Source organism: Gallinula chloropus, assembly GCF_964237585.1.
Source record: "Gallinula chloropus genome assembly, chromosome: 1".
Taxonomy (NCBI): domain Eukaryota; kingdom Metazoa; phylum Chordata; class Aves; order Gruiformes; family Rallidae; genus Gallinula; species Gallinula chloropus.
Window position 1 is genome coordinate 79,874,630 of NC_140085.1, and position 144,179 is coordinate 80,018,808.

The following is a 144,179-nucleotide window of genomic DNA, read 5'->3' on the forward strand; positions in this document are numbered from 1 at the left end:
CATCCAGGTGTGGGTAACAGGGTAGCTATGCCAGCTACAACCCGTGTACCATAAGGTGCAGACTCATGTTAGGGACCCTGGTGTAAGTACACAGCTATGGAACTGCAGCTGCAGTTTCCATGATCACATTGTGGCTGGGCCCAGCCCTTCAGCAGCAACACATCCACACCAAGCCCAGCCCTTAAGCAGCAACACGTCCACACCAAGTTAGAGCATGTCACATGCTCTGTCCTCTTACAAGGCTCAGTGTTGCCCCAGGAGTCATAGAGCCATGGATAAAGTCACTGATGACTGTGGGTAGGCATGCTTCAGTGCTTTGATGCTCTAGAAAAGGAGTCTACAAAAAGGGGCAAGTTTCCCTCAGCCAATAATTCCCATAATCCTTGTGTGCTGGCACTGCTCGTTTTCCTAGTAAAACAAGAATAATATTTTTAAATATACCAAAGCACTATTTTAAAAAAATAAAGCCCGCGAAACATTCTGACTCACTCAACAAAGTCGCAAGCGACAAGAGGAGAAACCAACTTTGGCAGGGTGGGAAAAGGGGGTGCTCCTGACTTCTGCTGGATGAGGTTGGCTTCAGACTGATGTCACACAGAACATGTGGGATCAGACCCCAGACACAATCAGCTTTGCTTCCCTTCTCCCAAACTGTGATAAGGCAGAAGGGCAGAAAAGGAACCTGCCCCATCATTTGGGAAGTCAGTCACATGATGGTCTTCACAGGGTAAAACCTTGATCTCATTTTCCATGCCAGGATAATACCCATGAGCATATTTTAGGATCAGCACAAGTGGCAAAGACAGTCTGTCAGCCACAACTACCAACATAAGCAATGGTTATTGCTTATGACAAAGCAAGGCGGTCCTTGGTCTACAGGACTAAAACCCAAGGCTTCCGAAACCAACTTTTGGATAGAAAAACGCCCACCAAACCCATCAACATTGTGTACGAGAAGCACAGTGAGCACAGAGAAAGCAAAGAGCAACTGAAGTGGTCCTGGACCGGTTCTGTGGGTCTCAATCATTTGAAACTTCTGCCTGTGCCCGTTAGTGTTTACTAAACTCTCATGCCCTGGCACCAGAAACTTCAGCGTGAGCAGACTGCACAGCAACCAGGATTTTTAATGACCAATAAATTATCTGCTGCTTTGGAAAAGCCAGTTATCGTATTTAATTTGACAGCCCCATGCAGGGTGAATTCCAAAGACACAAAACAAATGTCAGGCCTTGAGACTAACACACATTTCCCCAGATGCAAAATAGACACTCACCAGTTGCTCTCTTAGGAGAATGGAAAAAGCTAATCCCTCTAAATTATGTAAACCAAACAGAGAGTGAAGGCTTAAAGCCTCAACATTTATTTTTAACAAGTAAAGCATAAACCACACTACTGCTTTCACATCTGCCTTTTTTTATTTTTTTGCCTTCGAATGATACGCAGCACGGCTATTTTAGGATCCGCTCCCCAGTGCCTGCAGCTGGCATGGCTTGTGGGGAAAAGTAGGTGCTCATTTCTCCTCAGGACTGCCGCCCTGCCCCCTGAACACTTAACTGTGCTTTGTGGAGAGACTTGGATCATGGAAGATCTTTTCCAGTCCAACTTTTATTTAAGTTTGCACGGAGAAAGACGGCGAAGGGAGAGCTATTTCTTTCACTTGCCTTGTATCTCATTCAGATCTGGGCTGGAACAGAAACAGAGGAGGAACGTCCACTGAACTCTTAAGTGCTTTCCAGCTCTGGCTCACATCTGTTACTAATGTATCTTTACATTACCGGATAGTTTAATAAACAAGGAAGCAAGAGCTGTCCGGCGAATTCGGTCCCTTCAGACTCGATCCCTGGCGCTACTCGCCTCTTGGGCCAACCGATGTAATTACGAAGCTCGTTTTCCCTGCTTGCAACTTGAAATAACAATGCTTTTCCTTTACCAAAAGCCACGTCGGGATGTAGGGAAGGAGAGCGCCATGGGGAAAAGTTTGGGCTGCCGGAAAGGGCTCTGCTGACAGAGGAGCCTTGCTGCTGCTTTGCTGTTAGGGGCTGGGACAGGCCATCTGACTCTGAGGGGCTGTACCGGGCGGTACTGGGGAGCAGGGCCAAGCAAACAGGAGGGAGGGAAGAGAGCCCTCGAGATGCTCAATTAAACTGCGGAGCAGACTTGGCCGGGCCCGCTAGCAGGCGCTTAGTCAAAATTTATGCATGTGCACAGCAGTCGTCGCCCCACGTAATTAAAGGCCGCGCTGCCATCAAACGCGCGAATTACAGGGCTTGAGCTCGCTCCTCTCGGAGAACACGCCGGGAACCGCCAGCAGGAATCCACAGCGAGGGGACGGCACCACCTCTCCCGCCCTTCCCCCCTCCGTATCCCACCCGGCTACCCCCGCCGCTCTCCGCCCGCCGGAGCGCAGCGGCCCCGCGCCCGGCACCGCAACGCACCGCCGGGGCGGTCGTGCCGCGGCCGGCGGCCCGCAGGGGGCGCCGCAGTGCCGTGCGGCGGCCGCGGGCGCTGCGGGAGCCGCCGCCGGGCGGACGGAGGGGCGGGCGGCCTCTCCGCATTGTGCGGCCCCGCCGCTGCCGCCGGCGGGAGCGCGGGCGCGCCCGGGGCCGGGCCGCGCCTCCCTCGCTGAGTGCCCGGGCAGCGTCGTGCGCGACCCCTCCGCGCTGCTCGCAAGGAGGTGAGCGCCGGCGGGGCGGGGGGTGTAGAGGGGACGGCGCGGGGCTTCTCCGCGGGTGCGGGGAGAAGGGAGGAGCTGGGGAGCGCGGGGAGGAGCGTGAGTGGGAAGATGCGGCGCGGGGGGTGGGAGGGGGTGGCACGGTGCCGGCTGCGCGGGGAGCCGGGCGTGCGGGGGAGCGGCGGTGCCCGCAGCCGCGGGAGCCGCGCTGCAGCAGGCGGGAGGCACCTGCCGGGACCCAGCCGGGGAGCAGAGACCCCCCCGAAGTTACGGGACAGGCGGTAATGAATGAATACGTGCGTAGAAATAGGTAAATCTTATACCTGCCGGCGAGGGGCGGGCGGGGCGCCCGGTGGCGGGGAGCGGTGCCTGCGCGGGCGCGGAGCGGCCGTTGCGGTGCAGCCCCACGGCGCTGGGTCAGTTACCGGGAGCTTCCGTGGGGAGGAAATAGCGGCGTAGCCCCCACCCCCTCACGCACCCACCCCGCTGGGTGATAGAGCCCCGCGAACACTTTGCGTTTCTAACTGTTCGCGCGAAGTCAGCGCGGGCTGGCGACTTACCGTTAGGCAAAATTAATTGGGAGAGGAACGACCTCGAAGGCGTTTTGGGACTCAAGCGGGGTTTTTTTGGGTTTGTTTTTTTTTTAAATCGGCAAAATCCCCACGGTTTTATTTCAAGAAACAGATTTGAAACGTGTTTTGCTGGAGAGCGGAACGTATTAGCATAGCGCTTCCCACGTCACTGCCAGAATCTGTGGCCGAAGCAGAGCTCAGTGGCAAGGCAAACCGTCCTGCCAGGTGGCCTTCGGAAGTAAAGTTCTACCCTGTTCTAAAGGGAGACTAAAATCTTGAGGTTTTTTAGTCAGGGCTGAGGGTGATCATCAGCATCGCCACGGGTGACAGTGTTCACCCAAGATCTTAAAACATTTTACAGTTACAGGTACTGTTACGACTGGGGTTCCTTTACGGTGCAGGTTAGAGGAATCAAGGAGACGAAGCGTCAGGTGACTTGCTCAAGGTCACGCAGCAAAGCGGCGGGTATAGATAATAGCCATGTAGCCTGTTAAAAGTGTATTACCAGAAATCCTGGCATCCTTTTTCTAACCCCACACTCTGCCAAATGTTTGCATTACGAGTTGAGGCAGCTTAAACAGGGAGCACCGGGCAAACTTTCTGGGCACTGGTTTGTTTAGCAGAATGGGCAAGGTGCAAGGGCTTACGGGTTGGAAGGAACTGCAAGCTGAGTAAGTGAAGCCTTTCTGGGACTGGAGGGTTTGAGGAAAGATCTGCAGGCATTATTACTGAGTGCTTGTGGCTTTTAAATACAGCGTACAAAGAAAGTAATTTGCTGGAGCTGAGGTAAATACAGTAAACGCAAGCAATTGCAGCTGAAAGAGAAGGAAATAATAAGGAACCTTATGCAGAGCTCTGAAGCAGGTACTTCGGGTTGTTAAGCACTTTTGAAATATTATAATGCCAGCGTGAAAGAAAGCAGTGAGAGCTAGAAAGCTGAAGGTAGGTAGGTTTTGCACAGACGCTGCCAAACGTGTCAGTGGTGTGACTGCGATGTTTAAAGCGGCAGCGTAGCATCAATTACCGCGGCTATTTAAAAAAAGAAAAAAAGGGGGAGGCTGAGGGAGAGCCTGGCGCCTTACAGCTCCATCCTCGTGGTGTTCTTCCCCAGGCTCTGCATTGACGTCACAATGACACGGTGAAGCCGAAGACAGGAGCTGGGAAAGGTTCTTCTGCTTCACTTTTGATAACCGAGTGAATTTGTAGCCACTCCGTTCCTTCCAGCATGGCTAAGAGTGCCGAAGTGAAGCTGGCGATCTTTGGTCGAGCTGGCGTGGGCAAGTCAGGTATGTTTGCTGTCTGCTTTTTATTTCTGCTTGTCATCAGGTAACTTTTTGCTCCCACAGTGCAGACAAACTCTGTACAAAAGGCAGCTGTGACCTTATTCTTGATCATGCCAGCAGTTCTCTCTTTCTTGCCTACCATGCTGCTTTCTCCAGCATAGAAGTACTTTTATCACTTTTAAAAAACCCAAACTTCCACCCCAACTCAGTCCAACTTCTCATGAAGTAAGTGGCAAGATTCCTCTTTCCATTGGAACAAGTTAATACTATTTGTCTCTTAATAGCTTGTGCTAGATGAAGGTATTCATATTATGCTCCCTACCCTCTAAGTCTGGATCCTCTGTTAAATATTGCATGACTTCTGTAATAGCTGCAATTCTGATTGATTTCAGTGGGAAATTTTAGACCCAGCAACTCAAAGAATTTTTATTCTCAGTGCTCTCTTGGATGTACGTATTTACCAGGAAACCAAGAAAATATGATGTGTAAAGTTTGCATTTGGAGAGATCTGTTGAGAAATAAACGTAGCCTGGTGAGTTCATGCAGTAGAAACACAAGGGGGAGGCATAAATGTTAAAAATCCATTTCCACAGACAGCCTTTCCTTGGTGAGACAAGGAGCAGATTGTGAGGTTTACAAGCTCTGTCAGGTCGTTTGGTGGTGTTGCATTAACTTGACAGCTCCAGGACCACTCTAACATGTCCTTGCATCACAGGGATGAGGAAGTACAGAGACTCAGTCTGATCGTGCCCCTATGCCAGTTTGGGAATTGTAAGGTACTGTTTACTTTTGAGAAGTTTTGAGAGAAATCTGCTCAGGAGAAGCCAGGGGTTAGGACATACTGGTAAGAGCATTAGGCTGGACTCTGAAGCTCGAGTCCCTCGAAGCAGCATGTGTATTACAAGTGCCAGAGTTCTGGCCCACAAGTGCATGGTAGTTTCATTAACTTCAGAACACGTTGCTTATGAAAGCACCACTGCCCAGAAGGTACTGTACCAGAACACTATCAGAGAGGTAGCTCTGCCAGCCTTTAGGAAAAAAGGCGTATATAAGGCAGAGGTTGTTAAGATCTTACGCTGCTTATACAAAGACAATGCAGATTAAATTCTACCTTCTTGAATAAAATACCCGAGGGAATGCTGATAATATGCTGGGATAAGTTTAAACTGTTCTTCTCTCCTGCTGCGCTCACCCCGCCCTTCTTTTGTATTTGTATTTCACTGTCCTGTCCAAGTTTTGTGAGTAACTTCAGCGGTTCTCCTTTTGGTTTGTCTTACATTTGGTTGACACTTTCTGGGGTTATCCAGTCTCTTGTCTGGATTCAAAATAATGTTAAGAGGATGTTGAAGTATTGGCAGGAAAATTGAAGCACTGACAGACTCCCCTGGCCCTGATACTCCTAATTGTTTGCGAGCTTGTATTTAAAAAATACAAAGCTACCAGTTAAGTGCTAAGGTAAAATGCTTCACCAGCATAGGATCAAGAAGAACCATTTTTACCTGTTGCATCCTTGTTGTAGAGTTCGCTGTACTAGGATACTATGAAAAATGTTTTCCTGTAGTCCTGGAACTGGATGGCAGATCATTTTTAAATGAAAAGCCAATAAAAACATCCTAGTCCTTCAGAGTCCTCCTCCTCTCTTTCTTTTCTTTTCCTTTTGAGATGCAAGGAAACATTACATAAAATATGACTAAGGTCCCCTCTTTTTGATTGTGACCACGCATGTGAATCTGTGTGGAAATGAAGGCGCAAATAAGTGGGCAGCACAACAAGGTGAATTTAAGGGGGGGTGGAAGGACTAGTGAATGCTGTCAGCCACCTCGACAGAGCAGCAACTGTGCCTCCCAGAATCTCCAGCTTGCTTGTGAAAACCCTGCTTGTACATTCCCATGAAAGGATCTAATTTCAACAGCTTGGCCAACTCCAGAGAAATAAGTGTGTGTATGTAGGAGCCGGGGGAGAGGGGGGCATGTGTATATGTGGTGGTGTCTGAAAATACCTATTTTGCTTGTAGCCAACAGTAGCAACAGTGGGAGCTGTGGAAGTGCTGTTACACCTTTGCTAAAAGCAGAGCTGGATGCAAAGTAGTCTCCTGATAGCTGGGTTTGGTGGGTAAGTACCCAGCTAGATTAGGGACAATAGTGTCTTTTTTTAGTGCAGCCATGTAATTCCCCGTGCCTAGTTTGTAATACGTTGTTGAGATGGGATCTTGTGGCCATAGGTTACTAGAGCAGGCTTGGCCAGACAGCGGAAAGATAAGCCAGACTCTAGAAGAAGGAATGCAAGGCTGAATACTGGAGCGCGCTAGTACATGCGATGAAAAGGAGACTTTGGGTGATAAATAAGGCCACTGTAAGTGCCAGAAAGTCATGCCAAAATATGGTCACTGGCTTGCTTTCTTGGCTCATCTTCATTTGCTGAGGAGGAGCCAGGCCTTAGGTTCTTAATCTGTAAGTGGCTTCGCCACCTGACAGCATCTGTGAAGTTACAGACAGATATTGTAATAACCTGGAGAGGCTCCTCTTCCCATTTCCGACCGAGACTTTGGATCAGTGAGTCAAAGCAGCTACGAAGAAAGAAGCGTTGTGCTTTGGGACATGTGGAGAATTAAAGCTGTCCCTCACGCACCATGAAAGGCAATAGAACTGTTACCATTACTGAGAGCTGAAGAACATCCTAATCTTGTCGTTAATGCTAAACATCTGTTTAACGGGGTGCAAGAGTCCTTGTTCTACTAAGTAGTCCCTTCCATTTAATCTGAGAGTCTCCCAAAGGTGAGGTGGAAAACAAGAACACGGTTTATGAGTCAGGATAGTGATAGCACCTCAAAAGAAAGTCAAAGCTAGGGAAAACAAAACTTTTCTCCACTTTTCTTGCTGCTTATCAAGTTTCCACGGTTCAAAGGTTTAAAAAACAAACAAGGAGGAATAGCAAGTTTGAATGTCAGGTTTTTATTGTTCTCCTTCCTCGCCTTGTCTCCTCCCTGCCTGCTGGAGATGGCCAGCACAATTGTTAGGAGGTTTTGGTTTTGGTTTGGGTTTTTTTTTACTTAATGTTAACCTTAATCTTTCAAGTAGAAAAGGAGGAGCAAAAAACTCAGGAAGAGGCATGAAAAAGTTGTCTATTAAAACACTTTGTTCAGAATTCTGCTGAGTAGTAAATCACTGATCACCTTGGCAAACTCACTGTGTACGAGCATCCTGACCTGCTCCTGTGCGGGGGACTGGGTGCTCCTCCATTCACCCAGTTCTTACTGTATAAAATGTGCGTAAACATTGCTTTAAACTAGCTGGAAAAAAACCCAACCCAGATGAAGAGCTCTGCCTGTGCCAAGGAGCACTTTGCTGCCGCTTTACTTGGGAAGGAAAGGAGACGCTCTGTGGGTGGGAAGGGACGTTGCTAAGCCTTGCTATAGATAACAGGGCTGCACCTCCTAAATTGGGCTGGAGTCAAGCGGCACTGAGGGGGAGAGAGAGCTTTTAAAGTCTTTTTCTTTATGCTCAAGAGGAGCTTGGAGGGAGTGGAGAATTAAACTTTAAGTGAATTACTTGAACATTGCTGTTCAAATTGTTCTTCTGCTGAATCCTACCGCTTCATTCCTATGGTAACAAAAGTTAGAATTTCCTAAATAGCTCCTTTTAAAAGTACAGTAGTAACAATTAATAAAGACTTAAAAGACCTTGTTCTTCCATGTCATCACAAGGTACGCTACGTGCCCAGAAAGCTCAAGAGGACTGAAAATGTATGAACCAGGAGGAGAAAAGAAGGGCATGTACTGGATAGCACTGCACGGCTGATGCTTTTCCAACTCATAACTCAGTTGCCTATGAACGCTCAAAATACCTCTGCTTAGGAGCCTTTATATTTTGGCCAGGAAAAGAGGGAATGTCCAGCTGCAACATGTGCTATCCAACTCGCCTTTTTACTGTGTGCGTGCCAGGCTGAATACTCCAGGTTTCTGCGTTAGCATGTGTGGCGGGCCCGGCCACGGCAAGAGGCGGTTCTCATCCGCCTGGATGGGCTGTGCAGCTGCAGCTCTGGTATGTGACATGGAAGCACGTGTGGTTTCTGAGGGTGCCGAAGGGAGATGAAAGATAGTAAAGCTCCCACGGGCTTCCCCCCACCCCCCACCCGTAAATACGTGTCTGCTTCTAGGCAGCTATGCAAATCATTTCCTTATGCAATCAGGTACATGAGAGACAGGGCTGTTGTCAGGTTTTGATCACTGGTAATAGCCCAGATGCTTGCGTTTGGGCCAGAGGGTGATGGGTAAAGAGACATCAGTAAGTACCATCCTGCAAAGGGCTTGTCCTACCTCAGAAATGAAGATCTCACCAACTTGAGTCATTTTAGCATCACAGTCGGGAAAGTCCTGACACAATGTAGATTTGTATCTGTTGGCTTACACTATTTTTCCCCATCTAACCCAGGATGGGGGAACATACTTGGGAGAAAGATTTGGAAGCTCCTGCAGAGTAAAATTCAAGCAACAGCCAAGCCAGGGAGGCCTACAACAAATCTGGGGATATGTCTGAAATACACTACTAGGGATCGCTTCCCAGTTGCAAGGTTTGGGCATGTAGGGAATAGAACTGAATTCAGCACCACAGCCCCCTGCCCCCTTTCACAAAAATGTATGGGTTACCGGGAAAGAAGCCCATTTCAAAGTGATTTTCTACTTCACAAATCCCTGCTCATATGCTTTCCCCCACTAGTTTCATTTCAGGGACTTTTGAGGAGGAAACATGAGTTATTAAGGAGTGATTAGTCATCAACCTTACAGCTCTGCTAGCAAGGCAGGGAAAGCTACCACAAAAGCCTCACAGTCCGTGCTATACCAACTGATGTATCTAGGGAGGATTACTGTGATAAGGTGCCTCTGAAATCCAGAAGTGTGGGTGGAAGGAGACTGTGGATTTTCTGATGTTTTGTGGGTTGGCTTTTATAAAAACTGATGGAGTAGATCAGTTGCTGCTTTTTTCGCCCCCTTTGTTCTTAGGAACGGCAATGATAACCAAACGTTTTAAGTGATTATTCAGTGATCAAATTCAACTCCCACTGTATTAATTGTCCCCTAATATTTTGCTAGTATAGTACTCATTAAACAATCACACTTCTTCTACGCTTTTCAGCCAGGTACAGGTTCACTGAAGGTACTGTGCATGTACATGTATATGTACCAGTAGAAACGTAACAGTAATTAGGTCACTCTGGGTGAGGTTTTGTGTCAAGCACGCAAATAAGCCCCCCTACAGCAGATAATATTGCAAGCAACTGGTTTTGTTAACATGACCTCTTCCCACACCTGTCCACTGGATGACACTGATGCCTGTATGGAAGGCGAGCCCTGGGTTCATGGATCACTAAGTCACTGTCACCCACAAATGTATGGCACAGAGTCTTTCCATGCTGGCAAGGGACTGCAAATGTAGCAGCCCCAACACATGTAGTTATGGGGCAGGTAGGGTATACAACTGCAGCACTCTACTTGGATCAGCAGTACCTGTGGCAACCCAGCACACTGCTTGGAAAAGCGCCATTAGCATCACCACACAGATACACACTTTTATCCATCGGCTGCGTGACAACCCGTCTTTCTTGGACTTTCTCAAAACTGCATTTGTTGACTTTTGCTAGACAGAAGCATTTGCCCTGAGTAGCAAGATGGTCTACTTGTTTCTGTTACCTCCTCCCTTTCCTCTGCTTATTTGCCTGTCCATGGTCCACCATAGCCTTGCCCTTGGTGTAGAAATCATTCATGCTCTGCTTGACACACGATCTTCCTTCTGGCTAACAGTGAAATAATAAAACAGAATTTCTCTATCCAAACTCCAACACTGTTCATTCAAGCGTAGCTGCCTTCCCTGTTCCATCTCATTTAACTACATCTGACGCCGGCTCTACCTGCGTCCCCTCTGAGCAGCTGGTGGCAGCTGCTGGAGCTAAGACTAGTCCCGCTGTTCTTTGTTTCTGTTTAGGTTGGGCTAAATATAGCCTGCTGTTTGATTACTGGGGAATGAATGCCAGGACACAAGACTTGTGTGTGCAGCTCACATTTTTCTCTAGTCCTGTGCCCAGCCACCCCCTGCAGCACTTGCCTTGATGAGGTAGTCATCCTTTATGCTTCTGTCTCCTGTAGTCATTGTGAAAGACAACCAAAAAGCTGCCCGATGGAGACCCAGGAATCCTTTGCCAGCTTACTGTGAAGCTCTGCAGTGTCCTGGTCAGCATGCACCTCCCCACAGGGTCGCTGAATGCACTGGTATCTCTCAGGGTGCTGACCCTAATGGTTCCTTTCAGAAATGCTGAGATTTTTCTTCTTCCACAAACTTGTTCTTTATCTCCCGATATCCTGAGTCCCTGCCTACGCCTTGCATATACTTTTTTGCTTCATTTCTCCTCAGCTGTTTCCCTTCCCTCTCCCAGTACATGTTCCCTGAAATTCATGTGTGGTGAAATCACTTCTGCTTTGTACTTTACATTAAAACTTTGCATTTACAGTTGATTTTTCAGCCTCCTCACACAGTGTTTCCTCCCATCTCTGTTTCTCATCTCCAGCTCCTTTGTTACTCTTTGCCCACACTGTCAGTGCATCATTAAAGGCTCAGGCAGTGCATGAGATCCAGATGAGCAGACCTGGCAGCAGTGACACAATGTGGCAAAGAACAGACACTCTGAATTGCTTCTTACTGTCCTGAAAACCATTTCTCTGGTTTGGGCTTTGAGGATGCTCCAAGCTTTGACTGCTCCTGTCAGTCACTGTGCTACTAACCTGCCAGCTTCATGCAGGTTAAAAAAGCATATATCTTTACATAGCTAGACTCAGTCATAAAATTGGCTAAATTAACCTATTTTGGCTTTGTAGCAGAGCAGGAGAAACAAGCTATGTCTGTATTTCCCAAGAAAGCTTCATTTTTCTACATTTATCTTTGTGCTAACCTTACACCTTGCAAAAAGCACACAAAAAATAAATATGTAAGTATATGAAAAACTAACACTGCCTTAAAGTAGAAGGAAGAACAAAATGCTTTAGACTTCAGCTGAGCTGTGGTTACAGGGCTGTCATTAGCTACTGTTGACTGAAGGTGTTTGTACCCTCTCATTGCACGCCTGGCAGGCACTCCCAATGCTGTGGTGAGCAGGAGAGTGGAGTGGGCAAGGAACCTATGTCATCCACATCCATTTGCTGCTTTTATTCCAAGTCCGTGTTTGCTCAGCAATACTGACAGTCTGTTATTATACCCATTGCTGCAGAGGCAGAGTTACAACTTTGGGAGAAGGCACCCCTCAACTTTCCTTCCCTTTCTACAGATGGTTGGCAGGGCACTTGCAAGGAGTGCTCCCCTTTGCTGCTCTCCGGGTTATTAAGACTCCCACACCAGTTCTCAACCTGGCCTGCTGTTTGAACTAGCATTTCTTTTCAGAAAAATAATCAAGAAGGGGGGATGCATCTATTTCTATCACTTTTTTTATAATTCTGAATGGGGAAAATACTTTTTTTTGTGATTGTTTCCCACCAGGTAGAACGTTCATGCTGCTGCAGTTAGTCTGCAGCTGTTACAGTTTCCAAAAGATTTGCCATGTAGGTGTTGGGAAATGCCATATATTACAGTAGTGACGCTGTAGATAACTCATACTCTGTGCATACAGTATGAAAAGATGAATGGCAAGAGAAGCATGAAGCCCTGGGGAAGGAAGTAGTAGATATATTAAACATATGTGCGGCTTTAAAATGCCATAGAAATTGGCTGGAGTCTCCAGCTGCCTTTCCAGAAATGTTAGACAGTAGTCTGCACATGGGAAAATGAGAGAATATGTTGAAAACATCAAGCCTGGTTTTGAAAGCACATGAAGCTCCTGACATTCACAGGTTGTTTTGCTGCTGCCGCTCAGGGGCTGGCAGAGAAGAAGCTGCAGACAAGCAAGAGCAGAGGCCTGGGGCAGCAACGCATTAACTGTGTGGGAACTGTTTAGATAAGTGGCTTGAAAAGTTTTCAAGCTGGAAGGATGCAACTGGAGAGTGCACAGGATATACTCTCCCAGGGAGGGACTTTTTCTATAGCACTTAAACAGCACTCTAGCTTTCCAAAAGGCTGTGGGAACAAGGGCCACCACCATGACCCTCCTGCGAGTCACACCACTGTGACTATCCTCAAGCGGCCAATATGGAGACCGAGGCAAAGGAAGGAAAGGCCCAATAGTCTCAAGTCACCGAGGGAACTGTGACTCAGGCATTGACAAAGCTTCTTCCATGATTTCCCCTCTGGGCCAGGGCAGCTGAGATCAGTGCTGCAGATGGCTCCCAGGGAGGCAGCAGTTAGCCAGCACCTGAGCCCTGGCCCCTGTAGACCCCATGGCACCCTTATGGCCCTTTGCAGCCCCTATCCACTACCATTAATAATCAACAGAAAAATAAAGCATTGAAATAACGTTTATTTTTATTAAAAACATATTTGGCAGTCCTGTCTTTCACTACTTACCCATTAGGGCTAAATTTCATAGGAGCACAGGCATAAAGAGGAGCTTGTCTTTACCTTCTTTCCCCCCTTCATGCAGCTGTGTTTGCCATCTAACTCTCAGTATACCTACGATATAATCTAACATAAAGTTGCAGAACCCCAATCTAGAGGACCATTTTTGTCAGTAGCGTATCTCCGTGCCTGCCATGGGAAAGAAATATCCCATCCTCGCAGCGGTGGAAGCCAGTTATACAAAGCTGTCAACTAGGATCTTTTCCTGACCTACCCAGCAATTGACCTGTGCCCTTGAGGAGCTTTACAAGTGAGAACTTCAAGTCTGACATTCGGAGCAGGAAAGTGCAAAAAAGAATGTAGGAGCCAAAAAATTGGAGCGGGCTATTTATTTCCTCACTGAAATAGGGCTGTGAATAAATAGAAATATATTGAAGAGTCATCACAGAGGAATGCCATATTAGACCCATGGGGAGCAGAAAAAAACCAAACCACACAACACAAAAAACCACCCCAAACCCCCACGCTCTGCAAAACAGGGAACATGGGAGTATGAGTGCCAAAACAAACACCTTGCATGAACCAGCCTCAGTGGCAGAATCTGTGATGCCAAGCACTACTGCTTAACCCAACAGGATGCTTGTGATTACATACACTGGAGCTGCCTCTGCTCTAGGCTGAGTTCCAACATGAAATAATTTAATAGTGATCCACAGCAGGAGTTTGTCCCACGAGCCCACGTCTGCTAGATCTATTGCCAGGCAAAGTTTCAGGAAATTTATCTCCAATTAAGAAAACTTGGCCTTTATCTACATGGAGCTTGGTAGGTCACAAGAGATGTTTGAAGAGGAGCGGAATATCAGTGTCCTCATTGCTGTATTTGTTTTGAAAGATGTCTTTTGGTCACATGTGGTCCCTTACCTGTGGGTAAAGCAGTGGGTGCTTGTTTACCCCAGCTGAAGATGTAGCCCACCAAGCTTCTTTACAAAGCTGGGAGTGTGAAGTGGGCTGCCAACCTCCTGCTGCTGTGCCCACACAACCTTTCCCCTTGCTGCAAGAGGGAGCCAAGAGATTTGCCTTGTTTCCTGCCCAGAGTCAACAAATTCATTAAAACAGGGGTATCAAGAGCTCTTGTAATTCATATCCTAGCGAGTGCAACTGCAGATGTGGCCCTTATGTCCACTCCTGTTTATTGATGTTTACCTTGCTGATCAAATGACAAGAACAGGGAGCACAAGCAATTTCCCCATAAAGATGCACAACCCTGAAAGAACAACACCTGCCTCGGAAGAGCCACAGGCAGAAAAGTTGAAGGCATCAAGACACAACTTTACCCAGGACACAGTTTGCTGTACTTTAATTATAAAATATTCGTATACCGTGTCCTTTCACATTCGTATACTGGTATACTTTATGACTAAAGAAACAGGCTTAGGCATAGGACTGTGAATAGTTCCAGCTAGAGACTAGTGAACATAGGTTGGCCATAAATGGAAAACAGTCAAAATTGAGCAGAAAGAAACCCATGCTTTTGAGATTTGATAAGCGAAGGGTATAAACCAAAATTCTCCCTGTTAAGTATCAGTGGAGGAAGGATTCATTAATGGGCTGTACTGGTGAGATGGGAAAAGAAATTATGCAAAAAAGCAATCCAGGTTTTTTTACCTCAAAGTAGTTACTAACCCATCTGAATGGTTCAGAGCCATTCACAGGGTGAGGAAGACCTGTCCCAAAAGCACCAGCTGACCTCCCTTCTCATACAGCTGATACGATTGTCTCACTGAAATAACAGCAAGAACTGGCTGAAGCAAGAAATCAAGGTCTTGCCTTTAATTAATTTCAGTGCCTCACGGTAATCTCAAATAAGTACATCTCACACAAGAATACCCTTTTTTTAGTGTTCAGTATAATTAAACTAGTCTATTTCCTCACCACCCCCCACTGTGCATCACTTCGATAATTTCGTGATTTTTATTTGTAGTTTCTGACCTGACATCTGAAACAACCAGACTTCTCTCATGGAAACAAACTACTCTTCTTTTAAACATACTTGGTATGATTGCTTTCTTTCATTTTCTATTTAGGATCTAATAAGAGGCACCTGAACTTTGACTCAGGACCACTATGGTGGACACCGGTAGCAATTCAGTGTTGTGTATGTTGGGAGCAGTTTGGGAGTCTGTACTATAAGAATTATAGTCTAGACAGGTCTTATGCATAGCTCTGCAGACTTCTAGGGCTCCAAGGGAAAGATCATGCACTGTTTGCACTGTTTCCTGCTTGAAAAGGCAGACATTGGATTCTGATCTAGGAAAGGAATGTTGTCTGTTCTGTTTTCTAGTCCCCTCTATAGAATAAGCCACCAAATTCTACAGGAATTTCATGTTCCTATTTTATTTTCATGCTGAATCCACAAAGGTGCCTATTTCCTAAGCAGTTATAGCACTTATGATGTATATTGGATCTATAAAATTGTGGGCGGTTGCTGATCTGCATGATACAGTAACCATCAGCTCTGGAGCAGGTTAGCTTGGCATCCCTTTGAAGATGAGGCAAGCGTCAAACAATTAGGGAAAATGCAAAACGACCCTAGAGCAATTTCTTAAGTTTTAGCACCTTGCAGGTATGGAAAGTATCATGATTTGCCTGCAGAACAAAGCTTCAGTATTGTTTGGACTAGTTTCATGTTCAATATCATACATCTAACCTCACGTTAGGTCTGTATCTAAAAGACTTTTTAATCACCTAAAATAATTCTGCTTGGCTCTTTTTAAAGCATTTCTTCAGTTGCCAAGTGTTTACTGAATGATGCTTTCTAGTAAGCTCTAAAATCTTTTAATATCAAGTTTGAGGAACTTTGTTGCACATCCAAGTGCTGCAAGTACTATTTTTTGTTCCAGTGTTGCAGCTGGACCAGGAACTGGCTGCAAATAGAAGCAGAGGACTCATTAGGAAAGAAAAACTTTCACAGCCAAGTTGAAACAGTACATTTCCACCCTAGGTCCTACCTCTAGTTTCTGCACAGGAGGTAGCTGACATTTGCGTTGTTCATAAAGGCAGGGAAAATACAACCACCAGCAGCAGGAATTGAAACAGGGCTCAGGGAAACACTTAACACACCTTGAAACTTGACTGTGCACTGTCATTTTCCGTTCATTCCCACTAATATTGCTGTTCTTGGTGAAGGTTAAAAGGCTTTTGTGGATAACAAGACATAGGGGATGGAAAAAAGTGTTTAGTTTCAAGCGTGGGCAGGCTGACATCATGATGTGTTAAAAGTACTAAATCATTGTGCAATACCAGGACTCCGTTCACTTTAATAGGTGACTCTTAAGAAGTTTGGGCTCTACACTCCTGCGACATTCTAAAGGCATATTTCATGTGACATTTCAGAGCACTTTGAGCCTGCTGATTGCAAAAGTGCTCTCAGATCCCAAACCGCTCTGCTCAGAAATAAAACGTTTTCAGGGAAGTCTCAAACACAGAATGGTCCGTGTGCCTCCCAGAGTGCCAACTCACTGAGGTAGTTTTGCACATGGGTCTCTTGTGTGGCATAATCCAGTTGCAACTCTTAAGTTTCTGAAGAGTCTTATGAATGGTCTCAATGTTGTCTGGAGAACGAAGTTAACTTTTCTTTTTAAGTGTGAATATTGACCTCTAGAAAAAAAATCTTACCTGCCTGAAGCTTAACACAGCGTGACATTCTGTAGTGCCCTGTTGGATTGCAGGTTTTTTGAGGAAAAAGACCAGTATCCCAGTAAAAGTGGTGGCATGTGACCCAAGAGAACAAGTTTAATTCCTGTAAGCAAAGTGTCTGGGCTGTTGGCTTTCAGCTATACTAAAAAACACAACCCAAACCTCACACTCAAAGTTTAAAAAAAAAAAAAAAAATCACAAAAAGTGAAAAGTTGCATGAGTGCACGGAGCTATTAGGTCACTGTGAGAGTGAGGACTGTCTACTGCACAATGCCTAACACTTGTTCTGCTCCCACTTTGTCCTTGTACCTCTGACGTGAGAGATAACCATTACCAAAAAAGCCTTATGGGTTAGGACACCCTTTAGCTCAGGACAGGAGCATGCAGTGAAAGCAGTGATACTGAAGTATTTATGCCTTGTATCACTCAAGGACTTTGATGAAGTACTGGGACACGATCAAGGAATTTGTTACCTCAGCACATCATCATAACCAGTACTTTAAAAAGAAAAGAAAAAAAAGAGATTGTACCATCCTGAGGCTTTCTGGCACACAGATGATGTAAAACAAGTGTTATTTACCACCTTACAGTAGGATTTTTGCCATCTGGATCTCCAGAAGCCAAGTCACAGCAGCTTCTTCAACCCATGCATTTGAGAGCGTTGCTGCCTAAATATCATCACGCAAGCAGTGCGCTTGCTATCCTACGTCAATATTAAATGATCCTGGAGAAACTCTGAATGGCAGTAATAAAATATATGTATGGACTCCACTCTTCAGGATTCAGTGCAGGGTTTTCTAGCTGTACTCTCAGCAGTGAAGAACTTGTCCAGCTTCAAGTAACTCCTGGAGTTCCTAGGATTCTGTTTCGCATTGGCAAACATTGTATGCCCTTCATTGCAAGGGGGTCAGAGCAGATGGTTGAAGCGACCCTCCCTGTCTTGAGAATATGATCTTGTTGACCCCAATTATAGTAAATTAAGAATTTTTCCCTGGTGCCTAGCTGCCTTCCCTCTACCCCACTGCCTTGACCTAGATCACTTCTGTAGTCACAAGCCTCTCCTCTGGGCCACTTGAACTTTCCTTTTTCTGATTATCCCTACGTGCTGTCTAACCACATGGACCCCCATCTTCATTTTATTTGGCAGGGTTTTTTCATAATACAGTTATGAAATCTCTTAACAGCATTTAAAAGAACAATTGTGTAACTTTCTGCTTAATAAAACAAATACATATACCTTTGTGGCACCAGGTTAAAAGCATGGGCTGAGTCAATGTTTGGACTGTGCTACAGGGATGTTAATGGGAACTTGCAAATTTTATACATTGGAACTCTTTAAAATGAACACCACAATTTGTGTAGCAGTGGCTCATTTGCAAGAATAGGGATTAACAGGAGCATGTGGAATAGCAGAATCCAGATGCAATTTCTTCTATAAATTCACATGAAGATCAGAAGAAAAACACAGCGCGTTCTGCTGACTCTTGCCATCATGAACATTTTTACCTCTGACCAGAGTAAAAGATTTGAAAACACATTGGCAAAGAAGCTAAGAGCCTGCACAGAGATGAACCTGCACATATCAAGGGGGATATGGGGGGTGGGGGGGGAGGAAGGATGAGGGGGATCTAGACGTAGGCAGTTTTAGAAAGAAGATCTAAGTCAACACTCCTGGAAAATGAAAAAGCAAAGTCATGGAAAGGTGAGATCTGGTCACAACCCTTCAAAACTAGGTGGAAATTTCACTGGATTACTTGCAAAGATGAAGAACATTAGTTATGGGAAATTAAAGATTATTAGATAAATTCATTCAAGACTCCACAAAATGCTAGACTAAACCTTGTACAGTGCCCAGAACAAATGTGTGTCCCTCACAGACAGAAGGTGGTTGATACATAGGTTAAAATCTCCGTTCAAACGATTTCTGCACTGTATTCTCATCCTTAAAGGTTATAATCTGCTAGGGAGATCCCAGTGTAAAGGAGGCTCTGCTGATTTATAGGCAGCTCTGGGAGATTCGGGAAGTGGACAGTTCAAAACACTCACTGAGGGAAGGGTGCAAAGGTAGGTGTTTTGGGAATTCTTGTTTGTTTATTTTTTAATCTCTTAAAATATTTCCTCAGTCTTAGCTGCTCCAGGGATTTAAATAGAACTGATCAAGTAGAATCAGCAGTGAGCTTTTCTTTGCCCTCAAAAATATGTGTTTGGGTCTCTTCTGAATTGTCATCTTTACTTAGTTTCTATAGCAATATTTTCACAATTAAGAAGTATTGACTGACATCTAGAAATCAATCCAGAGTCTGTGGAAATCAATGAAAAAGCATGCTTTATTTCTGTGGGCTCTGGAGCAGGTATCCACAGAGGACAGGGTCAGTAGTTCCATGAACTGTGTCCCACTATGGCAGTTCCCAGGAAGGAGAGCAGGAGTCTGGGGGTGCCCCCACACCCAGCACTAACAGACTCTCCCAGAAAATAGCATAAGGAATTGAAAGACAACGCACCGTTTAAAAAGCAAGCATTGTAAGGGCAAAACCATAGACCCAAGGAGAAGTGCTACATACTTCCTTAGTCATAGATGCTGCATTGTTTTACATTCAGAATTTGAAGCATTTCCTCCAAATTCTCTAAAATCTTATAATCTGAAAGAGTTCAGGCTTCTTTTCCACCCCTGCCTTGCAACAGACTGCAAATAGCAGAGCACTAAGAGACCCTTGCAGTAGCATGTACTTCCCATACTGGGGACGGGCACTGGGTAAGGACACGAAGTAGCTGACACCAAGCTGTGCCAGAGCCCAACCCAGACCTCTCCAGTTCAATCTATACCCTGACTCCTCAAACCAAGGAGACTCTTCCTACTGTGTGAGGGGTTTAAACTCTGCTATCAGCATGTTACATTTTACAGGCATGCAAACAGGCTTGCCACAGCCTACTGGCTTCATCCCTTAGATACAAGCACCTAACAGTGTGCTTATCGTGGGACAGTAAGGACATGCCCACAGTTAGTCTTGTGTTCGATAGTGATGTAATAGTTCAAGATGAGCCTGGCTCAGACTACCCAGAGTGGTAAAAAAAAAAAAAAAAAGAGGTGGTTTGTTGAAAGCTTTGACAAACAAAGCTGTGAGGAGGCAATGCTAGTTATTAACACACAAAGCATCAGGGTCACAGATTCAATAAGAGGAACCTGTTAGCTGTGCTGCCTCAGAATACCAAGTTGTGTAAGTGGAGTCAGTGCAGCTCCTGCATTACTTCCTCTGAAGAGTAGGAGCATCATTTGTCAATCTAAGTCTCAGCTTTCAGTCTGAAAGGTGGAGCTGGAAGTAACACTATGTAAGGTAGCTTTAAATAGCAGTAAGGTAGTACCAGGGCCCCTGTATGTTTCTCAGGACATTGCTTAGATATAACTGTTCAGGCTGGTTATATCTGGGTGTCTTTTTTGGGCTGCCTTTTTTGTCCTCTGGAAGATGCCTGCAGAATTAATACAGTCATTTCTAAGAACAAGGTTAGGAAAAAAATGTGTGTGTGTTTTAAAAAAAAAAAAGTTCTTGTAGCCACATTATATAGGTATTCTGGTATCATCATTGCCCAGAGCAGGAACTCCACACATGGCAGAGGAGGGTTGGCATGTTAGCAAGGACACGCTTTTGCTATACTCCTGGAAGTATACTTGTATTTGGCAGGAAGCCAGTGCCTCTGGATGTCCCAAGTTGTGTTTCATATGTTGGAGCTGGAAGATAAACTTTCCTCACAAGTTTATCCTTATGCAAAACATTCCAGCTCTGGATACAGAACTAGCTTTCTTGTCATGGAGCCGTGTAAGGAAAATAAGCAGGCAAGCTGGCATTATTGCCTTTTCCTTTTTGCGGGCACAAACGCACTGTGAAGCAGGAGTGGAGAAAAGTCCCAAGAAATTCAAAGCAACCAGCAGTTCAGGATTAAGATTGACTTTCCAATAGTTTACCTGAAACAGATTTGTCTCAGGAAGTAGTTCTGGAAACTAAAAATGTAGCTCCCGATCTCAGAGATCAGTGGCAAAGTTTCAGTTGCTTTACTAAGCAACGAAGTCTCCACACGTCAGGGTGAGCCCTTCTCTTCCCCATTTGGGCTTTGATGGAGCTTCATCTTTTTTGTTCATCTTCTTTACACCCAGTGCAACTGGCAATAAGAAGTGAACCAGTCTCACCCACATACAGATGCTTCCCATGGGGCATGGTCACAAGGTGCTGGCAAAGGGAGATCTCCCTCCTGCTACCACTGTGCAGTAGCTATGCTGTGGACAAGCGGAGCTCTCCTATCTTAAGGGCCATCAGGCCAGACAGCACCTCTCACCAGCCCAAAAAATAAACTGAAGCACAGGGCCAAAGTTTACCTCACTGGTTCCAGAGAAAATTCTAGCTAAGTACAGTAAATATAAACAAACACATAGGGAGAGAGATGGATGTACATGCAGACATGGAAATATATATCTCTCCAAATGTCTTTTTGCACCTGGGTTTGTGGCCTCATGCTCACTCTTTTGAACAGCTGGGCAGAGCCTGCAATCCTGCAGTGCAAAGTCCCAGTTTTCAAACAGCACAAGGGTTATACAGGCTACTTATGAATCCAAGAAACCGAAGCGATGCAAAAGAGAAGCCCACCTTCCTGAGACTTCTCCTCAAACATAAGCCATGAAAGGGACATCAGGGTATCATTTGGTTTTATATTTTGTCTAACATCTTAGGTAGAAGCCATTCCAGAACAGCTTTCACCACCCATTTCAACTGAGAGATTAGTTTTTTGTAGCCTCTGAGTGGTTTTACTTACTGACTGGAAGAGGATATCTTAGCTGTAGCAGCAGCATGCTCAGACACCACTGTCAGTACATTAATTCTAGATGTTCATCCTACTCCAAGGTCTTTGTCTTAGCTAGATGCCCACAAGACTCATAAAAAAACATAATCCAAAAATGCCTTTCCTAAGACTTAGCACTTGCACAGCAGCGAGGAAGGTTTTGTTTAGCCTGAGATTCCAGTTTAGGCTGCCTCAAGTGATGAGTGCAGGGCACTTTGTGAATTGGCATTTACATCAGCTAAGCAGCACACTGTTATTTGGCTTTGGTGGAATTTTATAGCCTGCTTTACTGCACCAAGAGCAGCAACGCAATGAATCTTTTAAATAAATCTCATCAGATGGATTTGCTGGCGCCTTGTTTAGACTGGGGTGAAAAGTATCCTACCCTCAAAGCTCACCACGTTAACTCCAACATAGTCACTGTTTAATACCATTAACACAGATTTGTCTAGCGAATTTATCTAAAAAAAGTATGTATTGTGTGGAGACACACCACAGATGAGAATTAAGCACATACAGTGAACAACTCAACATTAAAACACGCTTATATTCAGTATTAACTAGCTTAAGTCAGAGCCCTAGTACACAGCTAGATAGGTTCTCTCTTCTGCTGTGTGCTTTCACCCAAATGCAACAAGCAAAATGAATGATCATTTTGGGATTCAGCTGCTGCTGAAAGAAGTCATGGAGAAAATAATTCTTCTAAGGGTAACTTCAGTTTCTTGTTCACTCAAATGGTGGGTTTAACCCAACTTCTTTTTAAAGGAACTTCCTCTGCCTTTCCCCTGGTTACCCCCACTCAGCTTTTATTGCTGCAATACCAAAAGAAGCTGTTTGAATTATACTTTCACCTTGCCTGAAATTGCCGTGAGGAAAATCTGTTGTCCCAGCGAGAATAAATAAAACAAATTTTGCAGATTCTTAAAAATCAAGTAATTTTTGGACAAATACCTTAAGCTTCTGGGAGTTTTCCAAATAGGGCTTTTGTTTGTGCCTTACTTGGGGAAAACCAGAAAAAAGGCATGGTTTGGTATGTAGTTCCTGATCCCATATGCCATGGTATCTTAATTAAACTGTACCTTTGTTTGCCTAAGCCCTTAAGTATGTGGAACTGAAAGCTTAGCTAAGATGTATTTATAGGGTACCGTCACTGGTCTAGACAAGCGCTAAGTTAATCATTCTGCCTGTTGCCTGGTGAATCTGCTATGTGAAGGAGAACAACCCTCCAGCATTCTTCCCTGGGCACAAGAGTTTAGGGCCCTGAAATGCCCTGTCTCTTGCCTAGGCTTTTTACCTGTTGTTTAAAAAAAAAAAAGAAAGAAAAAAGAGATTTTTTGCTGTATTTCCACTGCCTTCCCCTTTCCACCTCTTCTCTTTCTGTTCCCTGCTTGCCAAAGGACAATGGGAAGGGGGGGGGTGTGGGGGTGTGCCCTTACAGCTCTGCTGTCTTCTTGGGGACATGTCCTTCCACACCAGACACCTTCATGTCAACCTTTTCCTGCTCAAAGCTCTCTGAAAGCTGCATTGATTCCGTGTTTCCTCTGTGGCTTGCAGGGGCATGAAATCAATATTTATATTAACCTGAGGCATATTAATTCTGCATCTGTAATGAGTGATGAAAGTGATCTTTAGCAAAGATACAGAAGCTGTCTGCAAATCCAGAATGTCATATTGCTGTGACATTTGGATGCTCGGTTACACAGGCCCAGGAACTAAGCACATAAGAACTTGGATCCTGAACTGTCACTGTTGTGTCTTTCACTGACAGTCAGGATGCCTTCATATCCAGGGGAGAATTTCCAAATCCCAGGCTTTTAAAACATTTTATGACATGCCATTACCACAAGAGTTGCAAAAGTACCTTGAAAAAATAAAAAGTATTTCTTCATAGAAGTTTTCTTTTCACATATTAACTGCATTTATGTATTAGAAAAGATACAGGTGACATTGAGAAGAACTTGAACTTCTTTTGAACAGTGGACTAAATATTTATAAAAAAAAAACTTGGATTGCTTTACTAGTGTGATACAAAATACTTAGTAATTTTCTTCCTATGATACAGGAAAAGGGCATCTCCTTGCCTTTTTGCACCTCCCAGAGAATCATAATCTGACTTGCAGTGACATTCATACAAGCTTGTGAGAGTGATTGAGGGTACTCAGTGAATATTAACTGCTAAAGACAACAATTTTAATATGAATAGAAGTACAAGGACCATGTTTAAGTGCAAATCAAAAATGAACAACAGTTGTGAAGTGAAAGTATGTCTACACCAACAGTTAATCAGCAGCCAGGAAAAAAAATACAAACATTTCAACATTTAACCTTGACATCAGGCTGGTTCAGAGCTCTGATTAACATCACAGTGAAATAATCTCCAGAAATTGTGCCTTGAAATGAACCACAGTAAGCCCTGGGTGACAGCAGGAGGCCTTGGCCTGAGTTTTCTAGCTTCTGTTCTTGCTTCTGCTGCTGTTTATTATATAACCTTGAGAAGACTTCCATCATTTGGGGAGGTTCCTTGCTCACCATTATATGCTGAGATACGAGGAGAAGGCTTTATTAATCTCAGAGCACTGCTTAAAGTCCCTGAATAGAAGAAGTGACAGAAGTGCAAAGCATGGATGATAAAGAGAACGTTACCCTGGGAGAAAGGGAAGGGGGTGGGTGGAGGGAAGTCCCTGTGCTCCTGCAAGGTGCAGTTCTGCAAGTACTTCTGTAGGATAGGTAGCTGTCAGAAGTCTGGCTAGAGTCAGAGAGATGCTCATTTGTGACTGAAATAAACTCTGCACTCAAGATGGGTAGGAAGGAATGAGAAATTAAGGGAATGTAACAGCAGATTTACAGCAAGTCACTGGGACAAAATGGGATCTCCCAGTTAGAAACCAAGTGGCAGAAGGAAGATATGATCAAGGTTTACACACCATTAAAACGGTGGGGAAAATGACCCGAGAGTTCATTGAATATTACAGTACAAGGCCCCTTGATGAAAGTAGCGTAAGACTGGCTCAAAACAGATGCAAGTGCTTCTTTACAGAACGGGTAATGAAATCCTGAAGCCAGCTTCTAGAGGTCTAAAACACAGGCAGCCTAAGCAAGTTCAGAAAGGATTAACACACAAGTTCATGGATCTACATACAGGTTTTGAAAGCAGAAGGTGGGTATGTGCGCTGTAACATCGTTAATACAACAGGTCTCAGGGAGAGGAATGGACAGTGGAAAGCAGCCAGGCCTGCATGCTGTCCTTAAACATCACCTGCTGCTGCCACCACCAGAGACTTAGCGCTAAGATGGACTGCTGGTCTGACCCAGGAGGCGTTCTGCATGCTCCTGTGCCACAGGGAACAAATCACACAGACAGCCCAAGTAGCTCTGTGCGCTGCAGTCTTTCCTGTAAGCTGCCCTTGCCTTATGAGCTCCAGACTTCCAGGTACCTTCAGGTCAGGATTAAACACTTCCCAGAACATATGCTACCCCTGCCTCCTCACCAATAAGAAAAGGGGTTTTGTTTTTTCAAATTCACATTTTCACTTAATTGCTATTAAGATTCTTTTTATTTGCTTTCTGGTGTGAGGTTTCAGAACCACATTTGATCAGTGTTTTTTGACTTCTCTGCATAATCAGGGTGGCTGAACCCACGTCTCCATGGGTGTTCAAACTACGCTGAGATTCTCAGAGTGCCTGCTGCCATCAGTCAGGACTGCACTAAAGGTAGCAAATGTCAGAAAAATTGCGGTAGAGTCATGAGAGATGGCAATACTTTTGTGACTAAACAAGACTGCAGCTGGCTGTCAGCCAAGCTAGATGATGTTGATATGCATTCAGCTTCCACAAATCAAAGAGACTTCTGGAATTAATCCATTTCAAAGGTCTGCATCAAAAGAAAAGCAACCATTACAAGTGGCACTTGAAGTCCCGGCACAGGTATTAAAAAAGAAGAATAATGGCACTAAAAGTCTGTTTTCCTGGCAGGGGACCCCTTTCACCAGTCACAGCCATGGTTTTTTTCCCCTCTCCTCAAGGTTGAAGGGATGAGTTGTGTCTTGAAGTTTATCGGCTAGAAAATTCTGCAACAGGAATTGACCACACAAACTGATATTGGTGAACCAGAGAGCAGGCACACTTCAGTTTAAGGTGATTCTGTTGTTGGTTTACATTTTATTCTTCTTTCTGTGTCCTTTCTTTTGCAAGAGCACTTTACCTTCTATATACAGTTCTGTGCTTGCTGGGCCATATGACAGGTAGCCTTCCTTTTCATTTGGCAGCCTTGAAAGCAGGGATAGACAGCCCTCATAAGAGAGGAGATAAACACACACATGCTTATTCAGAAGTCTAACAAAATTCCTAGCTAGAGCTATTTAAAGTCTTGGGGGTTATTTTTAGTTGGGGGGGGGGGGGGGGGGGTGTGGGAGGGAAGGGGGTGGAGTGGGGTGTTTTGTTTTTAAACAGTCAGGCTCCTAGGAGGAATGTCTAAAAGACAAAAAACCAATCTGACTGTAGCCAAACAGAGGAAAAAAGTTAGACCCATAGGACTATAAACAAGTATTTTAGCTATACCACTGCACTTTAAAACATCCTTATCGAAACTCTTGTAGGAGCAGAGCATTCTTGAGAAGAGCCCTACCAAGCTGAACATGCAGACTTGATATCACAAGTCCCTCATTTAAGAGGGCTACACCTTAAGTCACTAAAGCAAGGTGTGCATCCTACTTGTGCCCAAGCATAGGGTAGTTTATTTTGAGTAGTAGAGCTGTATGACAGGTTCTTTGCCTATGTCCCCAGGTGCCTATAAAGAGCACAGATAGCCAGGGGGTTATCTGGATATCCTATAGGTGCACTGTCCAAGTCTTATGATGCTTTATGTAGAGCAATCCTAGTTCTAATGTAAGAAGTCCATATCTACTAATGAGAACTGCAGACTAGGAAATTGGAGCCCGAGGGCTATTGATGATAGCTCCCTCCTTAATCATTTGTCACTTACTACCTCAACTTCTCCCAGTCCCTGAATACAGTAACTTTATTTCTTGCTTCTTTCATTATGGTAAGAGCCAGCAAGACCCAGCAGAGATTACAGGACTCTCTCTACTGTTTGCTCTAAGGCAAACAAAAAGAGATGTGCAAAAAAATCAGCTGATGTTTGTATACTGAGGAGTGCCTTGTTTGCAGTATGCCATATGGATGCAAAGTTTTCGTCTGGCAAATTCCTACAAGCAGATGCCTGAAGGAGCAACTGCTCATCTGAAGTTTTTACCAGAGGAACCTCCCATTTCATTTATGCCACAACCTCCTCCTCTTTCTCCTCCTTTTCTAACATATGGAAATTAAATGTAGTTATGACTCAGGGGAATGTTTTGTCCTTAAATAGCTTTCCCCAATTGCACTTTCTGTGAGGACTTTTCGTTGTCACCTTTCTTAATCATTTGCATAGTTTGTGTGCTTCTGCAGATTATATTTTGCATGTCAGCAGAAAGCCATTTGCTTCTACTAATGTTATGGGACACTGATTTTGGAGACAGATTTGCCATCTCACTTGGCTTCAAGACCAAACAAAGGTTTAGCTATCAGCCCAACCAAATGGTTTGGTTCTTCCATGTTGTATCTGAAAAGAACTTTGCTTTGCAAGTTCAAGACAATGATCAGTGAGGGTTACACAAATAACTAGTTGTGGGGCAAGGAGTAATTTCACTCCACAGTTTATTAGCTGCTCTGTGTAACAGCCATATGTTTGCATGGCCTTACCCCATGGAAGATGCAAGGAAGCCTTAATGGGAGGTGAGCTTCTTTGTGAGAGTCACACAGCAACCAGTGCAAGGAAAACAGGATGATGCAGTGCCTATTTGGACTTGCCGTCCCTAATTTGTTTGGGTTCCCCATATCTTCCACTGTAGCTGTCATTAAGGAATAGACAGCTTATTCAGAAAGCTATGACTGGAATTTAAGTTTCCCATCTGTCACAGATTTCTTTTACAACGTTAGGTCAGTTGCTTCACCTCTAACATGATTATTAGAATATATCTTTATTTCAACAAAGCCTGGTAAGGATAAATGCTTTCAGACCTCTAAGTAGTTTAATATCACAGCAGTGGGAGGCTCCACATGCGAGCATGTCAGCTTGTATTATAATTGAGTAAAAGGGGTTTAGAGGAAATAAAAGATATCCAGCATATACCATACAGAACAGAGTGCATTTAGGGTTACTGGGAGAGAAATTAGACAAGCTTTCTTTTACTGTTACTTACCTTCTTGGCCTCCAGATTAGTTATTCCTCCATATATTTTAACATCAAAATAATTTTCTTGTATTTAAAAAAATAAGTCTTTTTGCAGTGCTCCCTAAAGAGTTAGGCTTAGCTCTAAATGCCTCTCCTCCACCTCATTCTATTTGCCATGCATACAGGGCACCTTTGTTTTCATTTTTGTTTCCTCCATTTTTTTGCCAATTGTTTTGTCAACCATTTCCAGATATTACACAAACCACCAGCAATTCAAAAACAACAGTCTGAGAAACATCATTCTAGAGGCTACTGCAATATCAGAGAAATGTTTGGAGGAGAGGATATGAGAAAAGCTCCTGATTCCCAGGAGAGACAAAGCCAACAATCAGAATATTTTTAGCTTCACCTGTACCTTCACCATCTTGTCCAAACATCTCTGACAATATACTCAGTCAGGTTTTCTCTCCATTCACCAGGCATCCCACAGGCATCCAACAGAGCATGTTCTCCATGATAAATCCTGAAAACACTAGGATTCAAGGAACCTTCAACTTTGGGTGCTCCTGCCTGGGGCAGCCAGAGTCCGCTATTCAGATAACTTCATTGTATTCTACAAAACACAGCCCAGTGCTCCTGTGTTCCCTCCCACCCTGCTGTTGAGTCTTTTTTTTTCCTCAAAAAAAAAAAGACCCCCTTACTAGGCACACAAGCGCATACACTAGGACATGCTGGCCTGAAGTACCTTCACTGCAGCACATTCAAAGAACAATCTAGTCAAATGTCACAAGCACAACCAGAAAGAAAGAGTTACTGGTGCTTATGTGGCTGGGGGGGGGGGGGGGGGGGGGTCTGTTCAGTTCAGAGGATGGGACCCTGGTGCTGTTTCTAGAAGAGAAAACACTGTCACTGTGCCCCTGGATGAATAATTCCCTCACACCGTATTTTTGTAGCTTTGGCTGGATATGGCATATCTGTGTTCCCAATTTAAGCACCTTTGTGTTGAAAATCAGATCAGCATCCACAGATCCCTGTGCAAACAGTCTGGGCACTGTACAGCCGACTACATGACAAGTTTTTGTCCCTGCTAAATCAGCAGTTTGTACTGGGGTGTAGAAGACAGAATGCCAGTACCAGCAATTGGTATGCCTTGGAGCTGAGGGATGGCATGTTTGATACCTGACTCCAGGAATACACCAGGACCCTTCAGAAGAGTGTGAAGCATGCTGGCCTCTGACAGGAGTAGAAAAGCACTCTGCTTTTTATGTGACAAGGAGCAGGCTCATATCCTTACTTTAAAAAGGCTGGAGGTTAGAAGCTGTTTTATAATGGAATGTAGAAGACTCAGCAAGTTCGTTTAAAGAAAATGTTTTTCATCTCAGTCCATTTTAAACTCTCTCTCCCTATGTTTTTCCCATTGGCACTGAAGCACTCATCTGAAATAGCTCACCCCACCAGAAGCTTCTGTCCCAGAGAATGATGTGGTTGGGAGAACATCTTCATGCAATATCCCAGGGGCACTTATTATCCCTTAGATGTATACCTGATGACCTTATCTTATGGCAACCAAACAGCTTGAGACATTAAGCCTGCCTGTCAGGGTGCATGAGAATTAATAATGCCTCCCTTCAAGAGCCAAGGTTACAGACAGAAATCACTGCAAAGCAAGAGGTTAGGCAAAAAGCATCCCTACTTTAACTGTAAGTGTGAAGGCTTACTAGTAACAAATACTATATACACACGCTGCTCCACATCGTTAGGACAGCTTAAAGCCAGATGACATAACTAAATATGCTGTGCTCACCAAAGTACCTTCCCTCAGTTTTACTGCCTGCATACATAGCAGCTTTGCAGCTGTAGGTACATCAGGGGAAGATGTGCAGAATTTGTTCTCCTAATGGAGAAAGATGACCAAGTACAACATTAGAAATACATTAAACCAAATTCATCTTCAGCACATTGCAGAGACAGGCAGCTCTAAGATGAGCATGTCCTGCAAAGAAGCATGCTGACATTGCCAAAAACACAAGGAAATTGCTCTGGAATAAGGAACATAAGACTGTTCTAGAATAGTCTCTACAGCTGTCCTGATTTTAAAGCTTTTACAGTCTTTTACGGTTTAGTCAAATTCCTTTTCGGGTATTTCTGCAAAAATGTCATTAATCTTTCAGACCTTCTGACACCAACTTACATCTTGTGCTGTTCTTCAGATCTTCCTTTTTCTAGCATATGCCTGACTGAACTTATATCCAGCATACCAAATGTCTTATTTGGACAGGCTTTATGTCTTTAGGGAAATTAGGTGCTCATGAACTCGAAAGGTTATCCATATTTTGTAGACAGCACATGGAGTTTACATGCATGGGGCTTTGGTGCCTGCTGAATCACAATTATAGCACCAGCAGCTAACATAGTTACTGGAGCACATAGTAGGATACGCTGGCATATAAGGGAAATAGGATTATCAAATCCTGAAAAAAAAAAAAAACCCACTTTGATTTGTTGTGTATCCCATAGAAACATCATAACATTTTTCTTGGAGAAGGTCCACTCACAAATGACTCAAGCCAAAAGTCTAGAAAAACAACAAAAAAGCCCTACTGACTAGTTCAGGCTCTAAACCTTCAGTACAGAACATTTTCTACCTAGGAAGGTTTCTCAGTGCTTTCCATTGACTGCAGCCAGGCACCACCTCTGTTTTCATGGCATCAGATCATTCACATCCCTTTGAAAAGCAGTTTCTCCTTCATCTGCACGTTGCTTGGTTTAGAGAAGCAAAGGCCAATCTGTAGTAAGCAAGGGCTGCATCTCTTCACCTGGGAGTCCCCTTGCATATATTTTCCCATGCTGCCATTGCTCTCCTCAGCCTCCTCTTCAGTCCCTGTCTTCAGTCCTTTCTCCAGATCCCCTATTATTGGGGTTACCACTGACACTGTAACACAAGTCACATCAAGTTGCGACACAACAGGCACAGGGAACACAAAGACAGGTAGGGCACAACTGCTCACCTGCTCCTGCATATTTCATTTTCTGCTCATAACTTTCTACTCTCCCTCTTCTTTTCCCTGGTTGGAAACCTCTCTTCTTCCATCCCTCACCTCTCACTTCCTAAGACTGTATTGCTCTGCTTGGTGCTTCCCTGCCCTGTGTCCAGCCCACAAAGGAACAGATGACACAGGCTGTTAGCCTCAGAGAGAGGGACAGAAAAGCATTGCCCTGGTATGTTCCTGCTGCATCTCTGATGCCTTGTGAAGGGTTAAGTTATACCGCTGAAGCTGAGTATGTCTATGTTGGATTGCATCAGAGTGTTTCTATTAAACAGGGAGGATGCAGCTGAATATAGGTTGGATTCTCAGTTTGTGCTCCAAAACATGTAGGAAGGATTGTGAAATAGCTGATAAAGGAGGATATTTTGAACCTTAGGTAGGGATAAAATAATTCAGAGCAAAGCTAGATAAATAAGAGGAAGTGTCTGACTCACATGTTGGGAGGAGCCTTTGAGCTGGGATTACAAAAAGCCTCTAAAGGTCTGACCCTGTTAAAACAGGCATTCACATCAAACTTGCCTACTTTAATATAGAAGGATGGTTATGAGGGCTTCTCATCAGGGATCACATGGGATGGTCTGCTGCCAGCTTCCAGACGTGGCCTCACAGGGTCCTTGTACCTGTCCTTCTACATCACCAGAGAAGAGGCATCTTCTGAATCAAACACTTCTGGCCTGAGGTTAGCATGTGGGGAAGTAGTCCAGGTACAGTTCTATTACAAAAAAACCAAACTTAGTAAAAAGCTATTTTTCAAGAGCAGGTCTTTATTCAGTTGAATTGAAATGGATTTCTTCTCCTTTGCTACAGTTACAATCAACTCCTGGGCTAAAAGCACTTCTTCTTCTGGAGTACCTAAATTAACGCAGAACACCCTTCCAGAAGTGTTTCACATTCACTTGTATTTTGTTCGCAAGGACAAGCAAATCTTTTTACATTTACTGTGAGTTTACAAACCCAAAGCATTCAACCACTGCAACACCACCCACTCCAGTTCCACACCAAAAAACCCTCCAAGAAATCAAAGCCATTGTACCAATAAAAGGAAAGCCGCAGCAGCTACAGCACCCAAACTCGCTTAGTCATGTTCTTGAGCAGAGGCCACTAATCAAAGCCAAAATTGATAAGATCATACTTTTATCCCATCAGAAGTATAAATGCATACACATCTCTTCACAGAAAGGGGCATGGAGCCTCACTGGCCACAGTTATTAAAGTCACACTACTACAAGATAAGTTGAGGGATGTAAGTTATCCAGTGTTAGCGTTTGAAAGGTATAGGAGTGCACTGAAGCTTTAGACTAGGTGTTTCACATACAGAAAGCATCTTCTCCCAAAGCTTGTACATCACAACTCTATAAAAAGCATTAGCAAGAAGCTACAGTTCCAGGCTTAGAAATACACAAGTGATCCCAAGTCCTCGTTTAAACCAACCAGTAACAGCAGAGCCTTGGTTCCTCAGGTAAGAGCCAGTGAGCATTTACAGCCTTGCCCACTCCCATGTCAAGCTCCTGCACCTAGGAAACAACTCCCTACCAGAAACAAAGTGCAGGAAATTTTGGAGCTCCCAAAGAGATCTGTTATTTTGAGCACACCCTGTTTCCAACTCAGTACAATTACAAAAGCTGACCATAAAGTGATTTTCTTATTTAAATAAGTCATGGTTCATTTTTGTCTCTGTTTAAAATCTTATGCAAGATGAAATGTTAAAACTGACAAGCTTGAAATGAAATATCAGAACATTCCTTGACCTTGTCATCACCATTTGCTTTTTACCTTTTTGTGCAATGAAAATATTTTTTTTAAAAATCAGCATATTCCCATGAAACTTGTTGATTTCCATGAATTGGCATTTTCCAGGAGAGAAAAAAAAAAGTAAGCCGTATTTTTTTTTCAAGCAGCTCTCTACACAAAAAATGCAAAGCAGAAAAATCACCCTAGCCAGTGCAGTTTGAAATTCCCAAAGGCTTCTCCTTTAACTATGTAACCAGAAGATAGAGCTTTCCATAGATTTCATCCTGCAGGATTATGCAATGGACAAGAGTTCTCACTGCTTCTTTGCTTGCTTTACACTATCATAATTGTATATATGTATATTATTAGTGGAACTGATGTAAACAAGGGGAAGACATGAAGATGTTTGTTTCCTATCCAGACACAAAATCATTATTTGCTTCAGGAGAGACACTGTAAAATAATTTGTTGCTACAGCAACAGGCACTGCACATAGCAAGATTGCATTCTTTTATACATGTACACAGATAAACAAATTCGTATCCAAGTAATGCTAACACATTTTAAAAGGAATGGCAAATAAATCAGGTGGCTGCAGCAGGCACAGTATTTGAGAGCATGATACATGAATATGCAGGCAACAAGGAGTTCCCACAGAACACTGTTGTAGTCACTACCCATGGCCTTCTAGCATAAAAACTCAGACTCTTGCGTTCAGCATTTTCCATAGTACCACATCCCCAGATAATTACTAATTGCTCTACAAGACTCTTACCTTTGTAGCTTGATTTCTTCACACCTTTTGACTGCATCCCCATGGCAGTAGTATCCATGTACATCTATTTCCAGCCAAAGCAAATGTTCACCCTTTCAAGGGTAAATGAGGCCCCAGACAAGTGCCACCAGGCAGGTCCCCTACCACTTTATCAGAGCTGTGCAGTCCTTACCCTGCCTGAGGCTGGTAGCCGAGACGCTTCAGCAGGCTGCCCAGGAAAGCAGTTAAGTTACCCTCAGGTATTAGATACCTGGAGGTATCTAAAAGAAGGGCAGATGGGATGCTTAGGGATGGGGTGTAGTGGTGGAGTTGGCAGTACTAGGTTAATGGTTGGACTTGGTGATCTTAAAGGTCTTAAAGGACCTAAACAATTATGTGATTCTATGGAGAAACAGCTGCCCTGAGGCCAGCTAGTGCAAGTGACAGGGCAGATACAGTAGCAGAGCTTTCCTGGGCAACTCTTTACTTGGCCTGTTACTCAAGAATGAAGCTGATGGAAAGAGAAGACACAGTGTTACAAGTATGCATCCCACTGAAATAGATAGGAAGTAAACATGGACGTATCTAAGCATGCAACAATTTGGGAGAGACTGTTAGCAGTGCAGATACTTTTGATATGTGCAACAGGGGACTGTTTGGTTCCCGCTATTGAAATTGAGAATAAAATATCTGAGTGGTCAGCCAGAGCCTGGAGTACATTCCTACATCCTACGAGAAACGGCAACGCAAGTAGTTACTATGGTGCTGAAATACAGTTTCAACACTGGGTTTAATTTCTTACTCTTGATGAGGAAATTATTTATGTAAACACATATTTTCAAAATTACAGGTTACGATCTGTGAGTAAAAGCCTATTTCGATGATTTACAGTTACGTTTGATACTGGCCTTGCTAACGACATGCTGTTTGTGTCTGTGTAACCTATGAGTTATCCAGCAAAAAAACAATCTTTCAGCTGCTAGCAGATGAAGGAGAATTTGTCAGGGAAAGTTTATCAAATGGTGCCCTTCAACAGAGTAAAGAGGAATCCTTTCTGCTTGTGCAGAAACACCATGCAAGTTAGGTCTGGATGGGAGGACTATCAGCCTATTAGACAGTATTTCCAGTGGGCTGCAGATCTGAGAAGCAGGTTAACTATTGAACACTTTCCAGTATTCCGCTTCCAGTTTCATAGATCTTCATGACTTCATCTGTCCTATTTATCATTTTTGCAGATAGACTTAACTGGCTTGCAGCATATAGGTTAGATACTATTGCAGCACACATGAAAACACATCTGCTTGAGAAAGTCTCTGCAGAGATGCAATATATCGCATGGGCCATGGGGTTAAAAAAAGAGAGAGGGAGAGAGAGAGAAATGGTGGAACGCTTCCAAGATGGAGATGAAGTAGTCTTCCCATCACTACTTTGCCTTTATTTTATTAGATTTGATACTTGGGCATGCACACTCATACAAAGGTCAACAAATGGCCTCTGCAATTTTTATATCCTATATCACTAGGAGTTGTGGTGAACTGAGGCCTTAAAGTGCTCCACTGCATATAAGGAAATTTCACATTTTGAAATGTCAAGGAAGAAGATGGCTAATAAACCCCAGAAAGAGACTGTTTCTTTGAAACTAGAGAAATAAAAGGGTACTGTTTCATAACCATATTAGAAAACTATTCTCTTGTGTACTGGATTTTGCTGTGAAAAAATATCTCAAACTGTTTCATATAACTTGGTCTGAAAGGAACACAAAAAAAATCTATTTCAATTTATCAAAAGTTTCAGAACATCCTAAAATAGTTTGTGAGTCTTGCAAGAGTACACATTCTAATGAGATTTGTGGGGCACTCTGCTTCTGCTTAAACTGGAACAAAAAAGGGGAAAAAACAAAAAAAAAGCACAAAGATTTAAGCAGGGTTTACTGAGCCTGAAATAGGTTTGGCTTGAGATCGGAATATAGTTTTGTTTCATTGCTGTACTCATGTTAATTTACACAATTTGTGAGCAAATTTTGTCCCTGGTATCTCTCTGTTGCACAAAACACCAGTTAGGTGTGCCATGGGTACGTTTCCTTGTATGTTTTGTTATTACATTTTATTGGAGGCTATTTGTTCTGTGCAACAAGAAGGGGCTGATGGAGAACGGGAAACTCGAGGGCAGCCTTGGCTGTAGTGACCATGAAATGGTGGAGTTCCAGATCCTTAGGGCAGTGAGGAGGGTGCACAGCAAGCTCACTTACCTTGGACTTCAGGAGAGCAGACTTTGGCCTCTTCAGGGATCTCTTTGGTAGAGTACCATGGGACAAAGCCCTGGAGGGAATAAAGGCCCAAGACAGTTGGTTAGTATTCAAGGATCACCTTCTCCAGGCTCAGGAGTGGTGCATACCAACAAAAAGAAAGTCAGCCAAAAATGCCAGGAGACCTACATGGATGAACAAGGAGCTCCTGGACAAACTCAAACACAAACAAGAAAGCCTACGGAGAGTGGAAGCAAGAACAGGTAGCCTGGGATGAATACAGAGGGATTGTTTGAACAGCCAGGGGTTGGATTAAGAAACCTGATAGAATTAAAACTGGCCAGAGACATTGAGGGCAACAATAAGGGTGTCTATAGGGATGTCAGTGACAAAAGGAAGACTAGGGAAAATGTAAGCCCTCTCCAGAAGGAAACAGGAGAACTGGTTACCCAGGATATGGAAAAGGCTGAGGTACTCAATTACTTTTTTTTGCCTCAGTCTTCACTGCCAAGTGCTCTTGTCACACAACCCAAGTTGCAGAAGGAAAAGGCAGGGACTGGGAGAATGAAATTCTGCCCACTGTAGGAGAAGATTAGGTCTGAGACCATCTAAGAAACCTGAAGGTGCACAAGTCCATGAGACCTGATGAGCTGCATCTGTGGGTCTTGGGGGAACTTGAGGATGAAGTGGCTAAGCCACACTTCATCACATTTGAGAAGTCATGGCAGTCTGGTGAAGTTCCCACTGACTGGAAAAGGGAAACATAGCCACTATTTTTAAAAAGGCTGGTCAGTCTCACTGCTGTGCCCAGTATGATCATGGAGTAGATCCTGCTGCACAGGATCTACTCCACTAAGACACATAGAAAATGTGGAGCTGATTGTTGAACGCCAACATGGCCTCACTAAGGGCAGATTGTGCCTAACAAATTTGGTGGCCTTTTATGACAGGTTTACAGCATTGGTGGATCAAGGAAGACCAACTAATGTCATTTACATGGATTTGTGCTGAGCATTTGACATTATCCCATAGGACATCCTTGTCTCTAAACTAGAGAAGCATGGATTTGATGGGTGGACCACTCAGTGGATGAATAATTGGATGGTAGGTCACACTCAAAGAGTTGCAGTCAACTGCTTGATGTCCAACTGGAGACCAGTGACAAGTGGCATTCCTCAGGAGTCAGTGTTGTTTAACATCTTTGTCAACAACACAGACAGTGGGACTGAGTGCACCCTCAGCGAGTTAGCTGATGACACTGAACTGTGTGGTATAGTTGACATGCTGGAGAGAAGGGGTGCCACCTGGAGGGACCCTGTCAGGCTTGAGAGATGAGCCAGTGTGAATCTCATAAAGTCCAAGTGCAAGGTGCTGCACATGGGTCAGTGCAGTCCCAATCACAACTATAGGACAGCTGGAGAGCAGCCCTGAGGAGAAGGACTTGGGTATGTTGATGGTGAAGCAGCCCAACATGACCAAGCAATGTGTGCTTGCAGCCCAGAAAGCCAACTGTATCCTGGGCTGTGCCAAAAGAAGCAGTTTGAGGGAGATGATTCTCCCCCTCTACTCTCATAACACCAGACCTGAAGTTGGGGCCTGGCTCCTTGGCCTCCAACATGAGAAGGGGTAATGGCCTTAAGCTGTAGGTGGGTATATTTAGATTAGATATAGGAAAGAAATTGTTCATTATGGGGGTGGTGAGGCACTGGCATAAGTTTCCCAGAGAGGTTGTAATTGCTCCCTCCCTGGAAGTGTTCTAGGCCAGGTTGGATGAGGCTCTGGCCTACCTTATCTTGTGGGTGTCCCTGCCCATGGCAGGGTGGTACCGCTGGTCAATAGCTTAGCTGGGAAATCAATCAGAGAAGTAAAGCAGGGCTGGTAATTCTCTGTGTTTTTTACACACATGGTGGAATTATTTTTCCAAAAATGGGAACGTAGTCTGCCTGTGTATGGTTTTATGGTGGTGGCCACAGGTTCTGGTCAAATTTTAGATTATCTTCATTGTTTTTTTCTAAATCCCATTTTTTGTGTGTGGTTTCAGATGGTTGAGTTGTTCTTGACCTCCTGCCTTGAATTCTCATGGTTTGTTACTGGTCATCATTAAAGAGCTGCTGTGCTCTACACCAGAATCAATGCAGTTCAGGACTAGGTAAATGAATCTTGTTGACAGTTGATTTCAAGCACTTTGGGACCCTTCTGAGTGTAAAGAAGTTACATAAATGCAAGCAGTTATCTTGCCATTTAGACAGTGAGATGAACAGGCTCTTCAAGAAGTACCCAATAGGTACTGCAGATAGCTACTGCTATTGAAAAACATCCACCTGATGCTTTGTTTAATTATCAAAATTATTTCGGAAGCAAGTTCCTGAAGACCTCCTTTTTGCCTTCTCAACAGCAGCATAACCTGGAATTGGGTTGTGCTGTTACAGCTGAACACCAGAAATCATAGGCCCCATCCCTGGAGATATTCAAGGTCAGGCTTAATGGGGCTCTGTGTGACCTGATCTAGTTAAATATGTCTCTGCTCACTGCAGGGACCTGGACCTAGATGACCTTTAAAGGTCCCCTCCAACCTCACATATTCTATGATTCTATGATCTCTGAGATTCCTTCCAACCCAAAACATTTTGGGATTCTATGGCAATTTTGTAAACATCTGCACATTTTACGTTACTTCATATGATTCCTTTATTTTCAAGGAAGAAATAAGCAATGTTTAACAAAGCAGATGGTGACGTGAGGTGTTATTGCAGGTTTGTGAGGCTGTGCTGCTGAGACCTTTTTTTTAAGCAGCAGTTAGTTTTCTGCCAGCCTAAATTACAAACAACGAGCAATTCAAGGCCAAAGTCGTGGCCCGAGAGATAGCCAAGTGCCTCTGAGAATCACATACAGGAGAAAACAACCTGGAAGCAGCTGCATTTTGCCACCAGAGAAGGGAGCGAGAAGATGTAGCGAGCTGTGCAGACACCAAGGCCAGAGAAGGGCAGGGGAGGAGGCGGCCCAGGTGCTGGAGAGAAAGACGCCCCTGCACCCATGGAAAAGGCCGAGACCCACCTGCAGCCTGTGGAGGGGCTCCACGCTGGATGGAGCAGGTGGAGACATAGAGAAGACGCTGTGACCCTATGTTGGAACAAGCCCCTGCCACCACTTGCAGCCATGAGGAGAATCAGAGACACAGAGATGAGGGAGAAATATTTGCGTCGGAACAGATTTGCTGGGGGGAGGCTTGGAATCCTGTGGAGGACTGGGACTGAGAGACACTGTGATAAAGAGATAAGGCCCTGTGGGACTGTCCAACTAAGGGGAGTAATAGACTGGCTTTGGTGGGCATCTGGCCTCCAACCAGGGCTAAACCACCACAGGTGTATACTCCTTTAAGAATAAATAGGAATAGAGCCTAGAAACTTGTTGTCTTTAGCTACTTAGAATAACTTAGGTATGTTTTACACATAAATGTCATATCTTAGAATAAAGAGTTCATTGCTTCTCCATTATCTAATGAATACCCATTTAATCAAACAAGGTTACCCTTTAAAGCTTCTTTCAGCAGGGCTGGGGACTGAAACCACCAAGCTAGCTCTGAAAACGTCAAAGCAAAATATGTGGTGTTTGAGAAGAGATGATCTTTATTGCTAATTGCCTTCCAAAGTTGGAAAGTAAATAATGACCGAGAGTAATACTGAAGTTTTGATTCAAAAAAATCTAAGCCAAACATTCAAACTCTATTGCAGCAGTTCCACATCTGTAATTGAGTAAAAATAAATCCAGCTGAAGCTGTATGAAGAATAGAAAATATTAGCAAAACTAAATTAGATCAGAACATGGCTAACAACTCTCTTCTTGTGGAAAACAATATTGTGTGACCTTGTTAAAAGAGCAGTCAGGAACTTTTATAATTTCCCAGCTTAAAAATAAAAAATTGGAGTTTGGACAGCTGGTGGATTTAGCTCAGAAGATGTGTGCTAAAGAGATGAGAGGATTCTGAATGTTAAAAATTCTAAGTTTAGTGAAGGAATGAAACCTCAGTTACACGCTCAAATTCTTTTACCAGCAGCAAAAGATTGGGTTAAACAATGATATTTGGAAGCAGCTAGCAAGTCTCAAAAGAGAACCTGTGCCTAGAGTAGTCCTGGGCAAAAAACATTGTCCTTTGGGGACAAAGATACAGTAGAAGTCTGTGATCCTAACCAACTTGCTGCATTTTGTGAGTAGCAAAGGACCAGAGAAATATGTAATATTTCTACTATATTATACATACTATAGTGATTTGAATTCCACAATTTTTTAAATTAATCTTTCCTAACCAGGGATGCAATCATACTAGAGATGGTGCTATATGACCGGACTTGGATTGCTTAGAATGGTAATTTGTGGGTTTATGTGGAATTTGGAATTGCTATTGCTCAAAAAAAAAGAAAAAAAAAAAAAGCAATTCGTATGGTACACAACTGAAAAACCACATAGAACTTATTTCCTAGAATCACAGTGCAGAAGATTTTTCTGTATGTGCAAGGGTATTACAACGTAATGATTGTTACTGAGTATCTTAAAGGTGTTTTGTGGTTACTCTTCTAATCTCAGCTTAATTTACTGTGGTCCATTATTTTACCGACTGTAATTCCATCTCTAAAAATTTGGGAGGTATGACTTTAATTGCATAAGAAACACAAGTCTGATTGGGATAGGATAAACAACAAGGGGAGGTACTTCTGAAAAAGTGTTAACTGTCAGAAGAAAAGATGTGGAATGAAGGAATATCATGTGAATCCAAATGTCCCATTTTGCTGTTGCCTTTGTGATCATGGTTTCCTAAGGAAATGGCTTTTTTTGTTCTTTTTCATCATGCTGTCTTGCTCTATCTTGCCATCTGTCTCTTATTTTAAGCACTGGCTGACCAAACTCCATCCAATTTTGACAAATAGTTATCTGAAGCATATTACGTTCCAAAAACGCATGTAAAGCCCCAGCTGAGGAAGTGGTTGCGTTGTAAACTCACCTCTTTAGACATCTGAGCTTAATCATGGGACTTGCATCTGAAAAAACAGCCTGGACTCCATTCATGTCCTTCCTCCCAGATTTAGTTGCTTCCGTAATTGCAGCGGTTCTGTTCTCAGCGCACCAGACTGGGTTGTGTTAGGTGCTACACAAACACAGAAGAAGAGCACAAGACCAAAGATGATCATGAGATGACTCACAGAGCAGAAGAATGCCTGGGAAATTGTTTCAGAGTAAAAGACATGTATCAAGACATAAAAAAGTGAAGTAGAAAGGACTGGCCTGAAAAAAAAACCCATCTCTGACAGCATCCTGGACTGGACACCCACCAGCCTTTTCTGTTCGGGTCCCATGACATTCACTGGGTCCACATGTGGTTTATCTTCTGTTAATCCCAGTTGTCAGGTTCCTTATTCCACACACTTCAGTCTGTTGGCTGTAGGAGAAGACCTTTACCCACAGCATCATGTACCGATTTTGTCCCATCCCTGTCATATCCCCCACTGTTCTGACATGTACCTTCCTGGCTCTCAAACATGGCTCTGCACTCACTCTCCATTTCAGTTTGGGGTTCATGATGATTACATATACTCTAGAGTTTTGATGTCACATTACTGTGGATCTATGGATTTACTTTGGCAATTTACAGCATAGCTGCAGATGGACAAGTGGAGGGTTTCACTTTTCCCTAGTAAACAGCCAAATGGCTCAAAAAGGGCCATTATCTCCTTAACTGTCATGCCATTCAGAGGGCATCACAGACCACGTCAAACAGAACTAGAAACCTATAAATGGGAAAACAGAAGGAAATACTTTCAAATAAGAATGTTTCTGAACTAAACAAACTTCTCATTCACAAGAATTAATAGGGCAAGAGGAGGTGTTGCTGGCTATTCCCAAATTAATTTATTTGGAAATAGAACAACTGCACTTCAGAGTCCTGCTGTAAGGGAGGAGTCCAAGTGCAGTTCATTGTCACTTCTTATATTCCTGAAATGAATCAAAGTGAGAATTAGAAGACTTCATTTGAAATTATTTTCAAGTGCTGAATGCAGCTGCAGCTCAGAAACTGAATTCATGTGCCAAAGGATGCCTCTGTTGCAGATACTGTAGTTAATTATTCATAGTCCATGAATGGTAATGAAAAGAGACCTGGAGATGCAAAAGGAATTTTACACTTGTAAGTCAAATTCACCAGCACTGAGTAAGCAGGTGCAGCCCCACTAATCTGAAAAAAAAAAAAAGAAATTCTGTCAGGCCCCCAGCAAAATTAGGTTGTCATTTAGCGTGCAGATGGCAGGAGGTTTTGGAAGAAATGGATATGGTTGATTTACTTTTCATAGCAGTTGTAATGTAGTGTGTAGCTATATGCCATGTATTTACTACAACTTTAACTTTACTACAGCTGTTCTTCTATCTGGAAACGAATGCTTCCAGGCCATAGTGACAGATGATATACAGACAGCATGTTTCACTGATTCCCAAAATGCTATAAATGGTAACAGTCTAGGATGCTGAAGTTCTCTTTACGCAACATCAAGCTCCTGAGAAAACACTATAGCCCTTTCTGCAGGATAAATGAAACATTTAGTCTCCAAATCCCCGTGGGGCACAGCTGGAGCAGCGCAGCGATGTGGAGCTCTGCTCTCGGTGTGGCTCTGCATTTGCTCCTAGCATTGGTGCTGCTCACATCCCCAAGGGCCAACTGACCAGGCAGAAACAACTCTTTGTGCCGTTCACTAGCCAGGCTAGCCAACGATTTTTAACACACCCCCTCTGGTAAGGACATCGAAGATGGGGGGCGAGGGATAGGAGAGTGCTTGCTTGCTGTTAGCACAGTTAAGGATGTTAGTATTTTGCCAGGAAAATGTTTCCCTTTTGGCACGTTTGCCACAGAGAAACTCATTTTGCTTGTTCCTGAAATGCAGCCTTTTTAGGGGAAAAGTGCAGCGCAGTTCTGTTTCATAGCACAAAGCAGCGTTACATGACTTTTCTGGACAGAAAATGAAGGGCTCCCATAGCCACCCCAGCTTCCGGAGTGGAGGCTGGCAGAATGGAGGTGCCTGAGTGTGCCAGAAATAACACGTCTCCTCTCTCCTGCGAGGGTGGCCATCTGTCCTGCGCTCCCCACGCTGCCTTGGAACCGCACTGTGATCTTTGGCAGTCTCCCGTTTGCAGCCTTCTCTTTTGCAAAATGGGGGCTTGTAACGTTTCCTCCACCTCCAAGGCCTGCTACGAAGCTCTAAGATGGAAGATGCTGGAGAGGCCTAAAAATACGATGGCTGTTAAAATTCGGAGAGTATTTTTATTGGAAAAGCCAGTGAGAAGCATCTGGGATATATCCAAGATCTAACAAGGCGTATTCATTTCCAGTAAGACTTTGTCATCTGGGTGGCAATGAATAAATGAGAGGAGGCCTTTTATTTCACATGTGCTCTAGAAAGACACTGCATTACCATTTGTAATACAAGTAAGTGTTGGATAATACTCCAGATAGGACTCCTTTGTGTTTTGGTGCCTCAGGCAGTGGTGTTAAGCGCGTAAGTACTGCAGTTCTTCATTGAAAGGTGATTCTGCTTAATAGAGAGTTGAGGTGGTTCAAAATTTGGTATTATTCTGACAAGAGAGATATTTTAAAATTCTCTATAAAAAGAAAAAGCCATGGGACTCGGACTTTGGAGCAGACATCTTGGCTGTCTTCCCCACAGGCAGTGCAATGCCAAGAGCCCTAAGAAACTCAGCCTTTGTGCTGACTGATCCCAAAGCTTCCCGAGTCGTAAAGGAAAACTGTCAAAAGCAAACCATCTCTTCAAAATGTTTCAATTTTGACAAATAAGCAAATGCTAGTGGAAAAAGAGGGGGGAAAAAAATCCCACCCAAACAACCCTGCTGGAATTTTTCTCAGCAGCCCTAGTAAACATTCAAGTGCCACTGCTCCAGCTAAGCAAACAGGAAAGCATACCCAGCTGTCTAACTGTGCGATCTGGCAAAATAAAGACGAGATTAAAGGTGTGTTGGACCACAGCAACCAAGAGAGTTCCGCATCTCTAAATAACATCAGGTAACGAAACGCAGAAATACAGTGTCCCTTTATGAACTTAACTCTGTTTTGCCACGCAGGTAATCAAGGGTGGTTTTGTGATGAAGTCGCCCAGAAGAGCGTAGTGGAACCTGCTCTTGGCCAAAATAAATAAATAATGGCTTCAGGAAAATACACATCTGTTCCCTCTGCTTGATTGGGAAAAACATCACTGGTATGCCAGTGCCTCCCTAATTTACAAAATTAGCCCTTAGGATAATTATGGTTGTCGTCTTTGTAAAGGGCTTTGAGTTCTGCGCAGGTACCGCTCTATACATAAAGTGCAGAATAGTATTATTTCAGCACGGTTGCTGGGATACCATTATATTGCGCATTATGGGAGTACTCGTGTTAGTGATATTGCTAGGAGAGGGTGTGAGGAAAACCAGAAATATCTTCCCCACCCACCCTTCCTATTCAGTGCAATGGTAATTACTGTTCCCACTTTCTAAACTTTGTAAACATCCCAGCTGGCTGTGAAGACGGCAGCTTTCCCATGGTAGCCCCACGCCCTCCCTCCCAGCAGGACCACAGGCGTGAGTTGCGGCCCCTTCGCAGCGCAGTGCAGCTCCTTGCATGCAGTATTCAGCACATCCTAATTCACTCACTGGATTAGGCCCCATTAGCAATATTAAGCAAGGATTTAGCTCTGTCTGTGGCTAAGACACCCATGTGTGTTTTAGTGTCCCATGCCATTCCCCGGCATTTTGCAAACTGATCACCATCTAGGTCCACAGCAATTAAAAGCACAAAGTTTGCTCTAGCCACCTAATCTGTATTTCTCCACTTTCCATTTTGTTCTTTGCTTTGGGATTGATGTTTGAAGAGCTATGACTCACTCTACTTGGGCTCCTGCTGCTTGAAATTAAAATAGGAGAGCTCCTCCCTCTACACCCTTCCCTAATACGGTGCTTTCTGAAGCCATACAACACCTTATAAATGTTTCACCAGAAGGGAGCTGCCAGAGCATTCCCATCTGTCACATTAACACAGCCAGATTGGAAGTATTTTTAAAAATGTAAGATATCATATGGAGGGAGAGGATGAATAAGGAACTACATACATCACAGGGAGAAGCAGAGTTACTGGGAGATGGTGAAGCACCATCTCTTTGGGCTTGAGAATCTGGACCCACCTTGAAACATCTTTCAACACCCTTTACACATGACAGGCAACCACCACTCTGCCTGTACTGTTGGCACAACTGCGAGTTTGGCCCTCACCATCTTGCTCTGGTTCCATATAAATGGAGCTGCCTTTGCTAGAAGGAAAAAACACGGCGCCTAAAACCGCCAGAGCTTGAGTGCCTGAAAATTATTTCTGCCAATGATTCCAAAGAGGGGAAGGATTATAAGATAATAAGTATCGTCTCCTGTGTCTTACCAAGTATTCATAACAGTTAAATTATACACTTGAGCCAGTCTCCAACCCCACCAAAATCACTGAGTTTTGCCATTGCTTTTGGCACGTCTGTGCTGAGATTCAACCTTGGGCACGGCTGCTCCATGCGAAACAGTAAGTTCAGCTCTCACCACATGAGCCCTGAATGGGCTCGCTCAGGAAATAGAAGCAAAACAGCCAGCTGGGATGCATGCCTGCTCGCCTGTGAGCAAGGCTGGGTGTTTGGGGCTTTGTGACTGTTTGTTTTTGCACTGCTACACAGAATGGACCTAAAGATGTGTTCTTCACCCTGAAACCTGGTGGCACCAAATGGCTCAGGGCTAGCTCCCTTTGAAGCAGATTTGTCCTGGAGGGAGATAGTTAGCATGGTCTAAGACAAAGCAAGGGCCACCTAATGAACAGTGAGAATGACCATGAGCTATTGCCCAGTCTTGCTTTCTGCCCCCGTGTCATTCAGTGCTATAGACTTGTGATGTGTAGACTTACCAGTTCCCTCAGTCCTGTGGGCAATTTCCACTCGGGAGCTGTCCTGAATGGGAGCCCTTGGCATCTGGCACGCACCTTGCTGCTTTGTGGAATTGCAGTAGATGAATCTACATCACAAGGCATGATATTCAAGCTGCAAACCAGAGTCAGTAAAAGGATGTAATTAGCACAGAAAAAAAAACAACCACTTTTTTTTCTTTGGATTGCTTTGATTCTGAAATGCAAGCATAGTCAGTCAGTACGTCTTTGTTTTTCTCGGCTCCTCTGAGTAGGAGGAGGGCAGAAAAAGTGTTACATTGCAGCTTTCCAGGAATTTGCTTAATTCTGTCTCATTCCCTATGCTGCACATGGCAGCCCTGTCATCGTGCAGGGTGCTTTTCAGCTTGTGTTTTAGCCAATGCCCACCTTGCACACTGCTGACACACAGTTCACGCTGGAGCTGAGCACAGATGCCAGCCACGCTGCAGGCAGATTTCCAAGAACATACGTGGACAGAAACGGATGACTCGAAAGCCTGAATCCTGATCTTGTTTCCACCTGTTATGCAAATATTCTGTTGCACTGGGGGCTTGCTCTGTCAGTTTGTCTTCTGCAAAGCAGTGACAACCTTACAATAGGAATCCAGCTTTTCAAAAGACCTCAGCCTCCCACTCTGTCAGCCAGACTTTACGAGGAAATCACCTCCCCTTTCGGCTCCAACACGTAATATTCATGCGTAGAAGAGAAGTTTAGCACACTGGATTCTCAGCTTCTTACACAATCTGGGAAACTTGCTCCTTATTTAAGAACATAAATGAGAACCCACCTTTCTGAGCCCAGAAGTCTGGCTCAAATTTAGGTGTTGAGCACTCAATTGGAGTCTAAACTCTCTGGAAATTCTGGCATCTAACGAATGAGTGCTGTGGGGATAAATTAATGTGAGATCCTGGAGTAACAGTGAAGACAGTAGTAGTAAACTTTGTAAAAGAAGTGAGGAATAGCTTCATGCTTTAAAATTTCAGAGAAAATACCTAGTAGACAAGAAATTATGACCTACTGTGGGTCATCCACAACACAGGGAGAACCACAGTAGGTTCTCCCGTAGCTGAATTCTGCCACCAACAGAATGGGTACTGTTGCCAACAACAGATGCAATAATATTGGCACACGGTTTTAGGAGTTTGAAAATATTAAAGTATAGGCTTTTAGTGTGGTGGAAAAACACATAGTAAATCTTTAATACTGACTTTTATCCAAGAAGCACAAAGAATATTTGAAAGCTGTTGCCCTGTTGCTATTAGTTTCACCAGAATATTTGTTGTCAGGTGGACTCAGATTTTCCAGATGATGCTAATACCTCTGCAGGAAATGGGAGGAAGATGAAGCAATGTCTTTGAAACTGCTGAAAGACTAGTTTTGTGAAAGAATTATGCAAACATGATAAGTCTGTGGTTTTGTTTTTAACAGTTACTCTGTAAAAAAGGAAGAGAAGTGGATCTAGGAGATTCCTGTTGCTTGTTCTGCATGTTCACTGATGTAATTCCTGCATAGTGAAAAGTGCTCGTGACTGTCAAGGGTTTCACTCATTGTCTCAGAGACAGGATATAACCCTATTTTTTGGGGGGTGAGGTCTTTCTGATGAGAAATAGGAAGGGTCTTATTTGTAATGTAGTCTTTTCAGTTCCTAATAGTTTCTCAAGCACAGCTGGAGAATAAGCCTGGACCTGGCACATCCTCGCTGTGTGATGGATTCACGTATTCAGCAGAAGCGGAGCACGCCATAGCCGAGGTCTAGCAGTATTTATCTCACAGCTTCATGTTCCAAGGACTGTCTCACTTTTTGTTTTGTAGTGGCCTCATCAGCCACAGTCTTAATGAATACGTAATTCTGAGAAGTTCAGCAAAGCTGCTCTGTTTCGTATCAGCAGGGAGACCAGCCAAGTAAATGGCCCTTTTGTAGATACAGTGGTTACTTGTACATACATACATACATACATGGCCAGCATAGCACTCCAAGGGCAGTGGAAACCAGCAGGTTTGCCCTAGTTTTATTGCATTTTCTTAGCTATCTTGCCTCTTTTCTCAATGTTTCTTTCATAAGCTAAAACTTTCTCTTTTGTCCTTGTGATACTTAGCTCTTGTGGCTGCTTCTGCTTATTTAAAAAAAAAAAAAGTACTGGGAAAATGAAATGATTTCTGGAATGTGTCAGCAACAAGTAGAATCCCATGGGATCGCCTTTGACATACAGGAACAATAAGTTTGAGAGAGGAAATTGGTTTCCCCACGGCTGATGGTTTTCCTGGATTGGCTTACCCCCACTCCCACAGTGTTGAAGCTATTGAACGCTCAATTAGTATTCCCCAAAGTGTCAAAATGAATTGAACCAACTCCAGAAATTCTTTGCTGCAGTTCATGTATCATTTCTCAGGCTCTGAGAACAGGGCCTACTGTTTCACCGCGCACCGCAAACAACTTCTCCCCTTCACAACCCTGTACTACTTTGCTTTTTTTTCACTTGGTTCAAGGGCACCTGCAAAAATAAACAGGAATGGCAAGTTATTGCCTCCAGAAAGTGCAGAGCACCTCAGCTAACTAGTTTATAAATAGCTAGACAGATGGACATAATGACCATAGTATTTTGAAGTATTTTGGGTCGGTTTTGTTTTGCTTTGGGCAGTTGCTATATTACCCTGTGTGATTCTGACAACAGTAACAGACTCCCAAAGTGCAGATGGCAGGCTGCGTTTTGAGCTACAGGCCAAAATCATAATGCCAAGCCCAAGGACTCAAAACTCATGACCTAGATTTCACCTCAAGTCATGGAATTTTCATTAGAAGCCGGTGGAACTGGGTTTTTAAAAATTATTAAAAAAAAAATAGTTTCCTGTATTTCATATTTATATTTTTGAGTTGTTTTTAAATATTTGGCTAAATTTTTATTTCAGTTTTATAACCAATAGTCATACATTTCTCTCTTAGTGTTAAACGTGGAGGCCATAGTCTGACTCCAGGAGCTAAAGCTCCAAGAAAAATGCTGAATTTTCACTAGAAATGTGAAAAATGGCAGAAGCTAGAAATTAACTTTTCAGACAGGAGGTTACCAAGGATGACCCATTCTCTCATTCATCCCAGTGCAAATTCCAAGAAAGTGGCATCTCGGCTTGAATCACTCACCAAGGCACTCAAGTGTAATAGTCTCTCCGAGTCTTCTTTGCATTAACTTCATTAGATTTACTTACTGTAATCATTCTTGACCCAGTCTTTGCTAGTGGTGAAGGCTTCCTTCGTGTTGGCCAGGCTTATGTTTGTGGTCAGAAGCAGCAGACAGAAATGAAAAAAAGATATAGCTAAGCTGGGTGCTGGACAAGACTGAGTGCATCACTCACCAAGAATGGAAAGGAATGCACAGAAAAATGAAAAACCAGAAGTTGTTTGAACTTTCAACATCAAATAACAGTTGGATTTTAATCTGAAGGAGCAAAGAAATTTCTAACAGCCTGCTATTTCTTTCTGCAATAAGTGAGCTTTAGTACTTTGGTGCTTTGCAGTGAGATCAAGGACTGTTTTTCAATAATTTAGACAGTTAGCCTTGAGTAAATCATGAGGAGTAGCTCTTCCCCGTTCAATCAGAAGCTAGTTACAACAAAACTGCATGCACAGGAAGAGGACCTGCCTGGAAAATGGTTCAGGAAAAGAACTGGACAGACAAGAGACACAGTGGCAGAGAGACAATGGATCAGTTTGCAAATATTCTTTGTTAGCCCCTGGCCCCTGCCAGGCTCTCTGCAGTTTACTAATGGATAGTGTTGGTTCTGGGGTGGAGAATATACTTATGATACTAAGCTGGCATGAGCAATAAGCATGTCAGAGAAGAGAATAAGAATTCAAAATTATCTCTGTGAATTGGAGATGTGATGTAAAATGACCATTCTTCTAAAAAAAAGACCACTTCTATTTAGAAAAAAGTTGTGGTACAACATAGAGAAGTGGAAAGTATGGCACAGAGGTTGAAGAAATGAATGATGTGAACACATCCCGGAATGGGGTGGGGGGGTGTGGGGGGGGGCGAGGAGCATCTGTCTGTGTATCACTTTATCCAAAGGATTTGAGGGATATAATGACTTAGAACGTATGACCACAAGTCAATCAGCCTGAGGCAAATTGAGAAAATACTATACTGGTATGTTTAAACCAGAGTATCATCAGTAAGAATGGTGAAATAATCACTCCACTCTACTTGGAACTGCTTCAGACCAAGAGACCAACAAGTAGCAATCTCTAGTGTCTAAACTGTAGTTGTGGGTACCATAAAAGCAATTTGCACCAAGGAGGGTTCAGTTAGACTTTAAGGTCAAACATGTAACAACAGCAAGGATGATGGACTCCTGGAACAGATTGCTGTGGGAAGGTTGAAGAATCACAGAAGGCTTTTACCCACAAGATAAACATTCATCAAGAATAGATAGAGCTGAACTTTCACAGGGTGGATTTGGTGACCTCGGCATCCTTATTTTCAATGATTCATTAATAAAGCCTGTATGACAGAGGAAGAGCTCAATACAACACCATCCCCATTTCTCTAGCACCCTGGGCACAAGCGAGCAGCCAGAAGCTGTGCCTCCCTGTTGGTACTGACTGATTCTGGTGCTGGCAGCAGCAGCCACTCAGTGCACAGGGCGCTTTGCAGCAGAAACAGTACAAGAGTGAGAGGAGAAGCGAGGTGAGGCTGGTGACCCAGGCTGTATGATGCGTTGCAGCTTCAGAGCCACTTGCCATCCCGGGACGCGCAGTAAAGGTAACGGTAGCGTCACTGCCCACTACTCGCTTGCTTCCAGCATGGATGGTGGTGCAGCTTGGACCATATAAGGCCACAGAAACAAAAGCACTCAGAGCTCAACTCCTTCCAGCTTTACAGCACACACGAAGATGCAGCTGTGTGGCCCAGAGAACTTACAAAAGCCCCATCATGCCTCACCTTCCATTTACTTGTCCCTCAAAGGCATAAAGGCCTGCTACAGGAAAGTCCACATCTGGGCTTCTAGCAGGATTCTTGTTTAACATCTGTGAGAGAAATGTAATGTCCTACCTGCCTCGCTCTCTCCTGGAGCCTGTTTAGAAGCTAAAATGGATACCTGGAGCTTCAGTCCTTACACACTGCAGACCTTATTCTAACTTGTGTGCTTATAAAATGTTAATGCATAGAAGACAATACTTTAAAAATACACTTGAGAAAGCCAAGAGAAAGAGATAAAGGGAGTCAAAAATAGGTCACTTTCAGGCACAGAGGATGTACAACCCCTGGAACTATATTTCTGTTTCAGTTTTCAGCTTTCTATCTAAGAGTGCAGGAAACTTCTGGGAGAGTGGGAGAGCGAGTCCTTTAACGCACACACAAAGACTTGTTCTTTGGCAAGAACAATATTACTGGGTTTGCTACTATAGCAAGAGCGTTACTACATTGACTTTGGCACATACACAGTGTTGACCAGTCATGTCTCTCTTCTGAAATTTCCCCATCTCTTATTTCCATTTTGAAACTACGTAGTCAATAAATAAAACAGTAGGTAGGCTGCTAAACAGAAATAGGCATCAAATCAAAGAAATGAATGGCTGGAGAAAGTGGTGTCAAATAAGGGAAGACTGGGATTAGGGATGCATAGAAACTTCTTCTATTTGAAATAACATTCAAGGCATTTTCTCAGCATCAAGCTAAGAAACCCAGGACACAGAGATTGTTTAGTTGCCCGCACTGCTTCTTATTGCTGTTCTAGGGGCTTGTTTTCCTGGAATAAAATCTGTTTATTCAGCTAGCAGAGACACAGGTCTAGCAAGCAGAAGACAAAAGAAATACAAGGCATATGCAAAAGGCATGGAAGGGAGAAAGTGTATCTATATACCTATATTTGGGAGGCTGTTTAGAAGGAGGCCTCCACAGAGCTAGGCCATGGAGGAAGGCTGGATCTTCCTGGCATTTCAGTCTCGGTACAGCTGTGGGCTGTGTTTCCTAGGCCAGGCCAGGGTCACATCTGAGTACATACCGAACGGGGTATACATGAGGTCACATTGATGTAAGGAGTAAGGCTGCTTCCTAGAGAGCCAAGCAGCGAGTCTGGTAAGAGATGCTCAGTGAAGGGCTGCTCTGTTGGATGGGGAGGCAAAACATGCCTGTGAAGACAGGCCAGAGACAGATTTCATTTGCCCAAAGCTGCTATCAGGATACCAACCAGCCACACTGTGGGTACGCAAGTCTGTCACCATGTACAATAATCGCATTTCTGATGTATATCCCCTCCAACACAGCTCCCCACAGATAGCACCCGCTCAGTCTAGCTAACCAACTAGAAAAAAGAAGGTCCTGTAAACCAGAGCATCTGAAATAATTATGCAACAGATTATTTGTAATCTCACAGCAATAAAATTAAGCTTCCATAAATAAGTCTCTAACAAGCCTGTATTATTGTATTAAGGCATGACAACAATCTAACTAAATATAAATTAAGTGCAAATTTGGGGACTTTAATTGAAGGGGTTGCCCAAAATGTTTAACTGAATCATCATCAATTGCCATCTATTTTCTCCTCACAGCTGCACGATCATCTGTGCAGAGCTTAAACAACGTGCCATTAAGGGCACTTGAACACAGGCTTACCTTCAAACCTCTCAGCAGATCCGCCACTTCAGCTTTAGCATTGTGTGTGTGCTCAGAGGTGCTGCTGACTCGCATCTGCAATCCCAGGTAGGCATCCAACACGTTCAGTTGCTATCAGCAGCATGAGCTTTCGTGGATGCATCAGAAGAGAAAACAGCACTAGATTTTTCTCTCCAGGATGCCTTTAGCACCAGTGACAGCTGTTGAGCCTGCAGTGTGCTACATCCAGCTTCTGCAGCCAGCTGCCACGTGCAGCCACAGCTAAGGCCCCTGAGTGAAGGAAGGTCCCTCTTCACGGCTTGTTTCCTGCCCTGGAAACCCTGGCATCCCTCCCATGCCCTGCCGGGTGTTTTATGCTCACCAGTTTGTCAGCAGCCTGGCTGGAAGAACTGTACCAGAGAGGCAGCAAGGGTGGCAGCCTGAGTCAGAGCTCGGGGGCTACTAGATATTGCTATGGAGGGCAACGCCTAAACTCATCTCCAGAGATGGAGGGTTGGAGCGGGGTTTTCGGTTGCACATTGAATGCTGTTGGTTTTGTGGCCAGCTCATGCTGGTGAAGTGCAAAAGTTGCCAAGGGTCTCTGTGGGGTGTTTTGGCAGCTACAAACTCATGGTGCATTTGTTCATGACCTTTTCCTTCTATGTTGTAGACCATTTGCTGGGGAACTTTCTGGAGCTGTTTAGGTTCAACTTGGACCTGAGCAGCTGAAACTATAGCTAGCTGAAAGCAGGGAAAAGCTTGAAATACAGATACAAGGAGCTTCCAGCCTGTTTCTCATGTTTCCCTGGAACGTCTTTCTCTGCACAAGCCACTGAGAAGTGGCCAGACAGTGGAGACTCATGTTTTCCACACACTGTGGAGCTAGAGAGATTTAACCTTCTGGTGAAAAGTTTTGTGTCCCATAACCAGTGCCTGGGCTTTTGTACACTGATGACAGAAGGACTACCTGGTGTCAAGGAACTGCATTCCCAAGTCACACAAAATTTTAAACTTGAAAACTTCATTTAATTTTATTTTTCCTTTAGGACTTCTTTATTGTTTCAGGACTTTGGGGGTGATTTATGCCCTGTTATTTGACTTTATTACACAAGATGCCAAGATTTATGTTAATACAGGAAAATGCATTTAAAATGTCTCCTAATATATTTCCCGTGAAATACATGAAGATTACAGCTGCTGCAATAAACTCATAATCTCTGAATGCTAGAATGGAAATGTTTGACATTAACAGGCTGCTTTTAGAAATGAAATATCTGTAGCAACGACATTGAGAACTTACAACCAACATCTAATTGCGACTGCATTTGAACTTTGCATGCTATTTGAGATTGGGGGGGCGAGGGGGAGGGAGAAGGAAGTTAACTTTTTACACATACCTCAACACATCTTGATGTCAACCAGAAACAGAGGCAGTGGAATTCCACAGGAGAGACTGCTCCCTTGGCAATTTAGAGCTGAGAGGAACCAAGGACCATGTGAAATCTTGTGAGAAAGTGTGACCCCTCCTATTTTCCAGTCTCAACCATTTCCATGGAAGTTGACTGCTAGGGAATGCATACAGAGATTAATATCTCAACTGCAGCACAAACTTTGAAAATTTGGAATGGTGTGGGACAGCTTTGGAAAGAGCTGGGTTTGAATTAGCACTGATTTCCTGATGTGCCCTGGTTAAATATGTGACCGGGAGACCTTGAAAGTGGACAGCTATCCTGCAAGCCCTTCCCACATAACATGTCATTACTCTCAGAGCGTGGAGGCAGGCTTTACTTGTTCCTGTGAAGTAGCAAATGATGCATACAAAAAGACGTGGTCTCTTACCAGATTCCCTACTCTGCCGCTGCAGTTTAATGGTACCAAGATTTTACTAGTTTATCTCACTGCAAAACAGATGTAATAGAGCAGAGATTATGGCTGGATTTAGAAAAACTGGGTAACTTTAATTTCAAAGTATTACAGTAGAGCTGTAGTTCATACTGCTGTTATCAATCCCTAGTGCTTAAATAAGATTAAGACCATTTTTGTACACATGAAACTGCTGCTGAACTCTGCTGGCATTGACAGAGTAGTGACTAATTGCTCAAAATAAAATATGTTTGCCTGTTCTGAATTCCTTTTTCAAAGAATCTAGATCTTTTTGATATACATAGGGTTATTTAAATCTTCCTTTGAAAAATGAATGTAGGAGCGTGGGTCTAAGCATGACCAAGACCTTAAAACCTCCATTTTCAAGATGGGGAAGCCTTGTTACAGCAGCCATGCATCTGCTGGTAAGGTTTTTGTTTACATTCTAGGCATTAATTGCATAATGTATTGCAGAATAAAATGGTACCTTTGTCTTGTCCTGGAGTACCCCACCAGAAGGAAATCAGACTCAAAGTGGTTATAGAACTTAAAGGAGGACAACTGTTTTCAAACTTCTCAGAGGATCCCACAGAAATACGATGCCTCCTGTGTCATCAGAAACAAAGAAAATCAGCCCAAAACCTAATCTGCTTTAATAATATCAATAATTTGCTAAATTTTTATAAAGGAGGCAGTGTTTAGTTTATGAATGCATTCCATTTCTGCCACACAGGTATAAAAATTCAAACATACCACAGACCAACCCAGTTAAAAAAACAAAACCACCAGCAACAAAAAAATCCCCATGCATTTTTCTTGCCTTTTCACACTTCTGTGTATTTAGAATGGTGACAATTGTCCAACTTCTATTTGAGGCAAGGTCAAAGCAACTTCGAAGAAATCAATAAAACTAATCTGCAGTTATCTATGTAACTGAAAGCAGAATTTGATCCAGTAAGTGTTAAATGACCACTCTTAAAACAGGAAGCAACAGATTCTAGGCACGTGTATCATCAGTTCAAATTAGATCTTACCTCTTGAAGTATCCCAGTACAATGAAAAAACAGGCATGGGAAGGAATTTTTTGGACAGTGAGGAGTACAGTATCTCTTTTATTGCTGATACTCTCTTTCCTATCGGTTTTCTTTTGTTCATCAATAATAAAGTTTTTAGGTTTTTAATGCAAATCCCTTTTTCCATTTCTTGGGCATTTTGTGTGCCTTATACTTGAAATCTAGAATGCTTGTTTCTATTAAATCTACCTTTCTAGTCATAATGCATTGTTACCATTCTTTTTTGTTAAAAAAGACTGAGAATTGGTTCTTTGCTGCATAAGAATATGAAAGAAACCACAGTCCCATCCCTAAAAAGGTTGCAAGGAAAGCCCTAACATGTTTAGCTTCAGCCTGTTTCAGCAAACTAAATTTAGCCTTTAATATCTGTTAAAGATAAATCACAATGTTATGGGAAAAATTATTTGACAGGGGAAAAAAAAGCATTCAATAGAATTTTAGTTGTGGGCTTTATCTGGCTTCTGAAAATGTCATCTTTTGCACTTTGAAGGGATAAGCTGAAAGACATTTTGCTATTCTGGTATTGCTGGGAATTATAATTCTCTACTCATGAGCCTAAAAAAGCCCACGGAGCAAAGCAGCTATTAGCACAATTTAGCCCGTACAGCTCGAGAGCACAGATCACAGTGCCAACCAACTCAACAAAACTGCTACTTTATTACAGCCACCAAAGGCCTTTGTAGCAGTAGGAAACAATGAAGATTCAAATAACTGGACACCTGGATGAGTTTTATGATTATATTCTCTTCTACGGAGCTGTATTTTATTTTGTTTTTCGTGAAGTAACATGGGGTCTGTATATTGAAGTGTTTAATTTGGGAAGACATTAGATTAAGTGAAATAGAGTAAAATATAAAAAACCTGTGTGTTCATACTTGTTCACGTCCTACCCTTGACTGCAGTGAGACTTAAAAGCTAATTAATTCTCTTAGATGAAACACAGCATGCTGAACACTTGAAGTTTTACTATATAATTTTTTCTCATTATATGAACTTGTTTCTATAGAGGAGTATTTCATAAAAATTCTGTCTAATCAGAAGCAAATTTATAAGTGAAGAATGGTTTTGATGACAAATTCAGGGCCAGCTGCAGTCCGTAACCATAAGGAATCCTTCAGTGGGAAATAAAGACCTTTCTTTTACTGAACATATTCACTACTGTGGCATCAAATGTGTTAAGGCCATTTTTCTCACGTGGAGCTTTACAGAATCAGATCCCAAAGCTAATTGCAAAGCTTCCACTTTCTCAAATAAATGAGGCAGATCTCCAGTATACAGAAACTTCATTTGTTACCAAGGCTCTGCCTTCCATCCAGTACATTAAATGTGCCAGAGGTCCTGAAGGAATGTACCTAAAGGATTTATAATAGATACAAGGTAATTAAATTCAGATATTGAGGAAAACCTGAATGCTAAATACTTGAAGCTTGATGTTACAAAGTTAACAAACATATTAATGACATTAAAAAAGGTGTCTGTGACAGCTTGTTTTTACAAATTGATGTTCCATTAATCTTATGCACATAAATACTTTAAAATTTATGTTATATTTTATGCAAATAAAGCTGCTATATGTAAATGGTGGGGTGAAAATAGAAGCACATAGAGCAGGAAGGGAGCTCAGTTGGTCACTGAGCTTAAATCCTTCATGTCATGAGTCCCCCATCAGGTATTTGCTTTCTACATGAATAGTGTATTTTAAAAAATACATGAGTTGCTTTCTATTTTATAGATTAACAAATAATTACAGTATTTGAATAAGACTTTACGCTGTAGAAATCAATAGCAGATTGCTTTGCTAGAGTGATGACAGAAGAAATTAGGAACATGAAAAACATCAGGAAGTGCCAGAGATGCTTCTTCAAAGATTATTCCCTGGTTTAATTTAAAAAAGAGGAAGATTGCCTCAACTTTTCCCATGTGTTTGTCATAACGCTTCTAAGGTGTAACAATGTTAATTAAATGAACCTAAGGTTTTTTTACAAGTATTGTCATCCCTTGGATGGCTGTGTGTTGTCTGATGAACACTGAACCAAGCTGCCTTTGCATTCCTTGGTAAATACCTGCCTCATTGAATTATTGAATATGAAACACTTTGCTTGAGGATTTTAAGGGGTGCTTTGCTTGGGAAAGAACTGAGGAAACCATGTGAAACTATGGGCATCATGCATATGTCAGGTATTCACAAAGTGAACTTAACATGTTTATCTTCATGGGTTTGACAAGTAGATCATCTAAATGTTCTGTGACATTCACCTGTAAATGAATTACTAAAATGCCCACTCTAACCACAATTTACTCTAACTGATTAGCCTTTCTATCTATAATTTAAGAAAATGGCATTACTTTCAGAAATGACAACTAGAAACCAGGAGAGTGATACCTATGCACCTGATTTTTAGACTGACCGATTTGCTTTTCTGATGACCTGAGAGGCAAAGTCCTGAACCTGCTGTTTAACAGCGGTGCCGGATGATGTGAACTGCAATTAATGCTGTTAGGGGAAGCAGACAGTTCTGCTCACAGGCTACCACTTAGCCATGTAGCTTTTGTAGCTGCATGGTAAATAGCTCTAAAGCACACTTTTAGAGGTTAATTGTCCACCATGATAATTATTCAGGCATCATGTTATGTGCATGGTCCTAGATGCACCTCAGTGTCTGCTTCATGCATACTACCAGCTCCGAAGACGCATAGTTACACACAGCACCCACAGCCCAAATTCTGGTAGGAATTTCAGTTCTAGCTGCAGAACATGATCCAAAATGCCCAAGTTTGGAAGTATTTGCAATTGCACCTTTTTCCTGCCCCACAGATAAAATTGCCATGCCCCTGACCTTGGTATGGCAAACCTCTAGATTCTGGTTTCCAGTTCAGCGTGCTAAATCCTAGCAAGAAGCATAGGTTTAAAAAGAGAAGCATAGGTTAAAAAAAGAGAAGTATTCTTGGGACTTAATGACAAACTGCACCGAGCTGAAGTGTTTTAGGTAATTGGATAACAACGTTCCCATCCCTTTACCAAGCTAATACCGCATAACGAGCGGTATCTGCTTCGTTTCATGCAAGTAGCGATGTAAACACACGCGCGTGGTTCACTAAGATGGTTATGAAAATGCAGTGCTTTGCCCCAGTGCTTACTGCTGTCTCAGGCCTCATGGCTGCATGCTTTTATTTCTAACATAAACACTTCAGGAGATGACCATGGCACTTTGCAGACCCCTTCTGTTAGGAGTGACAGGAGGGCACGCCGATGCAGTGGGAACAGGACGTAGCAGGAAGAGAGTCTGAATGCCTTTAGGGGCTACAGAGCTCACACATGGGTCACCGTAGCCTCCTGCCAAATAAAAAGAGAAGGTAGGTAGCCACGTTGAAAGAAAGGGTGCAGTGGGATGTTTTGTTCAATTCCAAATGAAACGTCACATTTCTTTTATTTGGGTTAGCAAAGCCTTACTTTTATCCTTTTTACAGAATTACATCAAACAAGCAACAGAAAAGCGGCTTCCAAAGCAAAATCACTTTGGATTTTTTTCTGAAACAATTTTCTCTTTTCTTTTGGACCACACTGCTGCTTTATTTGAGAAATGCTTTTGGTCTCCCTAAAGCCGCATTTTCCTTTTATTATTATGTTGTTTACAAACCTCCTTTCTCTACCTTCTCTTCTCCTCTCCCTGCACTGATACCGTAGCATACTGCTTCCACCCCCTCCATCCCCATCCAGCTGTGGGAAGCTGCTGAGCTTCACTCACTCCCCATATTCTGCTGAAAAGATAACAAAACAAAAAATATAGCAGAGTTGTTAACAGAGGTGAGAAGCAGCTTCCTATCCTTCCCTCTCCAGGCCACACACGTGTAAATCCTAAGTAGAAATATATATTTTTTAAATTTTGTTTTTAATTAAGGGAGGGAATTTTTCAATACCTGCTGGGCTTCTGGGAAGACAGGCAGTCAGAACATGGATACAGCCTGTAGTGCTGGCCCCTCAGCTGGAGCCTGCTTCCTTTCAGCAGAGCCACAAAAGGCTCTGGTGCGTGACACTCCCAGTCCATGGCAAGCACGGCTGGCGCACAGCGCGAAGGGCAGCTTGTAACCAGCTTGTCTTCCCATTGGCAATGGTCTGGGTGATTGCTGTGCCCCAGCCGTTGGGAAAAGCACATTAACACAATGGTGTTCAACCACGGGTCTGCACGGAGCGACAACACGCATGCCGACTTCTCGCCTTCTTCTGCGGCAGGTGGTGAAGTGGTTTGAGAGGAATGTTAGGGTGCATCTCTACACACCTCTGGCTGTGCTGAGGGCACATCCGTCACGTTCTCATCCCTGCAGGGCCTGGCTACTTACCTCTTGGAAAGAGAAGAGTCGGGCAAAGGGAGCAATACAGGCAAACAGCCCTGCCGCCAAGGGCAGCAGCCATGTCCCAGAACATTCCTCACCCCAGGCCCTCTCTGTAAGGCAAAACTTGAGCACCGTGAAAGGGTAATAGCAATGCATTAGAAAACTCAATGTTCTAAATCTCTGGGTTCCAACAAAACTCGGAAGGGGGGGGTTGGGGAGAAAGAGTGAAACAAAATATTTGCAGCTGTTTGAATGGGAAACATCCATGCCGTTCAGACCTCAAAATCAGATTTTGCTCATGCATCGGTGCATGTTGCTGTACTGCTTTTTGCCTGTACCAGATGTGGATGGGAATTGCTTCACAGAAGCAAGCCATTAGCAATTCAGGAGATTCAGGAGGGTGCCGATAAGAGAAGATAGAGCAGCTCTGTAAATTGTCTCATTATGCATCGATAAAGGGTGAAGTGGGAGCTTTCATCTACGTTTCATCTCTTCCCAAATATGTAGAGTGATTGAACATGCCCATTTTCCTGAATAATACAACCATTGCATTACACGTTGCAGAAAATAGTAGGTTAATTCATCCTTTGCTGAAGAGGCAGCTGTAGAGATTATTGTTTTAACTGCTTTTTTTTTTAAAAAAAAAACAAACATCAAAGCTTTAGAGGCTACTGCTGACATTTGCATATTGTGGTTTTAAATAGGTATTATTTACAACAAACCTGAAGCTGTTGTCAAAAGGGCTTTTTTGTGTGTGCTGCATCAGCAAACCTAAGAAAAAATTACATCCAAAGTTAAGAAGGTATAAATGTAAAAGGTGCAACTCTAAGTTTGCAGAGTACTTATAGTTAAGTGTAAACATTTTCCATTTAATTCTTTAATTGCCCCATCTTGCTTAACAGATCCTTTCTAAGTCAGGCTGGAGCCTGTCGTGGGAAGCAGTCCCTTTGATAAAACCACTCCTGACTCCCTTTGGCTGGAAGCAGCATCATAAGAAAATACTGACCATAAGATAGCACAGAGAGTGATCAGCACATTCACACGCTGGTATCTCCACTTTTAAGGTTTCACTGAACCTCTCTGAAGCCATTTGAAGGCACTCGCTTGCATCAGGAGTGGAGCTGGAGAACGTTGCCAGAATCTGGTAGGGCAGCAGGGCTGACCACACAGAGCAGTGGCCACCATCCCCACCTTAGAGCAGCAGCTGGAGGGAAAAGAAGGGAAGAAGAAAGCAGAGCCAGGGATCACACAGCACAGGTGGCACCTGCTTCAGGATTCCCAGGGTGTTCCCAGGGTCCCTGTTAGAACTGAGCCCCCTGCAGCAAGCTTGGCATTCCTTAGCGATAAGAACAGAATTCAGATCAGAAATGCACTCAAAAGGACGCTGAAGTATTACAACTGAGAAGAGCCTCTTCCACAGCAACCACAAACCTGTGATTTCCACCTGTGGTCTAAGTTTGTAGTCTGCTAACATTTGGGGGTGATGGTGGTTTTGTTTGTGGTTGGTTGTTGTTTGTGGGTTGGGTTTTTTTTTTTCAGCTGAGGTATGTCTAGGTATTCTCCAGCAGGCTTCTTCTGAGTAACTTTGTTAGCTCGATGGCAGGAGCTCACATTTGCAGCTTGTAATTGCTGAAATGTTCCAGTATGCTCAAGTGATTTAAGTGCTTCAGGGACTGCTATTCTAATTCCTTGAGAGCAAAATGTTAAATGTCACTTATAACAGAAGAAATTACAGCAAATATGCATTTGAATAACATCATTTACAGTTAAAGGGCAACTAAACACCGGGAGAGATGGATATAAACCAGAACAATTGGATCCAAACATAACCAACCTTTTGGACAGACTGAGATCTGGTTACAATCTTTATAGCTGAAGCATCTCTAAATATTCCTGAAAGGAATGTATAACAACTCACACTGTAGTATCTGAGTCACCTTTTGGAGAACGGGGTAGAAGCGGTGAAGACAGTTAAATATTAGGGGTGCCTTAGGAGCTATGAAATAAATAGTCAGCATTGAGATAGGTAAGGGAAAGAGTCAATAAAATACGCTCTTGAACTCCTCGTGCTTGGTTCTGAAGCTACAAAGCTGTTGAATTGTGCACAAATAAAATGAAGGAAACTTAAGTATTTAAGCGATGTGAATGCAAAAGGAAAGGGAGCCAGCCAGATGAAAATGCGTGCTGCCTGCTTGTATTTTCATACATAAAGTTAGCCTCAAGTTGCAAAGACATCTTTTCCTAGTACACCCACACCATTAAGTAACTGACCTGCATGCTTTGCTCACAGATCTGGTGCTTTGGTCACCCACATGGGATGGAGTAAACCTGGCTTCCTCCCCTCTAAATATGATTCTGGGAGTACTGGAGGCTGTGTCTGTAGTGGTAATAAGCTGTGCTCTTAGGCTATAGAAACACGGCTCTCTTTCAAGCTGTCCCATAGCCTACATGAGGCATTGGGCACCTCTGAGCAAAGAACTGTAAGGGAAAAGGTAACTGCCTCTTAGAGCCACGGGATCTGATCGTAGGGGATCAGGGCCAAGCGCTGCACGGTGCGAGGGCAGCTGGGTGAATGTGAGTGGGGGAAAGCCTATACAATGAGAGTGTGATCCACTTCAAAAGAGTGGTCTGGACAGTAACCTGGGTAGATGCCATTAGTAGGGTATGTGGTACCCTCCCTCTCATTCTCATAAACTGGGTTCTGTAAAACTACTGCTAAACATAAGCAACTCTTTACATAGATGATAAGATGGACTGAGAAGTCCAGAAACTATCAGTCTGAGAGAACATAATTTTATTGAATCAATTATTTCTACTGATAAACGGCAAGAAGCCTGTGAACTTACTTTCTACCTGATAAAAGACTTGTTGGGAAGATCAGAAAAAGCTTATGACTGCAGACAGCAAGGAGATGACACGCCAGGTTTTGGACACGGGCAGTCAGACCTGTCTAGATTAGGGACAAGATAATTATGTTTAGGTGTTTTAATAAGCTATTTCTCATCTTGCATAAGTAATTAAACCGGCTGCAGTAGAAATCTCTGGAGTTTTTCTTTTCACAAGCTTAGCTACATCTTGCTGCCCATTCATTTCAGCCTCTTTTCACAACACTGTGCCAAATACAATAGAATGAACCTTTTGGGGAGACCGAGCATGAATATATCCACATCCAACCATAAACAATTGATTTGGTGGTTACAGCTCGCTAGGTGTCATCTGAGAAGCCTTCTGTCTCTGTCACCCACACAGGCGTCGGAGAGACAAGCTGCACCTCGCGGCTGCACAGGGAACAAAGACCACACAGGGGTCTCAAAGATAAGGCAATTAATCTGTAATGACAGTGTTTATTAAGGACAGTAAAGAGTGCAATCGGGGGAAGAAAGAGACTCCTTAACTGCAATTTTATCCTAATTTGGCTGAATTCAAGAGGATAAATCGATAGGACTTTAGAACAGGCTGGTATGCTTTATGGGAGTGCTAGTATGAAAAAAAATGAGAATCACATTGCCAAAAGCAGTAGTTTATCCTGTTGAAATTAGGAATCTTCCAAGACATCTTAGAGGGTATTATTAACGGAGCACACTTAAGAAAATAACACTTGGAGCTTGGGAGAAGTCTCAGAAAATAACATGACTGTTCATATTTTTAATTCTTTTGCTGGTTTGTTTTTACTTCATGTCAGTTAGTGTTGGAACATGAAAATATTTTACTTCATAATGGAAAATGAATATGGTCCTATTAGATGAAAGTTTATGCTATTCTGCAAAGTAATTAAAATTCTCAGTGAAAGAAAAGTGACTGAAAACCAACATTTTTCATCTCTTCTGGTGCAGAAACAAAACAAAAGTGTTCCCTGACATTTTTTGGGGAAAAAAAACAAACAAAAACAAAGGAAAACAATTCTGTAGAAAATGAAGTTTTATTTAAAAAAACCCAAACCTTTCTTACTATAAAAAGTTATTCTAAAGATCATGCATAGTTGTATGGCGTGTTTGATTTATAGCCTATGCAGGACACTATAAGAAAGAAGGGCCAAATTCAGAGCAAGCATAAATCAGTAGTTAGCTTACATAGAGCATTGGACTGGCTATAGAAACTCATCCTCGTTCCACTATGTTAGTAGTAAGAGTGGCATGTCTCATTTCTTTCTGAATCAGCTCTCACTCTTGTAAAGGATCCACACAACTTCCAAGTCCATTATTTTTCTTACATGAAAGGCTTGTAATAATACATGGTATAAAAAGTTAGGGGAGAAACCAATTCTATAGGTCAGAGTCTGTCATTACTTTAAAAAAAAGAAAAAAAAAAGCACAAAGCCTAAATTTGGATGATTTTCCTTAAGAAATGAAGCCAGGGAAGATAGATGAGCCAATGTCTGAAAGGAAGACTTATTGTATAATAATAAATATTGTAGGAGACAGATAATCACCTTTTCACTGAAGTTTCAAGATATATCACCTCTGCCATGACATTTAGCTGGGGCAGAAGAACCCACTCCCACTTCCCAGTTATCTGGGAAACTTCATTAAGCCAAATTCTGCTCCTTGACACATTTCCAGCAGCTGTTTAAAGACCATATGGGCCCCACATCCATCTCAGAAGGCCTAAAGTTCTGCAAGTGCTTTACCACTAAGCAATAAAGATCTTGCAACACCTTGCACTTTACAAATGGGGAGATGGAGAGACAGAGACACTTGTGGTCCCCTCCCATGGTGTCGCAGAGGCAAAGATAAAACATTCCTTAAGTCAGAAGTCACTCTCCCATTTTTAGGCTGTGCAACTGCTATTTGTAAGTGCTCATTTCATATTCCAAATGTGGGTGATAGTGAAGTGGTAGTAACCTTAATAAAAATATGGTTTTCATTTGTATTTTACTACACACTAGTGATGGCAAAACAGAGAAACTAGGGAAAGGCTCTGTTTCCAGTTTTCTGGATGACCTCTCCTATCTGATACAAAGTCCAAGCGAGTTAACAGAAAAATTTGGTATTACACATACCTTTGCACTGCAGAAGGATCTTCAAGAGTAATGGTCACCCTAATGCAGAGAAACCCTCAAAGCCTGTGTATCACTTTGAGGGCAGAGTATGTTGTAACTTGTACATGCTGTTTAAGTGCTCCCTTCTACAATGGGATTAATTCTTCTGTACAAAAAACATTCCTCAGATAGAAATTATATCATTGTCTGGCACAAAAGAGAGCTGAAAAATTAATTGACTTGGCTGAATTAAAATTTGTGATGGATGCTTGCTGAACACTAGTGAACACTGTAGGCCAGATTCTGTCCTTATTCTCTATAATAAGCATAACAAAAGTGAAACGTATCTTCATGCTTACGTGATTTAAGGAAGAAAAAAAAAGTACTGTAACAGGAAAACAGCATATCAAAATAGGGATACACTATGGTAGAGCAGCTCTATGAAATCTGAAAATACTAAAAAATACTTTCATAGAAATGCATCTCCATTGTATATTTTGTTATGCCCTTAGGAGTCGCTTACGTATATCGCGTCCATAGCAGAGAGTGGAATTCATCTTTGGAGTATTTTGCTGCTAGCTGGGATATCAACAAAGCGTTCATAAAGGGGGGCTACCAAACGCATTTCTGATTCCTGGGGAAGCATTTCTAGTGGCAGCAGGCATGACTAGCTCTATTTTCTACCTTGTTGGACTTTCAGCTAAAAGTGAACTGAAAAGTTTGTGCTAGGAGCTAATGACTGGTATGTGGGAAAGCAGCAGCAGGATTATGTTCCTTTTGATCCTTCGTTCAGATCTATTCCACATGGCTGTTGGTCAAAAGTCTTTTCCCATCCAAACACATCTAGAGATAAGCCAGGATTCTGGAGACTCATTACAGCCTGTAGAGATAGGTTGCAGCTTACACCACATCCTAACTTGATCTAACTGGAATCTGTGTAGTTGATTTGAAATGTACTCTCCAGTTTGCTTCATGCAATCAGGATGTTTAAGCAAATGTACTTTGAGTGAGAGCAGCAACAGGACTAGCAGTGAGACAGTGGCCACTGGTGCCGTCTCTGCATCTCAGCTCCAGCCCTAGGTCCCTCTGTCATCGGCAGAATATAGATTTAGCCCAGCAGCAAGCCATTTTATTCCAGCTCCATGCCTCACTTGAGTTCTTGAAAAGCATACACAGATGGCGATCGGGCCACCAATCTGACCGTGCTTAAGCCTGTTGTGAAGATAAGATCCCAGTGAGTCCTGTGGTGGTGGCTTCACGGCGTGGCAGTGGCACGCTGCAAGTTGGGCTGCGTGTGGCACTGCTGTCCCTGGCACACCAGGTCTGTGGGAAGAACAGATCTGCCAGCATCTCCAAGCAGGAAAAAGTCCCTTGCTGGTTTGTGAGAGTCAGAAGGGGGTGCAGTACATGGCGGTTTTAAATTGTTTGTGTTCTCTGCGTTATAACAAACTCTGAGGCAATAATTACTTCCCTGAGGTAATATCAACTGCACTAACAGCATGAGAAATTTGATCTGCCCATTTCCTGGTTTCGGCCGCAGCTCGTGAAATCACAACTATCAAATGCAGAGCCTGGATGAAAGAGCCATTCTCCTCTATCTGCACAGCTATTTTTGGTTCTTCGTAGCTTATAAATAAAATAATCTTTGAGACTGGAATTGCTTAGAGAAGTGTTTTCAACCAAATGGCAAGTGCCTTTAGAGCACTTGGGAAGATCAGGAAAGTCAAAATAATTTTTGAGTCACACCTGCGCTTTCTGAAATGTTTAAAACTGAAAATTTGTTCCTAAAAAAAACCCCAGGTATACATGTATTCTGAGTTTGATCCTCTCCCTGGAGAAGCATTCATAGCTTCAGTGATTCCCATGGAGTTCTGTCAAATTAAATGAGCTGGATATTTGCTCTAGGACATTTTGCAACCACAAACAGCAGCAGCACGATAAAGATCTCAGCACACTTCTGAGAGGAAGGCAAACGGCACTGAGAGACTGGCTGCAAAAGTGTCATTCATTAGTAAAAAGGTCATGAGTGACTGGAAGGGGTACGAATGAAACATTTCACCTGTGTGGAGCTTCATTTTGCAGTCCCTTTAATTTTATCAACTGCATTTTCCTAATTGTTTCAAAGGTTTGTCTTCCTGCGTTTTAAGGTCTGCATTTGGGAAGCTCGGGTTAAAGGGAGACCTTCCTTTCTGCCTCTAAGCCTGGGTACATGCTGGAAGGATGAGAACTACTATTGCAAGATAAGAGGAAACCCGAGATGTGAAAGATGTCTCAATCTAGAGCCAGACCCAAACAGCAGGCTGTGTAAAATGCGGGTGAAAGTACAGGCAGGCAGCACTGGTTGTTATATGAAGTAACAAGCACTGATTCAGTAATTACAGATGGCATTTTGAAGCCACACACGCTCACTGAGCGAGCATATAGAGACTAAAAGCATGAAGTGTGACCTAATCCAAAACACAGTAGCATCCCTGGAAAGAAGCTCCAAAGAAAATTAAAGCAAGAGATGTAATCTCATAGCATCAAGCATGAAATGACTGAATACTTGACTTCCTCAATCACTCCTACCTTAGGCAATGAAAACAAGTTTATACTCTAGGGTGAGAAAGAAAATTTATGGAAATTATGGAAATCGATCACAGTGTTTTATTTGCCTGCGGTGTGCAGGAATTTCTCCAAATCCAGAATAGTCTTTCCTCCCCCTCCCAGTCCCCACCCAAGCACAATCAAGGAATATGTACTGAATCAGAATGGAAACTTTTAAGTCTGGTTTTCCAAGATAAAGAGCTGTAGCCTAAGCAAGAACACAGTTCTACTTTGGGGTCACAAAAACTGTCTAATACCTTGATTTGTGCAGCAAAGATCCCCATTTCTTGCATAACACAATCCAAAATGGAATTAAATTCTAAATCAATTATAAAACATTGAAGTTTTTATACTATGTGGATTCCCCCCCCCCCCTTCCACCAAACTGATGTTAGTGAATAAGTATGAATGGATAGTACTAGAATCAACTAATGGTAGGGATAACCCCAAAGTATTTGTACAGTTGTTCCTGTTCCCTGCCTGACCTGCTCTGCTTTATGTCAGTGTCTACTTTAAGGGGTAGGAATTGTCTTTCCGTACTGTAGTTTATGTGGTGTCACAAACGTTGATATTGATCTCTTGCAGCAAAGGTTTCTGTTTGATCTCACTGGTATGAGAGCATGTATGTTATTTTCATCAGTGGCCTTTCCAGTCACTTGATTCATTAGTTTTGCACAAAGCAGGATTGTAACTGGGCAGTGAGGAGGGGGAATGTGTATGCTCAGAGTAAGATTTAGCAATTCCTGTATTTCCTGTAAGAGGGGCTATTTTGAGGTTTGCTTATGTTTGGTACTTCTTTGGGGGATGGTAAAAAAGAGGAAAAGTATCTCCCCAAAGCAGAAAGCAATGGCATCTAGCTTTCCCATCCACTGTTTGTAAAATCATTATTAAACAAACTTACCTTTTACGTTCTCCCTCTTAGCTTCTCTACCAATTCTATGACGTTGTAACCTTGTTCTGAGTGTTAACGTCCTTCCTCTCCCAGTCAGAGATAAAAAATGTCCTTGACAAAATAGTACATCTTCATTGTTCACAACAGAACTGCTCTCCTGCTGGCTACTTTAAAAAGCAAAATTAATGTTTTGTCTGTGGGAGAAATTTAATCTGAGATAAAGTGTGGGTATTAGCCTCCCAGAGATCATCCCAAGCTGATGTAGCCTTGTTCAGGTGATACATCTGGTGGTATATGAGCTCTCCCATAGCAGTATCCATAGAAATAGTTTAGATTTGGATCATGCAGTAGGATTTTGAATCTGTAACACTACCACTGTCACAGGTGGGTATTCTCCTGAGTCGGCTCTGACTCACTTGTCATTTGCTGCCTTGTAAAGAGGAAAACCCTTAGGGATGTAAATCAAAGGTATTAGTAGGAAGCAACTCACTCATCTGCAGGAAGCAGGAAAAAAGTAAATATCCCAATGGTCTTGCATTACATCATCCCACTTATAGGATCAGTTGAGCATTTTTATTGGGCCACAGTTAGTCCTGAGCTGTTCGGCATCCTGTGGGTATGAGTTTAGGTGTGAAGTCCCACAGAGAGTCTCCTTCGGAGAAGTCAAGAGAGACTAAGCGTAGGGTTCAGTTTCGGAAACAAAAGTTCAGCGTGCCTGTGTGCTCAGTTTCACATGGGACTGAAGGTTCTACACTCTTCACATCCAGCCAGGGCTCTATGAAATTGCTGAAACAGTCACCTGGTGCCACCTGAGAGCGCCACAGGAGGCTGACAGGACCTGTCAGAGACACATGCTTTTCCAAATGGCTGCTAGAGCTACGTAAGGTTCTACAGGGAATTTCTAACGCCACTTCATACCTGTATTCAGCCAACTAACTGAGTCCTAAGTGCCTCTGCTGCTCCCTATGCAGGCAGCCAAGCAGCAAGCACAGCCTAGAAAGTCAACGGCACTGGTCACCGAAGAAATGAGTGAACAGCACTGGTTCTCATAATCAAAATATTTTCCATGGCAGAAAGTTCCCTGACAGAAATTTGCCTCCCTGTAGTTGCTCCAAAGAGGAGCACAAACAGTGCATTTCTGTGCCCTTTTCTTTTCCTGACTTCTTGTGCTGTTACATCTTCTCTGATGCAGACAGGTAATACTGGAAATTCTCTGTGGGGAGAGTGAGTCCAGTTCATGGTCTGGAGAGCAACTGGATATCCTGGGATCTTGAACTGTGACAACTAGTCTCTCAATTCACCTCTCAATTCCTGTTCTTGGTTCTCTTTGCTCTTCTCAGATATTCCTTTAGATATTATCAGAGGCCCTATTTAAGTAGCAAAGGCATTTTTGACATTACTCCAGAGGAACAGCATCATTTTTCTCTTGCTTTTTTTCTTGCCACAAGTGTTTCAGAACCTACAGGCATGGTTGTTTGCTGTGTCACAGGTCCCTGGTGTCTAATCTCCCAAGTAAACACGTGACTCATTCATCCTACAGCAGCGTGGGACCGTATATATCAGACATTTAATCGCTCGACAGAAGGCCATATTCATGTGTGGTCGATTAAGTCTCTAGATAACAAACACTCAAGCCCAAAACAACCCAACCCTGAAATCAACAATAAAAAGCTTTGCTGGTCTGTAGAATTTCACGTTACAAGGTAGACCTTGTAGCCAATAGATCAAGAGCAGTCTCTGCTGAAAGTTATGCTAACTTTAATAACAAAAATATATAACAAGGATTAACAAAGTTTTTTTTTGTTGTTCCTGTCTTAGTATCCTTTTAAGGCCAAAAATATGCTCATTTTGTCATGAACTGTTTCCAGTCAAAATACGCTTGACATTCTAATTAATGCATTCAAAGGGACAGTTTTGGTACAGTTTCCCACAGACACTTCTATAGCAATTGTGTTTCAAGGGGGCAATAAAACCACAGGGAGGTTCTACACTATAATAACATTTGGCTGTTTATCTGGGCTCAGGGTTACTTGGGTGTTACGTACTCTTTGCTGGTGGAGCAGAATGAACTTAAGAGGGAAAATACCAGGCATCTTGGTAGGCAGCTGCATCATCCTAGAGAGTTTTTAGCAAAACAAATTTGGGGGTCTTAGCCCCAGCAGAGCTAGAAAGAGCTCAAGGACACTACATGCTCCTTCACATTCATGTCATTTCCACTTAAGCTATCTGTTGCTGTGGTGCAAGTCAAATACAGCACAGAGATACCATTACAGAAGCACCACCAGGGACTCCAGCATTACAGGTATGTTGACAACCACACTTACAGCAACATTAAAATCCTGCTAGTTCATGAATTAACGGTAACTTTGGAAACCAAATTCTCACACAATAGCTCTTCAGGGGACAGTCTGGAGGAGGAAAAGCGTTTTCATTTGGCTTTGACAACCTCGCTTGTTTTCTTGGCCCTTTTTTTGTCAACAGCCCCTGCAAACCTAGCAGTTACAGAGTACGCTCACACTGTAGTACATGTCTCAGGATACATGGCACATGTCAAACTTTTAATCTCAGCCACTGATCATTGTTCTTCATAACCTAATTTAGTTCTGCAAACAAGGCAATTAAAATGTCAAGCTTCATCAGTTGCATTGATTTTCCAGAGCAGCCTTACACTTGGCTATAGAAGTCTCCCTACAGGCTCTGCTCTTCCCTTACTCTATTCAGATCCCAGGACCAATTTTTGGTAGCAGAAACACTCAGACTGGAATACTTTATTAGTTGTATGCAATCCCTGGTGATACCCAGAGAGTGCAATAGAGATAGGAATAAATTTCCAGCAAACCCTCAAGCTCTACTGCTCAATGCAGTTCTCTACTGTAGGAGCTGCCAGACCACCACTCCCAGTAGTAGCAAGGGAGCTTCTCCCTGTGATGAATTACCTGCAGTGCAACAACTTTTCAAGCTTCAGAGTATAATTAGAGTATGTGGTTTAATGAGAGCTTAAGTCTGCAGTGGGAGAAGCAACAACAAGCAAGATGTGCAGATAGTTCATCTTCTTCAAACTTTGCAGTTTGAAGAGAAATAGCCACTGGTACCTCAGTACTCTGGTTCCAGCGTGTTGTTCAATGGGTACATTAGACAGGTCTAGGGTCTAACATAACTACCATAATAAAATTATACGGCACAATAAATTATCCACATGATAATTTCTAACTACTGAAATTTAGGCTGCTTCAACTCTACTTTGACCAAAAAAAGGGCTTTAAAAAATTTAAGAGGAGGACACTACAGGAAATTAGAGTTCACCAGAATCTACACAGTGTGGAATAAAATTTAAGTACAGGTGAGAAGCAAAAGAGAACATGTAATTATGAAGGGAAAGATGAGATCTAGACCCTTCATCCTGTTTCTGTAATGCTAAAATGTGAGATCATTCTCTGGAAAGATTAATAGCTGATACATATAGTTTAGAACAAAACAAAACAAAAAAAAAAAAAAAAGAGAAAAAAAAATAATACTCTGAACAGCACTGTATGTCCAGAGAAGATCATCACATCATTTTCATTGTCAAAATGTTGAAAGACTTTATGGTCTTCAATATATATCTCTACTTATAGGTGGCAGGATGTTGGAGGCCTTTGTGCTAGAGTCATGATTTAAACCTGAAGCAGAACACTGCGACTCCTGAGGTCTGTTTTATCATGGATATAAATGCTGGGCTCACACTACTAGGAATGTCTAATGCATGACTAACCAGAAGGATCTGAGTCCACAGCATGAAAAAACACCGAGGTCTACCTTGGTGGGCAGTCAGGAATGTGAAGCACTGGAAGGCAGCAATCAAGCATGCTAGAATTTACACAATCAAATAAGATTTACAAGATGAAGACAAGATTTACTCCTAAAAAGATTGGGTAGTATATGCATCCTGATCTGGAAAGGTCTTTGAACATATTTCATCTAGAAACAAAAATGGGCATCTTACAGCAGCACACTTGCATAGAATAGTAACTGTCTTTCTCCAAGCTGAGGTACAGCCACCTCAAACCTCAGCAGTTCTTATACCTCCACCCCCCAATCACCCCAAATTTTTTGTTCAGTTAAATACAAACAGCAGGAGGTCTTGGCAACACTTTGTTTTGCATTCAAGTCAAGCCAGTGCTACTGGACGAAATCTTCAGCTGGTTGGTTTCACCAGAACTCAAATGAAGCTCAAACTTGTCTGTTCACTTCAGTGCTTTGGCCTGCACAGAGAGTTTGCCCTACTGTTTATTGTAGTTCATGCTGCTCACGGTTCACTGACATTTTTCCCTCGGCTTAGAGCCAGTGAGACTTCTGACCTGCTCTCCTTAGAGCCTTCACAACCCATAAGGGAAGCAGCCAGAATAGTCACTCCCTCCTTGTACACTCTCTGTAGACAACTGGAGCATGGGGCATCATACTGACTTGTGTCACTGCACTTCCGGGACACATTACTGAGAGACAGTGTGGAAGAAAACTACTCCAGATACCTCTGAATATCTGGCATCGTTCTACACCTGAGTGCTTCAGGTCCTACACATTACTAAGATGGTCATGAGACTAGAATTGTCAGGAAGAAACCAGGGAACCCAGCTTCTCAGTGCGGAAACCCTCTTGTTTTCTGAGGTCTTTGAACTCTATTGCATAAAGTTCTAGCAAGATCCTCAGCTTTCCTGTGTAGTTCAGGACCAAATCAAACTAAATGTGTATTTTCTCTGTCATCTTGGAGTGCAACTCATAGTTTAAAGAGCCAAAAGTCAGTTTGGACTTAGTAACCATATAATTGTGTGTAGTCCCTACTCTATGTTATCCATATGCACAAATACGAGCAGTGCATGTGACTCCAATTTTGATAATAAAATATAACAGGAATATATATGTAAGTAACATTTAAGGTAAGGTAAAAACATAGAGACACTTGCAACTTCTAGATAGATCATTGCAGGCACAAAGCTGTGAACATACTACTTTTCCCCCACCTGCCCTCTGAATTTTTGGCATACCCTTCCTGTTACATACCTTGCGTTGTTTGTTGCCTTAAGTGAACACTAATGCTGAAAGAGTAATTTGATGGCAAGTTGAAGGAACAGTAAATCTAATCAATGCTTGCTTTGAACTTCTGCAATGCTATGAAAGCTTGTCAGATTACCCTGTTTACATAGTGCAGCTGCTATTCATGGTTATCACTATTATTTAGTGCTGCATGTAGGTGCCAGCAGAGCTCAGGACTGCGGTTGCAGGTGCAGAAATGTCTCAATGGTTTGTGTCTCTGGTTGCACAAGTAATAGTAATAGCAGAAAAAGAGAACCTTCTGTAGGGCAAGTTCAATATTTTTCTCCTGGTCTCATTAAAAAACAAGAATGGAAGCACATTAAAAAGTAATGGAAAAAGTAAGGTAACTAAACTCTTTAAAACTTCAAGAGAAGTGCTAAGCAATTTCAGTTTACAGAGAAGCTTCCACCAACAGAAACAAACAGTTTAGTTTGGATGAAATCAAGATGGTCTTCAAAGTAATTGTGAGCACTTTTTCCCTCATAAAATTCTATTTAGTTTATATACTATATATTTTATGAAAAAAAATATAGGCAATGAAGTTTTAACTTTACAGAGAAATTTCAGCCTACATTGGAAACAATCATGTAGTAGCATTACCTGATGGAATCCAGAACTGGAGATTTTCTTCTACACCAACACTGCAGGGTGACTCTCACCAAATTACACCGTATCTGTGTACCTTGTGTTTATCATAAAGCAGTAAAATATGTTCTTCTAGTGAGTAAGTCCTCTGGCAGAACTGTGGGTGAAAACAGAATTATGTAAGAGGCAATCCCAAATATTTATATTATCTTGCTTATATAGCTGAAAGCATCACTGGGGTAGAAGCTACAGGCAAGTGTGCAGTTGTGAAGCATTAACTGGAAAACAGGAAACATCAATTGCTCATTAGCAGTGAATTGCCTGGACTGGCAAAGTATTTTGAAAATTGTTAGATCCATGCATGGGATTTAGCAACTCAAAGTTTGGCTCATATAAAGACCAGGTAGTAGCGGAATGAAGGTAATTAAGGCACTGTGTGAGGAATGTGGAAAAGAGCAGTGCCAAAAGTGATCTGGAAGCTGCACTAAGTCACAGGCAAGTCAAAGATTGTAAGGTAAGATTGTTAGGAACAGCAGCATGTGCTTGGGGTTTTGTGAATGAAAGTTTGCGTCGATGGAGAGAGAATGTAACAAAGATCTGAAGTATCAAAGCTGTTTCGGTACCCGAAACCTATGTTAGGCTTTCCTTTGTTAATTTGTGACATGCTTTAGGTAAAATGGGTATAGTGGAAGAAACAGGAGAATACGCAACAAAAAAGGGCAGTGGCTTAGTAGGTGAATGTGTAACCAAAAAATTTAAAGGATATGAATAGTCAGGAAGGCAGTGATATGGTAAAAACGTAGAGCTAGTCCCAGAGTCTTATTCTTGCAAAAATATATTTCTATAAAGAGGATACACCAACAATTTCATTAACTGTTCTTTTTTTTAGAATACTCAAATGCTATTACTTATAGAACAAACACCCCTATGTTGTTTGTGGAAACCAAGCAAAAGAATGCAAAGCAAATATGCAAGTAAACTAATAACTAGTGTTTAGTCAATTACTGTTTTGTACAAACAAACCACTTCTTCAGTGGAACATCATCTACATACAAGACAGCTGAAAATAGACACATGCAGAACAGACTAGAATTCAAAGGCAAAAGCCCTTATAAGTGCAGTAAGAGGGGGTGAAAATGGATGAAGAGAAGCAAGGATAAACAACATCAGAAAACTGTCAGCCACTGAAAAACAAATAATATCTACTCATCTTGTATAAACTCAGTTGTAGGTTGGCAAATGGAAGATTTTAAACAAGGCTGTCTGCCAAGATGAGAAGTGGAAGTCCCAACTGTAATTAAATAGATTGACTCCTCTTCCTCAGGAAGCAGCAGAGCAAGAACTCCTTTTTCATGTCTCTCCAAACACCCCCCCCTTCTGTGGCTGTTGCAGTGAAGACCACCTGGCTGAAGGCAAGCTCAATCAGGAAGAGCAGGGGATGGGACTGGAGATTTTTAGATCTTACAGCCTTTTCATTCAGGAAAAGGCTATTGCATTAGGAGGAGAAGGGTTTGTTTGGGGAAAGGAGAAATGCCCCAGCTGATGATCTCCCTTTCTTCCTGTCAGAGAGCTCAGGGAAGGGAGAGGGCAGCAGTCACCCGTGGCTGCCTCCTCTCCTCAAGAGCGGTACTCGCAATGCAGTTTGCTGGGCTTTCTCCTGTGAAGGAGAACATGCTTCTCAAATACAGAGGTTATTAACTTTGATGAATAAGCCATACAAACTAGATCCTAGTTAGGTGTGTCCATCTCAGCAGATTCACTTCCTCCCTCAGAGAGGCAGTTAGCTAGATGGTGCATAGAAGTGAGGACATACATCCTCTACCGAAAGCTCTACTCCAGCCAGCTTAACAGGCTTCAGAGTTTTTCTACCTCAGCTAATACTGTTTCAGTAACCATTCAGCCTTCCTATTAGGATAAGCTAAGGATGAAGAATTTCTGAGATATTGCGTAGTCCCTTATGTAAGGTAAAAACAAGTTGCTACTCAGCTGATTTGCCATCTTTTCTCCTTACTCTGTCCTCTCTACTGAAGTACGCACCCCCAGAAGCTAGTGCAACCATGCCAGCTGCTCAAAACCCAAGGGAGGAAGCTGCCCTTCAAGGTACCCTTTCTGGTTTGGCTGTGGCCTTGATGGCTGGGCTATCCAGCCACAGCAGTGCTGGAGGAGGTGGTGGGGTGGTGTGCTGGGGGTGCTGCAGGGATCGTTGGTTTGTACCACAGCTCAACAGGCAGCATCTCATGGGAGGAATCCAAGCTCTCCTTTCTAATCTACCTTGTTTTGGAAATCTTCTGAATGTTATTAGATTCTGTAAGACCTGACCTTTAAAAGTCAGGGGTGCAATTAACCAATCTGGCCAGCTCCACATCAGCCGCTCACGCTAGCCTAGGAGGGGCAGGAACCAGACAGCTCACTCCTGACTAATGTTATTACGGAGGAACAGGAGGTGGACCCAGACGCTCTAATTAAACTGCAGCAGGTCTGCTCAGCAGGCTGTTATGATTGAGTGCAAAGCAGAGATGCCATGCAAAGCATGCTAGAGTCCCTGGGTTTCATCTAATTACACGGCATAGCCATTTTTGTGTTGATTTGCTGGCAGGAGCCTGTCATCCAACCCACGAAGGAAAGGGAAAGCATCCAGAGAAATGGAGATCCTCCACTGCCAGTGATTTGGTCTGGAGGCCTCTCTATTAACTTGCTTTATCAAAATTAATGCATAAAAGCATGGCTAGAATGGAAGGAAAGGCACTGTGGACAGATTGCCTTCATTACCTGTACAAGCAACTCTCTGCTCTGCTTTCATTTGTATGTCAGAAACAGCCCCGCATGTAAGTGCCCCTGAAGATCAGAGGAGTCATTTGCAGGAGTCTGACTCAGTGTTTCTTTGGTGTGGGTGAAGACCTAGTGCTAAATGGCCACTCCTCTCTCCCTGACCTAGCTACTTTATTTAGGCTTGGACTTAAATGGTAAGACAGAAATTCAGCAGAAAGGTGAACCTTGTGGCTCTGTCAAGCTTTTTGATTTTTCTGGGACATCAGTGTGCTTGACTTGTGGACTGCATTTGTCTCTGTCAGTTTGCTGTCCTTTCCACTGGGGATCTACTGACATTTCTTGCTTGTTTCTCTCCATCCTGCTCACAGTAAATTGCCTCTGCTTCTGTACAACCCTTTTCTGTTAACACCGAAAATTTCAGAGTTCAGATAAAACTACTTTTTTTTATGTTGATCAAATGGGTCATGCCTGAATTTGGCTTTTATTCAGGCTGATAACCTACCCACTCTGGAGTACAAACACAAGTCAAACTTGGTCTCTTGGTGCTGATTGTTCTTGGCCCTTGTTTCTGTCATCTCTTACTCAGAGAAGCAGATGAGTTTTCTTAACAGTTCAATTTGAAGAACCACAGGCTCTTTATTTACTCCGAGAGAGCTTTGGGTTGTCCCTAATCTTCCTACAGTATGCTAAAACCAGGCCTTCATGCTCAAGCAACCCAAATATCCTTAACATTTTCAAAAGCTGAATGCACATGATGGAAAGAAGCAGGGAGGGTGTTCTTAAGTGCAGGTTTTAGCTCCCTGCAGCTCTTTACCCAAGGGACAGAAATGGGCACATCCAGATTTTGATCCAAATGCAGGAACTGAATCTATCAACTGGAAAAAATGTTGGACAAATTAGTCTTGTGAGGCTAAAGCCAGCTGTTGCAAATATATCCCTAGCCTACCTTAGATCTAAGCCTCCAAGTTTTCTTGTGTTTAGCTGATAGTACAAGTGAGCAACTATACATTTCATGACTGTTAATTAAGATGGTGCAAGAGTTTAGGCACTGATTTACTTAGGTTTAAGAACCTAATCCAACATATTTTACAAGCTCTGTAATGATTTCTCAGCTAAGCCTCTGAATTGCCCCTCTTAATTGTTTTTCACTATTTGAGTACATGTTGCTTCAGCCCCAACCAGTGGCTGAGCACCACACGCCACTCACTCATGCCTGCAGGAGGAATAGCCAGAGCCTTTATGGGGTTGGGATAAGGACAGGTTACTGACAGAAGCACCATGACAGTAGAACAGTAACAGCCAATTACACTCACACCCAGTAATAACACAGAGAACCTTACCCACCTGACCATCACAGAGAGCTGGGACCAACCTGATGCCCCAGCCACCCCCAGACTGCCCTGAAGGCACCAGGAGCACCCCTCCCCAACCAGCTCCTTTTATGGGAGAGTGATGTCAGGTGGTGTGGGAACAGCTTGGGCTGACTCAGCTCACCTGGGCTGGCTGCTTGGGGAAGTTGACTCTGGCCTGGCAGTACCAGGACAGAATTTGCAGCTGAGGAACATAATTCTTTGGCTTGCAGAAAACCATTATTCACCTGATTACCTCTGAGGAAACAGCTCTTTTGTACTTGCTCCAACTGAAGTTGTTGTCCCCCTGTTTGATGCCAGTGCCAGCAATAGGTGCCAGCAGAAGGATCACAGGTCAGCAGTAGAGCACCTGAAGTGCAACACAAAGGAATTTGAGCTAAGAAGTCAGCTTCATTGGGGGGGCAAATACAAGTGGCGTGGAGAATAATAGGAGATGTATGCATTTCTGCAGGGCTATGATCTTACTGGCATCACAGAGCACTGGTGGGATGTCTCCTGTGACAGGTGTGTTGGAAGGGAAGGAAACAAGCTCTTTAGGAAGGACAGGCAAGAGAGATGAGGAGGGGATGTTGCCCTCTATGTCGATGACAGCAGTGGGAGTGCATGGAGTGCACAGAGTTCTGCCTGGGGATGGATGGGGAGCCAATTGAGAGCTTGTTGTGCAGGATTAAAGGGAGGGCAGGGACAGGAGACATTATAGTGGGAGTCTACTATAGGCCAGGAAGACTGAGCGGACGAGGCCTTCTGTAGACATGTAGGAGCAGCCTCATATTCAAAAGCCTTTGTCCTCATGGGGAGTGTCAACCACCCTGATACCTGTTGGAGGGACAACACATCAAGGCATAAGAAATTCAGGAGGTTCCTGGAATGCATTGATGATAACTTTATTCTCTAAGAGATAGAGGAGCCAATGAGGAGAAGAGCTGTGCTGGACCTTGTCCTCACAAATGCAGTGGAGATGATGGAGAACAGGAAACTCGAGGGATCTTGGAGTTCAAGATCCTTAGGGCAGCAAGGAGGGTGCACAGCAAACTCACTGCCCTAGACTTCAGGAGAGCAGACTTTGGCCTCTTCAGGGACCTGTCTGGTAGAGTACCATGAGACAAAGTCCTGGCGGGAATAAGGGCCCAAGACAGCTGGTTCGTATTCAAGGATCACCTTCTCCAAGCTCAGGAGTAACTCGGTGACTTTCTTGCATCAGTCTTCACTATTTGTGAAGTTTCCACTGACTGGAAGAGGGAAAGATAGCCACTATTTAAAAAAAGTGAGTAAAGGAAGACCTGGGAACTACAGGGCAGTCAGTCTCACCGCTGTGCCAAGTATGATCATGGAGTAGATCCTGCTGGAAGCTAATCTAAGGCACAAGGAAAATAAGGAGGTGATTGGTTACAGCCAACATGGCCTCACTAAGGGCAAATTGTGCCTGACAAATTTGGTGGCCTTTTATGACAGGGTTACAGCATTGATGGATCAGGGAAAACCAACTAATGTCATTTACATGGACTTGTGCTGACCATTTGACATCCTTGTCTCTAAACTAGAGAAGCATAGAATTGATGGGTGGACCACTCAGTGGATGAATAATTGGATGGTAGGTCACACTCAAAGAGTTGCAGTTAACTGCTTGATGTCCAACTGGAGACCAGTGACAAGTGGCATTCCTCAGGAGTCAGTTGTTTAACATCTTTGTCAGCAACACGGACAGTGGGACTGAGTGCACCCTCAGCGAGTTAGCTGATGACACTGAACTGTGTGGTATAGTTGACATGCTGGAGAGAAGGGGTGCCACCTGGAGGGACCATGTCAGGCTTGAGAGGTGAGCCAGTGTGAATCTCATGAAGTTCAACTAGTCCAAGTACAAGGTGCTGCACATGGGTCAGTGCAGTCCCAATCACAACTACAGGATGGCTGGAGAGCAGCCCTGAGGAGAAGGACTTGGGTATGTTGATGGTGAAGCAGCCCAACATGACCAAGCAATGTGTGCTTGCAGCCCAGAAAGCCAACTGTATCCTGGGCTGCGTCAAAAGAAGCAGTTTGAGGGAGATGATTCTCCCCCTTGAGGGAGATGATTCTCCCCCTCTACTCTCATGACACCCCATCTGAAGTTGGGGGCTGGCTCTAGGGCCCCCGACATGAGAAGGACACAGAGTGAGTCCAGAGAAGGGCTACAAAGATGATCAGAGGGCTGGAGCACCTATCCTGTGAAGACAGGCTGAGGAAGTTTGGCTTGTTCAGCCTGGAGAAGAGAAAGCTCCAGGTAGACCTTAGAGCATTTATTTTAGTACCTAAATGGGCCTACAAGAAATCTGGAGAGGCGCGGTTTATAAAGGTGTATTGTGATAAGACAAGGAGTGATGGCTTTAAACTAAAATGGGGTAGATTTAGATTAGATATAAGGAAAAAGTTCTTTACTGTGATGGTGGTGAGGGACTGGCACAGGTTTCCTAGAGAAGTTATATATGCCCCCCTCCCTGGCAGTGTTCAAGTCCAGGTTGGATGGGGCTTTGGGCAACCTGGTATAGTGGCTGGTGTCCCTGCCCATGGGGACACCCAAGCCATTCTATGATTCAGTGATTTCTTCCTGCGTTTTTTCACCTCTACTTTGCTGACCCATATACCATTGTATTGTTTATCCAATTCCATGCTAAGGCACAAAACTTGCAATTATTTAAAATAGAAGCTAGAGGAATAATTAGATATATTGCTGAGATAATCTATAACAAAAGTCTAAACTTGCATAGCTCATTAGTACTTGCAAAGCTAGTAGAAGTTGTACCTCTTCTTGAAACTAATGATAGTGACAGAAATTAGAAGTTATGAACAAGGGCTGCTAAAATCATTAATGTGTCTAATGCAGCAAAGTAGTGCTGTAAAATCTGATTAGGTCCGTATTTGTATCACAAGAGCCTAAATATGCTTATGGTGACTGATTACTTTCAACAGAAGCTGATGTTGGATCTGTGCCTTTGAAAAAATATCCAACCTTACCCCCAAAAATCTAACCTCACCAAAGTGATTGGGAAATCTTTCAAATGCCTTTTAAAGATTTCCCAATCTTTTAAGTTCTGGTCATCCAAAATTTTGACAGCCATAGACCAAATGATACTGTAGGGATTTATACAGATTGGGCTTTTGGAGACAAATATACTTTGTGATCTTACAGAGCAGTGGAAAAATAATTTTGCCAGGGCTACATGTTAGAGACCCATGGGCCATCAGCTGTGCAGCCATGCACTAAGCTTGTGGAGTGACTAGTTACTCATTAACGTTCTTTTTATGGTGCTTGCTGTTTTCCTGATGAAAGGAAGAAAAAATGCATTCTTGATGCAATTCAAGCCCTATTAGAGAGAAGCATAAGAATGTCAATGCTTTCAAGCAGAATTAAATTAATTTCATTTTGTTTAAACTGTAGACTAGTCCTCTTCATGAGTGGATTGCAACGTACTTGCCTATATTTGAGAATCAAAGATTCACAGAGATAATGAAATCTAAAACCTGATGGGAAATGTGGCTGATGCTATTTGGATGAGTAAGGGGGAAGATACAGTATGGGAACATTATTACTAAGAACGAGTTCAAACCATAGTTAGCAGAAAAGTTATCACTATTTTTTTTTTGTCAGAGGATCCATCAAGTGAAAAAAACACAAAAAACATTCCTAAAAGGTCAGGAAAAGAAAGACAAGAGTTACCAAAGAGAAGGATGGAGAAACCTGCCATGATTTTTTTTTACCCAAATTTGAAGTATTTCAGGTTTTCTTTCAGAAAATGAAGGAGCCCATAGGAGGGGCCCAGTCAAACCTCTACCGACAAGGACAATGTATGATAGCTGTGATGATACTCATTTTTTTCTACATACATCCTCCACTGCCTTTATATAAATTTAAACACCCTGCTCCCTCAGGTTTCTGATTGTACTAGTGCAGCATTTTTACCACAACCCCTTTGGCATATCCTCCCTTACCTCTTTGTGTTCATTAATTGCCTGTTGTGGTTTACAGCATGTCCATCTGCCATTCGTCAGGCACTCTGGTCACCCTTAGTGGGAAGCTAGCTCAGGTCTGGTGGAGCAAGACTGTAATGAAGCAACAGCTGAGTCTAATCCTAGCTAGCAGTTATTGTTCATGTTTCATTAGCTGTGTGTTTATGGACATTTGTGGGATGTTGTTTTCCTCCTCTGTCAGTCTACATGTTTTCTTTAGTAATTGGCATAGCTTGAAGAGAGATCTGCTGGAAAAAATAAAATGAGGCCTTTGGCGTAGTGAAAATGGCAGGAACAGACAGGTAAGCACTTGGAGTGATGCCTTCAACCCAGGTTGGACACTTGGTAAAGCATGCCCTGCCAACATCTTCCACAGCAAGTGCCTAAGCCCTGCCAGTGGTAACTGGTGAATGGCTGCTGGGCTCCCCACCGGCACCATCTAGACAGTTGTTGGAAGCCCCAGGCAAGCAGGTGAGCAGTTAAAGAATAGGAAGAAAAAGTAGCCAGCCCCATTTCGAGGAGGTCCCTGCCTGAACAGTCAGAATTGGGCCTAACTTTCCTTTTCCCAATGATTTTTGAAGTTGATTTAGTTTAAACAAGTTTTGTTAGAGAAAGACCACAAGTCCATCCACATAAGAGCTATTGAGACTTATATAACAGTTGCACTTCAGTTTGTGTGAGATGATTTTCCAGGCACAGACAAGCTTTTCAGAGCTATGAATAGCAAAGCAAACACTCAGCTTTTAAGATCAGTATCTGGTGAAATGTTGGCAAGAGCCCTCACACAGAAGACATTGGAGGGAGGAGAAGCTCTCTTTCCAGCAGACAGTTCTACATTGCAGGAATTTCACCTAGGCCTCCTTGGTTCCAGCTGTTGCAGGCAAGGGGATTTCAGTCCTACTTCTTTTTTTGTAGGGGTAGGGCTGCTGCTGGTATCAATTTGAGAACATTACTTATCTCATCACACCTAAACAACTCTCCTGGGGGCATGAGCTTCAACCTACAGAAAGGCAAAGCTGTTGATGACTTCAGTGGGTTGTGCCTCAGGCACCACTCAAGGAAGAAAAAAATTCAGTGCAGAAGTCATCCCAGAAATATATAGCTATGTTGAGCAATGGCAGGGCACTTCCCAGCTGTTGAATAGCTTAACAGCCCAAATGAAAATAGCCTCCTGATGCATGTTCCTCTAGGAATAATTTCAATGGCATGTGAGCTTTCTGCCCTTTCATTGTCAGCTTTATTTCCATGAATGTTTTTCTCTTTTCCAGCCAATGCCTTCTGTCACAGTGGCTTATCTGACAATAGGTTGCGATGAGCCTGCTGCTTCTCTGCTTTCCCAAACACACAGTGATGGCCTTCTTATCTCCTCTATCAATGAGTAACAGACCTTTAAATGTTGTTCTTTATCTACCTGAAATGAGAGCATAGTGTATATCCCTTTTCTAAGGAGACCATGTTAGTTAATTTATAATGAATTATTCATCTCTTCTTGCCACTTCTCCTGCTTTTTTATTATTTTGGGTGGGGAGGAGAGGGGTCCAACCTAATAGTGGGAGGGGAGGGAATTCAGAAGATGCAGAGGGATAACAAAATTCCTTCCCTAGCTCTGACCTCGATAACAATGGGGAGAGCAAGAATTGCTACCTTGAGAGCTCATCTTCCAAGACGACAGGTAGAGCACCTAGAGTAGCTAAGCCTGCCTGAAGCAGGAGTGTGATGGGGCAATGCTACTGGGATGCATAAGTGGGATTACTGTGGCTTTTATTGCTCCCCCTGGGGCTCCACATCACTGGGGTTCCATCCCATCTGCCTCAAGTGGATGGGCAGGAGGTGCCACACACAGCCCTCCCACATGCTCTGCCTCTAAATGGCAAGCCCACAGGGTAGAACAGTACCTGTAAGTGGAGCTTAAGCACCATGTATTTTCTTCTGTATGAAACCAAAACAATAAAGAGGGGATCAGACTACTTGAAAAATAACCCTTGCGCCTGTAGCAACAGTGAGCAAAGCTCTCAGCTTTGGCTGAACTCAGCAGGAGCTGAAGAGTTCATTCCACCCTGCAGCAGAGTAATTTGTGAGACCACAAGACTCATCTTTATCTCCTGGGGATGCTATGTCAGGGTGCAATAGGGTAAAAAAATTGCCAGCTAATTTTTCGTCCTCTTTTAAAAGCATTAAGGATACAACAGTCATAGACTATTGTTGCTGTTCATAAACAGCTCAATGACAATGCAGCTTGTAACAAACAATAAAATAAAATGAATGCTTTCCTTAAAGGGAAGGAACTTCCTGCAAAGGCATTGTTTCAGCATCCAAGTAAGAAGCGCTATTTATATTTCCAAAACACTTCTGCTTTGTCAGCATCAGCCTATCTGCAGTGATAATCCATTTATCCCAGCAGCGATACCCAGGTTCCAGATGAAACTGAGGAATGTGCAGAGAAACCAAAGACCAAATTTTTCAAAAGCTGCTCGAGGGCTGAAAGAGAAAGATAGGTTGCCAAAAAAATGTCTAGAAATGCCCTCGTGTAAATGAAATCACCAGGTGCAGGGTGTGTTTTCTCCAGCAGCAAAGCCAATTTAAGCAATCCCCTGTCCCACAAAACCACCTTCTGCTCTCAGTTTGTCCACTTCGGCTGTTGGAGGCACCATGCCTTTCTCAGGAGCAGTGGCATGATCATGGTTAACCTCCAACCACCTCCCCCCCCCCAAAAAAAAAGCAGTCTTGGGGAAAGAGCATCTTTGGAATCAGGATAATTTCATTAACTGCATGTAGACCTCATCCCCAGAAACAGGTGAATCAGCATGGCTGGATTTGGAGAGCTGCAGACCAGGGAGTGACAAGAGACTTTGTGGGGAGAGACTGGTGAGAGAACACTGCGAAAGGGCATCCTCAGAGACCAACACCATTTAAATTCTACTGGGCATCACACTGGCTACCTCTCTGCCCTGCCAGGCACACTAAATAGCTTTGAAAATGTAATCAACCAATATTCTGGGCAAAGTCAGACAAACAGCATGGGAAGCAAGGAATGTAAACCACTTCTCACTAGCTCCCTAGTCACTGCATCAACTTTCATTATGAGCAATTGGAGATTTTCTTACTTTTCAAATTGTAGATTCCCAGGGCTGTGTTTCCTCATGGATCATATGATGTCATCACGAATGGCTAAGCAAACCCAGGCTGCTGCAGTCAGTATACAGCACTCTGCAGGGCAGTAACAGGAAAAATAAATGTATATTGTATCATTCAAATGCTGGCAGAAAAGGGGGAATTGTTTATATCCTCTCTGCTCACTCTAAAAAGATCAGACTGTGAAACTGAGGAATTATTCTTAAAAGAAAAGAAAAAGCATTAAAAGAACTACTCAGTGTTTAGAGACTTATCACTCTGGCCTGAGAAAATAATAGAAGCTAATATCATAATTGCAAACTTCCTTAGTCCTGAAGGATCTTGGAGCCGCTGACACTTATCCACTCCAGTGGCATGCACAGACTGACCCTTAGGATGGAGGAGAGGATACTAGCAAGGAAAGATGACACAACACGGTTGGAAAAACTGCCATGGGATCTTTAACATCCCCCTAGAACAAACAGGAACTTGGTGTGTGCAGCCTCATGTAAAAGGAATGAAGAAAATCCTATCACTAAGGTCACTTTAAACTGGATAAACCACTGAATGAGATAATGACTGGAAGAGTCCAAATATATGACCGTGTAATTTCTATGGACAAGAGAATCTCACACAGATAGCATCTCAGATTTGGGGGGTATAACTCATTCATTACTATGAATAAATGTGGCAGAGCTTCCTCTTAATAAAGACTTTTAACTAAGTATAGCTAATTATCTAGCTAAGACCAGAACACTGCCTGTAGCTGTTGCACTCTGGGGAGACAGGTCCAGGTCTCCTGGCAGCTGTGATGAACATCGTAAACTAAGTCAAGTTAATCCGCTGAGTTTCAGACTTGAGATAAGACAGAGCTTTTACAATGTCCATTATCTACTACTGTGTCTTTTATTTTATTTGAAGACATACAATGTTTATTAGCTGAATGCCCTTAAGCATTGAAAAATGAAAGCAGAAATTTACCATTTAAATTTAGATCATGCTTTCCCCCCTGCCACACACACATAATTTTAACGTTTACTCTGAGCAGTTCCCAGGATTGTGTGTCCAGATTCCAAGCAGAAGGCTAATAATAACCCCTACATTATTGTAGGCACAAAGTAAGTGCTCATAAAACTGTAGTTGCAGCCAGAGATAGGAGATGATAAATTCTTTATCAAAATAATGAATTCATTTAAATTCATTTAATGCTGTCACTTACATTGGAAGCCAAGCACACCACACTGTGGTATACTGGTTAGGTCACTTAGTAGTGTTTACCTTTGCTCATCGTGTTTATCTTTGCTCATTGTAGCATGGCATAGCTCAGATAGGAAATCATTATGTCCAAGTTCTGGGATGAGTCTTTGTACCCACAGCACTTGCATGGGATGAGCAGTGACATGAGGTCACCAGGCAGATCACCAGTTAGGCTTCAGGTTTAAACAAGTGATCACTAGTGATTTATGGAGAGTTGCTCTCCTGCCACAGATGTCCTTCCAGCCCGCCCCACAAAAAGAGGTGGTGCTGCAGGTGATGCTGGTACCATTAGGTGGCCACCAGTCTCATTTCCCTTGAGGTCTTTTTTTTTTTTTTTTTTTTCTCTCTAGAAATGAGCATTTCTATATCAGGTTAGAAAACCTTTATTCAAACTGAGCTCTTTTTTCCAGCTAATCACTTCTCCACTTTGTACTGTAGTTCTTTCTACTGGGAGAAAGAAGCATGTGGTCCATAGCACTTAACTTACATTTTGCATCAACTTAATCACGTCCTTTTTATCATTTGCTTTTCTTTAGTATAGTAAACCCTACTGTGGAAATGATACCTTCGTCTCTTAAAGAGCTTCTCTGATCCTGCTGTTGTGTCTCTTGATTCTCCACACGTAATGGCAAAGCTGTTTGCTGTAAAAATCAAACAAAAAAAACTGCTGGTACAAACAAAAGTTCAAGATTCCAGGTGGCAAGCAAGTAACAGGAGCAGATGTCTTAACCACACAGAGAAAAGTGGGGGGAGGGGGAAAAAAAGCATCGATAAAACATGAGAACAGCTTTTCACAAGATGCTAGAGGCAGTGGGAAGATTACACACTATGTTGCTGGTGTCTTGTCACACGAGCCTGAAAACAGTTGTGGCTTATGTCACTGTCTGATAGATCTGTTCTCACATGCCTTCCACCATTCATTCTTCTGGAAATTTCTCCAGGTGTCTGGTTCAGGCACTTGGCAATGAGCCCATCAGAAAGAAAACAATTCCTTATCTTCTGCCTTTAAAATTCCAGGTAGCCAAGGAGCCGCAGTGCAAAATCAGCCACTAGCAGAATTTGTAAAGAATGGGTTCCCATAAATATTGTATGTGCACTCTGTGAAAAAGTTGTAGCATTTATCAGTGCTTATGTCATCAGTCTTATAAAAAAGAGGATCATGAAAAATCAATGAGTCAGTTTTCAGTGTATTTTGTTGCCTCATTCTTCATTCCCCTGTGACACAAGCACCTATAGACATGCATCTATTGATTAGTGAGCCACAAATCAGTCAAGAGGGTTTGTACAAACTTCTAGTCTTCACCTACGCTCCTTTGACAAAGCAAGCTGGAAATTGCATAGAATACATGATCTTTCAAGATTTTCCCATGTATCCTACCCCACCTGGATTGCAATTGCAATGTAAAGTTTTTTCCATGTTATCTGACATTTCCATGGAGCTAAATCCATAAAGCCAGGGTGTGGATGTGAAAGAAACACAGTATATCACAGAAGAAGCCAGGGAACAGTTTGTTTTTCACTTTATGTGAGCTGTAGTCTCATCTGATAAAATATACATGGACTTAAAATGAGAGAATTATTACAGTCAGGCAGAGGAGAAGAGAGTGATACATCGTCCATTCAGACTCTGACCACAAAGAAATAGCCAGTGCTGTCTACCAAAATGAAATAGGGGGCTCTGCATCCCTTTACATCACCGGGTTCCTGAGGCAAGCAAGAGAAGGTACACTGAATGCCATTTCTAGTTACCATTTGTGCTGATCTGTACAGACTTGGTGGTGCAGCAAGGCACTTCTAAGGTACTTCTTGCTATTGTGAAGGTTACAGATGAAGGCAGGGGTCAAACATTACTGCCAGTGGCCTTGCTCACAGTATGCTAGCTGCCCTTCCATTTGGGCTGGCTCACTGGGGCCTGATAAAACCCTATTTTTAAGTATTTAGAGTGACACCAAGACTCCAGCCTAGTAGCAAAAGAGTAGGTTAACACCTTTCCAAACTGGGTTGGTCAGGCCAGGAGGTACCATGTGAAGCAAAGTGTCCTTTGCTCCTGGCAAGAACACTAGTCAGTAGGATGGTAAAACACCAGCCAGCCCCCCAAAATACCGAGCACTGTCCCCAGCATGAGAGAAGTTGTTCTTCTGAGCTCCTTACCAGCCCTCTCTCAGGCAGGGCTAAGGATTTATGACCAGGTTGCTCCTGGCAGCCAGGACACTCTTGCAGCAGAACCTTTTCTTATAGACCAGTCCTTTCTGCAACCAGGGATTCACACAGAACTGGCTTTTCACCTTACTGGAAACATTTCGACATCTCCTTTGGGCATGAGACCGTGTTCCCTTCCCTACTCCCTGGGAAAAGGGTCCACGGTTCTCCCAGGACACGCAGATCTTCTCTAATGAGGCAGCTTGACTTTTCTCCCCTTTCTTTCAGTTCCTCTTACTCATCTCATGCCTTCTGAGCATGGGAAGGGAGACAGAGCAGGGGTCAGAGAAAGCACTGTAGGAGAGCCTAAGAAGAGGAAAGAAAGAGAAAGAAAAGGACAAGCAAAACCAACAATGAAAACACCCTGCAACAAAACAAAATGGAAAAAACCCACCCCAGAACAGCAACAAACATCCCCACTCCTGCACTGTATTGGCTTCTTCTGTGCTCATGGACATTCCTCTCTGCACTACCAGGGGATCAGGCAGAAGCTCCACACCATCCTAGGAGTAGCTCAAGACACCTCCAAATCATTGCCTGTACCTTCAGCCAGGCTCAGCACTGGCAATGCAAAATCAGCTTTGAACCTTTTAGGTACATACAGTTGAAGCTGAGAAGCTGGTGTATACTGCAGCTAAGAAAGGGTGTCTTTGCCATCTCCCTGTAAAAGTGGCATCAAATTAAAACCCCCCAATTAAGCTTCACACAGCGTGATACAAAAAACACTGCAATGGATAAAAGAGCCAAATGGAGGCTAGTGAGGTTGGGTTTGTTTGTTTCAAACCTGCATTTCCTAAATTATAAGTTCTTTCAAAATGGTGAAGTGTTCAGGTATTTCCTTTGAAAAAAAAAAAAGTTTTAAAAAGTAAAAAAAAAAAATTTCCTTCCTTTTTGTTCTGTTCAAAATGCATTTTCCAATAAAAATTCATTCATGCAAAAATGCTTTGACAATAACCAGATCATCCTGCCATTACCGAATTCCCTCCTTTATTTCCTTCCTTTCTTTTTTCTTTTTGAAGATTACAAACTAATTTGACCAAAAAACAGAGAATGTTTTCTGAAGTCAACACTGGGAGAAATGTAAGGGGAAAAAAATACAAAAAAGCTACAGCCCCCTGAAGATTTTGTCATCTTGCCATTGTCTTAATGAGATACTGTCTTTTTAAAGAAAATAAAGCTTCCCACATCTTCTTTCTTTGGAAAATATTTGCCTGCTTTTAAAATTTTTTTCCTCAGATAATTAGAACTTTTTTTCTAGCTTCCACCTTGAGATGGGGAGTGGGCTTTATGTCAAATTTTATCCTGTGGATCCTGTTCTGCTTTATTTTGCCCAGTGTCTTTCAAAACACCATGCAAATTCGAACCTCACCTCTGTCAGTCATCTGGAAAAGCAACAGTTATTTGTGTGAGTTCATCCATAAGATTTGCTTTACAGCCGATCAACAGTATACTCTGTCTCAGGCACACAAACATCTGGAGGTGTTACCATTAACTGTGTTATGGAAAGCCATATGTGTTAGTAATAGCACACCAGAAAGTTTAGTCTTCACAAAGGAGCGACATAACAAGTTATATAATGAAGTCAAATGCAGAGAAATGGCAGAGGCATGGATATTACACACTGCATTCCTAAAATGATCAAAACTATTAGACACACCAGTCCAATCATTTATCTTTTATATGAGGGGAGACCTGCGAAATAAACAACCTTATATTAGGACAATATATTATGGAATGGGATAACGTAATATAAATTATGCCTCCTGCTTGTATTCCACATGCAACAGCTATTGTAAGAAAGATAAATGCCTCCAGCACTGAAGGCTACAAAAATCTTCCCGTTCAGGGGACATGAGATGAATGATTGCTGTACTGTGTGCTTTGTGAAACCCACAATAGACTATTCCAGACGAATATATGGAGAAGTTCTTTTATTGTGAAATTACCACACCAGAAGCAAGAAACATTTCCTGCTATTTAATGTTAGGATGTGGGTTTAATCAGAGATTTTAAGTAATGACTCCTGTATTTTCCATATTTAGTACTGAGTAAGGAAAGCGGCCTTCGTTCCACTAACACGGCTGTGCCCAGACTGCTCTATGTCTGAACAGTGGCAAATTCTGCCTATGACCTGAGGGCCAGGCATGCATCAGTGAGGGGAGGTACCGACAGTTCCCTAACGTTGGACTTTGTTTGCATAAGAGCTGCAAGCCTATGAAAGCAGGACTGGGCATAACTAGATGCTCCCGAATCGCCAGATCTTGCAGAAGGCCTCGTGCCTGGACATACGCAGGCCGGTAGCAGCCCTCGGCCTGCGCAGCCCCCACAGGGTCTGGTTGGTGAGCACAGAAGCAGAAACACACAGGGAGCAGAGTGCTGGGTAAATGCTTTACCCTGGATACAAGTGTGAGCATAGGTAGAGCAGTTGCCCTTGTGCAAGTCAGGAACTGGACAGCTCACCTTTCTGTTTCAGGAGCACCTGGAAGCTTAAAGATCACCTGGGGCCAAAGGAAGCTGATGTGCATGCTCTGATAAAAGTTACTGTTTACTTCACTCCTTGCAATTAAAAAGTGCTTGCAGAGTAATCTGATGCAGTGCTTCTTTCCAGTCTGCTGCTAAGGCAGCTGGAATGAAATTAGTAAAAACACCGTGCTGTGGATTGATGGACTTTCAGATGAGCTGCTTGAAACAGCTTACTTGTCTCCAGACCTTCCACTCAAGACTTCCTAAAATCAGGCACAATAATGCAGTACAGAGGAGTTCACATCTGAGAGACACTGAAATTGTCATTTAAAAAAGAAATGGTCCCCAAAATCTTGCAGTCAAAACTGAAAAGTGACAGCAATTTTAAAATTACACTAATTATGCTGAAATTTGGTCAGGCCAAAGGATGAACATCTCGGTGAAGACTGCTAAAAAACATGGATGAGCAGGATGATGACCTCTGTGTCTTCCACAAGATCACGCTCCTTCCAAACAACTTGTCAAAAGAAGATCACAGAATCACAGAATTGTAGGGGTTGGAAGGGACCTTGAGAGATCATTGGGTCCAACCCCCCTGCCAAAGCAGCTCCCTAGCACATATTGCACAGACTAGACATCTAATTGAACAACCTTCCGAATTAATATCACGAACAGTCTTTTGAGTCCTGCTGTGTGCATATTCAGCATGTAAAATGTTATTTACTGTACAGGTACAGTCAATATACAGCGCTTAACTTTTATATTTGAGGTATGTTAGTGTTTTCAAAGTACCTGAGCATGGAATGTCAGCTTGATCCATGATCCTGCTATGGGCTTAAGACAGAGATTTTGAGACAAGTATTCCAGCCCTTTGATGTTCTTCCAGAACAAAGGGAAATTCGAACCATTTTGCCTGTTCAGATTTGGGTCCGCAGATCTGAAGCCCGTGTCATTACCACTGACGAAAAAAAAGGCTTGCATTACATTAAGCCACATAACCTCCTGAAAGGCAAGGGCAATGTATTTAATTAGATAGCTGTTCAATCCTAGTCTGTGTTTAGTATTACACAAATATATATACACACACAGAGTTTTATATATGTATATACACAATTTCCTACAGTATATATATTTAAAAGTGTATATATACAATTGATATTTATATATAAAAGTATCCACAGTTTTTATGTTTTATCACAAATCAGTGGAGGACTCACTGTGCTATTACAGAAAAAATGTGCACACATACACGGTAATTTCTCTGAACAGTTCACTGCTGAAGACTGTGATTAAATTAAATATGAAGACAGTGATAAAATATGCAGAGTTTGAGACAGCAAGGCAATGTAAAACAGGCCATTTTTCTACTCGGTACTCTCATTTTGCTCCATTAAATTTACTTTGTAGTTTACTGCAAGTGCTTTAGGTCTCAGTATCAGAAGTGACCCCAGTGAAGAACCCAAGAGAAGGGGGAAAGCAGAGTAATCCTCCTGTTGATGTCTCACTCACCATGCACATCCCCACATCACTGCATTGCCAGACATACTGTCAGAACCAAGTCAAACCCAGACCCAGACATCATCGTGCATACTTACATCCATGATGCACCAGGATGAGAAAACTGCTCCGCATTGAGTTCCTATTTTCACATACACACACAGACACCCCCAAGTGACCTGCACTTTCAGGAGCAAATTAAATTTTCATGGTAGTGCCTTTAAAACAAACCACTGCTTCCCAAAGCTGGGCACAGGGCTGTTTAAGGTGGGATCACATCGCACGCAGAGTCTTGTGGCACCTCCATCCTGCAGGCTGGAGCTCCCCACATTCTCTAAGACAACTGAAATTCCAATATCAGGGGCCTTGGAGAGGGTGAATGGGGGATGAACTCATAACAAAAATAGATGTTTTAAAAAAACCCCTTGGTTTGTAAAAGTGCCTTTTGATCATTATAACCTCTGTTTTTAACCACTCTGGTGTCTCCTGCCAAATACAGTTTACTGATGACACATCATCCAGGCACTAGTTATGGACTTGTTGATATGTTAAATAATGGGACTACTTTCAGACCATTTTTATAGCTGAAAATTCTCATGGCATAAAAGAGTCATCATAGAGTTATTTCACTGCAGAGAACTGCTATTTTTCTTAGAATAACTTTGAACTTTGTAGCTTTTAGAGAAGGAGGGCGGTGGGGGGTGTTTTTCAAATAAAACCCTGCTTCCATTCTTCCCCCAAAAGCTCAGCTTGGATTTCAGCTGGAACGATAACAAGTTCATGAAGATATGTATTCAGGCAGATTGTAAATTTAGCCAGAGCATTTCTGTGTTACTAAATCCAAACAAAGATCTAAAACAAGGCACAAAACACCACAGAAACAAATGTTCCAAAAGATATGGACTGAGATTTTTAAAGCTAAGGGCCTCAGCCACACAAGTCCCAGTGAAACTGATTAATTATGTGGTTGATAATCTCAGTTTATGTTCCAAGTTAAATCCTGATATAACTTCATTGTCTTCAATGGGAGTTACACTGCAAATGCATTTGATAGATGGTCATGTTTCTTCTCTAAGAATAACTTCTAATGCAGAAGGTTTAAACATGAGTGAATGAAAGTCCTGGGCCAAGTTCTACCCTAATTTAAACTCTTTACGAAACAGCTGACTTGGAAGTGAGGATGTGAGGAAAGGCAGAGAGAGACAGGAGTCGATTCTTCCTTTGCTGGGACATTACATCAATTCCCTTAGGTAATGGTTGTGTCTCCAGAAGGCACAGTGAGAATCCAAACTGCAGTTTGTTAGAGATTCTTTCCTTCTAAGCCTGCAAGTTCTTGTATTTCACAAGCAGTAAGCATTCAGGGAAGATCCTGGGCTAGTCTCAGTAGAGGACCGTGACATTCTCTCCTGTTAGGTACTGCATTGATTTGAATCTTGCCTGCTTCAAAATGCATTTCATTTCCTTTGAGGATAAGCACGGGAAATGGCCATTTTAATGTGAACATTGGAATTAATCACCTCATTTAATCAGACTTTAATGCATTTCAGACATTATCAATGTCAATGTTATTTTGAATTAAAATCCAGCATTTGGAATTTTATTTTTTTTTAGTGTGTTGGGTTACTTTTGGCTCATTATTAGTAATAGAGTTAGGCATGTCTAAATAAGGCTGGCGGGTCAAACAGGGTGCACACACCTCTGCTGAGGTGAGAAGTAATGCCAATCTCGACTCTGTGCAGCATTGCTAAGAACACTGCTTTGCCTATTTCGTGCCAGCAGCTACAGCTCCGAGTGCAGTGAACTTCTAGTGTTCTCACTTCGGATCCTTTTCCTGGCAGATGTGTTTTAGCCAAGGAGTAGTGTAACCTGGCAGTAAGCGAGCTCACCATAAACAAAATGGCTCCACAGTGGTACCCCTGCTATAAGGGGTACCATTGTTAGGGCAAGTGGCATGTACATTGTTTTGAAAGTCAACAGCATGTTCAGGCCTCCATCTGCTAATGCTAATCTACTAGTGGAGCAAGAGTGAAGACGCTTCCCACCCACCATAGCTTGCAGTAGCTACAAACAGGACAGACCCTGGATCACGAGCATTTCACATTTCCCATTTGTGAAATGCAGCTGCTAATCTTCAGCCTTGTAAAAATGTGCAGAAATAGAAAGCTCCATAGGATGGGTGTCCTGGTTTTGGGAGGGACAGAGTTAACTTTCTTCCTAGCAGCTGGTATAGTGCTGTGCTTTGGATTTAGGAGGAGAAGAATGCTGATAACATGCTGATGTTTTCAGTTGTTGCCAAGCAGTCAAGGACTTTGCTGCTCCTCACACTGCCCTGCTAACAAGAGGGTGAGGGGATGCACAAGAAGCAGGGAGGGGCACAGCCAGGGAAGCTGGCCTGAACTAACTAGAGGGGTATCCCATACTATTTGTCATTATGCTCAATATGTAACTGGGGTTACATATGGTTTGGCTGGGAGGCAGCGTACCTCAGGAACTCTCTGAGCATCAGCTTCAGGTGGTAAGCAATTATGCTATTCATCACTTGGTTTGCATATTTGTATCATTATTATTATTATTTTCTTCTTTCTCTGTCCTATTATCTCAACCCACCAGTGTTATCTTTTTTTTTTTCTCCTTTTTCTTTTCAATTCTCTCTCCCATCCCACTGAGGGGGGGGACAATGTGTGGGAGCAAACAGCTGCATGGTTGTTTTCGCTTCCAGCTAAACCAGTTAACCATGACAATGGGCTGTGCCCATTGCTACGAAGGAGAGCAGGAGTATTTTGAGGCAGTCAGCCAGGCCAGAAGCAGGGAGGCTGAGCAGAGCCAGCCCCATGGGAACACAGCTCTGCATGGCCCTGAGTGTGTGTGCCCCCAAAACTGGGACAGAGCACGTGGCTCTGAAGCTGACACTACCCCACTCACATGGTGCTGTGCTGAGGTGACATTTGCTTTTCACCAGGCCCAAGAAAGCCTTATGCAAGTAACTTATTACTGGCATAGTGAGCAACTCGCTGGGCTTTGCTGTGCTCCCTGCTGGGAAGGGAGGCTAATTGCTTCCTGCCCTACGTGTGGCAGCCACCTCCCACTCCTCCACATTTCTTCGCCTCCCTTCTTGTGTATGTGATTATTTATTACTTCTTCATTCAGGCCTCCCTGCTAGATAGGAATACAGCCTACTTTTCCTCTCCTTACATCTATGGTCTCCAGTTCTCTACCTCTGCAGCACTCAATGCCTGTACTATTTCATCCCACGTACATAGCCGTACTGCTTTTCTCTGAGGCTTATCTCAACAGTTGTCCAGTTCCACCTTTCCTTTTTAATGCTTGTCACTTCCTTACCTCCTTCATTTGGGCTACCTCCAAATTCTCCTTTTTCCTTCTGAGCTGCTGTGCTTTATCACCCACCTCAAACATTAGTGCTTGATGGATTTTCTGGTCACCTTTATCTATTTGACCCTCCTCCCCATCAATTTCTATGTACCAGGAGGTTCTCAGAACTGTAAGTGGACCATGTTTAAATATGAAAGTAGTTGGACAAGCTCCCCACTCTCTTCTGTCATTTTTCTCTCTGCATTAGCTATACCAGGTCCAAGCACAGGGTCAGGCACTGCAACACAGGTAGCAAGCACATCACTGCTGCTCCTTCAGAGAACAGCTGCGACAGAAGATAGCATTCTTTAAAATCTGTTCTTGAAAAGGAAGATGATAATGAGTCTTCTGAAAACATGTACGGACCTGCATCACTATGCTGCATCACTTCCCCAGTCAATGTGGGGAAAAAAAAAGAACATGCTGTGTATTTTAGAAGCAGTTAGAGAACCTATTACTAGCAATTAGAGAAGAGTCATGACCAAACTTTGAAACATCAAGATGTTTAAACTGTTCCAGCTGAGGTAAAACGTGGGGAAAAATGTCCTGGTGCAGACATAATCATGGATGGAAAATAAGCTATACAGAGATCTTCCTGTAGTATAATGACATCCACATTAGCACTATGACTTGAAAAGTTGCTTTGACTAAGAATTGCCACATTCACTCTGAGGGCCAAGGAGACCACTTCTGCAAAGGCTAAAATAAATAAAAAAGTAGGATTTCCTAAGGAAAATACAAACTTAAAATAACACTGATTTTTAATTGCTTCTTGTGTTGTGATCTCATTTCCTTAGGATCAGCTTCTTATTACTCCTCCAAGTGTGAGGCATGGTTAAATCTTCCTGAAAACTAATGTTCTGATTGCATTTAAAAGTTAGGTTTTAAAAGTTTAAAAATTAGGCAAAGCTTAATGAATAATATTTATTCTGCAGAGTGTTGCCTCGTCCTACTATCTTGGGCACAGAAATCTGGGATGTGGGGTAATCTCATGGCTTTAATTTTGGCAAGGATCAGAACCAGGTTTAGCTGTCACCTTTTACTGTCAGTCTGCAACAGAAAGAATGGAATAATCCTGTAGGGCTGGCAACAAGGAAAAACTTTCCTATAGCTGAAATCACTGCAGTCATTGCTAGCACAACGATCTCTCTAGATTCATTTTGGAAATGCAGAAAGGATTTTAAATAGTTGGCTTCATTTACACCACTAGAAATTCAGGGCATGTTTTTAATTAGAACATAATCAATATCCTGATGCAGCCTTTATAGGATGTATTTAATTTTTTTCTATCTCTCCAGCCCCTTTAAACATCAGGAGGTAAGTAGCAAGGTCATAGCCCATAAACTGAAACCAAGAACTAGTTACACAGTGCTCCAAAATTTAAAGCTTTACTTCTAATTTGCGAAGTCATTAGTAGCATTTGTTGACCACTGATTTAAAATATTATAGCTGATTGCTTCAAGTGACAAGTAGGCAAAACATGGAAGATAAACTGTTGCAAGGAAGGCATGCCAAAATACAGAAGGAAGCTATTTAGCCAACTATATGTTTACTTTACAGGGCTTAAAATCTGAAAGGAAAGTTTTCAAGAATTTCATTCTTTTGAACACCCCTGGTTTTGAAGTTTCAAAGCATCCTGGTTCAAAAAGTACCAACCCTTTTTCCACTGGTTATGGGCGATTTAAAGCATCCAAAACAGTGGGTGTTCATAGCGCTGTAAACAGGGTTGGCTTGGCTTTTTAATGTAGAAACTATTGTAAACTAAAGAATAAGTGGGAAAAAAAAGAGTCTACTGTTGAAAATCTCTTGGTATTTTTTGTCCTGCATTGTTATATTGGTAAATGACTAATGCTGTAGAGAGTTTTGGGGTGTTTATTTTGGTTCCCCCCCTCCAAAAGCGTCAAGCAGGCCACAAACAGAGGAAATATCTCAACTCTGGCAATAAGCAACACTGAATTCTGCTCGTGGCTCAGGGGAAGCTACTACATGCCCATTCACACAGAAAAGTTTGCTGAGAAAACTCTAAAAGCCAGATGAGTAGATTGCGCGTGCGTCTCACCTGCAACCTCTGTGTTCCTCCAGCTCTCGTCGTACGCTTCCTGACCAAACGGTTCATCTGGGAGTATGACCCAACGCTAGGTAAGTTGCATTTTATTCTGTACACACGGTATGGCTGAAGTAATGGAAAGTCATAGAGTGAAAATCCCAAGCCTCAGTCAACCTTTAAATTTGCTGTAAGAAACTCCTCTATGGCCATTTAAAGCTGGAACAAATCTTTACCTAAGACAGCAGAACAGAGAAGCAAAAGCACATGCAAAAGCAGAATTAATATACAAGAGACATTTCTGCCCACACAGAAGTCAGGGGGAGTGTTGCCACTGACAGAAATTGCATGAGTATTTCACTGTGGAAACTTCAGTTGTGCGATTAGTTTTCTGCTTTTGGATAACACAGACATCAGCTGCCAGGGAACAGGATGGCTAGGAATCTGCTCTCAAATTCCAGGGGAAAAAAAGAAAAGAATTGTTGGTATCACAGAATCACAGAAGGTTGGAAAAGACCTTTAAGATCATCGGGTACTTACAGTCTGCCTACCCTTAGGTAGGTTCTTTGTCCTCACTTTGAAGTAGACATTGCATTGCACTTTTTGGGTGACCAGCTGGGGACACCAGTCATCAAAAGGATCACGTCTCCTCCACTGGTCCCACTTCACTGTGGCAGATCTGGGACTTTTGAGAAGCTGGCGCCAGAGAAAATCCAGGCCAAGACATCTTTCTCTAAGAGGTCTCACTGAAGAAATAGAGAGCACACAAACTTGCACAGCAGAATCACAGATGAAATTTTCATATGCTTTATTACAAAACCCAGGCAGCCCTTTCAGAGCAGAGCATCCAGTATCATTCCAAGTATTTTTGTCTAGTAAGATGAAGTAATGACAGATATCAGCAATCTCGTCTTGGGAAAAATCACTCTCAGAACAATCTGAACTCAAATACATTATTTAATCTGCTTATGTCAATATATTCATCAGTGAATTACATGTCACCTGCTTTGTACTGCACAGTGGGATGTTCAGTATAATGTTCTATTAGCACTTCACAGCTCTATCACTAAAACGTCATTTTAAGAACTTAACAATAGAAGCATATAAAGTGTTTTGTATCAGTCTGTTCCAAGTTCATTAATTCCATACAGGGACACTGTATGCAAAAGTGTCCTTGTTGCCTTGTTAAAGCACACAAACCAAGTTATTAGCAAGCTGCAAGGTTTATTATTTTTTTGCCCATTGTGAAGGTCATATGCCCTTTTTGCTGTACATTTGTTTCTATTTTACAAATGAATACCACTGCAAATTAACCACAACCCTCGGGGATCTAATTGTCTTCTGTTTGCAACAGAAAGCTTTCACACAGACAGCAAACAGTTCTATCCCAATAAAACAAAAGTTAAATCTCTTCTGATTTACTGAATTGTAGGCTCTCATTCAGCTGAGTGGATAGCAGCTTAAATTACATATTGCATTTATTGTGAAGGTAAGTGCTTTAAGTTCCTCGGAGGAAAAGGGTTGAGAAATTCAAGAACTATTGAACTGATGTCAGTAAGTTATTTCTTAATCACAGTAATCTCTGGTGGAAGCTGCCCACCAGAGATTGTTGGGTTTTAAAGTATTCTTTTTTCAAACTGTGGATCACAACAGGATTCAAAGGATGATCTGAAGTGTTAGGGAAATCAAAAATTCTTTAGGAAAAAAACAATCTCCTGAAATTCTAATCACTACTCAGACCTTCAGAGATCCTTCAAAAGCTTTGAGAAACAGTGCTTGAAAGAATGCATTTCTGTCTTTACGATGACCATCCTTCAGCATCCAGTTACCTGTAAACATCACTGAGCTGAATTTACCGAGAAGTTTTAGCAGAATAGCTTGATTTCTTCTTAGCAGTCATGGACTGGCAGTTGGGTAAAGAAGGATATAAAGGGTTTCAGCAGTGTCAGTGAGACCCATCTGCCCCACAGGGAGAATTTGCAGCTTTGTCAAATAATTTTGAAAGGGCAGCAGAAAGACAGATGCAAACTATCTGGCTACTGAGTAATGGGAGGTTTTGCCAAAAATCACTGGGGTTTTGACAAAAATTTCATATTTATGGTTTATTCCTTATGTCAAATTTTCAACCACTCATGAGCCCTCCGATGCAAGGAATCCCCAGATAATTCATAGTTTTAGGAAAGCTTTTGCCAAGCTTTACAAGGCCTGATGGAAATTCAGCATTATCCTAAAATAAGAAGCAGGGTAAAAAACCCAACCAAACCATTGTCCTCTTTTAATTCAAGGGTAGCATATTTTAACCAGAAAGGAAAAAAAGCCCATGCATTAGAAAGATTCTTTACTGCCCTAACCTGCCGGAAGAAAATGAAGGACCATATTTTTAGCAGCATCTGGTCATACTGCTGTATATGTATGAGCCAAATTACAAAACACACAGTAATATTTTTCTGGTGGGAGGAACATCACCAAATCTTGCAAGCTTTGGCACATGGGGCTGCTGCTGAAGTCAGAGCTTTGCAGCTCCACCCCTTTTGCACACGAGGTCAGATCTGTGCAAACAGCAGTAGGACAGCTGCATCTTTGCAGAAGTACATACGGCTGTGCTTTTTATTTTAATATTCTCAGACAAGGGGTAGCAGCTGCAGCAAAGGTCATTTTCTGGGGACTGTTAACTGTCAGCCTTGATTTATCCATCATTTCTGCTTAACTGGCAAGTCATTGTTCACCATCTTGGCATATTTTTGGGTTTTGTTCTTTTTTGTTTTTAAATTCCTAATCTCTTAGTCTAAGTGATTATCTGTCATTATCAAGGCAAATGACTTTCCATTTTCAGTCTTTATAATAAACCATATAACTGTCTCACGTGTGCAACAGAATTAGAAGATCTGGTAGAAATGGGTTGGAACTACACACTTAAAAGTATACACACAGTTGTTTTTTAAACATATGAATTCAGCATTAAGCTTACCATAGAATACCCTGAGTTGGAAGGGACCCATAAGGATCAAGTCCAACTCCCGGCTCCAGACAGGGCCAGCCAAGTCAGAGCATGTGACTGAGGGCATCGTCCAGATGCTTCTTGAACTCAGTGAAGTTCGGTGTTGTGACCACTTCCCTGGGGAAACCATTCCAGTGCCTAACCACTCCCACAGTGAAGAACCTCTTCCTAATATCCAACCTAAACCTCCCCTGTCACAGCTTCATGCCATTCCCTCAGGTTCTATCACTGATCACAAAAGAGACAAGATCTGTGCCTGCCCCTTCACACCCCCTCTTGTACTGTGGCACCTAAAACTGCACCCAGTATTTGAGGTGAGGTTGCATCAGCTCAATGTAGAGCAGGATAATCCCCTCCCTGGACCGGCTGGCCATGCCATGCTTGATGGATGCAGTTGGCCCTCCTGGCTGCCTGGGCATGCTGCTGGCTCATGTTTAACTTGCTGTTGAGCAAGTTAACTTCATCTTCTGTAGCTCATTAAATATGTGCAGAGAAAGGGAATTGGGTACCACATGGATTTCACCAAAATTCATTAATGTTCATGTGTTTTTAAATAGAACATAATAAATTAATAAGCAAATTGTGTGTGGTATTAAAAGGCCTAAACCACTTTTCCTGGTTAGGACAGCATTTAAGCCACAGCCTAAACATGCTTCACAAACATAAGCAACACATCCATGGTGGATTTAATGCAGAACTGGAAATTAGTGGTGCATTTCAGTTGAGGAATCTTTCTCTTGGGACATTCATAGAAGCAGCATGAAAACAAGCATTCCTGTGCACCATGTCAGCGATGCTTGCCAGGAATGGGGTGGCAGCAGGCTGACAATCTGCCTGCCACCAAGGCCACTTGGCTTGGGGAAAGTTCGCAGCTGGTCATCAGCCACCCTCACAGTGGCCCTGCTGCAGATTGTTCTCCTGGAGCCCAGCCTGCTCAGCCACTGCTGCAATAACTTCAAACCAAAACCTTCCAACCAGCATTGTCTCTGGGATGGACATATTATATGGGGATGAGTTTCAAGGTGGAGGTACAGAGACCTTTATTTGGTCACGAACCCTCTATAGGTAAAGTCTTGGCCTAAATGTGGGACTCCCATAGACCTCATGGGAGGTCTGTTCTTGTGTAGAACAGATCTACACAAACAACATAAACAACAGCATGGGAATATACCCAAATTAGCTTCCATCAAAATGGTTGATAACCAGAAACAGCTTTGCAGTGGGAGCCAAGACCTCACTAAGAATAATTCACTCTAGCAAGAAAAGATGCAAGAACTATCTTACTTGGTAAATGTTGTACCAATGCAGCCATGAAAAAAAGCTGAGGTCCTAAGATCGAAACACAGTTCTCCAAGACTGTCTTTGCTGTCTGGTTTATTCAGCTAACACATTGCCTGGACAGCTGGAATACTGTCTGAGTACAAACTTTGGCCCCAGGATTGCTTCCCCTGCCGCGGATCACAAGTTGAAGAAACACATGTCCTTGCATATTGTAGATTCCTAGTTTTCTTGACTTGTGGCTTACTCAGCAAGCTTGTCTTAACACTCCTGAACATTTACCGCCTGCCTCTACCATAAAAATGCTAACTCCCAGCAGCACAACTGAGAGAGAAACTGCCCAGACAGCAAGCAGAACTTTTAACAAATGGGCCCATACTAAAATAAGTGTTAATAAATCATTAACTGATGGTCCCTCCAGCCCTAGGGTGTAAAGGTTGACAGACCGGCAGCCCGGGGAAGATTCTCTTCCCAACCCCCTATTCCTCCTGCTGCACAACAAAATACTGCTGTCTACATAGTGCTATAGATCAAGATCATCCTTATGCTCAAGACTAAAAATAATCATTTTCTGAAGCAAGCAAGAGAGGAGAGAATTTTGCCATCCTCTCACAGAACTCTGCCTTGTGCATATTTCATCTGAACACCCCTGTTAATAACTACAGCTTGTCCAAGCCCAGGCTAGGAATAACATATGTGGTTCAGTATGGACTTTTAGCCAAAGCGAGATGTAATGGCAACCACCCATTTGGGGCTAGGAGGAACGTCTGTGTTTCAGGGAGTACCATGGCAAATGTGTATACACTTAATAAATTGATGGAAAACAGGCTTATGTTCAAGCCAGACGCTAGCTATTAGTGTCCTCAATTTTTATTAACAAAATTAAATCTATTAAGCCTCAGTGCTTAATAGATTCAGTCCTCAACAGTCAAGATTGTGCCTTACCAGGTATCTTACTGGGCTTTTCTTTTTTCCCCACTTCAAAACAGTAGAAGCCTTACTTAACTTGATGCACATTTAATATGTTATATCATTTTTACTCTTCTACTCAGCAGTAGGGATTTATACTGAATGTATTATGGCAATGAGCCATGGAAGTATTTCTGATTTCTCTGAGGTGTTTGTAAGGAAATGGACTGGTACGGCCCTGACACTGGCTTCTAAAATGCTCCACAAAGACCTGAAATGATGAAATTGTAATTGAGAGCAACAGAGGAAGATGCTTAGAATAACACGGGAAGCAGTTGTCTGAAAGCCTGGCTTGTTTTCTTTCATACAGATCTCAAGCTTAATATATTCCTGAAGCCAGTAACAAAAATACTGCCTTTTTACGGTAGCTCAACAGACAGCAAAAATCAGGAGTGTGAGTGCCTGGTCTTGCTGTAGCTACAGCTGCAAAGTATTTTGCCCCTACTTTTCTTGCTCATCATATTCTGAAATCCTCTGCAGATGAGCAGACCTTTCTAGTGCTTGCTTTTGCACCTTCAGGAGATCAGGCTTTTGTTCTGCTTGGTTTAGGTGTGAGAAAAGTCTGACTCGTTAGTTTTCATTTATATTGGCAGAAATAAGGTGAGACTCAGAGCTTTGCTAACAAAGACTTCTTGCTGTGATCAAACAAAAACATAGAGCAAAATACGGTATATTTAGACTTAAACTTTATATGGACATGATTCCCACCAGGAACTAATGCCTCTTCTCGGTGTTACTGGGAAAGTTAAATCAGAAAATTAACAAACAAACAAACCAACCCACGCCCATTAAAGCCTTGACACTTACTCCTTACTAGTTAGCACTGCTCTGGTTTTGTCAGTTTACTTTTAGCAGTTGTTTTAACATGCCTTAATGAATCCAGTTCCTAGGTATCTGCATGTGCTTTCTCTGCTTATCTCAGTAAAAGCTGGATGAGTACAGAACTTGCAGGAAAGGAAATGTAACACCACTCCCCTTCTAAAAGAAACCTAGTCTTCGCAAGCAGGAGTAAAATAATATGCAGAAGTAGCCAACAAATAGGCATATTTCCCATTATTTTTAGAGGTGTCCTCAAGACAACTGTATTCTAGGATTTTTATTTGGAGGTCAAAATCATAAAATCATAGAATGGTCTGGGTTGGAAGGGACCCCAAGGATCATAGAGTTCAAACCCCCCTGCCACAGGCAGGGACACCAACCTCCAGGCCTGGATCTACACAAGGTTGCCCAAGTTATTTACAAAGATATTGTGCACCAAAAAACGTTATTTTCTTTAGACTGGTTTTATATCTCCTACATGTTGTATTAAAAATACCCCAAGTTTTGGTGATGCAACAGATATTTTCATGCCAAGGTGAGAACTTTATAGCCTAGTTGGGCTATGCATACACTTGCCATCTTCTTTTTCTTCCCACTTTATTAAAAATAGGAAAACGTGATAAAAACCACATGACTGCTGAGTGTCCAGAGCATACACTGGCTGTTCTGTCCTGGGCCTCCCTAAGGGCATCAATAGGGCCTCTACTCTCCACCCAATCTGAATTTATACAGGACAGAAACACTTGAGAGTTTCCCCTTGTACTGAAAATGGTAACTAAAAGCAGCTCAGCAAGGTAAGGCACACTCACTCTCTGCACTACCTCCCACATGACTTTCTGTTTTATGCTCAGCTTTAACCTGACTGGTTGTGGAACACCTGCTGTACTGAGGTCACAGCTATGATTATTACAGCAAACGTAGCCTTGTAGAAGGCAGCCACAAGAGTCAAAAATGAACTTAGAGGGAAACTCCTTTGCACATCACTGTATCAATTTTAAAAGCAACATTCACAACAGCAGACTGCATGTGAAGCAGGATAGAGTCCCTAGAGTTGAATTTAGTATCTCTGCAAACAAACACCCTCTTCTTTCATAGACATTTTGGTTTAAATTTGTAGCTTGGCATGGATGCTGATGTAGTATGATAGTCACATGTATAAAGCACATCTGTGAGGTTGTACAGTACCTGTGAACTTGTCCCTCTGTATTTCCACACTTGGGGTTACTCATGCAGAAACACTTAGGAGTCAAAGTCCAGTTATCAAAAGCACAGTTTCCTTTCATGAAATTTTACTACTTATTTTCTTTTACATACAATAATGATGATTGCAGTAACAATGCATGACATATCATTTGATGGTATTACCAATAAAAAACCCAACTATGTCTATTTTTGAGCCTGTAATATCAGTTAATAGAGAGACATGTGGGGAGTCAGTGCATTAGCATAAGAAATATGTTCTACAAACCCAAGGGCAGTACTGTGCTACTGTAAAACCACTGATGGTTGCAGAATAAAAACCCTCCTGTAAGGTAAGTAATGGATGAAGTAACAGCTAGATGCAGGCAAGAAAAATACATCAGCAGAGTTTTGAGAGGAGCTATGTTGGGGGAAGGAAGAAGGCAGGAGAGACTTTCAAAGTCAAAAAAGGAACATTCAACCAACAGGGGCTTTCTAAAAAGTGAAAAGCATCAAGGAAATATAGAGAGGGACAGATTTCACAAAGTCAGGCTGAAGAAAGGCTTTGGAGAAAACATCGAACTGCACCAGGGTTAGTAATGGAGGTAAATTGTTTTCCCAATGGGCTGTCAAAGTCAACGTTCTCAAATGTGATAGAGACAGGTGCTGTCCTGAAGGATGTCAGACTGAAGGACTGCAAATGAGCAGGGAACCAACAGGCGGGAAGCTTTGTTATGTAATGAGAAATAATTAGGGGAAGTTTTAGTCTTTTAAACTTAGTGCTGCATTGCCATCAAACAAGTCTTTAACCATGCCTGTTAGCTGCAGCTTTTTGGTTTGGGAAGTCAGCTATAATTACTACACAAAAGCTCCTTCTCCTGGTCTCTTGCAATTCTCTGATCCAACTGGCTTAAAGCCACCATGAACCAAAGTTTCTTGGAGCATTTTTAGGTGTGCTTGTTTTATTAATCTCTCTTGACAAAAATGAACTAAAATTCTGAATGGAAACAAGGTTTGTGTCCCATTGTACTTAAAAGCAAACAAAAGTGACAAGGCAGTTTTTCAGATTTACATGTAAAATGGTGTATGTCATTGCTCCATCTCACCTGATTTACCCAGTCCTACTACGTTTTCTTAAAAGAAAGAAACCCTTCCAATGCAAATATTTCCTTTGAGAGCTGTGACACATCCCTGATATATATTGCCTGTTCAAAATAAACAAGTACTGAAAACAGCTTTTTATATCACTGCAATCATAAACCAAAATCGAGCAATTACTTCTCAGATAATATTTTTACTCTAGAAAATACAATCATCCAGAACAGATACATTCAATAGACCAAGATAGTCCTGATCTATCCCAAGCACAAATACAGGCTGGGCAGAGAATGGACTGAGAACAGCCCTGAGGAGAAGGACCTGAGAGTGTTGATGGATGAGAAGCTCAACATGACCCAGCAATGTGCACTTGCAGCCCAGAAAGCCAACCGTATCCTGGGCTGCACCAAAACCAGTGTGACCAGCAGGTCAAGAAAGGTGATTTTGCCCCTCTGTTCTGCTCTCTTGAGACCCCATCTGGAGTACTGTGTCCAGGTCTGGGGGCCCCAGTAAAAAAAAAGACATTGACCTGTTGGAGCAGGTCCAGAGGAGGCCACAAAGATGATCAGGGTGCTGGAGCACCTTTCCTTGCAAAGACAGGCTAAGAGAGTTGGGCTTGTTCAACCTGGAGAAGAGAAGGCTTGGGGGAGACCTTAGAGCAGCCTTCCAGTACCTGAAGGGCCCTACAGGAATGATGGAGAAGGGCTGTTTATACAAGGGTGTGTTGTGATAGGACAAGGGGTGACGGCTTTAAACTGAAACGGGGTGGATGTAGATTAGATATTAGGAAGAAATTCTTCCCAGTGAGGCTGAGTGAGACACTGGAAGAGGTTGCCCCCTCCGTGGCAGTGTTCAAGGCCAGGTTGGATGCAGCTTTGGGCAATCTGGTCTAGTGGAGGCAGGGGGGGTGGACACTTCCAACCCTAAGTATTCTATAATAGTCTTGGGCAAATAGGTCTGATAAATGACCAGATAAGTCTTATAGGCCAAATCTCTGTCAAATATGTCACAGTAAGAATGTGGTCTGGTCAAGCTGTGACTGACCATGATATCCATGGACAGTCAATGGATTATGGGTTTCAATGTTTTCTCTATATGAAGGTTGGGGTGTTGTGTGTGTTTATTTCCTGCATTAAAAAAAGGAAAAGATACAAATCTCCCTATTCATCTGAGTAGTAACATGTTCATCAACACAGAGAGCTCCAGGATAGTTTAATTTTTTTTTTCCTAAAAAAATAATTATTTCTATAACTACTAGGAGCTGTGGGGATTTTAAAAGTTTATCTAGTTCCTGTTAATGAATTAACAAATTATTGTAGCAATATATTATAGACTGAAAAACAAACCAACTGTTCCCACTTACCAAATTGTTCCTCAGACCTTTCAACAGCTCTAAATGTTTCTAGAATAAACTTAAACTTTCCAAATGATAAGGCTGTGAGAACCAAGAGTGCACATCAGAAGTGCTAGGGGACTGCAGCTTTAGAACCACGTGGGACCCTGAAATCTGACATCAGCTTTCAAAGTCACACAATGGGCAACACCTTTGATCTTGATATTGGGAATATGAATAGAAGCATTGCACACCACCAAACCAACAAGAATGGGCCAGATTTACTTACACTGAAGCAGAGCAAACCACCAAATACGAGCATTTCCACAGTGCTAGCAGTGTCAGGCACACCATGGCTCAGTCAGCAGCAGCTCTCCAGCTCTGCTTCAAGGCCAGCTAGCAGTTTTGACGCTGACTGTGAAAGGCAAAACACAGCTCTGAGGTTTCTGTTCTGTTTTCTATGAGGTTTTAGCCATATAGCTATAGATACAGGCATCACCTGGCACAAATGACAATCTGAAGCTCAGAAAGGTGCCTGTAGTCACCTTGAGAGCCACAGGTACCGTGTTACACTGTTTTTTTCTACTTGACCACGGTGATGCAAGCTTAAGACATTTACAGCCTGGATTCGTCTGACTAATTTTAGATTTCCAAGTGCTTTTGAGATGTGATTATGTCAGGAGAGAGACATAACATAGACAAGCTATATGCAGCACCTATTTTAGTTCATCAGCTCTAAAAGGAGTCAAGTGTGCTTAGCTGAGACATAGACACCTGCGTTGTCAGTGGCTTCAGTTAGGGATCCAGCAGGTATCTCAAGTCATCTAATTTCTCTCTAGCTGTGTGTCTCAAAAAATAAGAAGTGCCACAGGGAAAATGATGTTAATAAATCCCAAAGCAAGGCACTGCAATTGTGAGTACCACAGGATCTATGTGAACAGAGTGGAAATCACAACTTCAAGGCTCATAATTTACAGGACAACCACATTCTTCAGATGTTTCTGTTCCCTTGAAGGAGAAGCCATGCCTGTGATTACACCAAAAAATGCTTTAAGTGTCCAGCTGTTTTACAGCCCTCATTAAAATTCACCCAGCTACCGCACATTCCGATGCACAGGAACAGAGACACATTTACTAAGATATATTTACACTAATCTGACCCAGATCAGTGCTGCTCATCCAGGATCAAATTCCACCCCAACGCAAGCAGCCAAAGTGAGTTAAACTTTCAACATAAAGTGCTGCCACAGTCCTATTTCAAGTACTCAAGTATCATTTAAGAATTGCACTGCTTTTCCGGAGCAAGTACAAGTCTACTCCTTGGCTAGATTTATTCCCCCTTTTCACAGGGAAGAGTCATATGGCCTTCCACACTCTGCCTCCAAGGAAGGAGGATATTTCACAGCTGTGCTGCAAGCACAGTTGGATGAGCACAACTCAAGTTGTGTGGAGCAATTCTCAACAGCTACTTGCCAAGCAGGACCAGATGGTTCAAGGCATTTAAACATCACCAGACCTAAACAAGTAAGGAGCTAATACAACATTACTTACTCGGAGAGCCATCTCTTCTTCTCAGCACTCTCCCCCAAATAAACAAAACAGAAGTTCCTAAGTGACCTTGAAGGTGGAGTGCTGCACAGAGAGTCCCAGACTAGTATCAAACATTTCAGCTGCTGAAATAACTTGCTCAAGGTGCATCATTGCAGCTTCCACACCAAACTAGAGCTCTTGCTTTTCCACATTCCCCCAAGGGAGCAGCTGCAGCTAGGGAGGTAGGAAGATAAGAAGAGACAGATAAGAGAGTGCCTTACTTTGCTGTATGTTACTCTGCTATGGTCGTATAGCCCCACAATCAGACAGGTGGAACTCCAACTCCTTCAACAGGCTTGCAACACTAAACAGAAGGGCTATTTACAGCCTTAAAAAAACCCTTGTCTTCATTACCTGAAACAGCTACAGCAGGATTGCTTGCCATCTGCCTAATTAAATTGACCATTTGTCCCTATCAGGGGCGGCTGTGTTACTTAAAGCAGTTAAGGTGGCACGGGAGGGAAGTGACCTTTTTTGGTTTGGGCAGAGAGCGTTTGCAGCACTGACAGCATTGAAGTATTGGTGACTGTGAAGAAGTGACATTCTTAAGTGTGTAACAATAAAAAGCATTCACCAAACACAATCCCTTTCAGGAGTTCTAATTCAGGAAATGTTTTTCCTTAAAGATACCCTTCATTCCTATTGGGGAGATTTGCAAAGCATTCATAGTCAGTGGCTGCAGTTCTACAGCACATGCATTTTCCTTTTGATATAGGACATCTGTGAGCTAGCAGCAGTAATAAATCTGAATGTTAGCACAGATAATTTTTCCAAGTTTTAGGTCAAATGCTATCAAATTTAACTTATCAGCTCATTAAGATAATGGAAGCCCTTTTGTCATTAACTTTCTGATTAGTTGTCTGGTTCCAGAACATGGCCACAGTAAATAGGTTCCTTTTTTTTCTGTAGCATAGTGTGAATGGGTTCATGACAACTGTTTATCCTTATAAACAATACATGAGGAAATCGCTGCTTGAGCCCTAGCAAGAAGAGGGCAATGTGATAGTTTCAGCATGTCTTAAAGAGCCATTCCCAAAATAACTAACTGTTCTATGATTTTATCACTGTATAAGGACTGAGCTTAGTGGTTAGGTTCCCTGATATGCAACCATACCGACTTTTGTTCTTGTCAAAACTCCAAGCTAAGCAGTGACAGGCTTTTGAGGTGGACACTTTGAGAATAGCAGTATTTGTGTTTCACAGCTAGCTGCCTTCCCTATGAGCAAACATGAAAAACGGGCTGCAGAGCTCTTTGATTCAAAAAGCTCTTGTCCTTTTGTTGGGTGCGGAGTGCAGCACCCACAGGCACAGCCCTTTGCAGGTGTAAGACATGGGAAGGGGTTGTGCCCTATGGGGAGAGGTAAAATAGTCACCACTGTAGAAAGGAGGACTTGAGAGTGCTTCAGAATGGCTGGAAGAGCTCCAACAGACAAGATTCAGTGAAGCTGTATGCCACATCTCAGGTCTTGGGCTGGGGTAGCAGTAAGGAAAATGCAGAAAAATTTGTCTCCTCCTAATACATTTTGCAAAATGTGTTCTTATTTTAGAGTCTACATATCGTCACCAAGCTACCATTGATGATGAAGTCGTTTCCATGGAGATACTAGATACAGCTGGTCAGGTGCGTGGGTACATGTGCTATTATCCAAAACCTTGGCTCAGACAGTAGGGAGGGGGAGCACGGTGGTGGCAGCAGTGTCGGGGGTGGCAGATGTGCTCCTCTTCTGGGGACAGAGGTTTGCTTCTGAGCAGAGCGTGCTGGGTCCAGGCCCTTCTGCAAGGGACCCTGCTTTGAGTTTTCCAACACTGGAAGAACAAAGAAAGCCAGGGTTTATTCTGGATTAAAATGATTTTGTTCACATTCTTTGATTCAGGGCCAACCCAGCAACATGTTATTACTATGCACAAAGTCACAGTTTATTTCTGCAGTCAAGTGATGAGGCTTGACATCCTCAGTCAGTGATTCCCACCGAAGTGAAAAGCAGTTTTGCCATAACCAGGTCCCCTTTCCTTTTAAAACGTGGCAGATGCTGACGCATCACAGTCCTGTGCAGTTCACATGCTGGGTATCATTCAACAGAGCCCCTGTTCCAATGGCCTGTGACCAGCTTGCCCACAGGCAGCTCATGACACCTGAATAGGGCAGATTTCCTATTCCACACGATAAAAAAGGTGACGTGTATAAAGTAGATGTACATGGCCTCAGAGGACCGATGTCTATCTGAAGGCCTGATGTCTTCTTCCGAAGTCAGGTTCCTAAGGCTGGTGTCTGTCTTTTCAAAACAGGAGGACGCTATTCAGAAAGAAGGACATGTGCGATGGGGTGAAGGCTTCGTGCTGGTCTACGACATCACGGACAGAGGCAGCTTTGAGGAAGTGCTGCCACTTAAGAACTTGTTGGATGAAGTTAAAAAACCCAAAAATGTCACCCTGATCCTGGTGGGGAATAAAGCAGACTTGGATCACTCCAGGCAGGTCAGCACAGAGGAAGGTGAAAAGCTGGCCACAGAACTGGCATGTGCTTTTTATGAGTGCTCTGCTTGCACAGGAGAGGGCAACATTATGGAGGCCTTCTATGAGCTCTGTCGTGAGGTACGACGTCGAAAGATGGTCCAGGGCAAGACTCGGAGACGAAGCTCCACCACCCACGTCAAGCAGGCAATTAATAAGATGCTTACCAAAATCAGCAGCTAAAAAAAAGCTGTGCTAAGCCAGAGAAGCATTTTAGAGCATATTAGCTTGGAGTAGGGATGAGGCAGGCAGAGCACATTTAATTAAAAATGGTCAAAGCTTTGCAATTAAAAACAAATACAAAAGACAACCCACACCACTTTTTTGAGTAACACAGGGTCAGACTTCTTTCCTGTTTTGAGATGTATTTAGCCATATTGCTTCTGGCTAATGTGGGGGGGGGGGGGGGGGAAACCAACATAAAATTTAAAAAGCAAACTCCAAAGGACTAGATGATTGTGGGGATTGGCACTGACAGAGTGTCTTCTGCTTCTACAAGGCTGGCTCCAATCCCTTGCAAGTCAGTAGTGCCTAAACACAATTTCCAGCCAGCCAGCGGCTCAGTAGCCATCGGAGAGTAAGTTTCAGTCCTCAACAGCCATCACAACCACTGTTCTCCAGGACTGTATAGACATAGAGGCTGCTGTGTTTTACCAGAAACTTCATCTGACACCTTTCACCAGCTCTAAATTGGTGCATTGTGTGCTTTTACTCCAAACTGTCCTTCCTTGTTGTTATTTTTGTCAAATCTACGAGTGCTGATGTTCTTAGCAAGGAATGCAAAAAATATAGGAAAGGTCTCTTTCATGAAGCATTTAGCCAGCAAGACACACATTTCAACGGAGCTGAAGTTCTGCTGCTTTTCCAGATCTTCTGAAACTGCAGAATTCATCAAGAAATAACAAGCTAGTCCAGTGGCATTTCAGCATTTCCCTCTCAAAGTGCAGTACTGTACTTGTGGAAATGGGAGAGTGTGTGTGTTGGGAAATCAAACTTTAAAAATAACCATATTGCTATTGATTTAGTTATGGGTAGTTTTTAGCTTTTGTTTACATTTTTGTTTTGGTCTTGTTTCAATTCAAGTAGTTCCTCTTCTTCTATTTTATACCGAATAAGAACTGAGGCCATGCAAAGACAAGTATTTAAAGTCTAAGCTCAAATGTAAATCAGATGTGAATGGCCTCTACCATATCAAAAGGCCATAATTTCCAGCTGTTTAAACTTCCAGATGTTGCTTGAAGCACTGTGTGGTTTAAACCAGCACTTCTTTTTTTTTTTTTTTTTTTTTTGTGTCTATATCTGGCACATTCAATTGAAAGTGCATTTTATCAGATTTTCATGCCTGGGATAAAAGGGGTCCAGTTTTTTTCACCTCCCTTCTCCTCCCTCGTGCGGTAACGTTATGCTTACAGATGTGAGAGCCAAGACTGACAGACTTTCATTCAGGTTGTGCTCATCTCCCACCAGTTGTGTTGCATCCCTTTAGGCAGCATGGCACACAGCTCAGGCTGGCGTCACGTACAGCCACAGCCAAAGGTTGGGATGACAAATCAAGAGTATTAGCAGTATTCTCCTTTGAGGAACAGCCCTCTTGTAGCAACTACTCACAACTTTATTCTCCACTGCTTTGTACTTCACATGGTTATTTGCCTCTGTGAGGAAGTAGCACCAAAAGGCTGTCAAAGGCAAATTGCCAGAGCTGTAGGATAGTGAGGATATCTGGCTGGATAGCACTTTAAACAGTTCTAGGTAGCCATATAAGAGGTGGAACTGGCTGGAGAATCAAGCTTGTATATCCCTGTGGACGGAGAAGAGTCTCAAGTCAGGACTATTCAGAAAGATTTGCTTAAAGATAATTTACTGAAGTAAATTGTTTTAAACATTCTTTCACCCATATCTTGTACCCAGACAATATCAAAGAACATCACATTCAGGTGTATGTTTTATTTGTATTGGTGTGTATTTTCTCTGTTCCCCCTATTCTAGATAGATAGTGTAAATTCATTCCACTCTTCTGGAATAAATGTGTTTTGGTCGTCATATTCAGTTATGTTGCCATACGCCAGCTACACACACTGCAGTGGAAACTTCACCCTCTGCTTCTAGGCAGGAGGTTCCTGCAACAGGTGATGTCACGATCTCCATGAGACCCAACTGTTCCCAAAGCATCAGTCGTATCTTCCATTTTTAGTCCTATTAGTAATGCAGAATCAGTGTGTGTGTAAAACAGCCACATAGGGCCTGTTCACACACCAGTGGTGATGAGCTGAAGGTCTGAACTTGGAAACGCCTGTGTTACGAAGTAGGAGCCAGAGTGAGCGTTTCACCGAGTCGCTCTCTTACCTTCCAGATCAGTGCTGTTGAGCAAATCTGAAGTAAACAAAATCCTCACCGGCAATCCCATGGCAACACAGCTGATGAGGAAAGTCATGTCAGTGTTCTAAGCAATGGATTTATCCCTCTACGACAGCGTCAGCAGTTCATTTCTCTGAAAACCTTTCTTCAGTCCAAATACAAAAAGTTAATATATGAATTGTAAGAGAAAATAAATAAATTAACGATATTCATATGAGGAGAGTTTAAAGGAAGGTGAGGCTAAGTTATGGCCCTATTAATTTCCAAAAGACTCCCAGCAAACGGTATCTTCTTTTATAGTGACTGTACAGAGAAGTTGTAAAATCCTGGTGAAAGAAAATTTTCCACTGTGCAAATGTGACTTGTTACATAAAGAACCTCTAAGAAAAATAGTAACATTCCTTTGCAGAGGCTGAATTTGGAAACTGCCAAACATGATAAACACTCAGTCAAAAAGGAGGCTGCTGTTTTGTGACCTTTCCTCCCACACAAACACAAATTTCTTTACTTAATTGCTCATTATGGGTTTTTTTTCCTTGGTGTAATGGGCTGCTTGTCAAGCCAGTTATAATATAGTATATTATAATCTGTTGATACGTATTACATAGTATTAAATGCAACCTGATTTACTGTTGCTCATAATGTTGCAACATATTATTGGCTATGCTTTAAATGAGTCATATTTCTACAATGTGCAAATTGAGCCAAGAAAGTGCCCAAGCATTGAAAAGGCCAAATGCAACATGAACCCACACTCAGTAGCCTTTCTGCAGCAGGTATCAACAGTTTAAATTCTGTTCCTACTGCTGCTAGTTAAATGTACATACATTGACATTAAAATCCCATCCTCTGCCTGTTACCATTTTTGTGGAGAGAGGATGGGAAAGACGATAAACAAAAAGGGGGAGGAAAGGTGAAATGGATACTTGTTACCTGCAACAAGTTGATTGTCATTTATGAAGTTTTTAAATATTTATCTTCAATTGATGAAGAGTTAGTCATGCCCGTGCTGCAAGACCTGGATCAGGAACCAAGACTTCCCTAGAACTTTGAGAGTCTTTATATCTGGGGGTTCGGTGCAACCATGGATGGAAGTGAGGATCAGCCACTGGGTTTGCACCTGGATCCAGACAAGTTGTCCCCAAACCTGGGGATAGTTGCATCTGGCAGTTTGCTACAAGGCTAGTTGATTTTTATATATATAATGATCTGTATGCATTTTTACATTAAAAATATGAAAGCTTGTGCTGGTAGATAATATATAAGGAAAAAAAATTAAAATAAAAAATTAGTGCTCTCTGTACTGAACTCTTATGCATTATTCTTTTTCTGTTGGTTGTCTCCAAAGTGGTGGGTGTCTTACAGCTTTCAGGAGGCCAGTTCCAGAAGTACCAATTCAGTTTTTATTTAATCTATATCTAAGGAAAACAAACAGTGAATTTTCCTTGAACAAGCACTGCAGCATTTGGATCAGTTTATTTGAACTTACTTGGCTGCTAGGCTTGGAATCGAGAGGTCGGGCAGCATCTACGGTGAAACACAGAACCAAATCTCCTTGCTAACTATTTCAAGGCTGATTAGAAAAGCTACAGTGCCAGCGATATTAAACAACCTCAGCGAAACCCCTCCACCCAAACCGTCCTGCTGACTAAACAGCAAGGATCTCACTCCAAAGCTGCTCAGGTAAAATCCTGGACTGAAAGATCTGGGAGATAGATCTATGCCAGTAATTTGGAACGAGACAGCTTTTCACCTGCTGACAGCTATGCCCATTTTCCAAGGGTAAAGAAAGTGTGCTGTTGTTCTGAAGAGAGGGTACATTATATGCACCTTCTGTAAAGCATATTATATCAACGGTATACAATCACACCTACAGTGGGTACTAAGCTACAGCAGAGGGAGCTTCGTTGCCAAAGAGGGAGGCCAGCTGTAATCCACACTTGTTTTCTTCCAAACCTGGGCCAACCAAGTAACCCAATGCATGACCATAAGGAGCTGAACAGCAGCAGGGATATAAGAATGCAACCTCAGACAGACCGTTTCTGGGTGCAGGATCTACGCTGTGAGGTGAAACCTCCCAAAACTAGGTGAGACATCTTTCCAGTCACTGTCTGCCAATGTAGCACTTGCAAAGCAGCCTTGAGTTATGTCAAGCTGCACTATAATTTGCTCCAGTCAAAACACTGTTTCCTGCAAAATAAGTAGCTGCAGTCATAAAGACTGTGTATAAACAGTGTTTGGGGTTCCTTTTATCTTTCTCTTTAATGGCTTGATCCATTTGCATATCTTGAGAAGAAAAGAAAAAAAGATAGAGGATTTAATTAAAAAAGGCTCCTTGGCATTTTGATATAACTGCCTTTATGTTCTGTGAAAAAATTAAACATATAATGAAAACAGTGTCATTGTAGAAACTCTGATGCTATGCACATTATTTCCATTACAGATGCCAGGCACTAATTACTGCAGGGTTATGAAGATACAGAGCAGCAGCTTGCTGTCCTGTGCTTTGCAAGGTTACTAGGAGGTGAGAATGATGGCTTGCATGAGGCCAGTTCAGCCTGGTTCCTGTACACGCAGTTAAAGCTGCGACTGCAGCTTTCAGCACAAAGTGACAGGCCAAGTTTTTTGGGACAGGACTCCACTGACTCCAGTGGGGTCTTGCATGGGATGGGTCAAGCCCCTGGGTCACAGCTTTGGTAGCCAACAGGTGGAGAAAACACTCCAATAGCCAACCTCTCATCCAGTTGAAGAATCTCTTGTCCGTTTTTGCTCTGAAGCAGACCAGTAGGAAACTGGGAGGTAAGTTTACGCTACTGGCTGTCATCTAATAAATTGGACAATATGATGAAGCTTGGTCTTCTCCCTTCTTGGACCTGTCTCTAACACCTCCACTAAATTCCCTGAAGCAGTATTTTTCTTTTCCTGCTGCTATTGTTTTAAAATAAGGGGTTTTTTTTAATATCAGGTGTTAATACACTGCGATATCCGTTGATGCTGCATGCACAAAGAGGCTGTTTCACTTCTTGGAGGTCCCTCTCACAGGAATGCAGGATTTAGAAATGCCTCTGGATGTAAATTTAATTTAAAGCTGAGCACAGCTGCTTGGAAGAGATGGAAATTATTTTTTCTTGATAAGGGATCATCTAATAAAGTGCAGACCACTTTGCCAAATACCATGGTCCTAAGCCAGACTGAAACATTCTGTATCACTAGAAGCAGCTATGTCCCACCATGAAATGTTAACATGCAGAAAAAAAATTTTTCAAAATGAAAACAATTTGTAGACCAACCTCAGATTATACCTCACAGACCAAGCATACAATTTTTTAAAGTTTTTCATTTTATTTATGTTGTATCAGGAACCTCACTTCAAAACTCAGCAAGTTCTTTTTACTAAGAATACACAAGAGAATTTATTATCAAACTACTTTGTGAGTACACATTGTTCAACTCCACCCTGCTTCCTCTGGCCTAATCAAAGTTGTCATTGCTACAGGGACTACCAAAGAGACAAGGAAGGAACTTTTGACAGGAAAAAATTAAAATAAAAGCCAATAAATAACCTCAAAGGAACATAACCAAATAAAATTCCCATTTTCCTGAAAAACAAATGCAAGATTTAATACATTGATTCTGGTAACACTTAGTGATCTGACCTGATTAAAAACTTAGTGATTAACACTAATCTGACCAAAATAATTAATCAGAGGTAGTTGAGTATTTTGAAGTTTACATTTGGGTTTGTTTCTTTTTGAAAATCTAACTGAAAGTAAATAAATAAACTATTGTGCTACAGACATTTATGGAATTTATAATGAGTGCAAGGTTTCTGATATCCAGCTTTAATAGAGCTGCTGGATTGTTCAGTATTTCAGCGTTAGTTTTTAAGTTACAGTAAACAAATATCTCCAAATAACTTCATTCAATGTTATCTCAGCTATAGTACTCATGATTCATTTTCAACAGAATTAGCCATAAATAGAGGACTAGATAATTTTTCTCAGGAATTCAAAAGCATAATTTTCACCAATCTCAATGAAATGTGATAAGAGAGTTCATCAAAGTAATACCAGTGACATACTGGGATAGAAAGCTCCCAGATTCTGTGCAAGCCCTCACAGATCACTGCCACTACAATATTTCCCTCAAAAATTTCAAGCAAGCATGATATCTTCGGACTGTCACATCCAAAAGCGTGTACCTTTACAACCTGAACTAAACAAGTAACGTTTTCTGATGGCAGTAAGAAGCTCATGTTGTGGAGAGGGCTCATTGCTGTAGGGTCATGAGCTTTCATACACAAAGATCTGGCGTGCTGTATCAATGTTTGCAGGCAGATTTCATGTAATTTTCTTGGGTTTTGAGTTCATCACTTTTGCAAGTGAGAACTGCATAATTTTGAATCACATCTGAAGTCCAAAAAAGCACCAGTTATCTACCTAGAAATCTCTCACAGCAGCCATTCCTCAACTCTGAAGAGCAGCAGTAGAGCAACGAGCAAGGTCTTGTAAGAACAACCGAAAACATCAAAATCATCTCCACCAATCTCTTTTTTCTTTTCAATACATGAGAACACTGGACATAGAAAAGGTAAATCAGTTGTCTAAAGTCATTGCAGTGGCTTGTGAAATGCCAGTAGTAGAACACATCCTCTGAGTCACTGATTTCTGCTTTCAAAAAATCCAGAAAATTCATTTAAACTTTCAGTTCCAGTCAGCTTCTGCTTAACACACATACACACACAAAAAAATACCACTCACAAAAAAAACCCCCACTAAATGAACCCAAAGAAAGAAAGAAAGAAAGAAAAAGACAGTTTCTTTCTGTTAGGGTTTTTCTGGGAAGATCTTTCTGTATTTCCACACTAGAACACTGAGTATTGACACTCGGTATCCAAAAGTCTTATACCTCCTTAGGACAGATATAGTCTCAACTCCATTCATGTCAATATTCAACTAAATTCAGTACAACTCTGGGATAGAAGTTTACATCTACTCTAATCCAAATTATTTAATATTTTTGCACTCTGAAAGCAGGTCATAATACCTTATTTAGAATAGAATTCAATGCCAAAGCACTGAGTGTTATCAACAATATTAAATACATGTAGTTTTATTATGGCAAAGCTTATTTAACAGAAATCCATAAACAAAAGAATGATGTGTCTGTGTGAACTGAAAGGAACCAAGAATGTTGAATGTCCTATAAATACTAAATTTCCTTTAATAGACATGAGCTGTATTTTCATTCTTTTATGTGTTTTTCAGTATTTGAAATAGCCACAATATATGCAAAAATAAAAGCCTGCAACTTGCTTTAGGGACATTCTGTGCAGAACAGTATTTCTCTGGTGTGGAGTTAAGACATTCAAAGTTTATAATTCAATAAGAAACACATCAGGATTGACATCAGAAATCACAAAATGTTATTTCAGAGGTGGAGAAAGGTGAGGCAAAGATCTTCAGACTTCCTAGAAAAGAAGCTAATTAAAGCTCTCTGAAGGACTCTGACATTTATACACAGTGATGAGCTGTTACATGAAGTGTAGTCTCAGATTCTTTTGAAATAATTATTATTGCAGGAAGGAAAGAAGAGATGGATGAGATGGTATGTTTTGGTAGCAGACCATCAGGTCTTTGCTTCTGGGCTAGTTTTGCCATCATTCTGCCGTAAATAGTTAACCAGCCTGGTTTCACACAATTTTCCTAATAAAGCCTAGTGCCACTCCAATTTTCACAAAAATCAGTCAAAAAAAAGAGCTGGAGACTGAAAGATCATGATGTTTAATTTGCCTTCGTAGCCCTTGAGCATTTTGTGGGGTTTTAGAGATGGTTGCAAACAGAAACCCAGGGGGTTATGAACCCACCCATAACACGACAGGCAGGATGTTTTGCCATGCTTTGCCAATGTCTTGGCCCAAAGTTTTCACCACCAAATTCTGGACTGGTTTAATTCCTGTTCCTCTTTTAATTAATGTTCCTCTTCAAGGAAAAACCTGAAAATTGTTGAGGCAAAAAGTTTGTCACTTTGGGGTGTGTTTGGTTTTGGTTTTAAATTGAAATATTTAGAAAAAAATTACAAAAAAACCAACCCCCACCACACTTTAATTTGGTTATTACTATGATCAGCTCAGTGAATATATCTAAATACCTGCTTAAGACAGCTATTTCTCACAAACATGTTACAAAGAAAATATATCTGGGACAGTCATTCCAACTTTTTTTATGAGCTCATACATAATTTGGTATACTCTGCACTTCTCCAGTGTTAACTTCTGGTGAGTAGGCCTCTTAGACAGTCTTGTGGATTCCCATAAACTTTTATAAAGGCATGTTGCTTTGAGATAGCTGCGTGATGTAGTCTGACATTACTAACCACTAGTCTAGTCAATTTTCCACAATCAAGGATAAATAAAGAAGGGAACAATAATTATCACTTCATGAGAAAAAAATTAAAAATAGTATTTATTTTCTGTTTTAAGAATCTCAGGATTCTGTTGTTGAGTTTGTTGTTTTGGGGTTTTTTTCTTGGTATACTGAAATGACTCCTTTAAGGTAAAGGAGGCTGTGGACATGTGGTGAATGAGATTCAACTTAACAGGAAAAAAACAGTGTGTAGTTCAGTACCTATATTCCCAAACCAGATGGAAACATGCCATGAGCTTAGAGTTTCATGAGTTGTTCCTTCTGCTTGTCTAGCCCAGGTCTTGAGTCAGAAAATTATGTCTATATTGTCCAGAGCTTGTTTCCTTCTGTTCACACCTTTGAATGCCTGTTTCACGTTTAGATGGCACAGAGATCCTTAAGGCTGTGTCCCTGTTTCCAGCAGGGAAAGTTAGTTGCTGACCTCCCCATTACCCTCCTCAGATTACGTGACCGCTGCCTGTGGCTGAAGCTGTGCACCCATGTCACTAGTCATGGGGACTCCAGAACAAGATTTCAGACAACCAGTCACTCTATCTCAAAGTCTCCATAGCAAACACTTTCTGGGCAGCAGCACACCACCTTGGTGGGGGTTGCAAACCTCAGATCTGCATCACAGGGCTTTCATGTGTCTGGACAAGACATGTTCTTGGCCATACCACTCAGCTGCCCAACACCTCCAGCTACAGATGATGTCTCCTAATCTCTCATCTGCACTTGATTTACAGCCAGAGCATGCTTTTCAACTGAGAGGCAGAAAGGCTACGCACTTTTCACACATGCTTCTGCATGGATTTGATACAGTTGCTTCCATGACCCAATCTGAACTTTGAACAGAAAAGACAAACAATGTGTGGTGTTTTCAACATGCAATTATTGTGGCTATGAAGTTCCAGGAAGGAAATAAGCTGCTTCTAATTAAATGAAGGGAATGCGCACCAACAGCAGACTTCAGTAGCAATCAGGGAAAGTTTTCAGTAACTCCCAAAGATTGCTGAACAAACATATCAATAAAAAACCCACTTTTCTGAATTATTTTTTCTTTTCAAATAAAAAGATATACAAGAGGATGTGATTAGAATACATAGTAATTCGCTACATAAAACCTGCACCAGTTTTAAAATTGCCTCAGACTTTCCCCTTTTGATCCTGAGCAAATATATTAGTTAAGACCTTTTTCATACTTTACTGAAGTTAAAACAAATCATTCCTGATATATAGTCAGGAACTCTGGGATGGTTGCAAGGGATGACAGTTAATCCCTTTTCATATTTCTATGGCATATCATGTTAAATATGTATATAACTCCTGGCATTCTGGGAGACCAGACTCTACAACTTGGAGACTGTCAGCAGTAAGACGAAAAATTAACACTGACCATCTCATCTAAAAGCCACAGTGAATCTATATCACACTAGTCATGACCAAGGCTATCTAATTGCCCAACTGTCTCACAAGAATTGCTGACTTTATTCTATTAGTGTATAGGCAGTGATTTGTAAAAGCTGTCGCTACAGTCCTTGTGAGACCAGCTTCCTATCAGCCCCATAACACAGCTATTTCCTTAAGGCCTCACATCCTGGATCAAATGAATACTTGAAGATGAACCTTTCATCGACACAGGTTTTAAGTCCTGTGACTGCAGAGAGAGAGAGAGAGAAAGAGATGACCTAAGTACGCGTGAAACCACCACAATAAAATTGCCATGGTGATCATTGAGACTATCTCAGTGCTTTTTATGAAGCTATTAGGCTGCTGTGTCGATATGGCAATGACTTCACATTTACAGGCACGCAGTAGAATGTGGAGATGCAGTTCGGGAAGAGATCTTGTGTCACATCTTGAAAATAAATCTTGACTTCCATTTGCCATCACCACTCACAAAGCAAAGTGATGGCCTTGCATAATTTAAAAGCACAGACACACAAGAACTAGCTGGTAAAAGCATTCTTAACTGGTTTCTTTCTTTTACATGGATAATGCATTCTTTAAAGAAAGTGTAGCTTGCAGCACAAGACAGGAAAAGGAACACCCTTTTCTGAAACATGTTAGCTCGCCCTCCTCTCAATGGGGAGACTAGATAACATCCATAGGGCCCTTCCAGCCTAGGCTATCTTACAATTCTATGAGGAATTTGAAATATTTGCCTGTATAACCCTTCTGACCCAGAGATCCTGCAATAGAAAAGAGGGCGGTAACCACCTGAAGACCCTCTCATGACCCCTGGCATTAAAAAAGAAAATAAAATCAAGAAGCAGCTCTGATTAAAAAATATGTTCCCTCCCTTTGGACTAAATAAAGTGAAAGACATGAGGGTAGTGATCCTACTAGAATGATTAACCTAAATAAAGATGGTTATTCAAAAGCAAATACTATTCTTCCCTAATTTTGTTGACTGAAAGATTTCATGAACATTGACAACATTTCAGTTATATACAGGAGGGAGGGGAGTTTGACTGGTTTGGGATGCATTAAATCATTAAAAGCTTTTTGTTACAACTCATTTCCTAGTCATTCCTCCCTGTTCAAGTATCCACACTAGCCATCTCCATTTTCCACTCAGTGGTGTACTCATTCTGCCCACTTCCATACTCAGTAAAGCATGAACTAAAAAATTACATGCTCAGCCATCCCTTCCAACCAATCACATCCATTTTTAAAATTCAGTTATAACCTTTCCAATAGGAATAGCAACAAAAAAATGCTATTACTGACTTCAAAGGCTTTGACAACTTACACTGAGCTGGTTTTCCCCAAAGTCTGCCCACATCTTGGGTCCATTAACTGGTCTTGTATACTTCTAACTAATGGCACCATTTAAGGCCTGTGTATTTTCTTTCTCTACCCTTCTGTCTAGGCACCTTCTCCTTTCCAATTCAGTCCAAAAAATCACCTTCTTGCCAAGTCAACAGCCATTCTTTCCAAGATACGTACCAGAAGAGTACAAAGTGTGTTACTTAAATCAAGTTCTTTGGCACTCAGATATTTACTTTCTCTTCCATATATTCTATCCAATGTCAAGCTAACAGCTAGCACCAGACAGAATTAGAGCAGCAATACTTGGCACACCTCAAATTTCAAATTTTGGCCTCTATGCAGAAAAATGTCCTGTTGCTTGTCACTTCCCTTTTCATCTGGAGAATTTCCCTGTGATGACAGTGTGCACAAATTTACATCACTGCATTACAGGGCAAGGTATTTCCTTACTCTCACTCACAATAATGAGCATTTGTCTTAGTGAGGGCTGCAGAAAAGGATAGCTTCATTAATAGCATGTTCTTAGCACTCTGTGTGGAAAGGAAAAGGATTGACTGGACAATGAAAGCAAATTGCATTCTTATTTCTAATGTCAGCTTTTTCTGTTAAATAGCAAAGTGAAAAGCCCACAAACCCCATTGTGTCCAGTCCCTAGCTTCACCAGTTCTCCTCTGACAACTGTTCCTGGTCCATAGGAAGTCAGTTACCCATCCTGAAAAGATCAATTCATATAATGCTTGACATAATTTCATATTCAAACAAAACTCTTTCATATTTTGGAAAAACAATACTTCACTGGCGATGGGAGGAGGGTGAGCCAGTGACTTTTTAAATATAGCATGTTGAAAGTAAGCCTTGTAGCTTTCTCACTGAGATCACAGCTGCACCAACATTCTCGGTGGTTGGTTGCCCTCAGAAAAATCTCCCAGATGCAACGCTGCACATACAGAGAGCAGAAAATACACTCAAGAGCTGGTGTGCTTTCTCTGTCTTAATTAGCAGTACCGGAAGTCATACTGAATTGGATCCACAAGTTAATCACTGTGTGAAATCATAATAGCAAGAATAATGATGGGTTCACCCCACTAAGGAATGACTCATGTTTCTTTTTCCAGTTTACATACCTAGAATGATCTAGTACATGAGAACTGCTCCAGTGATGGTTTACATGGACACTTTCTCACTGGAAGGGAGTGGATGTCTTTTCAAGTTCTCCTAAATTCACTGAGAAATATTAGGAAATGTATCTAGGAACTGAAAGATCAGCATCTGCTTTGGACTCTGCTACAAAACTTCTGTCTACATTGGCATCAGGTTCCGATTTCTCATTTGAAGAGAAAAGACGGTGATACTTATCAACCCCATCAGGATTCCTAAGCCATAATTTATTAGTGGAGTTGACTTGCTTGGTTCAAGTACACCTCAGTCACACCCTCTGACATCTTCTAGTATTTATTGGAAGTGTGGTCTCTACATTGTGATAAAATCCAGGGAACTTCACCCTAGAAGGCTGAGACTGCACGGTTATCACACTCTGAAAAGGAACTACTTGCGTAGGTTGAGATTATTGAGATGAGTAGACCATAATAGGAGACAGTATGGTCTGCTGCCGTGCTTCTCAGCCACAGAGCTAGGTCACCAGAGGTGAAGGTAAATGGTAAATGTGTCTCTGTTGTAGTTACCCTGGCAGCTCTTTCTGGTACACAAGGCCTTGAAAATTTTACTAGACAATAAAAGAAAGATAAACAGTCCCCTCCTCTTACTCTTCAAGGACAACTACTGCTTTCATAACCCCTTGAATCCTGCAGGAAACTGTGTCATAGACATTTCTACTATCCCCATGCATTTAATCTATTATAAATGTGAAGATACAGTGAAGTGTTTAGAATGCTAATAAAGGGTAAGTAACCCTTGGGGAAAAAAAACAAGGCAAAACCCAGTACACTGTGGTGTACAGATTCTGGATGTTCTCCAGACAGGAATCATGGAGTTTTACTCCTAATGTGTGACTTTGGTAAAATCACTTCAGCTCTCTAAGCCTGTTTTTTACTTGTAAATGCGGCAAATATCATACACCCTTATTCGAGACTCGCCTGTGAAATGTGTTTGGGGACAGGTTAGAGGTATTGAATGAAGCAGCTCAGCAAAGACAAAAACTACATCAAAGAGTGAATTATAACTGGAGGAGTGAGAAATATTTAGACTATCAATCTTTGCTCTTATCTATGAGAAGTCTTGTTTCCCAGGTATATTTCCAGACAACTTAGTTCTCTAATACCATTAGAACAACAAACATGGAAACTAAGCAGATTCTGAAGTCTAGGTCAGAAATTTTCCATATGCCTAGCCTAACCAAACTCTTTCTCCATTAGCTGTTTGAGGAACTCTAAAGATTATTTTGCACTGCTGCAGTAGTACAAAATAGCACAGAGAGATAAAACGACCATGATGGAGGGACTGAGGTCAACAGGCTTTAGAAGGAGAGCAGAGAAGGCAAGCCCTGAAGAAAATAATTGGTCAAGGGAAAGCATTCTTGCTGGATTGTGGGAACAACCTAAAATGTCTTTCCCTTTGGGACTTGAGTTGCAGTGGCACTGCTGGCTGCCCCAGAGGATTCCCTTACAGTCTTTGGATCATGAAGCTGCCTTCTGGGAAACAATTGCTGGAACCAAAGTGGAGAAAGAACCACAGAGTGGAAGAAGGTGGCTTAACAAACCTGCTTGCAACCTTTGCAGATGAAGAGAATGCAGTGGGGCTCAGCAGACCATATAAATTCAAATCTTGCTACCTTCAGAGAATAGAGTATCAGGGTAGATCAAGAAAACAAGCTTCACTGTAGTCAAAAGAGATAATGGAGCACTGCATGGGTGGACTGAATGCAGAGGGGACGGAGAAGGGAACAATCAAGCATTCTTGGCAGTGCCTGGAAAGAGGGAAAGAAAACTGACACTTCGTGATAAACAGTCTCAGGCCAAAAGATGTCTTTGTTTTTTGCCCAAAAATGTTAAACAAAGCAGAGTGATCTTTTCCCCCTGCAAGATTAATTTTTCAAAAAATGCAGAAAAACCCATGCACATTCCCACATGCCCTTTTGCTGACTGCTTTCAAAGCTGGTTCTCAGCGAAGAATCTCTCTCTCTGGTATGCACATGAAGAAGAAGTCAATAAAGCAACCTGTAAGAAGAGAATTTTTCCATTTTATGTAATCTGAAATATGTGAAATAGCCTATTGGAGAAAATGGAAAGAGAGGAATGATCATCCTTCACTTTAGATAGTTCATTTAGATTCCCTGAACAAATATTTGAATACTTGCCAGTGTAGCTCCTGGATGAATTAATAACTTAGAACAAGTCATAAAATAAAATTGAGGGACACAATAATATTGTGTATAATTTGTTTCTTAAATTATGTTGCTTGAGAAAACAAACTTACAGAGATATCCACCTACATTTGAATAGTTACACATTTTGAAGATTCAGAATATTACTTCCAAATTTCATAAGGTTTTCAAAATGGAAAACAAAAAAATATATCCACATCTTCCTGAAACACAGTATATTGCTGGTGTAGGAAAAAGAGTACACTCAGTTTGGAAAAGGCACAGGACAAATTTAGCATTGTCATGCAAAGTTTGTGGATCCCCAAGCACACTTTTAAGCGGTTTTTGCATAGATTCATATGCACAGTCACACGAACAAGAAGACAAGTTTACATTGCTTGACTCTGTCAGATCACTTTACAGCTGAAAAATGTCAACGAATTCAAAATTACCACTTTTGTTCTGGGAATCCCCTGCCAATAGCTGTCCCCACCAGTCAGTAGGTCTGGGCAGCACTACCACCTAGTGGCGTGGTGTTCCCCACGGGGAGGTGGGCCAACCTCTAAAACCCTAGAGACTAGTGCTCCCCTTACCTAAGTCAGCAAACTCCGCAATGTCCAGCAGACAGTTCCCTCTGTTACAAACTGGTCCAAAACCCAGTGACATCAATTTATCCGTCTGGATATGGACATGCCCCTGAGTGCTCTACATTACAACAGGTTCACACATCTCCCGCTACAAGTAAGGTACATGACCTTCTGAGAAGGAAGCAAAGGTGATGTTTTTATTAGGATCCAAACTGGTAATACATGGCATCCATACAGCAGATGGTCATACAACAGGCTACAAAACTTTTCAGCCTCTAATGTCAGGAACCACAGGTCTCGACACTCAAAGCACTCATCACCAAAGAACATAGAATGTCTGAAAGTTGAGGGGAAATGAGGCGAGGGAATCACATCCCCAAAGGGGTAAAATGGACTAGATGTGAAAGAAATAACTGATTTAAAAGTAAACCAAGTAAGGTCCTGCAAGAGTACCTTAAACACATAAACATTAAGCTTGAGAATAAAATCCAAACCAGAAATAAGGCACTTGCAAACCAAAACACCCACTAGCTAAGCAAAGGAGTCCATGTTTAGTAGCCCAGAGACAAAGCTGAATACAGCTACCTAGCTGAGATCCACACACTATTCACAACACAATACCTAACTACCTCCAAGAGTTCTTTAACAGACATAAGCAACGCTAATGTAAATTTTAATCCCCATAACAGCTTACCAAGAGAAACACGAATTCAGAGCACCACTCTGCACTCCTAATTAGGCATACGAGTTAAGCAGACCACACTTAGATAGGGGAATTCACAGGTCAAGTTGCACAAGGATTCACAGGGAATGGAGCCTGAGCTGCAAACAAGTCAGATAAAGGACACCCTACTGATCCACACCAGTAAGGCTAGACACGAGTGATGCAACACACTGCAACGGACTGTTACCAGTGGGACATCTTCCCCAAGAGATGGGAAAGACACTGGATTATCTACTGCCAGGGTTACTTACTTGTGCAGCAAAAAACTACCGAGCATTTAATGCCATTTACCTTTTCTTGCCATTCCTACTGCCTTTCCTAAGACCCAACTTTATGACTGTAAGTCCTTTCCCCTGGATAAGTTTTCTTGTTTGTAACACAGCTCCCCACACACCTGGCAGTGCAGAATTTCTGCAAGCTAGAGATCTTCAGTGAGATGACATGTAGTCAGACTGAGTTTGAGAGCTCAGTGGCATGCCAGGTTAGTTGTTTCAAAAGGCACTATAGACAAGTTTAACGCAGTTACTTGGTTGGAATTAATTAGCTCATAGAAGGTTGACAATCTGCATTATAATACATATTAACAATGAGAGCAAGGCACTCATTTTTCTAGCATCCCAGCAAATCTCACAGTCAGTCACTGTGGGATGGACAGATAACAGAATTACCCCTAAGTGCACCTCGAAGTGCAACCAAGAGGATATGGGGGTGACAAAGATAATTTGTTCCACAGCTGAGAACAAGAGCCAGTTATCTCAAGTTGCAACCAATAAGGTCAACCTATTCTGAACTCCATAAATCAGATTAAGTAAGGGCAGCAGAAAAAATAAACTGAGAGAAGTTCAGTTGAGCAGCAGGCCATAAGCCAAGCTTGCCAGGGCCTCTTGCTATTGAAAAGAAGAATATGCAAGCAGAAAATAAAGCAAATCAAGTCAAGACACAAAACATATCTCTCAATAACTGAGCCCATTTAACTCTAGAAAACTGAGTTGGACTTTATGTACTTAGAGGACTTTACGTACTACATCAGAAGAAACATTTGCTTTGGCCACAGAGGCAGAAACAGAGAAATAAAATAAGTGTCCACATCAGATTGACTTTATGAGTGGAACAGGAAGGATTTAATGACACTAAAAGTTCACTGTGAGTTGTCTTCTCACCAGTTTTCTAGTGGCAACTGAGGTCATATTCAGCCAGTGTGGGTGTGGATGAAGCTTCTGTCACTGGTGCTCTGCTGCTTTGGCAACACTCATCTCAATGTGGAGGAGTTATAGAGGCTGTTTCCTAGTCAGATCATAAAAGCAGAGGGCTAGTAATTGAGATGAGGGGTGTAGATGACTGGTTGAACTGCAGACTGCCTTTTTCTCTTGGCTGCCTCACAAAGGGTAGCTGCCTTGTCAGGTTTTTCTTTTTCACATACACAGTTCAGGTTGCTCCTCTGCAATCCCCTATTTCTCAGTCTTTCAACAGGGACATTTTTACTTCACAGTTTCTGCAGTATGAAGAGCCCAGAAAGTCGTTCCTGCTAAGATGATGATCTAATGAGACAGTCAGCAAAGTTCTCTGTAGAGCTATGAAACAGTGACAAACCCAGGGAAATGAAGGGTTGCCACACATCTACAAAACAAGAAGTCAGGCTTATCAATCTTTCACTATCAAAACACTCTCATACATACAAATCTATTCACCTGCTTTTGTGAAGCTGTTTCAGTGAAGTATGCTAAATACTAGAGAGAAAATGAGGATAACGGCAGGGATTAGGTGGTGAATTCAGGTGGTTGCAAAGCACGTGTATGATTCACAGAGACCCCATGGAAGCATCCGATCCAAGTTTGGCTGGAATACAGGCTGCAAATAACCACACCAAGAGATCAATATCGTGCATATAGCTATATCTTTGTTTTTCCCATTCTTACTACTCAATAGCACAGAAGAATTTGATCATCTTACCATTTAATAAGCAGTATGGATACAGCTTCTTACAAAAGACATGCTTCTATTTGTTTTGCTTTGGCTGTGGCTTGCCTTCAGCTCACCAGCTTCAGTTTGAAGCTGTCAATATCAGAAAAAAAACACCTCAACAACCCACAGTTTAATGTTTACTAAGAAACAGCAGCTCCAGCACACTCAGATGCAGCAGCTCCTGTGTGTAGAAAGACACATGTTAAACCATCACCACTACTTTCCTCAGCACCTGGGTGATCCTTGGAGGTTTCACCATCCAGCCGTGGATCAGATCAGGCTGCCTTTAACTTTTAAGCTGTAATGAATTCCCCTGAAATGCGGCCTGGCTTCTGGCCAGTAATGATCTGTTGTTCTACAATTAAATTGCACTCTTCCAGTGTTTGGAGAATAAATTGCAAATGTCTAAAGAGATAACTACAGATGAGCCAACTAAGTGGATGCCAATGCACTCCCATTCAGAAGGCAGACTGTGGGGATAAAACGTTACAGAACTAAATAACTCAAACACAGAAAAACAAGAGAGTATCGGTGAGAAATAGTGACATTCATGTGCTTCACATAGTGATTTACATACATATTATTTATTATATAGACAACTATGAACTTATACACACATTTAAATGGTTATAAAGATAATATTGGGAAAATTTCCCACTCTTCCCAGCAAAAGAAAGGCTAGTCAAATTCAAGCAGATTTTTCACATAGGTAATTTTCATGAAGAATAAAGTTTTACTGTGTTTGCAGTATGTTTGAATAGTTCTGGAAAAAAGGAATTGCTGAAGAGTCAGGTATGCTCTGGCTTCAAACAAAACCAAAATAAAAACAAACCAGCAGCATTCTACACAAGCTCTCCAGTGCTATGCCTGTAACTATATCAAAGAAGATTTCACAGCAACTTAAGCCCTTTATTTATGTGTAACCTGTGGCTGTTACAACAGATGGAAGAATCACACTGAGCTAGAAGCACATAATTGCTATATGTAGTTATGCAGAAAGCCAAACTTCGTTAATTCAATACTAACCCTGCAGCTCAGAGGAGGCAGAATAACTTCTGTCTCCCTGCATTCTGACACCGGGTCATAACCGTTGTTAAAGAAACACTATGAGGAAAACACAGACCCAAATGTTCTCCACCAATTCTCTCACACCTCAACAGCTCAAGTAGAATTAAAGAAGGAAAATTCTTTGTGGCTTTATGCTTGCATGGTAAGTACACCTCACACAGTTCCTAGGGGGATGCTAAAGGATCCCACTGAGCAGGGATGAGAGAGAACCAGCAGTGAATGTGCAACAGGAGAAAGACTTTGCACACAGGCAGTAGTTGTCCTGCTCCAGAAGAGGCAGAATCCTCCACTGCCCCCTTCAAACCTACTCTACCATTCGTGTATGGTAGCTTAAGGGATGTGGGGGAGGAGAAAGGAGCAAGCAGCCAACTTTTACCATTAGGCTTCCATGACCTTCAGAACACCTATTCAAATATTAACGTGAAATAGAGAAAGTCATCTCTATTCTCCATACACCTTAAACTCTGGGCACTTCTGAAATCACAACTTTGGGAGGAAGAGATAGAAGATGCATAAAACCTACAATTATTTCTTTTTAAGCATACCCTAATGAAATACTGTTGAGCAAATCAACCATCCATGACTCAACTCCATAGACAGTCACAAATTTCCTGCCTCCACAAAACAAGCAGCAGCAGGCTCTGCCATTAAATCACTCAAGCAAAAAGCCTTTCCATTATTTGTGTTTGGAATCTGTTCCTTGACAGTGAGCCTCGATTGTCCTTTCCCTGTGCTCCATCCTGCCACATGAAGGCCCACCTTTTAGGCTACCTCAGTCTCCTCTTCATCGTTGCTCTCAGGTATTTTTTTCTGTCACCATCTCTGCCAGATGTTTAAGAACAGCAGCTCTGGTCATAGAGAGCTCCTGTTCCCTTTCCCAACAACCGAGGAGAAGACAGCTTTCCTTTTCTAACAACAGTCCTCTATAATTTCAGCCTGAATATGAGTAGATTTACTTCTCTTTCTACAAATGAGGACTCCCTGGAAGGAGAAATGCCAAGTCAATATGTAATTACATATAGCCCAGAAATGGTCTGCAGCATCTTCATGGTAGAGTCAGAGCCCAAAAGCACTGAGGCAGAAGCTGCTCCTATACTTGAGCTAACTGGGTACTGTAAACTGTTGCACATTTCTTTGGTGCATCCCCCTGAGACAGGAATTGCCAACACCTTTCTTTTGGAAATGAGCAACCAACGCACAGAAAAAGCAAGATCTCTCCAAGAAATGGAATGATGATTTCTTTACCCTTAATGAGCCATAACTGAAGACCAAGTGCCTCCACCACTGCACTGAAAACAGAATCGTAAACAGTTAAATCCTGTGTTTTCACAGGAACTGCATTCAGAAAAATAAAACAAACCAGCCACTCCTTTCCCTTCACACTGAAATGATTAACCAAAGAGCAGACCACTTTGTGTACAAAGCAAAGTACATGCTGCACTCTTCTTTGCATACAGATTTGAAGAAGTTCAAACTGACAATTGGGTTTCAAAAGGAAATCCAAAGATTTAAGTCTAAACCCATAACAAGAGATTCTTAAAAGTAAATTAATAAATGAGGAACAATACATATGGATTATTCCAAATATGGGAACCTCTGTATTTCCTATGTTCTCTTTTGTTTGGATGCTTTCCCATCTCCCACCCCTTCAGCTTTGCAGTATTTTCAGTTTAATCAGCCCTGAAATGTCACATCCTCCCATGTCTTGTAAAATTGTTTTTTGGTTCTTAATATAACACAATTTCAAAAGTTGGGGCTGGGCACTGCTACCAAGAACACCAAATCAAAACCCTACCAGTCTGGTGTTTACAACTGGCATGAATGGAAAATCATGGACTGTGTTTTTTAAGTTACATCCTCATTTAAAACTACAGCACCACAAACAAAGTAAACTACATTTCTTCTACAGAATGGCTGGGGATCTGAACGAAGTTACTGGGACATACAGCTGTTGGGAAGATGTCTGCAGACCTGGAAGCAGCAACAAATAACCCAGTCCTGGCAAAGATGATAAGAGTAATAAATGTGTATTATTTGCCATAATTAATTACTGTCACAAAGAAATGACCATATGCTAACCTGGTTGTCAAGCATGGGTGGAGCAAGTGCTTCGTATCTTACTACTGATGACAGGCTTTCACTGCTCAGAAACTGCTCAGGTATAGGTAAACCACTCCACTCAACAGATCTAACAGAGGGTTGCACAGAGACCTACCAGTTTCAGCAAGCTCATGACTCAGCCTGTACTTATTCAAGATGTTGCCTTCCCCTTTACACCTCTCGCCCTCTGGCTCTCTTCTCTCTCCCACTCTCTTCCTGTCTCCCGTTCTCCCCACACCCTGATGTCCTCATCAGCTATCAAAACACTGTTGAAGACAGACGTTTGGTTTGCTGAGAAACTTGCCTTCTCGTTTATCACTTCCTCTGGAGCTGCAGCTCCAAAAGTCTTTTTCTCCAGTGGACAGAAAGTTGTCTGTTAGATCAAAGCTTGGTTTTGCAAAAGCAGTATAACTGGTGTGTTTACCTCACCAGGAGAAATGCCTCCAAAGCCTGCTTTCCATAAAAATTTCAACAGGAATTCTACGCTACTGTCTCAACTGAAGGAGCTCTGTGACATCATCAATATCAGAAATCATACAACCATAATTAAATAGGACCTGTGTGAGTATATTTTTCCTTATACAATAGCATTCAGACATACTCAACAGAAGTTGATAAACCTGTAAACTGGCAGGCCTGAGAGCATGCTAAATAATAAGCTATCTCCTCCTGTCTCACAACAGCATTTTCAGAAAAAGACTGTGCAGGAGTTTGGAATTTGTTTCATATGAAGTTTGAATGAAAGCTACAGACCCAAGTGTCCTTAGACATTGTGTCCACAGCTTCTCATTTGCATGAGTAATGGTGAGAAAGAACTGATCTCTCTGCTCTGAACATTTCTGCAAAACCCAAGGATGAACTCAAAAGAGCCACAACGGTGGTGCCATGGCAGTTGGTGGCTTCTGTCACTGCAGAAGCAATAAAAGTACTCAAGAAGTTAAAACACTTTCAAATTCTTTTTGCTGCTGTTTGTTGCTACTTAAACAGCATGAGCTGTGAACAAAGAGTAAGAAATGTCCAGAGCAGCTTTGTATCATTGTTGATGGTACACAAGTTTCCCCACGCAACAAGCAGCTATTCAGCCTAAGGTGTGTTTGGAAATGCAGCTTGAATCCCACAAAATTTGCTTCTATCAGGAGATAACATGTGTAAACTGGACAAAAAAAAATAGGCTGCCTGGTGTGTATTCTGGGAATGCAAGTACAACAGGTTTCTCTTGCAGTGGAGGCTCAGTACTTCACCAAGGTTTTTGTGCTGATCACTTACACAAACTTGCCAATAAATATGGAACATACTAAAACAAGAACCTTATGCTATCCCATTTATTAGCATTTAATACAGATTTCCATTTACTCATATTGCTGTAGCCAACCTGGCCTTGAACACCTCCAGGGATGGGGCATCCACTACCTCTCTGGGCAGCCTGTTCCAGAACCTTACCACTCTCCCTGTAAAAAACTTCCCCCAATATCTAATCTAAACCTTCTCTCCTTTAGCTCCAATCTCTTCCCCCTTGTCCTGCCATTGTCTACCCTTTTAAAAAGCAGCAATGAAGTCCCCCCACAGCCTTCTCTTCTCCACGCTGAACAACCCCACCTCCTTCAGCCTCTCTTCACAGGGAAGGTGCTCCAGCCCTCTAATCATCCTCATGGCCCTCCTCTGAACCCTCTCCAACAGTTCTACATCTTTCTTGTATTGCTGGTCCCAGATGTGGACACAGGACTCCAGATGGGGCCTCACAAGGGCAGAGTAGAGAGGGACAATCACCTCCCTGTCCCTGCTGGCCACCTCTCTTCTGATGGAGCCCAGGATACCATTGGCCTTGCAAGCTGCAAGAGCACACTGCTGGCTCATGTTAAGTTTCTCATCCACCAGAATGCCCAGGTCCTTCTCAGCAGGGCTACTCTCAAGGAGCTCTTCTCCCAGTCTTTATATATGCCTGGGATTCCTCCAGCCCAAGTGCAAGACCTTACACTTTGCCGTGTTGAACCTCATTGGGTTCACCCAGGCCCAACTTTCCAGCCTGTCAAGATCTCTCTGGATGGCTTCCTTTCCTTCTATTGTGTCAGCCAGAAGTCCTGTAGTGAGGGGCTTCCAAGAATTTATTATGAGACTTACCACAATTTTCAATAATATCAGTAAAACTATCAGACAATTTTTCTTTGTATGAGAGGATAGTGCTACCATTTTTAAAACAAGGTAAAGACCTATCATTCTTCCTTAGAATTTCAAACCAGATATTCCACTTACATATTTTAATTAAGTTAAATGCACAATATAGCCAATATTATTGTTTCAGCCTATCCAAAACAGGTTGCACAATCAAAATATAAGAGATCACATCTATTTTATTGTTGCTGCAGCTTTCAGGGTAGCCTCCCCCCCAGAAAAAAAAGGGGTGGGGATCAAAACACCTGGCAGCACATGCAGGTCTGGAATAAAGCTCCCAATCCAAAATTTTTCTGACTTCAAAACTGTTAAAGGAATTTGCAGTTTGACCACTTCTGTAGCACCAGAGAGAGAGCACTCCTACATACTGAGCTAGCATCAGGGAATCTCTGATTATTTTCTAAATCACCTGTACGTATGGTATGGTCTGTCACAGAACAAGCCACCTCTAGGTAGATTAGGATGTGTGAAGCTACTGAATAGAATTAACATCTGAGTCAAAGCAATCTGGAAAAGGTTAATCCAAAATTCACTGAAGTCAGTCCAAAGAGTTTGAGAAACATAGGCATCCACAGTCTGGTCCTGTTCAAGGTGGGGAAACCCTGCTCCAAATGAATTTCAGCTATTATATAATTTCATAAGCACCTGTGGAGCACACATATTCAAAATGCTTTAGAAACAAGAACTCTCATAAATACATTGCCCTTAAGGATTACTCCCACTGCATTAAAAGCATTGAATCCTGCAGTTCTAATGGCTGGTCCTGATTTTTTTTGAGAACCGAGAAAATGTCAAAGTTTGTTTTCTGTTTGTGCTAGAACTACATTTTGAAGGTTGGTGAAGTATCTATGGCTTCATCTAGACATCCATCATCCCAAATCACCATGTGTCATCTTAATTCTAAGAGCATCTTCAAGGAAAGTGCTACAAAGAGGCAATTCTAATTACTTACTCTGCACGTTTTCTGAAGGGAATTTATGAGAAGAAAAATACAATTAAAAAAGCCAGTTGATAAAGAGGAAATGTAATTCCTTCCAGTTACTTGCAAAAAAGTGTCCTTTGGGTACAGCAGGTGCTAACCAGGACAGGAATGTGCTTTTCCTATACACAACCAAACCGTCTGCCCAGAGCCCAGTGGAACATTTCCATTCATTTCCCTACAGGATCTTTACTACTACACTGACACTGAAGTCACAGAAAGAATTTTTAATGCATTTCATGCAGTAGTGCTAGAAATAAGGTGTGTAGCTTCATAGCTTGTCTGATTGAAGCATTATGAAAGGTCAGAGTAAGCAGCCAAAGCCATAGGGTTCTGGATGGAGAAGAAAGGAGTTCCATTAATAAGAGACGGAAAGATCATGACTAGTCTTTGAAATACTGACCATTTACATAATCAGAGGTGGAGAGACTGTAAATAGTCCTCTATGCAAAATGAACAATCTCTGGCCTAACAAATTTAATTGGCATTTAGAAAAACCGATCGTTGCTGAGCCACCTTGGTGACATGTAAGTCAGTGTCTGCTGCACCCAGGCTAATCCAGAAACGAAGCGGTGTTTTACCACATCACCACACAAAAGCCTACAGACTGTAAATTTCCATTATGGTTAAGAGATAAAGGCATGCTTTGTTCTGCATGTGACATGCCACTCACATTTCATTTCAGATTCAGCAACTAAATAAGTCAGTGGCTTGCAACAATAGTAACAGGTTTTATATATGGTTCTTTCTGTGGGTTTTTCTTTTGCCTTTTAGAAGCATTGCTTCCTCCACTGCAGCTGCTGCCAGACCCAGCCTAAGCCCTGCAACCAACCACCAGTTCCAGGACCAACTCCTTTTCCACCAACAGAATTAAAAAACTCAGTCAACCAGCACCCCACCAAGTATAGAAGTCAGAAGCAATAAAATAATTCTCCAGTTGGAATTCTGACTCATGGCACACATTTCTCCATAGCAGAAATAAAACACCTGGGCAGTCTGACAACACAAGCTACCAAGCAGGCTGAAGCTTCCAGACTGAAGAGACAGAGGAAACCAAGTTTTATTAGAGGCTTCATCATGATAGAGACAACAGGAGAAATCCAAAGGGCTCATAATCCACAATTTAGTTAGCATCTGAATTTGCCCAAACTCACTTTTCCACCTGAAAAAAATATTTTATGCCTAAAAATATAAGCATATTACACTGCCTGACATTCTAAACAAATTTAGCTTCTGTGTACACACGATACTTGCTTTGCATAAATTTACATGGCAACAACAATAAAGTTGAGTAATGAAAAAGGATGTATCTTGCTAGGAAGCAGATCAGCAAAAAACCCACTTCAAAGCAAATCACTTTGTGACTGCATGGTACTTACTCTTACTTTCCTATAAACCTATTTAAATAAAATGGCATTTAAATATTGAAAGATTATGGGTTAATGTGACTTTAGGATTATAGGCAATATATTAAACTCACAAAATACAAAGCTTTACAGATTCTTTATAGTTCGCTTCACTGAAAAGATATTTTTAAAATACCCTTAGAAACAGAGTTAGATTTTAAATTTAGTACTGTAGTATTGGCCACTTGTAAACTGAATTTGGGTATCATAACCAGTTATCCAAGTCTCTAAACAAAAAGCAAAAAAAGTGTTGTGTAAGATGAGTTTCTTAATAATTCAGGACACATTTTTGATATGGATGCCACAAGATCGGTTAATTCATAATCTTACAGATGGTGTCACCAACCAGCACGCTTACAGACAGCATTACTTCAGTGGAAATAGAACTGGTTTTCTTGTTTTGTTTTGTATGCTAGTTTATTTGGGAAACTGAAGCAATCAGCAGGGAATTTAAGTCCATCCCAACACTTACATAGAGTCAGTTTTCATAGAATCACAGCATCTTTAAGGCTGGAAAAGATCTCTAAGGCCACAAAGTCCAAATGTCTATCCAATACCACCATGTCAACTAAACCATGTCCTGGAGTCCTACATCTATACATTTTTTGAAGAGCTCCAGGGATGGTGACTCCACCACCCATCCTGTGCAGCCTGTTACAATTCCTGACCACTCTTTTAGTGAAGAAGTTTTCCCTAATATCAGATCTAAACTTCCCTGTTGCAACTTCAGACCATTTCCCCTTGTCCTATTGCTACTTACTTGGGAGACGAGACCAACGAAGAGAAGAGACCTCACTACAACCTCCTTTCAGGTAGTTGTAGAGAGCAATAAGGTCTCCCCTCATTCTCATCTTCTCCAGGCCAAACAACCCAGTTCCTTCAGCTGCTCTTCATAAGGCTTGTGCTCCAAACCCTTTACCAGCTTCGTTACCTTCCTCTGGACTAGATCCAGCATCTCAATGTCCCTTTTGTAATGAGGGCCCAAAACTTAAAACAGTACTTGAGGTGCAGCCTCATCAGTGCCAAGTACAGGGGCACAGTCACTTCCCTAGTCACTGCTGGCCACATTATTCCTGATTTTGGAGAAGTCAAAGTAAATAAACGAAGTAAAGCATGATTATGAACTGACCCAAGGCAAAAAGACACTTCCTGACTTCCACCCAGGCCATGCAGGATGAACCCACAGCATCACACGGCTGTTTGTGTGACAGAGCTAGCTGAAACAGTAATCAAGTTGCACTAGGGACCAGAGAGCTAGAGTAAGAACTCCTTGTCTGTGTTTTATGTAACAGCACACACATACCCATATCCTTGGATGCTCATGCTAATGCTTAGGCAGAGAGTGCTGAAAACAGATTTCTTGCCTGTATTTCACTGACTGCTCCTGTGCTAGGAATAGCTGAAAGACTGCCAATAAAAACGTCTTTTGACACATGCCCAGGTTGCACTATCAAAAGTTTCCTCAATAGCTGCTGCTCAGCAGAATGATGAATCAATATATTAAACTGTCCAGGGCATTTACATTATGTAGGTTGAGGATATTAACAGAATAACCAATTTTCCAGAATTTCTTCAAATGACCAGCTGCAATTTGACCACTGTGGCAAATAAGAGATTTGACAATAGGATTTTAACCCCTTCGCCACAGCAGGGAAGGGGACTGCAGCTGCAGCAACCACCCCACCGGATTAAAAATCTTTCACACTAGAAAATCTTAAAACAAATAACTAGAGACTTAAAACCAAAAGCCAACAACAACAAAAACCCAACAAAAAAAGGCAAGTTCAGTCCAATTTTTCCTTTCCAATAACTGAACCATGACAAAATACTAATCCTGTGCATAATTCCATTTTATGGACCATGCACTTATTTGTAATTTCATATGGGAAAAGGAAGAAGGACTTTCACTGCAAAGCACTCACTTCAGACCTGCCAGCTTTGCACCATCAAGCTGGCAATGGTAGCATTCTGTCCACCTGCAGATATGGAGTTGCCTACCACTTCTCTTTACCATCAGTAGTGGGGTTTTTTTTAACTCAGCAGCCCAAAACATCAGGCTTCACTCAAGCTTCAGACATGGCCAACAGCAAGAATGCCACTAACTCTCTGGGGAACAACTGAACCCTTGAAAAGATACATATTACAGGGGACATAAATACTGTGTTCCTGCTAGGTGCAGTTCCTTTGAGGTCATCACAAATTAAAGCACCCATGGAAATGCAGAGGCTGTTCAACAGCAATTAACCTAGAATTTATTAAACAAGAAAGGGATTTGCCTGCTGCAAAGGTGCTCCCGTGAGCTGTTTACAAACACAGTCTCTGAAGAAGACATCAACAAGTATGCTGATTTACCTGAACTGTGGCACTAATGCTCTTTGATGTCTCCCTCCTCTGAATTTTTTCAATACTCGATGAAAGGAGTCTTTTTCCAAAGGTGAAAATAGATGATTTTGAGACAACTGCCTGTAACATATTGGATACTAATTGCTTTCCACTTTCTGTACTAAATGGGACAGTTGCCAGCTCATGCATCTTTTTGTGTGTTTGCCTTAAAGCTACAGCAGTTTGAATTAGGAGGATATCAGCTTTTAATTTTTCTTTGTTTTTAACCAAGTAGGAGTAATTTCTCAGTTGTTGTTCTGGAAAGACATAGAAAATATGGCACCTATTTAACCTCAAAAACTAGCCAGAAAATTGTATTCTCTTTCTAAATTAAAAATAAAATCCTGAGTTTTAACCTTGTTCCTGGTGGGCACATGCTTCCCCAGTCACTGAATACTTGGAGCTAGTTCTAACAAGGCCATAGCATTTGTTACTGCAGTATCTACCCTTTACCTTGCTGTGCCTGTGAGGAAGCATGCAGGAACCTGTGGTACCCAAAAGTCACTTCTGGGAGAGCGCCAAGTAGGTAGGAGGTGCATATGCTTCATATCTTTAAGTACTGAGAAAGAGATAGGAAGCTGGGTAGAGGAGCAGCACTTTTGTTCTTCCTACTATGCCTTACTGCATATGTTCATTTCCTGTCAGACACAGAGTATCACACACCCCCCCAAAAGGCACCTCTCTAAAACAGACCTCTCTATATCCAGGCTCTCAGAAATCTTGTTTGATTATAAATGCAGCACTCAGCTTATTTATAAAGAAATCAGTTGTCTACCTATATCTAACTACATTTCAAAGTTCAGAAGAAAAAATAACTTTTAAAAGTGTAGTTTGATCTATTCCTCCCTAACACATGGTGCATGTGCTGTCCTCCCAACTTCCAGATGGCAAGCAATTTCCAAAAACATACCATTCTTTCTGGATGTCTTTCTAAAATATAACCCAATCAGAAGCTACGAGTTGATGCAGCTATTAGTGGCTGGGTTCTTTGGCTTGAGTTATGCAGAACTGATTAGATTATTATAACGACCACTGCTGGCATTAAAACAAACCCAATACAAAACAACACAACATGTAACATCTAATTCCACCTTCCAAAGACCACAAATAGCTGGGGACTAACTTGCTTCTACAGAAAGAAACCTAACAGTATATGCTGTGGGTACACCAACCCGTGCCAGTGAAGTAATCTTATTTGTTTCATCCCCATAGTGTTTTCATGGTATTTCTGGGAAGCAGAGCTCCTGGCTTCCAATTCAGGGCCTGCAAATGTTGTTCTTCCTGCTACAGGAATCTCTGGCAACTCGCGGAGCTTTGGATTCGATGCTTCCAGACTGATTTACCTGCTGTACCTGCGCCTTCCCCTCTACAGGCAGGAATCAGCCAGTTTTGTGTCTAACTCTTACACTGGAGATGGCTTTTGGTTTCTAACTCTCTGGAAGGTATGAAGAGCTTTTGTGGGGATAGAAACTGGACACTTTCCAGATTTAAGCTGTAACTTGCAAGAGCTAATAGTTATCTTTATTGTTAGTAGCTGCACCCCTTACTGAATCTGTCAAGGGTGACATAGCTGCGCATTTTGGGAGTAGCACAAGCCTACTGAGTCTAAAACTTCAGAAGGGGACACTTCTTGGGAGATGGGCACCGATTTTGTCTGACAGCCCACCTGAAATGAAGTATAAAAGGCTACCAGCTTCACCTCATTTCCTCCCCATATTTTCTTGGTTTGGGTTTCATCAAGTCTATTTATAGTTTCAGAAAGTTGTTCCGCCTGACATTATTTAGCATCAAGACTATAATTCATATGGCAGTTGTGCTATCTAGGGATTAAAATAGAATTTAGTGCCTTAATGCGCACTATGTGCACACTGTGTCCCAGACAGGAGCACTTTGAGAAACTCTGGAGAGAGAGAACCAAATGTTGTTAGAAGCAGCAAGCCAAACTTCACAAAGCAAGTCAAAGTTTAGCCCAGTCAGATTTTTTTATTCAAATGGCCAGATTTCAATTGGGCAGAAATCTATTAAACTCCTTTTCTTTTTTTTTTTTTTTCCCAAAGCTTCCTAAAGACAAAATCTTATCAAGGCTTTTGCCTCTTGGTAGGACTGAAAAATGCATCTCATCAATTGTAATGCTGGGAGAATACCAAACAAACCTGCTGCTCTCTCTGAGTCCACCTCCACACTTAGCCCAGACGCTGCAGTTAGTAATCAATGTCAGTTTGATTTCACACTAATACCCCAGTTAAACGTTGTGATTTCAGTTGCTGCAGACTCTTATTATAAATCTCTAGCATGCGTATGTGCCTACAGAGGCATGAAATTAATAAGACTATAGGATAAAGACATAGGTGGCCATTTATTATAATTTGGTTTGCCATGCACATAATAAAACCCTTCTTGACAAAAGTAAACATGCATAGCAGTATGTTTTCCATATCTTGCACATGATTTTATTTTTACTACATCTTATGATCAAACCCACCCCACAACAGCAAATTTATTTCTGGAATCTATACCACGGGGTGAATTTCCTCCTTTAAACTGGGCTTCTGACTGAAGGAGTTGCAAGGAAAGGAGTGAAAATATCAGTGTTGTGGTTTTTCATGGCAATGTTCTGGGGGAGGAGGGGGGCTGCAGGGTTGGCTTCTGTAAGAAGCAGCTAAAAGCTTTCTCTTGGTCCAACAGAGTAAACACAATCTGGCTCAAGGCCAGACCCACTGCTGACCAAGGCTGAGCTCATCAGCGATCATATTTGAAAGAAAAAAACAGAAGTAGCAGCTTTTTGCCACCAGAGAAGGGAGTGAGAAGATGTAAGAAACTCTTCAGACACCATACCCCCCGATTCCCCCAAGAAAGAAAACAACTCGAGAAGAACTAATCAAAACCACCATTCCCATTCCATCCCCCTACCACCCTTCCCGTGCCACCCTAGGGGGGAAGAAGAGAGAGAAATCATGACTAAAGTGAAGTCTGCTAAGAAAGGAGCAGTGGGGAAAGGTGTTTTAAGATTTGGTTTTACTTCTCATTATCCGACTGGTTTCACTATGTGTGTGTGTAGTGTAACAAATTTGATGGGTATTTTTTCTTTTTAGTCCCTGTTGATTCTGTTTTGTCCATGACACTAATTGCAGAATGATCTCTACCTGTTCTTATCTCAACTCCTGAGCCCCTCAATATATATTTTCTCCCCTGTCAAGCTGAAAAAGGGAGTGATAAAGCGACTTTGGTGGGCGTCTGACCTCCAGCCAGGGTCAAACCACCACAACTACTTTTTATGATGCTTTCAGATCCAGCACACACTTATTCTGACTGACAAACACAGACAATTATTCATTCATTTTGGTCCCTGACACTGAGAAAAAATAAGCTTTGCATAAACTGTCAGGTATGTTTAGTCAGGAGAATAAATTCATCTTACAAATATTTAAAAAGGAAAAGCTTGTCTTGCCACTCTTCTCTCACTGTTCTATGCCAACCATTTCCTGTTAACTGGATTTCTAAAGTCAAACACAATTTATTAAAGACTGAGAGCATACCTTTTACATGCAAAGGTGCTGGTAGAGGCTGTGGCTGATGAAACCAAAGATGATCAACCCAAAACCTTAGAGAGGGGAATGAAGACTGTTCTTCGAACCACAGTGAGAGATATCAAGTGACTTCACCTTCTCTCAGAGAAAAAGACAGTCTTTCCCAAGTAGGACATCCAGACCAACAGAAAAACAAAGTGGACAGCAGGTGATCTTTGTACAACCTGAAAATGGAATTTAAAAAAAGAGAAATGTTGTCACCATTCATTGTATTAGCCAGTCAGATACAAAGAAAGGAAAAAATATAACTTAGATACAAGGTGCCTAAGTATTAGCAGGAGCAGATCAAGCTGGCAATTTACATCAAGCAGAGCTTGTTTGCTCAGCTCTGATGTATAGGATCAGTTGCAGAAGAGGAAATCTTTAGGCCCCCTTTTACGTGAAGTTTCCTAGTTAATTCTAAGTACATACATTGGATAAAGGCTGTGCATCAGATCATCTTGTTGGTTACAGACCTCTGTTGATTTGGACTCACTTATGAAATACGTTGATAATTTGCTTAGTCAGCTGGAGCCCTTCCAATATACTCAGACTCTCCTAAACTTGACTGTTTACTGATGTTTACTGATGCAGTTGACAACACTGCAACTAGAAAGAGAAGACATCTTTTGCTGAGAAGTTTAATACTTAGCAAGGTCATTGGTGAGAAATGAGCACACCTCTGGTGCTGAGCCTGTTGATACTAGCAAAGTCATAGGAATGACTGAACCTAAACAGATAAATTCAGAATTGATTTATCCTTTTTCTCATCCCTTTCGTGAAATCCAAGATTAAATGGGTTTTGGGTTTGGTAAGAGGGACTTCGTTATTCCTACACATGCCCTTTCCATATCCACATGCTTATTTCTTGGCTCTGGCTGGGCCTCTGAGCAAAGTTAGGATGCTCTCTCATCTTTTCAGCCTGGGAAGAGAAGGGAAATATTAGAACAGTAATGAAAAGCATGTCCCCAGGCAATTTCCAGCCCAGCGTTGCAGACGCAGCTGTAGTTCAGATAGTCGGCAAGACTTCTGGGTGCTGACTTGAATGGAATTACTTGGTTGCTCTGCCACACTAATTAACGCGTACATGGG

At 42.2% G+C, this 144,179-nt stretch overlaps 1 protein-coding gene across 2 annotated transcripts; it reads left to right on the top strand.

Moving 5' to 3' along the window:
- Positions 1 to 4,468: 4,468 nt before the first annotated feature.
- On the top strand, positions 4,469 to 111,474 carry RERG (RAS like estrogen regulated growth inhibitor; the record flags this gene model as incomplete). 2 transcript variants are annotated; one of them, XM_084279646.1, is made up of 4 exons in its annotated part: positions 4,469 to 4,529; positions 97,555 to 97,611; positions 110,328 to 110,401; positions 111,067 to 111,474. In XM_084279646.1, the coding sequence occupies 4 exons, from the start codon at positions 4,469 to 4,471 to the stop codon at positions 111,472 to 111,474; spliced, it is 600 nt and encodes a 199-aa protein (XP_084135772.1). The 2 variants fall into 2 exon arrangements, with proteins under 2 accessions (XP_084135772.1, XP_084135773.1); XM_084279647.1 differs by lacking the exon at positions 97,555 to 97,611.
- Between the last annotated feature and the right edge of the window lie 32,705 nt (positions 111,475 to 144,179).